This window comes from Diprion similis, chromosome 8, assembly GCF_021155765.1.
Source record: "Diprion similis isolate iyDipSimi1 chromosome 8, iyDipSimi1.1, whole genome shotgun sequence".
Taxonomy (NCBI): Eukaryota; Metazoa; Arthropoda; class Insecta; order Hymenoptera; family Diprionidae; genus Diprion; species Diprion similis.
This window is the reverse complement of record NC_060112.1, coordinates 26115133-26253173: the sequence shown is the minus strand read 5'-3', so window position 1 is coordinate 26253173 and position 138041 is coordinate 26115133. Positions and strand designations below refer to the sequence as shown.

At 38.8% G+C, this 138041-nt stretch overlaps 11 protein-coding genes across 21 annotated transcripts; 7 read left to right on the top strand and 4 right to left on the bottom strand.

Annotated features, from left to right (window-relative positions):
* The first annotated feature begins 22795 nt into the window (after positions 1-22795).
* On the top strand, positions 22796-62691 carry LOC124408679 (trissin receptor). Its single transcript, XM_046885805.1, has 3 exons — positions 22796-22997; positions 60299-60950; positions 62280-62691. The coding sequence occupies exons 1-3, from the start codon at positions 22808-22810 to the stop codon at positions 62683-62685; spliced, it is 1248 nt and encodes a 415-aa protein (XP_046741761.1). The 5' UTR covers positions 22796-22807; the 3' UTR covers positions 62686-62691.
* Positions 62692-72933: 10242 nt separating this feature from the next.
* LOC124408673 (D-3-phosphoglycerate dehydrogenase) lies at positions 72934-78006 on the top strand. The gene is made up of 6 exons (XM_046885794.1): positions 72934-73082; positions 75015-75166; positions 75660-76012; positions 76094-76312; positions 76693-77124; positions 77239-78006. The coding sequence occupies exons 1-6, from the start codon at positions 72948-72950 to the stop codon at positions 77484-77486; spliced, it is 1539 nt and encodes a 512-aa protein (XP_046741750.1). The 5' UTR covers positions 72934-72947; the 3' UTR covers positions 77487-78006.
* Positions 78007-78117: 111 nt separating this feature from the next.
* On the bottom strand, positions 78118-80727 carry LOC124408691. The gene is made up of 5 exons (XM_046885819.1): positions 80433-80727; positions 79944-80061; positions 79568-79789; positions 79185-79394; positions 78118-79101 (listed from the first exon to the last, which is right to left on the bottom strand). Exons 1-5 carry the CDS (start codon positions 80591-80593, stop codon positions 79045-79047), a joined length of 768 nt encoding a protein of 255 aa, XP_046741775.1. The 5' UTR covers positions 80594-80727; the 3' UTR covers positions 78118-79044.
* A 2435-nt stretch (positions 80728-83162) lies between these two features.
* LOC124408658 lies at positions 83163-95063 on the bottom strand. 5 transcript variants are annotated; one of them, XM_046885763.1, is made up of 12 exons: positions 94802-95063; positions 94211-94310; positions 90378-90913; positions 89312-90204; positions 89014-89225; positions 88756-88932; positions 88591-88635; positions 88090-88425; positions 87844-88006; positions 87605-87723; positions 85897-86463; positions 83163-83501 (listed from the first exon to the last, which is right to left on the bottom strand). In XM_046885763.1, exons 1-12 carry the CDS (start codon positions 94813-94815, stop codon positions 83328-83330), a joined length of 3336 nt encoding a protein of 1111 aa, XP_046741719.1. In that variant the 5' UTR covers positions 94816-95063; the 3' UTR covers positions 83163-83327. The 5 variants fall into 5 exon arrangements, with proteins under 5 accessions (XP_046741719.1, XP_046741721.1, XP_046741720.1 ...); XM_046885765.1 differs by having other exon boundaries at positions 88090-88419; XM_046885764.1 differs by having other exon boundaries at positions 90378-90910.
* Positions 95064-95237: 174 nt separating this feature from the next.
* LOC124408671 (jerky protein homolog-like) lies at positions 95238-97545 on the top strand. Of its 2 annotated transcripts, none has more exons than XM_046885790.1 (3): positions 95238-95883; positions 96128-97201; positions 97307-97545. In XM_046885790.1, the coding sequence occupies exons 1-3, from the start codon at positions 95529-95531 to the stop codon at positions 97474-97476; spliced, it is 1599 nt and encodes a 532-aa protein (XP_046741746.1). In that variant the 5' UTR covers positions 95238-95528; the 3' UTR covers positions 97477-97545. The 2 variants fall into 2 exon arrangements, with proteins under 2 accessions (XP_046741746.1, XP_046741747.1); XM_046885791.1 differs by having other exon boundaries at positions 96128-97203; positions 97287-97545.
* Positions 97546-97864: 319 nt separating this feature from the next.
* On the top strand, positions 97865-99746 carry LOC124408678 (probable tRNA N6-adenosine threonylcarbamoyltransferase, mitochondrial). The gene is made up of 5 exons (XM_046885804.1): positions 97865-98276; positions 98370-98628; positions 98768-98896; positions 98969-99325; positions 99407-99746. The coding sequence occupies exons 1-5, from the start codon at positions 98065-98067 to the stop codon at positions 99710-99712; spliced, it is 1263 nt and encodes a 420-aa protein (XP_046741760.1). The 5' UTR covers positions 97865-98064; the 3' UTR covers positions 99713-99746.
* Positions 99747-99755: 9 nt separating this feature from the next.
* On the bottom strand, positions 99756-101914 carry LOC124408680 (GTP-binding protein 10 homolog). The gene is made up of 4 exons (XM_046885806.1): positions 101714-101914; positions 100896-101199; positions 100597-100815; positions 99756-100512 (listed from the first exon to the last, which is right to left on the bottom strand). Exons 1-4 carry the CDS (start codon positions 101753-101755, stop codon positions 99908-99910), a joined length of 1170 nt encoding a protein of 389 aa, XP_046741762.1. The 5' UTR covers positions 101756-101914; the 3' UTR covers positions 99756-99907.
* A 1249-nt stretch (positions 101915-103163) lies between these two features.
* Positions 103164-107938, top strand: LOC124408667 (putative sodium-dependent multivitamin transporter). 4 transcript variants are annotated; one of them, XM_046885782.1, is made up of 9 exons: positions 103164-103320; positions 104649-104821; positions 105277-105498; positions 105760-106100; positions 106176-106295; positions 106519-106736; positions 106858-107075; positions 107166-107419; positions 107523-107938. In XM_046885782.1, exons 2-9 carry the CDS (start codon positions 104708-104710, stop codon positions 107848-107850), a joined length of 1815 nt encoding a protein of 604 aa, XP_046741738.1. In that variant the 5' UTR covers positions 103164-103320; positions 104649-104707; the 3' UTR covers positions 107851-107938. The 4 variants fall into 4 exon arrangements, with proteins under 4 accessions (XP_046741738.1, XP_046741739.1, XP_046741740.1 ...); XM_046885783.1 differs by having other exon boundaries at positions 103164-103325; XM_046885784.1 differs by lacking the exon at positions 103164-103320 and having other exon boundaries at positions 104701-104821; positions 105189-105498.
* Positions 107939-108828: 890 nt separating this feature from the next.
* On the top strand, positions 108829-115516 carry LOC124408665 (sodium-coupled monocarboxylate transporter 1-like). 3 transcript variants are annotated; one of them, XM_046885778.1, is made up of 9 exons: positions 108829-108953; positions 112108-112530; positions 112638-112863; positions 112956-113023; positions 113292-113587; positions 113686-113904; positions 113997-114180; positions 114251-114550; positions 114641-115516. In XM_046885778.1, the coding sequence occupies exons 2-9, from the start codon at positions 112183-112185 to the stop codon at positions 114869-114871; spliced, it is 1872 nt and encodes a 623-aa protein (XP_046741734.1). In that variant the 5' UTR covers positions 108829-108953; positions 112108-112182; the 3' UTR covers positions 114872-115516. The 3 variants fall into 3 exon arrangements, with proteins under 3 accessions (XP_046741734.1, XP_046741736.1, XP_046741735.1); XM_046885780.1 differs by lacking the exon at positions 108829-108953 and adding an exon at positions 110586-110603; XM_046885779.1 differs by lacking the exon at positions 108829-108953 and adding an exon at positions 111916-111934.
* Positions 115517-116206: 690 nt separating this feature from the next.
* LOC124408681 (45 kDa calcium-binding protein) lies at positions 116207-119299 on the top strand. The gene is made up of 4 exons (XM_046885807.1): positions 116207-117098; positions 117376-117639; positions 118551-118732; positions 118826-119299. Exons 1-4 carry the CDS (start codon positions 116567-116569, stop codon positions 119003-119005), a joined length of 1158 nt encoding a protein of 385 aa, XP_046741763.1. The 5' UTR covers positions 116207-116566; the 3' UTR covers positions 119006-119299.
* A 2484-nt stretch (positions 119300-121783) lies between these two features.
* On the bottom strand, positions 121784-132358 carry LOC124408674 (PDF receptor). Its single transcript, XM_046885796.1, has 13 exons — positions 132168-132358; positions 131299-131406; positions 130307-130509; positions 128956-129059; positions 128732-128876; positions 128238-128340; positions 127108-127225; positions 126968-127037; positions 125658-125743; positions 124731-124914; positions 123412-123526; positions 123087-123195; positions 121784-121884 (listed from the first exon to the last, which is right to left on the bottom strand). The coding sequence occupies exons 1-13, from the start codon at positions 132298-132300 to the stop codon at positions 121872-121874; spliced, it is 1491 nt and encodes a 496-aa protein (XP_046741752.1). The 5' UTR covers positions 132301-132358; the 3' UTR covers positions 121784-121871.
* Positions 132359-138041: the final 5683 nt, after the last annotated feature.

Below are 138041 nucleotides of genomic sequence, written 5' to 3'. Positions count from 1 at the left end.
AATGGCTATTGAATAAGACAATGACTATCGATATACGATTCGGTTTCATCGCACGAACAGCAGGGAACCATCCTGCTGAAACAATCGCGATGCATTTGACACTCGCATTCAAGAAGCACAGCATGGAGCTTATTGTACTTAAATGCGTGTCCATTTCTTGGCAGATCGTGTTCTTCCTCATCCTGAACATTACAATTTGCGAAAGATGCTTCTCTCTATACTCATTCAGTTCTCTGATCTGTTACGACATCCTAGAGCTTTAAATAAGGGAGTGAATTCGGTTGAACCTCCAAGGATGAAGGATATTGCACCGATCAAGCCAGAATGTACTTTGCAGGTGGAAAAGCACTCGGCATTTTTCTTTAACAACGTCTCACGCGAACGTGCTGAGAATTTTTCCTGTGATCAAAAGCTGCTGAAGAAGTTTTTAAGATGAAGGAAAATTGAAGGTGGCGGACTTGCCACGACTGCAGGTAATTAACTTTTCATCCCCATCGTTACGGTTTTTATGATGATAGAAATGTTCGAGACTTCTTGTAAGAGTTCATCGACGAACCTGTCGTCATTCATTATTTCACACTTCGGAGGAATCTGACTCTTTCTTTGTTCTTTTTTCGTTTTCTATTCTTTCTAAGTTCCTAATTTTTGCCAGCCTTGCGCGTATAGAGATGAATATTTATTGGCAAGTTAACCACCGGAATCCAGCTATGGATTCATGGAATATGCGATCAGGTTTGGTGTGCTTTACCTTAATTGAAACCGAGCCTAGTCGATCCATTATTCAAAGCCATAACTAGCGATGCTTTACCTAAAGATTGATCGACCACCGCGTGCTTCTTCGTATCGCAAAATCCCACCAGGTTTCAGAACTGAGAATTATACTCAGAAACGCAGCAATAATGAGGTACCATTGCCAAGAAATTATCACATTGTGATTGGCGTGTACTTGATGCTGCAATTCTACGAAGCTTAAGCTTGCATTCATCAATAACTGGAAAGTCACAAGCTGAAGCCGAACATCATTCAAGAAATGCGGTACGGAATTTTATAGACCATATGATTTGGTCTCAGTTCATGGTGTCCGGTAGAAAATTCGTAACAAATTCAAAGACAGTTTTCAGGACTCTTGATGGAGAAGCACACTTGAAGGACATTTCCAGGGCAATGTAACACCATGAAATGACGTTGAATTTCCGAAAAAGCGTGAAAATTCTTCTGCACTAGTCAAGACCAGCCATATTTTTCAGTGTACAATTCTTGAACGAATACTCATTCATTTGGTAGCCACGTAAGGGGGTTCATGGGAAAATAACGATGACAAAAATGCTTAGGAATATTGAACTGATGCGAAAGAAATGTCCACCCATAACCTTTTCATTTCACAGGGAGAGACTGTTTGCTTTTGGATAACGCGACGTGTCTAACTAAATGCGAGTTTCGAATTTGTCCCGCGAGCAGCTTGAGCATCATTGTAACCAAGCACTGGTTGATCGCGTTTAGACAAATAGCGACATCGCTTTTCACACAAAATGAAACACTTAGTAGATCACAACAATCCGAGAGGAAATCCGGGCGTATAGTCAAGTCAATCCTTCCAGGAACCGGAGGATCCATTTGGTCCACTTTACGATGCCCCAAATCTCTTCTTAACAACGCGCTTCATTCCAGAACAGACAGTTTAGACCTTTGTGACTGGGTAGCGGATTCTCGAGATCTTCGCATTTCTCTATCACCGTCGAACCATTGTTCTCGGCTAAACGAAGGAGGTGATTTTAATCCTTTTACTTCATCAGCGTGTAATGGGAATCAGACTAATTATAACTTGAGTCGATTGATCAGGCATTTATAGCGGAAGGTGCGATAATTCTCATCACCATCAAAGTTGAAATTACGATCGTATTGTAAAAAAACTTTCGTATCTGAAGGGAAATAATGGAAAGAATTTAACGAGAAACAAAATTTTGTGAAGATACACGTTTTGTTGAAAAAAAGCAAGCTTAATTAGCTGATGATTTTTATCCCGACTGGTAGAAACTTGGGAATTGGTTCAGTCGAACTGGAGTTTAAGTTTGTGTTGCGAGTTCTCTGAGTTTCCGTCTATAAATCGTCAGAATTCGAAAACGCCTCGCTCTAAGAATTGGTTCATATCTTCCTCTGTTGCCACTGTGTGAAACAAATGTCTTGGAATCGTGGATTTGTTCGGGGATTCCGTGAAATCTGACAAAAAAATATCTGTCCAAGTGTTAAAAATTCTCTTGATCGGATGGATTGAGCAGTTTGCTTGTATTGTTGGAATGAAGCTGAAGTTAGAAAGCAAGTGTGTTAAACTTTTTAAAAATAAAAAAATGTGGTTCATTTTAATCTTCATAGTTCCATAAAAGTATTGGGTACTTCAATGTACTTTACAAAATATTCATTTTCGATCTTCACTATCTTATTATTATTAGAAGATTTGGCTGCGAGCTTCAGAACCTGTTGAATTCAGATCTTCAATATGCTCGGAATGCCTCCAACAGTTTTTCTCTTTCCCGGTCTCGTTAGATATATTCCCTGGGGAACATCGCTGGAGGGCAGAAAAGCAGAAATTAGGAAAACAAAGCTGACACTTTTCGCCGATTGCTGCCCACCATTGGTGACCCTGCGGGGTCGTTACGTCAGCACGCACAAGTGATTTTGTGCTTTTTGAAACGCGCCTGCGTCTCTCGAGGTTCCCGCGGCGATGTTTGTGCGAGGAAGAAGAGAACGTGGCTCGAAGCGCATCGCAGTGCCACGCGAAGACGCCGCGCGGTTGAACCTGCAGGACCTGCAGGACCCGACCAGGAAAGTGTCCTTTCGGTGTGACGAGAAGCATGAATGAATTCGGCGACGGATAAGCGAGAGGCGGAAAAAATTGCGCGAAAATTTCACTCCCTCCCCCCTTTTTTGACAATTGAAACTCGATGTTGCGTGTCTGTGATTTTTTTTTTGTTATGTTGTTTTTTTCTCTTGCATATTCATACGCTTAATATCGAGTGAAATTGGAAGTGACACGGGGAAAGTTTTTTTTCACCTGCGGAAAATATATTTTGCGAAGCGATCGAATTAAATCGGCGCCGGTTGACTAAAGTTTAGACTGCGATAGAAATTAAGCGATATTTTTGTCCGATTGGGAATCAGTCGTCGACGTTGACGAGGATCAGGACTTGGACGCTTTGTTTGACGCTCAATTCGACCGTGCGTTATGCGTGAAATTGAACGACTCGGTTTTAGTGATCTCGCACGGATCTGTGGATAAAGGGTGTGAAAGTGAACGTGGGAAAAGGAGTAAAGGAACCTTTTTGTTATTTTGATAGCCGCGGTGCGGCGAGACAATAGAAATCTCGAAGCCTGACGATAGTAGCGATAAAATGCATGGGCGGTAAAACGCTTTTGTGGAAAATCCTCGCGGTATTTGATCTTGTACAGGACTTCAGTGAGATAAGGTAAGTGTACTAGTTATCGATCCTGTCCCAATCGTTGACCTTTCTCGATTATATCTGTTTGATCTTTAGTTCCAAAATTAGCAAAGAATTAATTTTTAGTGTCTAAACCTCTAGCAGTTGGTTTTGAAATTTGTGCATTCAGTTTATAATTTCGGTCAATAATTGGGTCTAAACGTGTTGACTCACTTACCTTTCAGGCGAAGAAGGTTAGTGGAAAACAAGCAGCAGCCCAAGGATCGACTAATTGATTGTGGGTACTTGTAATCGTTTTTCTCAGCTCTACTCGTCAAGGTGACGGATTACTTTTTAGGGAGACTGAATTCTTGAGGATTTTATTTATCGCGATTACCGATTCGCAATTAACGAATCCGTGACCTTACGCAAGGCTGTTAGGATCGGTACTTTGGCTTGAGATAGAGTTTATGGGCTTAGATATAAGCGATGCTCGAATAGCGTGTCGTTTGGTCCGTCGAATGTGGTTTACATGTCTCGATCATTATTCATGTGGTGAAAAAGAATCGCAGACAAATTGACCCCGCTGGTAACGTAGCCCAAAAAAGAAATTCCTACGTCCGTTTTAGCAATAAGCCGAGCCAGATGTGTAAAACGAAATTTATGTACCTAAGCAATAGCTCGTATAATCGCGTAATCGATCATTCGCGATTTAGGGGAACAAGGTATACGTGTTTCCACGATTTCTATCAGTATCTTAAGAATGTAACAAAAACCTGAATAATCAGATATTTAAAAAAAGGCAAAAACTAATAATAGAATAATGTAAGTTTTTTGACGTTGGTAAATTAATGAAGTGTTCAAAGCGCAACTAGTGTTGTAAAAGTGTTTCCCGCATTTATAAACGAGTCTTCTAATTCACGTTGGACTAGATAAGCTGCATTAGAACTTTTAGAATCACTGTTCTAGGTCCTAGCACGTTTTCATTTCCACAAATTTTTTTTTAACTAGAGTCGCAATGTATACTAGAAGCTTCGGCGTTTCGTATAAAAATCGCTGGCAAATCTCAGCGTCTAAATTCGATTCCACGAACGAAATTAATGACATTGAAGTTAATAACGTTATATTGTAACGATTCATGCTAAGGAAAACGTGTTATTTAAAAAATTTGGAATTGTCTGAAATCCAGTAAACTGTGATAAAACAAAACACAGTAATATTTCGAAATCTCAGTCCCTCAAAAATCATTGTAAAATCAAGAAGACAGTGATTTTTCAACCGCGTCAAAACTATCTCTCGGGTAAACAAAAGGTGATAATACAATTACGAGAAAGTGTTGAATTATGAAATCCTCGGCAGGATTCGCTTCTTGTTAGCTTTGAAAAAATCATTTCGCAGCTTTAAAGTCAGATTATTGAATTAATTTCCCTGCGTGGTAAAGGTGGGAAAAATTCTTCACACCTCCGCACAGTTTTGAATAATCGACTGATTGATCAAACGTCCGGTGATTCATCGACATTGGTTTAAAGTATAAGAATTATATCGAGGAAGGAGCGAGGAATTCAGTGGGAGGATTCCAACGTTGATTATTTTCATGAAAATCCAGTAATGACAAAGCAAGCATTCAGCCGTGAGTTACGTGGCTCGAAAGTCGTGAGGCAGCATTAATGCGTGGCAATAAACGCGGAATGTTTATTGATATGCTTGCCATACACCTAGTGCTTATAATATAGTATCTAGGGTGTCTAAAATTTATAGGCGATATTGAGATTTCTCTAATACCTGTGCAAATATTCATAGCCACAAGATACAATATATCACAGATTTTATTCTGGCACTTACTATTTACGCAAGGTTTGAAAAAATAGTTATACGATCTTGATTTTAAATAATTTCTCACTTACCCTGTTCCGGTGTATTTCCCATGATATTTATTACTTTCAAGCTTCGTATGCCGGCCTGCGTCAGCGTGAAAGAAAAACACCCCTCGCATGATGGTGAACATAATTTTTTTTTACGCTAGGTCTAAACTTCCGCGAAGAGCTTGTAAAACGTCAAATTTGCTGCGCATGATCATCCGCATAACTCCACGGAATTAACTGAACACCAACGACTCGCCCAGGACCGGGAAATCAGCTCCTCATTTCCCGTTTCCCGGCTGATGGATGTCGGGATTATTATGTTCCCAGGCTGACAAGGATTTGCGGAAAAACAAGGGAAAAAAATTAGGGAAGGATAAAAATCCATGGAGCAGAGACACACTCTGAAATTCGTGGGATTTGAAAAAAAATTACAAGGCCCGATTTTCGGGCGGAGAAAATCGAGAGAAATAAATTTTGTTTCCACGTCTGGATGCCCGACGCTATATTTTATTCTAGCATCCTTGGCATAAAGTTATCCCCACGAGGAATTTCGCAACTTTTAATGTTGACGTCTCCAACCCTCAGACGAAATTATATCTGCGTATTACAGCTCTTAATATGCCTCAAGAGGCTATAAGAGCTCTGCGTATAAAAGTGCGATCTAGAGGCGTGTCGATTGGCTGTTGAAGGGGTTGAAAAATGGGCGTCGCAGTCTTGAGAAGAGAAACTGTCGAGTCTCGAACCGCAGCCACGATTTTTGCCTCCATATTACACAGACTAAGTTGTTAACGACAATGTCTCTGCCATTAGGCTGCACACTTTGGGGATAATTAACCGACACACGCATCGCAACGGCTCCCATAGAGAAGAGAAGAAAAAACTTTTCACAAGTGTAATAACTTTATAGCCTGAAATTTCGTTGTTATTATTATTGCTATTCCTCAAAAATTTTCCGTTTGTGAAGAACTTTATAAGGCAAAGTCTTTTACCGTTTCTGTTTATACATGTATTGTCCTTTTAAGACCCCGCGGTACTATTTTTTTTCCATTCACCAATCTTGAGAGGGATGAAATGTTTGTTCGAAACTCCAAAGTTCCATTCTTCCATGCCACTCGGCTTATGTTGTTACCTGAATGTTTCATCGGAAGAAATAAGAGAGAACCTGACTTCAAGCTTGCATAATAAACTTTGATCTTTGGTATATCGTGTAAATGGAACCCAAACAGTTTTATTGAAGTTGAATCGACAAGCGGGAATGAAGGACTGGAAATAAGGGTTTTGCTGAAAACTCGACCAATTACGATCGCGAGTTTCATTCAAATCAGTCGATCTCTTTCCGAGTTATCAATAGAAAAATAAAAAAGTGAAAACATTGAGCTCCAATGAAAAGTCAACTGATAATTATCGGATGAGTTACAATAACTTTCTCTCTTCTCATTGTCAGACCACCTAGAAGCAAGAAGTGTAGAAATTAGGTGAACTGGCACACATTGTCAAGGTCAGGGTCAGGGTCAAGTTCGTGTCAAGGTCGAACTGTAGAATCAATGTCCTGTTATACGGACGACGAAGACGCGGCGTCGCGACGGTGGTTTCCCTAAATTCTACACCCGCATTTTATCTATCAAGCTCCCAGAAATTGAGGCTTTCAATCAGTCTGCAGTCATTCGAATGCAGACCGCAGCTATGACGAGCTTTGCCGCTTATCACGAGACAAGTTTTTGAACAAGTTTATATCACAAATATTGATACATAATATTTATATAAAATAGACGTCCGAAATACATTAAAAAAATTTTTTTGGTTCATTTCAGTGAGTTTTTGTACATGGAAATCGCAGCTCAAAAAAGGTCCAAAAAAAGTTGCGTCTGCGCTGTTGATGAAATCTCTAGGATGAATGGTCTGAAACAAAAAAATTAAACGGTTTTAGATTCAGTGTATTAATAGCTATAGCGCACATGAAAGATTTTTTTAAATTTTAACTTTCACTAATATTTTTATTTTCTTTGTTCAGAAACGGTGAAAAAACATAGTTTTCTTTTATTTTTCGAATAATGTCCGCCATTTTGAAAAATAAATATTTTCGACTCCACGACTAGAATGAAACTGAAATCCAAAAGATTTCTTACTCCACTGAAATCATACTGAATTCTAAATTCATACTTATAACTGAAATCACATTTGAAATCTACTGAAATATTTTATTGAAAAAAAAGAGAAAAAAAATACTTATTAGTGGTATTTTGGCGATATAATAGTGGGTTTTCCGAGTGTAATTTTTGGTGAAATTGCAGTGGAAAAATTTCAGAATTCCACCGATGAAATGAATGGAATTTTAGTGATTATCTGAAATATCACTCTGATGTCACGAATTTTAGGTGCCACTGAAAAAACATTCGTGCCGGCCCTCTAAATCTCCGTGGAATTTTAATTTCGGGGTAGACAATGTTCATAACCATGCATTGTTATTTGCGAATAATTATTAGGACGATGCTCAGGCCCGAGGAACAATTAAGAGGATATCCGAATGCAAATTTTACCTATCAAATTATACAGCAGGGACATGAAATTTGAATTCCTTAAGAGCGACGCTGCGACAGTGATCGGGATGCTGCAACGGGGAGAATAGAGTCGAGGAGGGTGGAAAGTAACGAGAATAATTGCTATTGAGTCAGGGGATGATAATTATATTCTTTGGACGGGACGGGGTATCTCCAGCTGGAGATAAGCTTGACATTGTGATTTTGAATAAGAGAAGCTGTCTCAATGAGGAAGTACGGAGGGATTGGTGTAACAATGGCTGCGGAAAATCGCTTGATGGCATTTAAAACCAAGGTACTATCGTGTGATAACGAAGAGAAGTTATACCGTGTGTCCATGAGGAAGTTGTTCGAATTTTATTGACCGACAACTACCGCCTGATTGAACAGCCCACGCAATATCAAACGCGACTGTCAGAAAATGTCCCTAGGAGCCCGCCGTTAGTTGTGGGTTCCTAGGGACATTTTATGATAGTCGCGATTGGTATTGCCACCGTTAGTTGTGGGCTCCTAGGGACATTTTCTGAGGGTTGCGATTATTATTGCCACCGTTAGTCGTAGTTTCCTAGGGATATTTTCTGACCAATAAAATTCGAAGGACTTGACGCACGCGCATAAGGTGTGCACTTTCCTCATGAACACACGATATAATTGCGAAATGCGACAAGATTCACCCTTTCAAATATCTTTCAGATGCATCTTCAGGCCAGTGAAAACAGTCTTACAACGGAAAAATATCAAAACAGAAATTCGAAACCGACAGCTGATTGTGAATCAGATTCTGATAAGCTTTATTAAAAAACTATCGCTTCGGTATGGAACAAAATTCTAAGCCGCGGAGTTTTATTGAAATAGTTCAGTGATTGATAACCCGAGACGCAGTCGCATTATCGAGCAATTTCGACGAGTAATCACTCATTTTATTCGTCAATGAATTCCTTAAAAATTATCCTGACACGGATTTTCGATAACAGGGATATATTTTGAAGATAAATTGCTCATCGCTGAATTTTATCAGAACCAAACAAAAAATGTGCGTTCAGGCTAATCGATGATATAATTTATTTACAACTAAAATAAGCAAGGATTATACGGTATTGTTTCCTTATTCAAGAGGACAAAATTTTACATCTAAGAGGTTACTGATCGTAACTAAATCAGTTTCCTTGGATACTCGTTCGATTCTTTTTGCTTCTTTACACATATTAAAAGGACACTATTTGGCTAGCAAAAATTGGACAATTCGTGCAGTATATATTTAGAATTTACCTGAATAATTTCAAACGGAATTCAAGACATAGTTACGCCTGCGAGCCGATGAAATTCCGTTATCTTCGTTCACCAGGGAGTTCGCGGCATGATCAGTCGCATTGAACTCGAATCAATAGAAAAAAAAAAAAAAAAAAAACGAGAATTTCAATCTAGATCCAATTATTCGCAAGAGTAGACGCAGCGAACGGAACGATTATCAACCGCGTTTCCCCGCAAGGTGAACATTTTGTCCACCCAATCGAGTTTTTTCCAATCAGTGCACCCGGGTGGCGTGAAATCGTCCGTTATTAGGCCTAAATTTCGAGGAAAGATACTCGGCGACATTTCATTGTGTCGAATCATTTGAACTCGTCACGTTTCCGGTGATATTTACACAAGTAAGTCCAGTAGATTATCTAAAATAATAATCTTAGATAAATTTACTCAGTCTATCTTAAGAAGAAAATCTGAGTCAAGTTCATCTTTCATCTTCATCATCTACATAAATCTGATGATCGTATATCTGTTTTTATGGTACATATAAAGATATAAAAAATATATAAAAAATTTGTTCCATTATGAGATCACTTTTGAGAACAATTGAAACAAAAAATGGATTCAATTATGACAAAGTTCGAATACTTGTATATTATTCAAAAGAATTCGGTAAAAAAATATTTTTTAAATAAACAAGATATAAAATATAATATAAAAAATATCACACGTAATCAAAAACGGCGAGGGTTGTCGTTTTCTTCATACATATAGTTGTGTAAACACACTGCAGTGCACGACGTCACGACTGCATTACTGCAGTGGGATATATATATATATATATATATGTATTTTTTTTACACCTATTTGTCGTGCTGGAATTTTGTTTTTCGACTCCCACATATCCGTCAGGTGGAAATTCATGCGGACGCAATATGCACAGGTATGATCTCGCTTTTCGTCGTTTCTGTTATTCGCTGGATAGATGCTTTGATTTACGGCCTCCCGCAGCCGCGACCGCAGCGAAAACTTGGTGAAGTTGTTACTCTGGCTCTGTGATAATTACTAAAGTCATCTCATTGCCACAAGTCCCTTGAGTTTTCACGAGCACTAGGTATACATATGTGCAAATTAGGCGGCCGGCCTTGAATTCACGTCACGTAGACAAGAAGAGCGGAAAAACTCTCTCGACCTAAGTGATTCACTTTGAACTCGACAAGTTTACAAGAAAGTTTTGATGAAAATAAAGCATTTTGTTACGGTCGATAAAAACGTACAGTTGTAGTGAGGACAAATTCTTAAACTTGATCTAAATTCTCGAGTTATACCGAGAGTTTTTCTTAAACAAAGCTGCTCGTAACGCGCCTGATTTAATTTGCTTAATTTTGATTGGCTGACATCCGTGCAGACAGTCTGGCTTATTGGTGACACGAACAAATTCCCTAGAGTCAAGCGGTTGGCAAGTGACAATTAACTATAAGCTCTCGCCTGTGAACGGTGCGTTCCGAAATTAGCTGTCAACTGTCTTCAATCTCTTTTGCGCTTCCGAGTTCGTAACTAGCTCTGCTTCTGTCCTAGAGAGTTTCAGCACTAGATACTTGTATAGTTAGTTTGGGAACGCACCCTAAACATGACACGGCATGGTTGACTAATGGGTTTTTAACTGACTGTACTCGGTGGCCTCTGAGTACGATTTCCCTAGTTTTCAACCGATCGCAAGAAAATGAAAACTTAGGGAAAACCGAAAACCTACTCGGCATAGCCAGGTTAAAACGCTTTTACACATCTGATATTTACTCGCTAATCGTCCAATGCATTGGGGATCAAATTTATACATACAGTAGCGTGAAAATCGATGGAGACAAGGGTAAAAACAAATTTAGGTATCGGCCGACCGCCGTTGGTGATCCTTTATTACTCTCGAGGGATTAATTAAGCTCGTTTCTTCCGCTTTAAACGTAACTGATTGAGCTTCGAATTTGTTATCCGATTTTTTTGTCCAATTCCCGAATTTTGTCCAGAGTTCTGTCATCTGAGACTAACTAAGTTATTTGAACAAAAACAAGGCCTGAGAGTGAAGCAGAAATATGTGTTACGATTTTACTAGCAATTGAATAGCTTCCGGGAATACAACAGCAGACGAAGAATTTTATTATTGTTGCAGAATTTTTTATCTGCTAAAACGGTGTGAACTTTACAGGGCTCTTGTTTTCCAGAAACAACGATACCTCGAGTGAAAGATTAACCCTAATCGGTCACTCTGGGTGAACATCACCCCAAACATTTTATAAACTCCTCGTAGAATCCCTTAGTCGTGGGAATGGGCCTCGTGGCGCCATTTTTTATGCGAAATAAAGGCCTTTCTTCCTTACTTTTGGTACTTTCGTTAACTGTTCCGATGTTTTAAAATGTTTAAACAATCAATTTTCGCTGCGAAAACTAAGAGAGCTTTTTTTGCGATCCATACACAATACCTAGACATTTTTTCCTAAATTTGTTAAATTCATTTTTGAAGCAAAAAAATCAATTTTGGTGTGAATCTCAACTAGGGTTAAAAATGCCCGTATTTGTCCTGTTCGATTCGCTTATCGCAGATTTTGAAACGCCTCTTCTCAAATCTTATTCATCCTCTTTAACTTTTAAATTCACGCTTGGATGCTCAGCATCCCAAATTTTTTTGTGGCTTTTTATATATTAACGCTTTTTATATATCACACTACTTTTATGGTAACAACTGCCGAGTTTTTTGGTTCCACATGGTTCCTGAAATATTTATGAGCCAAAGAAAAAAAATAAATAAAATTCATTCATTCACTTATTACAAAAATAGCACATGTAAACAAATGATCGAAATTTGTACTTTTCCACAAAAAAAGCACTTTCTGCTAATTTACCATGCAAATCCGAATTTAAATTATAACAAAAACTTAATACACACCACAAAATTTTTACAGAATTTTTTCAAAATTTTTCTCCTTGTTTTTGTTTCTTCGCCATATTGGATCCGACATTTTTGATTTTCGAATTCGAGGTTAGATTCGTTATGGCTCACCCCAAAATTCCATGTATGTAAAATTCCAAATGAATCGCATGTATAAGGGAAAATGTATGCATGAAAGGGTTAACTGATGGGGGAGAAAGCTTTCATATACATGATGAGCGCCACTGGCAGTCTGTGTATTCAAATTCATCTTGTATGAAACTCGATTAATCTCGGTGAGATTTGGAAGCAGTCGAGTAGGCAGGAGTCGGGGTCGAAGGTCAGTTTCCAATCACGATGAACCAGGATTGAAAGAGATTCGTTCCAGGATCCATCAAGCTAGACGAGACTCGCTCGACTTCCATTTCTCCGTCCACCCAGCCGCAGCTAACTTCAGTCTATTAAATTCACCCCACAAGGTGGACCGTTTTCGATAAGCGTCTCGACGTCCCGTCGCCTAGAGTCTTGTTTTCAACGGGCAGCTTGTTGATGTTAAACAAGCTGTTCTTGTATCAACGTTCAATTCAAGGATAAAACGAAATCTTTAGTCCAACTGATTTTTAGATGAAAAACAAAATCAGCTTTGATTCATTGAAAAATTTGATGCAGAATAGCTATACCATTTTGCTATAAACAAAATTAGAAAGCAATAGTATAAAGCCTTCGATATTGTTGATAAACGATTTCGTCTTGTTCTTGTTGTTTATTTTTTTTTTCGTTCTTCCATCTTGGGAAAACGTTTTTTTAACCTAATAAAACTTGATCAACCTGTATACGTTGTAGGTGCTCAGTTATCGAGTCTCCGATAATTTTGTTTCCAAATCTTCAAAATGTATTACGTATCTCGAGGTGAACCCTGACTTCTGAGCATAATTCGCAAACGCGTTTCGCCCGACATTTGCCTCTGCGGAAAATTCTTTCGCCATTTGGACGACCGTAATGTTCTTTGGGACTTGAGTCGAGGCATGAAAATTACCATTTAGCAGATTATGCCCCTCGGTTTCTTCGCTCCTTTTATACGAATATGAGAGAAATTTTGGCACTATTTTCTCCGGCGTAACGTTTCTTTTCTTTTTTTGGAAGAGATCATTTGACGCTCTCTCGCCTCGGGTCGCAATTAGTTGATTGGTTCGTCGATCCGTGAATCAACGTGATAAGGACTACGGAGCGTGAACGAGAACTGAAAAAGGAAGAGGAACTCAAGCAGGGCGCATCGATCTTCGCCGATCAACGTGTTTCTACTGTATCGATAATATAAACAACCCAACGATCCGTCGTTCACGAATCATTCCGGCAGCCGTCCATCACAGCATTCCGAGATGTATTATCATTCCGTGCAACGTAAAAGAGCGAGATGGAAAGAAAGCAGCTGAAAAGCATGTCACGAAACGGACTGACGAAAATGAAAACGGAGCTTCCAGGTCTTGAATAAAACATCCCCTCATTTTTCCGGGGCTAAAATTTTCCGGCTTTGGGCCGCCCGAGTGAATTCTCTGCAGCGAATGTTCTTCGGCAGAATACGAAGAAAGCTTTTTGACGCATAGATCAGCCGCCAAGGATGCTGCAGGTGTGCTTTTTCTTGTAATTTCTTTTTTCCGCATACCACCTGTGGAACCCAATTTGCAACAGTATTACGCACCGTATCTGAAGGATTTTCTGGCGCGTAGCCAAAGAGGTCGGCGCAGTAACTTCATTCCGGTTCTTCAAAGGCAAATCGGCTCTTCGACGATTTTTCGTGTTCAGAGCTTTCTTTCCAACGAGTCGCGTTCATTGATTCCGGAAAGCCTCGCGGCGTGAATACTTTTTTTTTTAATTGACTTTCCCTTGGCTTCCGGGGGAAAAAAGGAGCAAACAGACGCTTCTAAGGCTCTTTTTCTTATAAACGACTCTGAAGCATGACAAAATACAGATTTGAAAGTGCAGTCAAAGGCCTGGAAAATTAGACCTAATCACGAAAAAATCCTGCCATACGAAGAGTAATTTGAAAATGAAAAATTTACTTTATCAACAACACGTATTGTTGTTATCAAAAACTGTCGAAGGTGAAAATACTGGATGAGATAACTGATACGATAAATGTACCGATTAAATCCAGCTCGAGCTTTCGTTCATTCGCTTGTCATTTAGTGTCAACCCCTGGCGAGCGTTTTACGACATTGTTAATAATCTCTCTGCAGAGCTAACAGAGTTTTTGGTTTTAATGAGTGTAATTAGCGGGTAATTGCTTGTTTAGATGAAGATACGAGATAATTAGACCGGTGTAGCTGACGGTTATCCCGATGATTCACGGCTCTGCATCCTTCACAGCATAGTCAACGATAGTAAAGTGAATCCGTTGATGTCATTGCCTAGATTATAGTCGAGGGTGCCGCGAGAGGAGAAAGTTTCGGAAGAACTTTTAAGAGTGTGCAGAGTCTGCGAAGCGATGGAAAAACTTGGGGGTGATAAAATTAGCCATGATTGTAAATCTGATGGGAAAAATGAGATGTGCGAGCTAAGTACCACAGCGAGGAAGTTGCGAAGCGTCGATTTAGTTATTGTTCAACAACTCACGACCGAGAATCCAATGGGGAGAATTTTCATCCCACGAATCTGGACCGAATCGTACGTTTTTTTCTCTCAACAATTCTAGACGATTCTCTGTTTTTGCGAGCAGAGGAAAAGTTCCGTAAATGAAAAGTTCTGATTTTACTGCACGTTTCAAAGTTTTTACAACTACGATCAGATCCGTCTCTGGATTGCTGAGCAGAGTTTTGCTCATCAATATATCGAAAACAAATAAACGAATTTTTGTGACGTCGGTCTTGATCAATGTGGTTCTTTCCCACTTAGAGCTGATTAAATTTTGAGAGAAATTTGCCGTGTTAACTCGAACGGATTTTCTCGAAAACGGATGGATAAATTTTTAGCAGAATTAGTCAAGCCATCTCCTAGTTACTTTTTTTTTTCTCTGCAGTGCGGGAATCCTTTTGTCGAATTTTTTTTACTCTCGCAAAAAAAAAAACACGTTTTAGAAACTTTGAGGACCAGCAAAACTACTAGAATGATAATTATTCCGGCTTGTTTTTTATAGAAAAATTGAAATCGTTCTTGCAAAATCAATATGTTGACATTGTGATCCAGTGATTGGAACCTGGGTGAACCGGAGGTCTGATACTCTCCTTGTAAATAGAAGAAAAATCATATTACGTGAGAGAAAATCAGGGGCGGAAAAAATAAGGGAAGGAAAATCGATGTCTCATTTCGCCGAGATATGATTGATGTGTCATTTCGAAACTCCAGCTGGTGATCAAACGAAAGATCGCACATGTTGTGCTAAGTCGACAATCAACTTTCCCGGCGTGAAAACGGAGATGAGCCTCCGTTATTTCTGCGAGATAATATTTTTCGAATACATCTTGGATGGACTGGCTTTCTTCATCTCCGCGATAATCCGACCACGGAGAAAGCCGGGGAATGAGAAATACGAAGGTCTTCTGATCTCCGGCTCTTCTTCTTTCGATACATTTTTCTGATTCATAGTCATTGAGTTGGATTCAGAAATGTGGAGTTTAGAGATTCGATTTCGAGAAAATTCGAGACCCCCGAAATATTTTTACAGATTTTTCACGACCCCTTTTTCATATTTCCGGTATAAAAATTACAGGATATACTTCACAGTATCTACTTTGTTGGGAACAATTTACTTTTTGGATTCTCTCAAAAGTGCTGCAACTGAATAGCCTGAGAATCCACATGAAGATGGATTTCAAGTACTAAAATTTATAACTTTTTACATGAAAAATTTTCATTATTGTTATACTTTTTCGTCCAAACACTTTATATTTTCCAAAAATACTTCACGTGATGTAGGGAAATGGAGTAATTTTTGTATTCAGCAAATTCTAAAACACAATACGTCATCATTACCGCAGTGAATTGTGATTCGTGTCGATTCTTCACTCGATGTTTATCAACTCAAAATTAGGAGGCGTTGGTGGCGAAGATTTGACAAGCAGCAGCAGCAGCTTGTCAAGATTGGGTGAAAATTGACTCGGTGAAGAAGACGAACGATCTTAGGCGAGTGTTCGGACGGTGAGAGAAGCCCTTCGCTCGATCCTTCAACCCCTAAGATTCGACTTTCGAATTAGACAGAAGCTTGGCTGATCGTGAGCCACCCGAGCCGAACAATCGGTCAAAGTCCGAGATGCATCTGCGTTAATCAACGTCGGTTAAGCTCGTTTTTCCTTAACTGCAGTTCAGTAAGACACAAACTTCAAGTCTTGGATTAGCGTTTGAAAACTGACGTGTATAATACGTAATATAATAAACGGCCGGTAAAAACTGGCCCATTTTAATTAACTTCTCGCTTAATTAATTTCTTATCTATGCAAAAAAAAAGTTGAGGCTTAAATTTTCTCCAGCTTCTCATCTCGCCGATTGTTAACCGTCTTGACTATAACTTTGTCACAGGCGTGCGTAAATTCCTCTTGAAATAAGGGCATAAAAAATATAATATACGATGTATAATATCGCTGGAATGGTCGTTAGAAACTATGAAATGCTAAAATACTTGCGGCAAAGAAATGGCAGCTGCTTGCATTGCGATGTGTATAAAGAAAGACTTTTTTACTACCTTTTGGACGAAGAGGAATTTCGTATGTTTTACGGAAATTTATAACTTGTGCAGCCTGCCAACGGAAATCTCAATACTTCAAAGCTTTTGGCTAAAACTTTGGTAACATTGCTCGAGTGTATAGGAAGATCAGATAAATCCGACTGTGGGAGGCTGATGAAGTTGAATTGGATCAAAACCAGATTTTCCGCCGTATAGAGAATGAGAAAAACATCGACGGATTTTCGCTGAAAGAGATCAGTTTGTATCGTAAAATTTTTGAGACATATTCAAGTATTCTGCCTTTTTTATCGATCATGGAAAAACAGTGACTTTCATTCACTTTCAATAATTCCTAGTTTATTTTATTTGTAAATGAATTGTCTTTAAATTTCCTGAACATAAATACTTATTCAGCTCTTTAATCGAGTGAGTTTTTATTGTCAAAAATGAATTTATGTAGAATTCGTTTACCAAAAAACATTTTCAGCTGATCAATTTCAGATCGTGAATTTCGATAAAAATTCATGTTTCTCAAATGCTTTTCTGAACCGAAGTAACGATTTCCCAATGAATTCTAAATTCTGTTCTCAGTTAATTCGCTTGCGCGTTTTTTTTTTTACCGGACTATATCAATACTGATTCGTCTTTAAGTGCAGGTTAAACTCGATGCTCGTTATTTAAAATCCTGAAATACTTATTCCGGCAATTTTTTTCCCTCCCACATGAATCGATAAGAAAATAATTTCAGGGGGGAATTCAGTAGCCACTGCGTACTGTTTAACCTCATTTTTTCCACCGAGTCTAACTTTTTTCAATATACATTTTTAAAGCATCACGTTTCTCTTGACATTTCATTCAAAGTATCCGTATAAGAGCAATATACTACCTTATGGGTAGGTATATAAACTATAAGCTCCTAAACTTACTTCGAATGGATTGAAAGAGGAGAAGCGTAAGCAATATCGAAGCTGAGGGGGCGGGTTTGACGTTACGTGACTCCATTTGGCCTAAAAGAGAATTGAAATATTCAACGTTATTGCCGTTCAAGCGACGGTGAGTTTCACTATAAGAGTAGAACTTTTATTTACCCTCATCCTCCTCTTCGTTACGTGTTTCGTGATAAGCGATGATCTATAAAATGAAGGTTGAAAAAGGAAAAACAAAAACAAAAAAATATGAAAAAAGAAAATACACGACCGGGGCTCAATTATGCAATCCGTTTCTCCGTCATTGATTAATTATTTGAAACGGAAATACGCGAACTGCAAAGTTTTACGACATTTCACGAAGAGTCTGGACTCATTTGAAATCGACTGTTCGAAGCTTCGTAAGCTACTTTTTTCCGGCTTTCTCAAGGGGAAAATCTTCACTTTTCTACCTAGCGGTGAGTTAAGCGTTTCAAAAGTCTCGAAGGCGTGGTAAAGGAAGAAAGTTATAGAATTACGTCTTCAATGGATGAAACCTTTTCTGGCAAAAAATGATTTCCAAGCAAACATCTGAAGAAGGTGAAACAAATTGCCGTCTCGAACCATCCAAGATTCTCTAACTTTTCGTAAATTTTTCAACGTAAAAAATTCTGTCACCTTTCCTTGTTTGTGTTCTCTTTTACGTTAATTATATTTATTTATGCATGCACATTTTTTTTACCTTCATATTGTTGGATATTCTTAATTAGCAATTCACTTCGTAACATACAACTCCGGTAATTAAAATTTACATTAAAAATTAAAACACTACGTGAAGTTCTGCCGGTAGATCTCGTTGGATATAAATTTCTGTATAACGAATTTAGAAAACACTGGAGCCAACAATCTTTTTACGTTTCCGCCGTCGTGACGTTGACTTGGTAGAAAAATATCACGAAGCTCTTTGAAATGTTGTTTTGTGAGGAATTTTGAAAATCAATCTGTTTCAAATTATAATACATATGAATAATAAGTATGAGGGAATACAATTACGGATATACTAAATAGATTTAAAAAAACACAATTCAAGACCCAATTTGGAGTGCGAAAATGTTCGCTTCCTTTATCTCTCAGGCGGATTGAAGGGTGAAATCTGTCTTCAGATCGTCGGGCAAACATCGTCGTAAGTGGTTCAAAGATTTGCCAACCTTCTGGGAAATAAAATAGAAAAATACACATTATATATCGATGCAAAGAGGGACGTGAAGTTTAAATATATGTCGAGAGGGAATTTCACACCGCGATGGTAATTCCACACCGATGTTGAAAATTTTCGCTCAATGTTACGCGCGTCACTTATAATATTCCTCTTGGAAAGTAACTACGACTTGATTGAAACGCGTTTTTTTATTTTTTTTTCATCCTGTCAAAGGCGTTCCTTCACTGTAACAAAAGATTTGCATTATTTTGTTTCATTGAATATTAAAAGTTACATAAATTATTAATCATAAGACAAGAATATCAAAAATCTTTCATCGTCGTTTCTTTTTTTTTGCGATTTCAACTCCTTAAAAGATCCTTTGGGGTACGGGTTAATGTTAAAATTGAGAGCGGATTTCACGTTTCAAAAATAATTTTTTAGTATTTTTTACCAATATTAAAGACACCCCTAATATATATATATATATGTATACACATAAGTCACCGCAGCTGAAAGACCGCAGGAGACTATTTCGCAGGGGGTGATATTGATTCAATATTCGCGTTTCAATGCGCGGCTCCGTTTATTCGAAGATCGCGTACCAACTCTCAACTTTCGACATATCTCTCGCGGAATGGTATAGTTTCCTTTTAAAAATTCGAATCGCGATATTATATCACCGCACACATGAATATTTTCCTAAAGAATACGTGAGTTTGTTGAAAGAACATATATTCGTATCGATTTATCGATGTATCGTGATATTTTTCATGCGAATAACGCGGGTGGGAATTCGAGTATGGAAAAAACGCTGCGAGCAATCCCAAATGTTTCTTTTACCTTCCAGTTTTTCTGCTTTCAGGTGAAAAATAAAGTTATTGTTTTAACGAAACCGAAAAGTGAGAGGTTTCACTGGATCTCGTCGTTTCAAAAATTGGACTTTCCAAACTCAGAACTGATTATATTTTTACTTTGATCGGTTCAGTACTTTTTAAATTATTCTAATAACAGAATTTCAAAAAATCCTTGTCGATCAAAATCCTTTGGTCTCACCTGGGAATATAGAAGATGCTTTTTCATCGTACAAAAATGTTTCTCTAACCGAAAAAAATGGTGAAGTCCCTCGATCAGTCCATTTGATCCTATGTATAATGCATACTCGTTTAAAAATAAAGTTTCAGATGAGTGACTCTGTACAAAAACTTTCCACGTAAAGTAAATGTTTTAAATTCGAGAATTCTACGCGACGTCTTTTTCGACCTTCTACGAGTAAATTATTACACCAACGCTCGGCTCGTCGTCGACTGCAAACTGCGCAATAATGAAACAATCGTGTCTAGAGTCGCTAATTTCTCGAGGGAATTGTTTTTACCAGAGAAGATCACAGCTAGTAATCTGCTGTATATCCATAAGGCCATGCAATTACTGGCAAGCCTGGGATATGGATGAAAATTATATCCCAGCCGTGGGAAATTTGGCTAAACTTTTCCGAGAAAAACATCGGAAAACCTGAAACTATTGAGATGAAAGTTTGAAACGATTATCGTTTTGGTTTCTGGTCGATTAACAATCACTGTCCGGACGTACTATAAATAAATACACTTGTATCCGTGAATTGGTATACAGACTTGTATAAATAAGTAGCCGAAAACTTTCTTCTTAACTGCGGAATTTTATTTAAGGTTATTCCTTTCGTCTCGAGAATCAAGACTGCAGTTATGTTATGTATGTACAATTATAGCTATGAAAAAGTTTTCTTTATTGAAGACTTCGGAGCTCAGCTTTCTAGTTGTTTATCGTTTTTTTTTTTTAATTCTTTTTTAGTTACTTATTATTCAAGTTTTACGATGCCTTAATTAGTACATGAAACTGATAGCACTTTTGTCGGGAAGAAAAAAAGTTTACCGAAAAGTGCAAAAAATCGTATATCATTAAAATGAAAATATACGAAATCTTTTCGACGGGACTTAGAATTGAGATAAGAGCCTGAGATATTGGTTACATTTTTTTCTCATTTATTTCGACGCATTTCTACCCACGATGGGTGTAAGAAAATTGGCATAATAAGAACCTGCACCTAAATACGAATGCATAGAAGAATGAGAGTGTTTTTGCCTGAAGTGATGAAAATGTATCATTCATTCTTTGAACGAATGACCGCGACGCCTCGAGGAAAATGATATCTACTTGTTTATTATTTTTTTATGCTGTGCTTTTCGTTTCTTTTCTTCTCATCTCCTCTCGTTCAGTACAAAAAATCGAATCAGACATCAGCGACGGCATGATAAAAGTCGTAGGGACAAACGTCTGAGGTAATAAAAGAAAGAATATATATATATGAATATACGGATGATAAAACCGAGATAAAAAGTAGCGGAAAGAAAAGAAGACTAACTCAACGTTTTATCCGCTCTTTGAAGCAGACAAATCTGTATGCCGGTGGTGCAGCTATCGCGACAGAAGGCGACGGGATAAAAAACACGAACCAATGGGTTAACCAGCCCGAGGGCGAGATGCCGGCGTTTTACAGAGTCCAGTATTGCCAATTTGCTGATTTGGAAAAGATTTTTTGCGGGAAATAAGAATTCTGGTGATTTTAAGGTGAATTGGTGTTTTTCAACGCGAAATTTGGTGAATTCCCTAGGACTGGAGCAATTAATAATAGTTTTATACGGAGATCGGTGTTTGGCCTCTTAATTCTAGTTACAAAAAGTTTACAAAAGTCGACTGGTTATAACGAAGAAGGCAACGACGAGCTGTTGAGTAAAAAAAAACCCTATATGTATGGGCATAGAATAAAGAGGTGTGAGAGTGAGTTGACATCAACAGAATTCAAGGTGCTCTTGTGCTTTTGAGGGATAATTTTAGACTGACTTTTATTCTGGCAATCAAAAATTGCGGGCAATGGATTCATCGTGAAAACGTATCGATTGATGGTTGAGAACGAGGAAGAGTATTGTGGCTTTTAATGGGATCGATGAAACTCTCTAGTGAGACGCAATGATAATCTCTGTTGGCAACAGTGCGTCGACCACTGCCACCTTGATCGGGCTCATTCAGTATTCTGGCCAACTTCATGGCTTTCCTTATCGTCGCAACGGATTGAAACGGAAAAAAGTGGCTGCCAGGATATGCGCCTGAATACTCTGAGATCTTTGAGAGATATTTATTAAGTATGCAGTCGGATCGTGAGATCCAGATCTGAAAAAAAAATTTAAAACCGTGAATTTCGATCGGAATATTTGAGTATTTATCAAATTTTCATATCCGTGAGCTACAATTATTGCTAGTCTCACAGGAATTAGAAACTTGACACCTTATAAGAAGATATGTCAACGCTTCATTTCGAATCGCTTCGAAATCGTCAAGAGTCTAGTAGTTTAGTTCGATTTCACTCTACGATAGTTAATTTCGTTCAGAAGATTTATAATTTTCTTAAAATTCATTTAACAGCACTTTTTCTTTAATCGCCTAGGAATCGCTGAATATTCAATTCTATACCGCACCGGCATTGGTAACGGTCATAAAATGGTAATATCTGATCGACTATTGACTCTGAGAAAAAAAGAAAACACCGTTCACCGTTTCTGTCGTATCAGCGATAGCTGATTTCTACCATTGTGAGATTTCAGAATAAGTACGAATAAAGGCAGAGACGTTGGAACCCGAATTTCCCTGTCCAAGAGTCGAGATGGAGAAAAGAGGGATCAAATGAGCCGCACATTTATTCGCGAATTGCGGTTCGTGGTCCCACAGGAGACGCGCGAAGTGCTCCAAGTAACCAAAAACGGGGCTAAATGGTCCCTAATGGGACCAGATTTAAGGTTAAGAACGTTTCCCAGCTCCTGCAATTTTCTTTTTATAGAATCTCAAATCTTTCGTTCTCGGAATATCGTTTTGTTGTTACGTGTTATATAGGTTATATATCTATAATTGGATTCCAGATATACGTAATAGAGCCGAAATCCTGTTCTTCGATGGAACTCATTGCAGTTCACATTCAGAGTCCCCCTCAGCTAATCATACTATTGTCATATTATTTCAGAGTATTGTTCGGGGCGTGAAAAATGGCGCTGGGATTGTACGCCGGATTCCGGAATTACTCGGTGCCGAGCGATCCTGGAACGGAAATGAAAATTGACAACCGTTCGTTTGCCTGGAACGAATCCTTCAACGAGGAATACATCTTCGACAGAACGGACGTCAGAGTCATCTTCATCACTCTTTACTCCATAGTCTTCGCCTGCTGCTTTTTCGGTGAGCATGCTTATAATCTGAGGTTTCCTGCTCTTTTTTATACATGATAATGTCACCAGGCTTTTCACTCTGGCGAAAAATGAAGGTAATTAGAATCAAACAAATAACCTGCGGCAATTTTCAGACCATCAAAGGCTCGTGATATAATATCATTCGAGCAAGACGAATGCGAATTTGTCAATGTTTCGAGATTTCTTAGAGATGACTCGTGGACTGGGATGGTACAACAATGAGACAATTCAGCATCTCCTGCAATGGGAACTTGCTTTCTGGCACAGTCGTACCTACAGCTTCAGAAGAGACGGTGGAAGAAAAGGAACATTTAGTATATCAACCCTGTAATTGGGGTTAATTTTCCTTTCTTCGTTCTCTCGTCTGAGGGGTTCAAACGTAGTCGACTCCCAGCGGTCAAAGTTTAAAACCCTGTTTTCGGCGAAGAGGAATGGCCGTAACGAACAATGGGTTGCCCGGAGCAGGTTCACCCAAAGATGGTGCATTGTTTTGGATATAAAATAGAAAAAGTACAAGGGGAAAATCAACCGTCGGGTCGCTTTGCAATCTGATTGTCAAACAGGCTTCGCGGTGTGCGTATAACGTCGTCCTGCTGCATATAGCACGAAAGGCATGACTAGATATAATATTAACCGTCGAAGTAAAGCGGAAGCACCCATCCAGTCTTACGACCTTACCATCCGCCTCGCGATAAGCTGATGGGTTTCCTTACGTCGAGCTTGAAGGGTGTATCAGGTTCAGTACAGTCTTGTCAAAACAAAGTCCAAGTCAAGGCATCTGCATGAAGGAAAATGTAAACAAGTGCGACTGAAGCTGATCAAGTTGAATTAGGTTAGAATGAGATCAGTCATTTACAACTTTTGAGACTTCAAATTGGTCCAGCTTTTTTCATAAAAAAAGAAAGTATGTAAACTATATTGGATATCCAATTTCAACAAATTCTAGCTCCACACGTTGTTTCTGATCGAATTCTTAACGTATCCCTTGACCTTAATTAGTTTTTATTCAGCCCTTCAATTGACCGGAAAACACTTTATGCTCATCAATACAATTTGCTTACATAATATGTAAATCAATGCCTTATTTCAAAGTATAATACTTGTCAGATTTGCACAAGTCTTCGCCTTGCGATGCTTTTATGAACAGACTGTACACCAGTTCTATAGAAAAATTTTGCTGCGTATCAGCCGCCCACCGATCTCATTTTTCATGTTATGTTTGAGAGCGAAATTAGGTGGTTTAACTTTTGACTCCATCGCATTTTTTTTTGGGTCTTTTACGTTTTCAAAATTTTTTATATCGGTATATGCAATGGGTACATATTATCGCATCGTAATGTAGATACAGCAAATTTGCAATATACTTGTACTTATAGATGCAATAAGAGAATATAGAAGCTTAAAAGCTCGTCTTCAACAAAGATTTACTCTGTCACATACCAGGTATGTCTACAACTTTTACCCAACTGCACTTGACGTATATTTTACTTTGGTGATAAAACTATAACCAAGTGGTTATCACAAAACCGCAATCAAAATGTCCGAACAAAGTATGGAACATGTAACATAATACAAGTTCTTCGTTGCCTGGTTTTTCTTCTAGTTTTTTCTTGTCTGTACTTAGTTTATACGTCTTTTACGAGTTTCTTTCAGTATTTCCCTCTCGGCGAAGAAGTTTTCTCCATCTAATTTCCATTGGCTTGCAAAAATTAAAAGTCTCTGTGCAAGTCGAACGACGCGGCGGTTATACAAGTCAGAAACATTTCACAACGTCGACTTACGTCCGGTTGTTTATGCGAAAGACGAGAAGAATAAAAAAGCAAAGACACAACGAGAAGCCGAACGAATAAGCGACGAAGTTTTAACCACCCGTCTAGCGCAGGCAAAATTCACGGAGCTTTGATTCTGACCAGTGAGATGAAGGAAAAGATCGGGACGGAAATATTTTTCGATCTCAGTTCTGTCAAGCTGCGATAAAACGAATTTCGTTGTTTTTCAAATCCAACAGAATGTCGGCGGCATTCCATTTAATCTGTAATTCTGGCGAGGTAGTTCCGCAGGAAAATAGAAATGCAGCAGCTGCTCGCCCGCGGCTTTTGAAAGCTATTAAGCCGAGCTTCGAACCCTCCGACAACCCGAGTCTCTCCTGGTGTGGAACATAATCGATTGGTATGTGGTGGAAGCGGGATAAGCGAGATGAAATTCATAGTGCTCAGGGTATTGACTCGAATCTCTCTTGTCTTATTGTGTTCTCGGGGCACCGTATGTAGATAAAATAAACCCGAATCCCCCGGACATAGCTATTATTGCGAATCTATAGGGTGGAAACAGCTTAGACGACACGCGCCAAGGGTTCAAAAATTGGAACCTTCGAGTGCATGTATCCTTGCGAATTTAAATGCCATGACAGAAAACTTAAAAGAGGCACAAAATCAGAGGATCGTGAGAGGTGATCATCGATAGACGAGATTCCTGTATTTATTTTACTTCAATTTCGTCCATAAAACACGGAAAATATTATACAGAGTGAATTCCTAATTACCGGATGATCGTGGCTTGCTAAAATTTAATCCGCACGCGTTACGATCCAGAACCATCCGTTCGCCAGGGTAACCAGCCATCACAAATCCAGACGACAGTCGCTGCGATGTACATAACCTCAAAAATTTCGACGTTCATCAGTGGCAGTTGCGCTCAATTCACAACTATCGAAATTTTTGAGGTTATAGTATTTTAATTGGCTACACTTGGTGCGCCTTGAGTACAATTTCCCTAGTTTGCATTCCAAGGAAAAAAATCCCTAGGACAGAGACAGAGCTAGTCACAAACTCGGCAGCGCAAAAGAGATAAAAGATTGTTGACAGCACTGGGAGCTAATTTCAGAGCACACTATGAATTTACTGTCTACAGGAATAAAACTTGTATGCATTTCGTATCGAGAACTACATTTTCCAGTTACGCCTATAGTGAAAAATGCAAATTGTTAAGAATTGTATAGTAACCACATAACTGCACGGGTACTTCTTTGGGTGTTCAATCGACTATAACATGGTTACAAACGCGAACGTTTCGGTCCCCGTTTCCAGAAATGAGAATATATGGGTCATTCCGTGCCGACGCGACCAACGTTTCACAGTTTTTCTGTTAACCCAAATCGTTTCAGAGCATTCATGAAGTTTTTATAGTCGTAAAATCTATCCACTTATTTTGTTTTTCGTCTTTAAATTCCGAAATTCTTGTTGTGGGACGATGAATAGGTGGTTTTACGATATTTTTTTCACATGTTTCCAGTGACGGATGATTTTTTTTTCGTTTCGAGTCCTTTTCCTGTATTTATTGAAACTGTTTTAAAGGATTTCGACGTTGGATCATTGGTACATGGATAGCATTTTTCAAAGTAAACGGACTAGAAAAATTGTTTTCGTCTTCTACCGTTGTCATTTTTGAATACCGAATACTTTGAACGTATGTCGGAAAACAAGAAATCAAGGAAAAAATCTCAGCGATGATTAGGTCGATTTTTCTCAATGTTTTACTAGCTCTAACAATAAGTTAAATCAATCCATCCGTATCATCGGATAAAAAAATGTACATCTTTGTAAATAAGTGACAAAAAATTGATCCGATATTCGACGGCTAGATTTATAGTACTAAGTAAATTTTTTTATTTTCCGGATTATTGCGCACCTGATAAATCCACCGCCATTCTCTGAATACCGATAAGCGGGAACATAAAAGAGGACCTCTGACTGATTTCGAAAATTCCCCACGGCTGGGTAAATCGTTGGGAGCAAAAACCCGCCCTCGGCGGATCACAGGTTGTATTTCGAAACTTGTCAGATCCGCCCCTAAAGTTGAACCGACCTTACTGCAGTAACGTCATGGCCTAAGCCGCCCGGGATCTGAGGTCTCTCATTTTTTTCCGTTGCCAAGCGCTCCGGGCTTTTTACCGGCTTTTACGCCTCGTTTTCGGCTACGCAAAATCCGCGTTCACGCATCACCCAATGTCGCGAGGGTAGGTACATTCAATTTGGTTAGCGGACTTGGCGAGGAATTTTTTCCATCCGTAATATATGCATGCGTTTTTATATTTATTTATTATGCGCTAACCCTTTCATGCATACCTTTTTCCTTACCCGCGATTCACTTCGAATTTTGCATTCATGGGCTTTCGGGTCACTGATTACGGATCTGAACTCGAAATTCGAAAATTCAAAATGGCGGATCCGATTTGGTGGGCAAATAAAAACAACAGGAAGAGACATTTTGCAAAAATTCAGTAAAATTCTTTGGTGCATATTGAGTTTGTGTAAAAATTGGTATCCAGATTTTCATGCTAGATTAGTAAAAAAAGCTTTTTTTCATGGAAAAATACGAATTTCGATCATTTGTTTACTTAACCTATTTTTTGCAATGAATAAATACTTGGCAATATTTCAGGAACCATGTGGAACCAAAAAACTCGGCAGTTGTTGCGAAAAAAGTAGATTCATAAATAAAAAGCTGCAAGAAAAAAAAGGTGGGACAACATAAGTTAAAGGGTTAATATAAATCCTTTAACAGGTTTTACAATAACACGAACACTTTGATCGTCACTTGCTCTTTGCTATGCAGTGTGGGGAATTTATTGGAAATTGGATGCACCGGAATTCTCGTATAGCGTTAGGAGTATCAAGAAGCAGAAAGTTTTTGTCCGTTTGATAAAATCCTTATCCAATAATATATTATCTAATAACGAGCGTGGATTAGCAGCTGCGCGATTTGGCGGAAGTAATGACACGCCATAAATAATGAAAAATCTGAGCTTGCAAGCTTTCGTGATAATCTAGGATTAAGGTTCATCCTTTCAGATTTACAGATCTGTATCTGAATTTCCATTGGCCAAATCCATTTGATTGACCAAGGATCACTTATTAATTTCTCTCTAACAAAGGGCTGCTGGTGAGATAATGAATACAGAGCCACCAATTTATTACGTAAAATCCAACCGCACAGATTACGGGATTCGGATATTCACACTTCGCTAGGCTGTGCCATTGTCGCAGAATTAATTGTAAGTACTAATGAGATCGTGTTTTGTTGTGACTATGTATAAACGGGAAATATAAGTCAGGGGCTCATCAGGCAGTTTTTTGTTTCGTTTTTTTGGTTTTTCTGGCCTTTTTTTTTAGGGATCAAAATATTTGATTATTTTTTCGGAATTAGAAATCGTTGAAACATTCATTTGTAAGACTGTAAAACTTTGAAATCGTTAAAAAAAGAAATGGAAGAAGAAATGATTCAGTACAAAAACTGAATTTTTTGGATGATTTTCGAAGACTTACGAGAAAAAATGCAAGACTATAAATATGTTTGAATTTGTTCTTGGATCAAAAATAAAAAAAGTGAGTTTTGGTGGCTTTACTACTACTTGAAAAAATTTTACCGAATTGAAAATCGTGACGTCAAAACCTGGTCTAATTGACATGGAGTGTTTTTTATTATTCTCACCAGAATTGAAATTCTTGCCGAGGTCACTTTTTTAGGCATGAATTTGAACCGGTTTTCAGAACTGTAATATCTTCCTGAGATTTTGAGTACTGGGGTGTGACGTACACGTTAAATTTCTGAGGTTTAGTTCAGCCTGCAATGACTGTAAAATTAATCGGAAAATTTTATCGTCTTGCGCTTAAGGCTGGATCCCGTAATATATCAATCGCTAAATTTTTTCCATGCCAAAACCTATTGAGCCACAGTGATTTAGCAGGCTCATCAATAAGGCTTTTACCAATGACAAATGACGCGAACGATTCATTTTAATCCTGCACCCACAAATTGTAATTTTGGAGTTTGTCATCCGGTTGACATATTATTAATTTGAAATATAGAAAGAGATCCGAATGGATTATATGCGAAAAATACAATTACGAGATCACATATTTTTGAGAGAAAAATCTTGTATGGTATTCGAGAAGCGATTTTGAAAATATAATCAACGACTCAGAATGTGAATAAGACTGAAATAACTTGATAAATAATATTAGCATGATACGCAGGGAGTTTTTGCGATATTTTTAAAATTTTACCAACATTAACTTTTTCATAAGCAATGAATATGAATAGCACATCTTTTAATTAACAATAAATACCGTGCGAATAAAATTTAATCATTATCAATACGGACGATAGAATAAAATTTTATTGGCCAGACTAAAGTTTTTAATAAATACTACCCGATTTCATTGAATTAATTATTATTTTTTTCTTTCTTGTATTTCTTTTTACGGCACAAAGCACTGCTGCAAAATTTCAGTCTTTAGTGGAGTAAAACGAACTTCTCGAAAAACCTGGTCGACAGTGTACGTCAGAAGTCAGAGATCCTCTGATTAATTCGTCCGACAAAAATGCGGATAAAAAGTCAGCAAAAACCTACTTAAAAAACATTTCACGGTAAAACTCGCTTTGTTTTGTTTTCGATCGTATTTTATCGCTGTGTAATTATATGTCACGGTACCTTAAAATAATAGAATTAACGAAGGTAATGAAAATTTTTTAAGAGAAGTCAGCGTCAGGAAACAACAAAAAAAAAATAGTCTTGCTGATCTCGAGACCCCACCGAGACCCTTGAACCAGCCATCATGAGGCAGCCGGGATACGTTATCGGATAATGTGGGACACTTGGGCTGGATTTGAAAGGTTCAAAGGGTTGGGAAACTGCTCGTTATCGGGGTTCATTCCCATTTGCACGGTTAACAAGGATAGCAGAAGCGGCTGAAATCATACGCAGCACCTTATCAAGGCTTACGATGAGCGACAGGTGTTAATGCTAAATGGGTTGAAAATCTGACTCCTGTGCAAAAGACCATGCCGAATATTCCTCGCCGTAATTTCCAGGTGACAAACATTATTCGTAAGTATTGCTGACGCAATGGTGATGAAGTTTTGAAAATACCTTGTAGATTGCGCGTATATCTTGTGAGTGAAATGGATGATGACTTTTGTTCCTTCTAGAATCTCGTTCGTACCAGAATGTCTAATCACCGCATCGATTAATTAAAGAACTGTGTACAAATTTGGTGAAATTTGAACCCTTTCCATTCATTTGTTTATTTAATATAGGAATAAGAAGGGTGAGTTTGCTCGGTCGGTAAGGGAGAGCTGGAGACAAAAGAATCGCTGCAGTACGATCCGGCGGACCAATAGAGTTGAATTGCTTTGCGCATGCGCAGTCGGTCACTAAACTTGCCGAGTTTCAGCATTTCCTTTCGGTATATATGCAGTGTCAATACTGCGGTATTTGAGCTTCATTCTAACTGAGATATTGGAAGATCGGTATGTAAACCGTCAAAAGCAAATTGCCGTGTGATTAACGAATCGGATCAAACTTCGTTAAACGAGTATTAACTCACCGGTATGAACATTTTTTAACGCAGCAAGCTTTTCAGAAAGCACAAATTTTCAACGTTATTCCAAGTACCAGTATCCAGGAACCTAATGAAGACAATCGACTGTTTTAGAAAAGTTTTGCAACTTTACGAAAATTTTACGACAAGTAACAAGTTTCGGTGTTTCAGTGATTCGACTCCTTAAAGTTTAATTGAACTTTCGGGCAATCGAAAGACCGATATTCGGGGCAGTATCGCCAGTGAATCTGTCACCTCCAGTTCATCACACCTGAGCCTCTGTAACACGGGCAAAATGTTATCAGACGAAATGGGTATAAAAAGAAAAAACCTGACTCATCCAAGCACATCTATCTTCTCAAGAACAAGTTCGGGAATACTTTCCATGCTTCATTAAAGCGCGGCGTCAATTACTCTAAGAGAAAAGTTCTGTATTAAAAAAAGTGTTCTCCACATTCGTTTAAAGTCAAGAGAATTAGCTATTATAAAAAAATATTACCGTTGGTAATAAAAGTGGGAAAAATGGAAGAAAACTTGTTTTCTGCAGATCAAACCATGAATCAAAGTTCAAGGCTGATACAAACTTGCATATGTCAATATGTGTACTTTTCCCTCAGCGCATTCACCGACATCCGGTTTCATATTGCTTCCGATTAAGCGTACGTTCCACGTTGCAAGGAACGTCGTCCCACTTTCAAAAACTTACACAACGCTCGCCTTGATTAATGAATTCGCGCAAGTTGCGGGATGGCTAACAGACTTCCGGTTTCCCATCTCACGTTTCCGGCCATGGCAAAACCTTCGAGAAGATAATCGCGACCTTCATCCGAGGTGGACGGACGGATTTCCGAAGGTCGCTAGTTGGTCAACTTTCTGACAAATGGGAAAAAGATTGGGTTCGGTCACGTTCTGATTGATTTCTTTCTCCCCTCATCTTGTTTAACGCAACTTTTCCGAGCACGAAATCTGTCTTTTATTTAACTTCAGGCTGACCACGGTTGACCTGCCGTTTAATTATACGAGCCCAAGGCTAGAGTGAGGCTGTAAATTTTGTCCGTGTTTGAACACCCGGTTACGTTTTAATTACGTAAACTCAAACAGTAAAACACAAAATTCACCGGACAGTGAAATATTCAGGTTAATATGTCAAGTGTAAAGTCCAGGAAAAACAATCTGAAAATCGTGATGTGAGTATGCATGGTGTGCCTAGAATTCCTACGACACGCCCCTTTCTTAGAGGTTAAGGCCTTTAAGTCACATGTGTACCAACTGTCTGAAGAAATCCCTACATTGCTAGGGAATTATTTTTTTGGTGAACGCTACCCTGCTCATCGATAATGCCATCATGTATAGTTGTGTTGTGAGTTATGTAAAGTCTCGCTCATTCTTTTTCCCACGCAGATTCAACGTCACAACAATTAATCACCACCGATCTAGGGGATTTTGACGCCGTTGGTACACCTTACTTAAGTCCAGTCTAGCGAGAGAGAGAAACTTTTTAGAGAAAGAAGCTGCACTCCTAGGCACATCATGTATACTCACACTACGCACTAAACTGAATAGATTTTCGAAATGGTAATATAGTAAGTATTTATATAACTTTTACAAAATTTGTTGACTACTTATGAGAGAATTGAGTTACAGGAATTGCGGAAAAAGTCGACTTCATCCAGATGAGAATCACGCAAATGGGAATTAGTCTTGTTTCAAAGACTTCCAAGTCGGGGAAAGTTATTAGGAGTAATTTAGGAAGAAATCCAGGAACTCTTGCCCAAAGCCGTATCACGACAACGGAAATTGCATTTTCCTAAATCTGAAAAAGAGCATTTGTCTCGCTACCAAATTGAAGTTGGCAGCGGTTCGATGGGTTGGGTGGTGCTCTGCCGCAGGGGAAACCGAAACTTCAGAGTTGATTATCTCGAAAGTTAGCTAGTTAAGGAGGGCCTCGAATTTCAAGTTCGGCATAGTTGATCTCTCTTTTTAGGATCGATCAAGCGTGATGAAGATCATTGCAGATAATCCGCGGAATCAAACCTGCAAGAAGTTGATTAACACGCAAACTCAATGAGGTGCAATTGGATATCTAGATCGTTATCTCGATGAAAGCGTCGATTTATCTCAATTACTAAGAAAAATTTTTATTCCCCCTCGGACCATTTAACTTTGTCCACCGATTCTTCACTTCGAGTGGAGTCAGGAACAAGTCGTTTGGCTTTCAAGTCCTTCATCTCTGACGGTGAAAGAATAGAACCAACTCGCTGTCGATTGGCTCTTGAAAATCTCTGAGACCTGAAGACCAAGTTAGCCGCATATGTGCAGACGAAGAAGTCCTTTTGATATCCTGAAAGGTGCTTCTTTAAAAATAGGCGCTACGATTCGTCATATGAACTAAAATTAAGTATTCCATAGTAATAGACAAGTAGATTGTCTAAACGGAAAATCAGAGAAGCTAGAAAAAGGGAAGAATTTCTAAATAAAAGGAGCTCCTTCTCATTGGAATCAGACAAACTGTATATATACACAAATTTTTTGGTGAAAAAATACTTAATAAATTTAATTATTCCGATGCTAACAGTCAAAAAGTGCTCAGTTGCTCTTTTATTACTTTGAAACCTTTGTTTTTCCGTTTTCACGTTTGACACATTTTCAAACTGACTGTAAAATATCTTTTGAACGTGACGGGTTATTTCATGAAAATATCTAAGGAGTAATTTACCAGAGGGGGGCCGTTTAAACCGTCTGCCTTTATGAAATTCGGGGTACATTTTATCGAATGAGTTTTCACCTAGGGTTTCTTTTTTATTTATTTATTTTTTTAAATTCTTACACGGTCCTAATTAATTTTCATTTGTTACTTTTTAATTTCGCTCGTACAGCGATGAAAATTATATGTATACATTCTATACATATATGGTAATTATATATAACACGAAATTTTCTTTTTGCTTCTCGTTTTTCCTCGTGTCAATTATTTTAGGCAAAGTAATTTTCCGTGGAAACTTATGAAGTACCAATAGAAAGTTAAATTTGAAGTTTATTACTTTACCACCAGGCAGAAACGGCTTTAACGTCATCCTCCCGCTGAAATACAGCATTATTATATTTCAATGTATCCTCCTATGGCGGCCATTAACGCCCAGGTTTTATTAGTAAAGATATGATACAAGGGGCTGAGAAATTTCCTGTCACCATCCAAGCGCATAAAACACTGCTCAACAGCAAGCAACGCGAATGTTTCAACCGATATCTTTGTGTATCTGAACGATTCGAGTTGCCATTCAAAATTTCGCCGAGACTTATCTTAGTCTTGAATTTGAGAGATTATTTAAACTGCAACTCGTGAAACGAAGGCCTACTTTATCTGACTCACTTCGGAAATTCAGTTATCGAATTGAGTTTTGGATTTTCCACTGATATCTGGAATAGGCCAACTTTTTGTTGGACACTTTCCCTTTGTTTAAAGTTCGTTTTCAAGACCCATATGGAAATTTGGTAAATATTCTACAGGCTTTGTTTCTCGTGAGCGAAGAAAGAAGGCTAAAAAAAGTGGACTGGTGTCGTTTTAAAAAAATTTCAACGCAAAGTAGGTCTTTTGGGCTTAACGTGATGCTCCGAAGAGTCTTCGAATACCGTGGGAAACCTGCAACCCAAAGTCGCGATGCGTATAAACTGATCTGTATGGACTTACAAGAAAAAAGAGAAAGTTTATTGAGCCCCAAACTTTGCACTTCAACCTTACGAGTATCTTCATCAAACAAAGTTCACCGAATTTCGTACTGGGACAACGAAAACTTTCAATCTTAAGGGGACGGGGCAGTAGATCCCCAAACTCATTCGATCAAGATGAAATTTTCGCTATCGATAAAGTTTCACGAAGCATGTATTTTCCTGTCTCTTTGAATTGATTGTATTCAACATATTGCCAGATAGTTGGAATACTGTCAAAACTTGGTGAACCATCCTTCGAAAAGCTTTTTGCAACACGATGTTTTTTTTCAGAAAAACATAAAACAGTTTCATATGTAGTTAAGGATTTCATGACTATGTATCAATTAAGTTATGACACTTTTTTTGAAAAATGGTGGTAACGTGGAAAAAAAAATAAAATCAATACATTAAAATACCAGGTTGTTTATTACCTAAAATTTTTCTTTGCCATTAAACTGCTATCCATTTCAAATTTATGTCAAGCGTATCAGATGAGTGGCAAAATTTGATTGATAGTCGTCAGCCTACAAATCGCATGTAACAATACACGTGAAATTATAATAAATTTTGATGAAAAAAAATGTGAGTCAAAGAGTTTTTCAAAAGTCCTAATTCATAAATTTCGTTATTGATATTTCACATACAAATGACGCGTCCTTTTTTGTCAACCGAGTAAACAAAATTCAGTATGCGTGATGAAAAAATTAGAAGGACTCTGCACTGTACTCAATTGAGCATCACCTCGGATAAAGTACCGTAAAAAGCGTTGAAACGGATCAAAATCTCCAGGAAAGAGTACAAAATCAAGTCTTCAGACAGCGTGAGTTTCAATCGAGACGTCATGTTACGTCGAAGTTGAACGTCGCCGATATTTCTGCCTATACAGGCCGTTAAGCTCCGTAGAATCGAGACGAGGATCTTGAAGCTTCCACGAGACGTTACAGCGTTAGAATTGACTTTGACGGGGATTCGCTGTCTCATTTCTTGGTATCAATTACCGTCAAAAGTAGTCTGGAAGCACCGAATCTGTTTCCTGATTGACAGCTGCAGCATATCGTCTGGCTAACGAAACCAATTTCTCCATCAAAATCGGGACCAAAATGTGCTCTGTCGCAATATCTCGAGTAAAGGGTGTTTCCAAGTAAACGTCGCAGTACGTTGGGTTGCCTACCAATAAGGGGAACAAATATCGGTAATGCAAATATACCGAGTTATCGGCAAATAGCGAGTTCAGAGTCCTCGCAAGTGAGCTGGAACTGTGTGGCTTTAGCCAAGCCGTTGTTTCGTTGTTTATAATTTATACTGAAGGGTTCCGGAGTCACGTTAAAGTGATTATATAACTTGACTTGACTAAAGTGATAATGACTCGGTACGTCTGTTTTATCGATGTTTGTTCCCCTCGGTGGTAGGCAACCCAACATACTGCGACGTCTACTTGGAAACATCTTGGATGTGTACCAGGATAGCGCGAAATAGATGTACTTGCTCATTTTCTTTCTTTCTAATCGTCTGCGGATCGTAGCAACCAGACGAATAAAGGAGCCGAGTCTCAATTTCAAAAGGGATACTCCGCGGGTGTTTTCTCCGAAATTTATGGCCGAGCCATTTCCTCGATTTCGCACACCTTCGGGGTGTTTTAGAATTCCGACGATCCATCGCCGAGCCAGCTAGTTCGGTTCTTCCTACCGCAGAACGGCAAACAAACGAAATTTCCGCATCACGGCAACCCGAGTAAAAGCGCTTTGCCTTTTCGCCCCGCAGGTAAGAATTTTCAAACGGTTAACTTCGCAGTTCATTTCTCTGTAAATTTCTTTGTGTTCACTTTGTTGTATATTCAAGAGTTCGAACCAGTGTCCAAACATAAAAAATCCAAGTTTTATTCTGACTTTATTACGGACACAATTATATAATGTCAAAAAGTTGCTAACTGAGATATTCTTTCGGTGCTAATTCATTGCTGGTTTCTTTTTTTCTCTCTTCTAATGTTTCCCCATAAGTTCTACTTGTCCTGCAGTCTTTACTTAAAAAATATTTCGTCTGCACATTGTTTTAGTATTAACAAAATAAACCTCTTTCTGGATAAAATATATAAGGGTGTGTCATCGTTAGGTCAATCAAGTAAATGGAATTACTGTTTGTAGCTGTGGTTTGCTTTCATGTTTTTGTTCTCTTCTGCTTTTTTCAGTGTAGTTAATTACGTAGTCATGATGAGTTACACCCTATGAACTTTTGAAACGCAACGAAGTGAGCAGGAGAACGAGGGGTCGTGAAAGGGTAACCTAATTCTGTTAATAAGGTTTGTGTACTTGATACCCCCGAAGCCTCGTTTCGACTGCTCAACACGCCCTGTGTATCGTGTCTCGAGTCATTGTTGTTGGGGATTAAGAGGGATTTCCGATGCGGCGATAATCATTTATGTTTGTCAAACACGAGGTGAATATGAGGCATTCCGACCCAAACCGACATATGTTTGACACCAATCATTGGCAAATGGTAGAGTTTACAAAAAAAAGTACATCTTTCACCGAATTTTAGATTTTTGGAACACGGGTTTTATTTTTACTGCTCCCGAAAACACGATTTTCGAATGAATAACCCTAATTAATTGGCTTCAGATTTTTCTCATGAATACTTTGTTAAAAAACGAAAATTTTGAGACCAAGTTGGAAATGGACAAGCTTTTGGTTTAGAAGCAAGAAATGAAACAAATAATTGAAATGTGAGAACTATGGGATAAAATATCCATTAAAAAATACTAATTCATATATAATTCGATATTTCTTACTCTTGCTCTTTTGGTTTAGAAGCTACAGGCGAAACAGGTATTTTGAAAGTAAGTAAAAACGAACAAAACATAAATTTGACTAACCTTTCATTCGAAAAATGGATTTTCATGCCTCTGGGGGCAGTAAAAAATAAACTCATGGTCCAAAAAATCTAAAACCTCGAAAAAAATCAACGAAATATTACAAACAATTGTATTCTGAGTCTCATTTGTCCTTGGTTTTAATTTTCATGAGCCAATTTTACCGTCATGGTAAAATCCGGTCAGACTTTCGCTGCTGAGAAATTTTATAAGATTAGATCTTGGTGTCGGTCGCGAATTCTTATATCGCTGAATAAATTGCATAATAATGTGCTATAATACGATTGTGAAATGGGAAGAAACATCGGGGAGAAAAAAGGAGGCTCACGATATCAGGGTAATTCGCATTTTCGTAATACCGAGACCGTAAAACCGTGGAAAAATTCCGCATCGACGGCAGGTGGTGCTTGTCGAAATATGCAATTTTCCTTTAAATCAGATATTAATATATATGTAATAAAGCAATATCTTGAACGAGGCAAGCAGCTCTCGTCGAATTTGTTTTATACTAAAATTGTGCCTCGGATTGTCTCCGCAATTTTTCTCCGCCGTTTTTCCTTCGATGACGGATTTTTCACGGAACGATGAACACTTGTTCGCCTTTCGGTCCTGCAAAGCCTCGGGTTCCTTCTTCAATTCCGTATTCGGGTGATATCATGACGTGCAACCTAAGCAAGTATAAATCCGGACCACCCAAGGATATTTGGATCAGGGTCGCTTATTCTCGCTAAATCGGAAACAACGAGACGTGCAAAAACTGTTTGTCGTATGTATTAAATTTCACTCGCTATTCTTTGTACAAATGATTGTTTACCCTGCAAACTCACTATTCGCGAAAAAATTTATGTGAATAATATGCGTTGTGTATTATCAAGGAATCCTATTCTTTTTCTGAATTTCTGCATACGGAATCAGAAAATATTAGCATACAAAGATTCACGGTGTTTTGCTGTTTTCGGCGGAAACTCGAGACCCGTTTTCTCCACTCGCCATGCAAACAGAATTACTTGCCAATTCGTGTAACTTTATCCATAATCAGTTCAATTGAAATTATCATGATTCATATTTCACAGAATCTTTGGAAAGCTCGAATTCCTCATTCTTAGCTTGAGGAAAGAGTGTATTTCATGAAATTATTTTTTTCAACACCTCCAAACTCTGTCGAAATGTCGCAAATTAAAAATGCCAAGATTTCCAATATACCTTTATCGCAGTTTGTATGTGTTTTGTCTTTATTTTTTTATATACTTATTTCTTTTATTTTTCGACGTCTTACATCCTGAAAAAATATCTATCCTGAATTTATATAAGATAAAATTCTTATTCTTGACAAACTAATATCGTATTTTTTTTTTTTGTTTTGAGTACACAATTATCACAAGTAACATACATTTACGTTCGTTCTATAATGTATACATTTAATTGGTGGTTAAATACGAACGTATAAATGAACGTAAGAGAGAAAATAAAAATAAGATACAAAGTCATGTCACATCATTTTTGATTCAGCGATTCTTTGAAACTTGTTCGAATTATACCTTATATCGTACGAATCAATAGGGATGGAAATAAATGAATAATAATAGTAAAAAAAAAAAAAAGATCGTTGAATGGAAAAAAATTTCCCGAAAAAATGAATGAACACGCATTTGATTTTCACGCTGCTTGGCAATTATTCTGAATTACATTTTCTGTGTGGGAAAATTTCGGGGAGAATAATTGCCACGTGAAGAGGTGGTAAATTGAAGAAATTAGGAAACGGCAGTAAAATATAAAGGAGAGAGAAATTTTTTCCGCCACACGTCGCGCCTCGCTTACCAACCGAGTATGACAGTGGCGATCGCGAGACGTTGCTAATTCCTTTCACGTGATTTCATCTTAGTATTGGGAAGAATGTGTTCGACGATTTCGGGAATCTCGGCCAATTACGACCCAGACATTATCCTTATTGGGTAACCAATTCGCCCGTTACGATCTCGCTGCCCGATTGGTTCCAACTGTCGCTGATGGTCGGGATTTCCATTTCCTCGCCTCTAGTTCTGTCGAATCCTCGCTGTGTAATTAAGATCGTATAGTAGGCTTATCTTTACCGACCGAGCAAACTCATCCTTTTTCTTCCTATATTAAATAGACAAACGAACAGAAAGTGTTCAAATTCTTCCGTTTCTTTTCTTTACCGACCTTTACCGACCGAGCAAACTCACCCTTTTTCTTCCTATATTAAATAGACAAACGAAGAGAGAGGGTTCAAATTCTTCTTTTTCTTTTCTTTACCGGCCTTTACTGACCGAGCAAACTCACCCTTTTTCTTCCTATATTAAATAGACAAACGAACAGAAAGTTTTCAAGTTCTTCCCTTTCTCTTCTTTATCGACCCTTACCGACCGAGTAAATTCACCTTATTTCTTCCTATATTGAATAAACGAACGAAGGGAGAGGGTTCAAATTTCGACGGTCAAATAATGACGGATTTGTACGTTTTGTCTAATTACATTTAATAATGACCCATTAATTAGTTCGTCAAGGAATTATATACAAATTACCGAAGATAAACATATTCTGATATCTCGAGTAAGCTATCAATTTATTGCATGCAACCTGTACTGATTTTACATAATTACTCAAGCTTTTGGGAAATTGAAGAGCTTAACAAAAATTCAAGCTCATAGGATTTACATTGATAATAATTCAATCATAAAAAAAAATTATCAGTTCTGACATTGAATATATACAGATATTGCATTAAAAAAAATCAGAACAGTACTGTAATGTCGTTGATTCCCTCTTTTATTTCTACTTATTTCAGAGACATTATTCTGACCTATAATAATTCGACTGGATAAACATGAGCTTAACTTATTCAGTACTTATCTCAGAATTTTTTCGTTAGATATTATTCTTACCGATAGAACGTTAAGCAAAAATACGGCTGAGATAAAATCCAGGGATTACTGCAGAATAAAAGCAGAGAAATTAATCTCACCGTCCAATTTTCCCGGGGGCGTTGAAATAATAATCCTATTGCGAAGTTGTTAATTTTTTTCTCGTAATCTCAGCCGGTAAAACTTGCAACTGGAATTCACAGCAGGGGCAAAAGCCAGCGTTACGCGCACCTGTTATTCGACCTTCGTTCTTCGGACACGTTTCGCGGCCTCGGGAGGTAATTAAAAACAATTGTACGACTCTCGAGGTTCAAAATAAATCATGGCTGACCGGTCGAGTCGCTGTGTGAACTAACAAAACTTTTCCTCCCCAGTTACGGATCCCTGATCGTGATGTAAGGGTAGGAAAAAAGAACAGAACAGAGGAAGGCTCGCTGTTGAACTTTTTCTAATTTCTATATCTGAAGCCTCTGATTTTTCTTACGCAAGTCGTAATAAAGGATTTTTTTTTCACCCCTTTATAAATCGCGAGCGAAGTCACACTTTCCATGAAATTTTAGACGGAATTGATTCACCGCTCTTTTGTGAAAAATTAACAACTTCACGTTGACAAAAAATATCCGCCAATTAGTATCTTGACTGCATGATGCTGAACTCGTAACAACATCCCGTCTCTCAGTTAAATTCTTACGTCATTGGCAATTAGCCACGTTCGCGGGATAAATCGGCCCCTTTAATTATCCATTTGGCAATTACGAAACTCTGTCGTATTTCAATTCGATGAGGATGCTGCTAATTGAATAACGTCCGGTTATTGGGTGTCTGGGGTAAATACTCTTGCTGCCAAAAGTTATCGTCGGTTAATTTCAAATTTCACCGAGAGCTACGATTATAAGCCTCCAGTTTCTCAGAGGATTTCAATTTCCGTCTGCGGGTGATATTTAGCTGTTAACAGTTTTGACAAAGCAATCTAGCTCGGCCTCGAGAGCTGCTGAAATTTTTTTTTCACCAGAGACAAGTGTTCAAAGGTCTATGCTGAAAAAAAATTTTACCGTCTGCAACTCAAGGAGCGTCGAAACAACTGTAAGGATAATAATAATAAGAATATTTTCCAGCCAATGAAAATGAAATGTAGAATCTTCACTGGAAAATTCATCTGGTTTGAAGTCTAGACAAAACAATTATGTCCAAACGAAAGGATAACGAAGTAAAGACTGAGCTAAACTGAAATTGAAGGTAATTAAGTTTGATTAGGTCAAAATGGCATCTCATCAATGCAGAGAAACGAGACAAAAACATTCAAAGAATTTGTCTTCATCAACTTTCTGGACTTTGTGTTATTTGACCTTTTTGTTTGAATGAAAAAAACTTGTAATTACATAACTAGTTTCGATAAATCGTAGCTTATTCTTAATTGGAAAATCGATTTGTACTATCAACCACCTCATTCTAAATTTTGAATCTGGACTTATTTTTTTTCGGCTGTTCAATTGACTGAACAAATAACTCGTATTAATTCACTTCTGATTAATAATTATAAAATGTTTTTCGTATCAAGGGGACAGTCCCAGAAAAAATAAGTTATCAGAGCTTATAAGTTACAAGCGCAAGTTTTTGATTTCTGAACCTATGTAACTCCATTCTTCTGTATTCCTATTTTTCTTCAACCGACTGTTTGCATATCTAATATATCCTCAATCTCGCGAGTCTGACACCGTAAAATTTACAAATCCTTACACGTATGATAAAAATATCTCCCGCGAGAGTTTAGATATCGCTCTGAAATATTCGCGAGGAACAAAAATTTTCAGTCACGTATCTCAAATCTACGTGACGTCGAGCGTCGACTTGATCCCAAGGTCTCTCGAGACTTTCATCAATATTCATGTATAATGCTTACTCGGAAAATTGTACTCACCATCAATTTCGTCCACGAGAAACTGAGCCTAAAACTATTGAATAAATTCCTTCCAGCGAAATCGTTGTGTTTTATATGAATAATATTTACTATATAAACTACGGTGCTCCTCAAAAAGGTCATTTTTTAATTTCGACCGTCTCACCCCACCAAATCGGTTCAAAATAATTCAAAAATAATTCCCTAATTTTTACAGATTTTTATTTCAACTCTAACCCGAACCCCAAAGAGGGTGGATTTCACCATTCAACCCTGTCAGAGACATATTGAATTAAAGATTTTGATGAAATTAGGATGAAGAAGTTTTTTTAGGTCACTGGTTACGAATCTGAACTCAAAAGTTGAAAACTCAAAATGGCGGATGCAATATGGCGGACCAAAATCCACAAAGTCATTCGATTTCGATGAAACTCGGTGCTCGAGGATTTTCGAGGTCACTGATTACGGATTTGAACTTGTAATTACAAAATTCAAAATAGTTGGTCCAATATGGCATCGTCATGGGACTTTTGGATTTTGGTCCACCGTCTTGGATCCGCCATTTTGAATTTTGTGATTTCGATTTCAGATTCGTAATCAGTGACCTCAAAAGTCCTAGAGTACCGAATTTCACCCAAATTGAGTGACTTTTTGGATTATGGTCAACTGTATCGAAATCCGTTCGAAAGATTAATGTGTCCGTGAAGGGGTTAAACGGTGAAACCCACCCTCTTGCGGAAACGGGTTAGAGTTGAGATAAAAATCTGAAAAAATAATGGAATTACGTTTTAATTATTTCGAGCCGATTTAGAGGGTGAGCCGTTCGTAATTCGAAAATCACCTTTTTAAAAACCACCCTAATATATACACCACAACTCACATTCATATGGAAGTAAATAAGTTTTCTTTTCACGTACGAATGTTTCTTTTCGTCTTTCCAAAATGGCGGGGGTTGGGGGGAGTCAACACGATAACGAGGTTAACTGGTGATTTTTTACACTGTCTGAACCACACTAAGATAATGTGGGGGTGTAAAAAGCGTGTAAAAATGTGAAGAGGTGAGGCGAAACGAGTATCAAAAACTCGTTATCCTCCCACCAAGAATAGGCATAATGTATAACTTGGCAACGCTTTACATGTCGTTCGAATGAAAAAGAAAGAAAATGCATGCATGAATTCGTTTACTTTTGTCTTTATCTGTTTCTTCATATTTTCATTTGCTACAGTAATGCAAATCTACTTGTAAAACGCTTACCGACGAAACTTCTTACCTACCGAGGGGTAGAAGAAAAATTTTATTCACGTATAATATACGTTTCGCCTTTACCGCAGAGCACTTTCACCCTTGAAATGTTATCGGTGTGCAGATTTTATGGGGGATGAAATCCCCGGTATTTTTCACTCTCGACGAGTGTTATACATACATATTTTCACGAAACGGTGTCAAAGAAAGAAGGAAAAAAAAAACGGATAAACCTCGATCTTGAATTTTCTTCACCTCTAGAAATCTTCAGGTGTACATTAAGATTCAAAAACGGTTTAGCCAAACTTGTTTTCCCTGAATTCTGAAAATAGAAGAAAACCGTAAAGGTAAATCCGTCCTGCATTTTTTATCCGAAAAAGCTTTCGGAAGGAATTTCATCGCAAGTATGAGGCGAAGCTCGTTCTTGAAAACGTTAAGAGATAAGTGCTCCATGATTTATCGGTAAAAGAATTTTCGAGCGTGTCGAGTATGGACGGCCATTGTTATATATTCATTAAATATTTTCTGTATACTCGATTTATAAATCATATAGTTTTCATATTTTTATGTTGTTGTTCCTTATCTGGATGTCCTCCAGCTGCAGATCGCAAATTAATCGAAACTTACTAACGATTGGAAAAAACGAAGCAAATTGAAATACCATCATGGTCCCTTGGAGATAATCCGCAACGTTACGTCCATCATCCATTCGAATTAACATCACATTCTATGGCCGCTGCTTTCATAAATCAGTCATTTAATCCGGGCAGTTGGTTCCGCGCCCGTTTCTCCGGTGAAAATTTATACGACTATATTATATATGAGAGAAATCCCACGGGCCTGAATTATTTGAAGAATCCATACCGCCTAAGGAGATTATCAAACCTTTTAGGAAAAGCTTGATGGATAACTCGCGTAGGAAGCATCCCGTTTCAACTATATTAATTTTGTAATAAATGTTCGAACAATTCTCAATTCTTGTCGAGTTTGGAAATAAAAGTGTTCAGTGGACAAAATGTTTGTTATAAAACCAAAATAAGGTTATAGAATTTTTTTCAAATTGTGAAATAGTTTCTATCGTTCAGTATGACAAAACCAAAATTTTCGAGCTGTTGAATTGAAGGGCAAAATAGAATGAATATTTCAGCGTTTTCCGAGTATGTTAAAAGATAAATACATATTAAGAAATTGTGGGTTTATGGAATGCGCCATATATTCCAGAGCTTTTTTCAATTATTCATGAGACGTAATTTAAAATTGAAAATGATCAATAGACCGAAACGAGTTCGAGAATGGCTGAAAATCAGTTCGGTTCACAGACTCAATTTACGGTATCATGAAAAGATTTCGTTTTTCCGAAAGCAATCGAAACCTTACCGATTATGCATTGAACGAAAATCCTAAAAAGCCAATCCGTTCGACGGAAGCGTTGAAGCGGAAGGTAACAATATTTTTTAACGAAATAGAGCAGAAATATGAATTTTTGAGTAAGGTTTAGATAATCGGAAGTAAATTATGGCGACACTATGGAATTCAACAGCTGCGCTGATCCTCGCCATCTTCGAGATTGATTAAAATTAGTTCCGCTCGGTTTTTCCACCAACAAGTCAAATATACCGAACAAAAAAAATGAGAGGATATCGTCTCATCTCCTTCCCTCAAATCCATTAAAAAAGTTTGCCAACCAGAATGTTATATCGCAAAAATCCTACGTACTTCTATAGCAGTTATTATGTATAATGAAAAAAATTCATTAGCTCATTATGATTAAAAAAATTACAGGAGCTGTTAGTCCGGCCGTGGACCGCGAAAAAAAGGAGACGTCGTCGCAAAAACGCTGCACAGCCGCCATTTTGAAATAAATCGCTTCAAAAAAATTATTGTAAGGAGTCACTGATATGAATAATAAAATCACGTTTCTGTTATCTCGATTTATTTTGTAGTATTTCTGAACAAAAATCCCCAAAAAGCCTATTTTTTCGGCCTCTAGAGCGGCCTAAGGCCTTAAGTCCAGTCTAGGGTGAGAAAAAAACTTTTTTGGAGAAAGAAGCTACATCACGTTTCCAGCCGATCATACAGCAGAAGCGTAACTAGGCATTTAAGGGCTCCGAGGCAAGGACGCGAGTTGGGCCTTTTTGGGTGAAGAATGCAGTACAAAAACAAATGTGCCAAACAGCATGATTACGAATCCGAATAAAATAGAGGACTTTATTCATTACCCCCTGTCTTGGGGGCCCTGATTACCCCAGCCTCGTTACGTCCCTGGAAAACAGACGCTATTCGTATGTCTGCCCGTGATTATCGGCCTCGTTGCCGTTATGAATGGTTTCTGTTTTTCGTGATCACCGGTCGGGTCATTTTTCGAGGCTGGACGTTAAATTCGGTGATCGATGCGGTTCTCGGCTCCGTTGATCGGCCAAGTATTTCGTCCCGATATAAACCTGATTTTATTTTCCTCCATTACCTTGCTTTATCACGATTTGAGTTGTTTGGACCCTCTGCGGAGCACCGTTGTCATCTCATCTCCGATCAAGCGTCTTCCTTGAATATCAGATGTTTTATTAATGGCCGTTAAAATCGATGATGAATCAGGTACACCGAATTCATCATCGCTGCAAGGTTGGAAAAAATGTCCCAGCAGATCCACTAAAATCTTTGGGTTTACTTAACCATTTTTTAGAGCACGATCAAGTGGAAAAAAAAGGAAAAATCACAAATTACATGTTGATACGATAATAGGAATATTAAAATCACAAAATTTGTGTCGTATTCATGAACAAAAATATAAAAAAATGACACATATATAAAATTTATCTGCTGATACATTGTGTCAGAAAATATATATGCCAAAGCTTGAATTACTTCGACTTTGGGATTATCATTTCGTCATGCGCCGAAATTAAAATCAAACTATTGCAGAACGAGGCTAGCAGCTCATAGTCACTCAGTGTATGAGTATATTTCAGAATGGAAAACGCAAGAAAACAAAAGTAGGTAACGAATCGAAGGCGGGATCGGTCATTTATGTCAAACGAAATTTTAAGTTTTTTTTTTCAATTTTTTTTCCTTCCTAATTTCGTGACATGGTTGCAGCCATTCCAATGCAGTTCATTCGCGTTCTATTTTTGTGCAATTTTATCAAAAACTTGTTAGTTCTCGAGATGGGAAATCCTGGAAAACTCACGAGGATGGTGTTCCTCGCATTTTGAAGATCGGACAATGAATAAATTTCGACGAGAAGCTCCTTTTATAGTGATTCCATTACCAGGTTGAGCCTTCGAGTTAAGAGAGTGAACGTTTTAGCGGACGAAACGAGAAAGCGAGGCGGTAAGGCGTGTTACATATGTATATGCAAGACGCCTGCCTGCATATGTAAAACGCACTTACGGCACGAGTGCCCGCTGGAATTCAAGTGGGTTTTGAATTACAGAGCGTACCTAGAGAACTCTGAGTGTACTCGCCTCGTTTATCGTAGAAGAGAACAGAGATAACGGACGTTTCAACGAGACCATATACCGAGTGACTAAAAATGGCCAAAAATAATCGATTTTTGATTGAATAATTATTAACGATTCAATCCAGTCATGTTTGATTATTTTTTGAACTCGATTAATTGATGCATCGATTATTTTTAACTGAGTGGCCGGATGATGGTGAAAACGAAATAGAAGAATGGGGGGAATGAGAGGGATGAAGTAACGAAAAAAAGGTCTGGCACTGTCCTTAGAGGCGGTTTGCCCGAGGGTACTTTTAAAATTTATCACCATCTCGTTTTACTTTATATTATTATACTTGTATAAACTTGTGAGAAGTTTAATTGAACTTTTTTTTCCAATAATTATCGTCCCGTTTTCTACCCTCCAGCTCATCCGCATTCAAAGCGGAGGGGAAGCTGTTATTATAATCACCCTGAAAGTGAAAAGTTCACTTTTCGCTAGCTCTCGACGTTTTAGGATACAAGAAATATCATTTAGATCATTTTCATGATCGACGTTTTGGTGTCCAATCAATCCTTGATTCAACGAGTTCCTGAGCTATTTGCAAGTCGTTAATGATTTTGTCGAAAAAAAAAACTCGAAGAAACTTGGTCTATTAGTTTGACTTGATTTAAATCGTTGTCAAAAGGGTAAAAATTCATTACTGTCTGAAATTCTTAACAATTTTGCAATTAACGTTAAGTCTACTTTTCTTACTTGTTCCTTTGAACAACGGTTTGACACATCGTCTTCATTCGAAGCCGGTTCCTGAATCTCAGTAATTTTGTTCATGCATATTTTGCGAGTTTCCTTTGCCGCTGCTGTGAAGCCAGTGAACGCTTCTCGCCGAAATTTCCTCAAAGAGACAAGGGGTGAGATTTTTGAAGAAGTTTCACAAATTTTTGAAGGCTGAATTTTCCCATCTGCGATTAAATTTACGACGATGAGCTCGCAGCATATCAAGCTACTTTAAAAATATCAGACTTATAATACTTATGCGACTTTAATTAGTTACGTTTGTTTAACCATTCGATGTTAATATCACAGTTTCATGACTATACGAATAAGTAGTGATAGAAAAAGAAGAAAAAAAGAGAAGGAAAGATCACTTTGCTGATTCAGAAAGTTGAAATTATAATATAAAGTAGTTCCAACTGATCACTTTGTCAATGAACCGATAACTTGAATTATTTACTATTAAAATCAATCAATAGCTTGGATCTACAGAGTATGCGATCACTGATTGTATAAGTGTACTTAATTCTTGGAACCGGAACTAAAATTCGCAAGCCCTTTTTGAAAGATGAGAAAAAGCTTTGAAAAGTGTACAAGCGTCGGTAAAACACCGGACTGTCGATTGAATCGGATCTGATTAGAACGCTTTTGGCGCAGGGGACTGGAAATGGGAATTTAACTTAGAAAGTGAAATTGTGTTTGATCAATCGACCAGGATTAAGTAATCAGAGAAACGGGGATGATTACCGGGTGGGATAATCGCGCTGCGCAACTTTTGCGAGGTCTTAGCGAAGAAGGGCTGCAACGTTGAGGGAAGGAAATACAGCTTTCGATTATAAGCGCGACGTGACGCGAACATTCGCAGATTCGCCGATTTCTAGTCCACCGAAAGTGACGTTATTTACGCCCCGGAAACTTGCAGCGATTTTTCAATTACGCCAGGCTCTTGTTCGACCAAATTGTTGAACCCACGTTGACCCTAAGCCGTTGAAACCGTTCGACCATGAAACTGCGAAATCACTCAGCGCTGAAGACGCGTGAACGGCAGGCTCACTCGTGAAAAGAAAATTTTTTCCACACCTGCTTGAAAAGTTCAATTTCCGAAGCCCGTGCGTAAAGTGTTCCATTTCTGAATAGTGCGGTAAATCGACGTTGGCGCGTGCGCGCAACTAAAAGGTTATATCTTACACACTGTGGCTTTCTTTAGCGCATGTGTGCTTTTGAATAACTCGATTCTGCGCACTGTGTCATTGAGCACAAGTTACCTAACTTCGAATTTACATACTCACTGTCAGAGGCACCTTCGCTGCTTGTGAAATCAATCGTACCTTCACAGGTGTTGGAAAAAATAACGTGCGTCACACGTGTGGATGGATGATGTCTGACTTGTGTGATTATACAGCACTCGCCTTGGCTCACTCTGCAAACTTCACAATCATCGGAAATCCCCACTTTCCGCACTAGTAACACTAGGTGCATACTATTTTCGATGGTTTTGCCGCATTGAAAATTCAGCGGACTTCTATCATTTGAAAGTAATATGTATCAACCAAAACTGAAGTACATGTTACTTTGAAAACAAATTTGCTGTCTATTCTTCACATTCTGGTCAATTTTATTTTTAAGTGAGAAATTTCACTATTGAACTGTGATAAAACTGCGTCGGTAGCATTGTTGATCCGCTAACGCCAGTCACTTGAAAAAATTTGCTTCCGAGGTTTATGCATAGCCTTCAGATGATGTTAGCTGGAAATTGAGAATGGATGGAAATAACGATAATCAGCGGCGATGTGCTTCAGCAAGCCGAAATTTACACTGATAATGCTCCATTGCGTGAACTGGCGTGAAAAAATAAAAACCGAAGCCAATCGTCTACTAGTGGTTGTCAGAATTTGATAATTACTCCGTGAAAAGAATTTTTTACAACTTTACTTTTTCAGCTTGGTTACTGACAAGAGGATATTTATCTACCGAAAAAAGTCTCCACTAATTTGAATAGGACAAAAGATCATCCCGATGGAATGCAGCTAGCGAACCATTTCGCAAAACAAAACATGGCGGTTGTCGACCAGTGTGGTAGTGCAGCAATTAATTTAACCCCATGAACACTATTCGACCTTTGACTTTTAATATTATGTTTAATTTTGCACTGCGTCTATGCTTTGAGTTTCAAACTAGTAGCTCGAAATGTTTTTGCCGGTGTTTATGTACATTGCAAAATTGGAATTCGCAAAGTCCAGTGCTTGAGGCGTGTGGGCTTGTTCTGTACAAGAGAATTGTAAGCCGTAACTCAGGAAACTTTTCCAACGCTTACATGCGAGTTGGAAAGGTTGTTTTATAATCGCGGATGGTCAGTAACCGAATAATGAAACACTGACTTGCTCGTACAACGTGTGGCTAAAGGTTTAATTACAAAACCATCGTAGATTATAATTAAACCAGAGGAGAAAGAAATTTTCACTAAATCCAATCATGAATTCAGTCTAATTTCCCGGCTTTCAATCATTCTTTTAAAATAATTTCATCGTACTCCTTGACCAGAGTAGCGTAAAATCAACGAATACAATTGGTAAAAAATTTTTCTTGGCATGTAATCGTTTTATTCCCACGCAATTAGCAAAAGCATGTACGGCACGCACGTGGAGGAACATATTCTGCTTGGCCAAATATTTGCTCTGATTAATATTCCCACAGGTTCCCATCGTTAGAGTTATGAATCCTTTAGAATATTTATAGCTCAAAGATTGATGAGAAAACAGTGCTCCAACGTACGTATAAAGTTTCTGCAAGGTTCAACCCTTGATTAGCTAATGGGTGCGTTAGTACACCTCGATCCTAGTTTCTTTCCCAAACTCATCCCACCGCTGACACCAGTTTCCTCGTTTCAAAGCGCAGCTTGCGATAAACTAATTTATGCGTGACTCGATCTCGGTGTTCAAGGAACACACATTTATCCCAAATTCGATTCGATTAGCAGTGTTCCGAAAATTGATGATGACTTAAACAGCGTCTCTCCGTCTTTTCACAGCCGATTATGTTTTTCACTGTTTGTTTTCTGCGTTCACTGTATCCAGCCAGTTACTCAGCGAGATGTGATTAGGTTATTATGAAGCTAATATGCCCGCGTCTGACAGCTGCTAACAGAAAATCGGTCTCACCGGCTATGGTAAGGTATGTGAGAGAGCATTGACGAATGGCGTACAGCCGTGGCAAAAAAATCTTATTTCGCCACGGGCAATATCGAAGGGTTGCGAAACGATTCTCAGGAACACTTCAACCCTGACCTTTTCCCTGCGGTATAAAAAGTCCTGGAAAGTTTACCGTCGCAAGAACTCGACGGAGTGTATCTAAAACTTGAGAGGAATTCGATTCTCACTTTTGTGGAAATTACCTGGACAGTACCAACGGCAAAAGGCACCATGCAATCATTAGAAAGTCAATTTTCCAGATCTGCTCTACTATTCGATATTCTATAATCTGTAATGACTGAATTTTCAAGAATTTCAATTACACCTTAAGTCACGATCCCAGACTCGAAACTTTTGACCATTATCTCAAGTTAGTTGCGTTCCAAAAGCCAGGGCGAAATGGCAATTACTGGCACTATTGGATACGCTTTTTCCCATACGACGTTGAAGTTTGAAATTGGAGATACACAAGTTTATATGTACTGTGAACAGTACGGTAGAAAAGTTTGCCGGCTTAGGTGAATCATTCGTAGGAAAACCATGAAATTTTGGTAAATTATATAATTGTTATTGTATTTAGTTTGGAATTGAATTCACTTCGGAGTTGAACAGTGTTCGAATATAATGCTTGAAGTTGCGCCAAACTGATTTGCGAATAGGATGTGCGAGGGATATAATTATGTGCAAAAGTAGGCACGTCGTGTAATTACGTAAACGTGATCTCGGAACTACACGTAGCTCCGGAACATTTGTGGAATCGAAATCGTTGCCCACCTCGAAGTTTCACCGACGTGTACGGAATCCCCTAAATGAAAACCAGCGATGCGTTACGAAGAGGATTGAGAAGCAGCTATAAGGGAAGACTCGGGGGTTATTTCGACCGCCAATCGATACCCACGTAGGTATCACCGGCCGGTATACATAAAGCGGGAATTTATGCAGCGAGGAAGCCGTCGTACCTAATTAGTTCCTTTGACCGGATGTTGAGATTCGCTGATCAGAAGTCGAAGGTCTGCTCGAGTATGCAGAGCGAACGTATCGAAAACCAATCATGGTTCCAATCAACGGTCTTACTGCAAAATTATTCTGGGTTGAAGCAGTGCGAATTGGAAAAGGATAAAAAAACAGTGATTCAGGCTTACAAATTCGGGACTCATCCTGTTGTTTGTGTGGAATAATGTTTAGATAATTTCTGATATTGATTCATCGTCGATAAGAATAATATTATAATAAGTGAAAAAAATTACGGTTTAACAATCACGTAAACAGGACTGGGATTTCAATGCTCGAGGGAAAATTATTAATCTGTCTGGTTTGGATTTGTACGTGGATGATAATCTGATCGCGGTTGACAGCGAGACCACCGTGTCGTCCTTAGAGACATCTCACGACAAGCCGGAGGTCACAGAACGGAGAAATATTTCCAGTCCCCGATGGATTGGACGAGGGCTTGAAGTTGCCAGGAAATCCTTGAGGAACGGATGCGCCTGCAATCTTGCAATGAGTAGCTTTCGAGGATGGTTTGGTGAAATTTATTGTCTTCCTGACAGGGCGTAGATTGCTTCTATATGTATAGTCATCACCCCTCTCACGGCGTTCTGCAGATTACATAACCTTGCATACAGATTATTATTTCTCACACCACTCGACAAAAGCGAGATTTCACAGGCGCTGGTGACCATACGTGATAGTTTAGGTAGATACCTGTAAAAAATTCTCCAACTCACCCTGAGTTCATTTCTCTCAAATTAGTTTCTATCTGTTTCCTACTAAAAACCTTATACAGTAAGTCACGCTGTAATTTTCTTAGAGTTCCAAAAACTCAAGCAATTAACTATGTACAATTTTCCAGTTCAACCAGGGAAAAACTTTCCGAGGACAATTCCTCTCGAAGATAATTTTCGTACCTACTCCTCAAAAACTCTCCACTTTTATACCGTATACTTTATCTGTCTGCACAGCTCGAGGGATGGTCTTCTATATTTGCCTACCGACTTAACTTACAGTTGAACATCAACAACGTCCTTCGGTCTGCCCAACGATTCGTAAAGATTACACGATGTATTCTAACCAAAAATTTACTGCAGAGGTAATCGAGGTCGTTTATCTTCAAGTTTTACTGACCGAAAAAAACCTGATCAATTTTTTTTTTTTTTTATTCTTCTTTTCACCAGAGTATCACTTTTGCAGTAAGCGAATGAGCGCTGAACCTTCTACTCACCCTTCCACGGGATGATGAGTTAATTGCGTTCATTGTTTGTAGCGTAAAAATCTTCTCCAATTACTTTAGTGAGCAGATAGAGATCTCCCGCATAAAAATTAACGGCGGCGGCATAATTTATGAGGAATTTCTTATCGGCAGTAAAAATTGCCACTCTTTGTTTACGATCACTTACTATGTTACGAACTTTTTACGATACCCCAACATTTACGATAGAAGAATTCTCAGATCCTGGTCTACTGCTACATTCCGTGCTTCTATTCTACAATGCTTTTTCATCGTACTTTATTGATTTCTTGCGTTAAATCGGATACCAGTTGAAACAAAGCTTTCAAATCCGAATTAAAACATAAACTTGAAGAATAATTCAAGGCCTTTGCTGGAACCCGGTAACCCAAAGTACTGGGCCCCAAAGGTTCCCGCACATCCAACAATTGGCTACTTCCTCTTCCATACATCCAATTACCTGCTAGTAAGCAGATCAAATTCTTTCCAAAGTCTCCAGACCATAATTCTACCCAGAAATCTTACTACCAAGGTGTTGTCACAGGCGCAGGCAGTTTACAACGTCGTACTTCGGATCCACATCCTCAGACCCTTTTCCGCTAACAATGTTGCTACAGCCGTTTTCCTGAGGCCTGATCATGAGATTCGCGTGTAGTAAACAAGTCGAGTATCATAATCTGCCCCTGGATAAGGCGAGCAGACGACGGACGAACGAGGCTGAGAAAAAGCTTTTCAGTCCGGGCGTTTTCTTATACTTTTTCCAAGCTTCCGTCCCTCGGTAAAAGCAACAGGAAGAACAGACAGAATTAAGTAAGTAGAAGACATCGGTTAGGCTTTGCGATGTCGCATTAGAAGCAACCTCTCCTGATGGATTACTGTCGACCTTTCGTCACGACGGTATCATTAGTATCATGCTGAGTCCGTAATGAGGCTTCTGAATTCGTGCAGCTGCTACGACATACTCTCTTTCAATCTTGGGGAGCAAAAGTTTGGATAAATGCGCCTTTCATTTTCAAACAGTGAATTCTGGCCCATCCGTCGACTTCGTTATCACACAGATTGTCCTGAGGCTTGGAATTGACTCGAGAGAATGAACTGCGCAATTTTCTTTTGTTTTCTTAGCTTTAAAATAAACGGCTACGCGCTCTGGCTGTGCTCAATGTAAGCACTGCCAGTGGCACTTTGGCTGAACAATTACGACACCTCTGTTGAGAATATCTTAGTGCCAAAGTTCTGCTCGAGGCGAGAACAAGGTAGAGGGCTCATTACTATTCACAGGTAGTGCATGTCGAAATAGTTTTACAAGCTACACCCTGAGGATAAACAACGTCGTTCATCAACTTCATCCACGATGCAACTTGTGATTGTTTCAGTATTTCCAGGAGTCGAAAGTATTCGGAGAATCTTTCGATCCTGCTGAGTCTTTTTATGGATCCAATAAAATAACCGGTGAAACGATCCTCTGCTCAGGAGATTCACTTCGAAACTTAACATTTGGTGGCAGCGGTTGGACCCGCGTTTTGCAATACTTGTCTCCTAGCTCCTGTCTCGATACGCTGCGTTACACGGATACTTTATACCCCGGGAATTCTCTTCGTAGATGGTTTCGGGGTGGTGAAAACGGGGTGGAAGGATGCGTGGAATCCTAATAAAGGCACGTTCGCTACATCGGCAGCGCGAGCTTCGGATACACCGATGCACGTATAGCTTGGCGTTCGAAGATCCGCCCGCAAAGCAAGCGAACGGCTGTACTCAAATTTGCATTTCTGGCACGTCGTGGCAACTAGGCGAGGAAACTGGGACAGTGGCACCTGCGGTTGACCTTCGCCACCCAGAATCTGGTCTGAATTTTTCACTCCTGCTTCCGTGTTTCGTCTTTGCGTTCGAGCAGGCTGGCTCGACAATGTTTCTACTCGATAGTTGAGCCACGTTGAGTACTTATCGAACTATTGTGTTTTAACCTGAATGCCAAATAGTTAGACTAAAGTCCGATGGACAAGTTAGACACGTAGATGCTCATGAGACGTCCTATCTAGATAACCAACCTTCTATGGCCGATGCCAACCGGCGTTAGTTCCTAACAAGACGCGTAATGTGAAGAAATGTAAATGCCTATTAGTATAAAAAACTATAAGCATTCTATCAGTCCACCGTCGATAAAACAGATTGAGCAAATAAAAATGATTCATTATCATATCAAACATGGCTCCAAAATTATCTAATGAAACGTGAGGCTACACCGCGAATAGGTAAACCATAAACCATGTCGCAGCATGTGCTGTTGTATTATGCCTGCATCGGTATGTTCCTCCGCCAACAAACAAATTACTGCGACGCTTGTTTGTCGCATCTGCGCCATGCACCATCCGCAACAGTTCGAGCTGATCTCCGCGGTTTGATTAACGGGGAAAATTTATAGCCACCCGCGGATGAACCTTCGTGATAATTTTCTGGCACAGCTGGTATTTCTGATTTAATAATTACACATCCAGCTATTAGAAAATGGCCTCATGACGTCAGAACCTGGTTGTCGGCGCCATTTTGTTACCACATAACCTATGTTTTTAATTTTAATAGCGGCAAATCTTAATTCTTGGGATTTCAAATTACTCATGTCCTGTAAATTGATGAATCGTAATCAATAATATTATCCGTTCTACCATCCACTCGCGGAAAAACACAGTCAACAGCTGGCTGTCAGCCTGGTTGCATTAGTTTGATTTTTGTCCACCAGACGGCACATTGCAAAATGACAATCCCAATAATCCAGAGGTACGAAAATTTTGGGAAATTTTTAGAGTCGTGACTGACGGCTTGAAATTCAACCGAAGGTCAATTAGCTGTAATAAATAATTCTTCAGGGATGATAAACGCTGGATTAAATTTAGCCGAGAAAATTCTGGCCATCAATATAGTATGTGGGTTCATGCTTATGAATTTTAAAAATATTCTCATCCAAGTTTTTGTTTCGCACAGAACACCCTTCGAACTTCTCTCAATATTAGAGCCCGCATTGTTTATACACGGCTCTGAAAAGCTTGGCCTAAAAAAAACAAAGTAAATATATTAAAATTACACGGTTCAACGAACAAAAGAGAAGAGAAGGCCTGAGTGAACTTTTCCTTATCGTTATCCAGCTACATTATCGAGGGGTGAAAGTTTCGCTTCGTAAATTTTGCGAATCTTATTCCAAATTATATTTGAATTTCAAAACACGGCAGAGAGGCTTGCTCTCACTTATCTGGTCGAAGAAAGATTTCGTAAAAGTTTTTCAGCTTTTTGACTAACACAAGTCCGTACTGATCACGACTGATTCATTTGTTATTCTTTTCTTAACAGTTCTCTCATTTATTTTCACCTTTTCCATGCGTAATATGATTTCCGGAAATTTTATTTGTGCCTCGCGGAGAAAGTAAAATAATTTTTTTCCCTAAAAACACAAATAAAAATGATGATATATATCTTGAGAATGGATGAATGGATTTGAATGAAATTTGGTACCCTGAGGTTTTTGGGTCGCTAATCACGAATCTAAGGTCAGATTTATGCTTAAAAAAAAAACTGAACACATTTGGATTTGCATTAGAATTAGTACTCGACGATTTGTTAGGTGGCTGATTACGAATCTGAAGTAAAATTGCAAAATCCAAAATAGCGATCCAACATCGTTGGAAAGAATCTAAAAAAATTCCGATTTTAGTAGAAATTCGTAGGTGGAGGTTCTTAGATCACCGATAACCAATCCAAAGTCAGACTTCCAAAATTTGTAATGGTGGACCTATTATAGTGGTTCAAAATAAATAAAATCGTCATATTTTCATGTAATATAGTATCTGAAGGCTTTAAAATTATTAATCACGAATCTGAATTTGTAGTTCAAAATTCAATTTGGATATAATTCTTTTCTCTATAAACTTGGAACCTGCCGTGTTAGAACGAGAAGTTTGAGGACTGGCTCATGGCCAGACTACAGCCGCTTGTTAACCAGAACATCCGTGTCACTGCCTTAGTTTGAATGAAGATATTATGCATTTTTGAGCTCAGGCAACCGGCAGTACCCAAAATCGATAAGCAATTTCCAACACCTGTTGACCTTGCATGAAATCTAACGACCTACTCTGCTTAAATACTCCATAATCGTAAAATATTCCAGATTCAAGCCACTGACAGAAAAAAATTCGCCGGACGAGAGGACGAGAGAATTTAATTAAAGTTGGGGTTGATATTAGCGAAATTAAACTCTTCATTTCAAAGTCAAATGAGTTAGCGATATTATTTAGCCCCGCTATTTTAAATACACTGACACATGTAAGCACAAGATTGAATTAAAATATAGCGTAACTCTCTTCTGAGTTACTCACAGAATAATAAGATTCGTTGAACGGAAAGAGGAAATCAAACAGAGGAAAACAAGTTATCAAGGAAAATGGTTTTACTCATATTATCTATGAAGCCATGTTTCGTCTATGACGACTACTAGATCAAGGGGGGGGGGGGGGGGGGGGCGAAACAGGTGGTTTCACCCTTTGTAACAATAGCTTAGCCAACTTTCATACACTCCGCAATTAACTTTTTATTCGTTCTTTATTAAATTCTCAGACGGTGTGATAATATCGCATTGTTCGTTGTTCGTTGGTGATATAAAGACTCGAGGCGTGTCATTGACGTCACTCGAGAAGCCAACGAAGGGCTGGCTGCCTATTATAAGGCAGGCTTTTAGAACAGAAGAATAAAAATATAACCATACTTTCTAAACACTCGATCGATCGATCGATTTATTGATTGCTTCGCTAAAGGAGAATTGAACTTGCGATATGTGGACGGAAAATCTTCTCCCAAAAATTCGTACCACTTGGACAGCAATTCTGGAAATGTAAGGAACAAAATTTGCAACTCAATTTGCAATCCCATAATCACCTATTCAATTGGGCAACAGATTTGCAGATAGAGTTTAAATCGAAAGCCTATAATAAATATGCTAAGATTAGATGTCGAATTTATTATTAAAATTAAATTTATCGTGATTTTCAAACTTTTTCTATTTTGATAATTCAATTGAATATCACAAATTGCAAGTAAAGGGCATAATTTATTTTGCTAATAATCAGATCGCAGTTTTCGATATCAAATTTTGTTCATTACGAATTATCAAAATTGTTATTAAGTATTAACAGATTCATCAAGATTACCAATTTTCTACGGTATTTAAAGCAATATTTTTGAGGAAGATTCTAAATAAAATAAATTCAAAACGTCGGAGAAATACTTGTTTCGTGAGACCTTGTTCATTGGAGTTACAATTTCATGCCAATCGTCAAAGTTTGGAGTTTCATCAACATGTCACCCTCAGGTTATAAGCTGACGTGATTTACCGGGTTCAAAAAGTTCAAAAGTCAAAAAAAAAAAGATTCCAATATGATGTTGAACGTAAAACACGAATGAAAAAATACGATGAAATGATATTCTGTATAAATATTTTGTCGAGACTGTAGCTCGGGGGAATATCAGTTATTCATATCGATATCAGAGCAATGCTAAAAAAATGCGGCGACAAATTTCCGTCTAAACGTCACTGGAATTGTACGGCCGAGGATTGAAAAGGCGACACGGACGATAAATAAAGCTACGTATAGGTATGTATAGTGGTATAATAAATCCCAGGAATTTCCCTCCGGGAAATAAATTAGAAATTTTTCATCCCTGACTTTCGGCGTTAGTAGCTGAAGATGGGAATTACAACGCTTAACAATGCCCATCAAATTGCATCACGAGCTCAATTCAATTTCACTCGAAAGGCGAGACTGATGGGCGGGTAAAATTAGTAAGGTTCTTGCCGATCTCAAAACTTACATAAACCTCCCGAGAAACTGACGCTTTTCATTACTCACGACGGCTGATCACAGGACATTGATCTACGAGGCACAGAGCGCGGCGTTTCTCTCTAAACCGTCTGATTTTTCCGTCAATTATGCAAAGAGAGTGAGAGAGAATAACTGATCGGCAATTATTGAATTTCTCGACGGGTAAAAAAAACGAAACCCGTAGATATGCCTTTGGCAAATTATAAGATTTTTCTGTAACAAAGAACACATTTTCTCGCTTGTGGTTTTTTTTTTGTTTCTTTTTTTTCTGAGTGATTCCGAATTTTAATTTATTACCTACTCAAGTGAAGCCTTGTACTCGATGCTCGCTTAGGACGAATAAGAATTCGCTGAATAATTGGAAAGAAGAGTAATAAAAGAAGTATTTCATAGTTACTGTGAAGTAACGAGAGTTCGCTGCGGGAAGAAATTTGCAAATTTATTACGTTTTAGATTTTTCGACAGGCGTTGTAGAGAGACAAAAAGAAGCAGTGACGGATTTATACATTTTCACTATTCGATACCCTAGTTGACAATCATTTTATTTATAACTTTTTAGTCAATGAAATTATAACTTTATGATTTGTGCACTATCGTTCTAATTACATCACCTTTTTCCCGTAATTAGTATGATTGTAATGCAGGGGATCGATGTGTCAGTTCCTTGATTAGTTTTACAACCCAACGATTTAGTTAACATTGAACGAGAAATAGTTTTTGTACAATTATGTACTGCATGGAAAAAAATGATCGCGAATAAGTATAATAGTGCGATTATTAAACATTATTGTTTAAAATGGTAAAATTGTGGTTTTGATATTTAATTGAAAATATTTATTATACAAATGCTAAAATTAAAAATTTGTATGTAGAAAAGTAATATTTGAGAGAGGGTGACGATATGTCAATTTATTACTTTTGTAATGCGCAAATATGAGCGTGAAAATCTGATATTACCTTTGATGCTACCTAAAGCCTGTAAACATTGGCGAAACGCGTTTCAGACCTCGAAATGGGCGAAACAAAAATTAGAGAAACATTTGCGCGGATATTGGAGAGAAATTATGGAAAAAAGCTTTCACGCTGTAGCAGCATCACAGCTGTAAAATGAAATTTTGAAAATCGAACAGCCGTCGAACATATCTACGAACAATTTCATAGATAGACATAAAATTAGACATAAAATACGACAGTGAAAAAGAGCTGTTGGGGATATTGAAAAAAATTTTAATCCCAAGTCAACAAGAATGTTAATTTTTTACACCTGAAAAGCGAGATGAAAGTGGCATATATATTATTCGCTCTGTACTTTTTCCCTCATCTCTGGGACCAGAGTTGCACTTTTCTCCCGCAAACTAATTTTTCCATTTTGAACTACGTCTCTCTTCGTTATTAAAAAACTTTCAATAATATTATAGTTTTGACACTGACAGATCACACTTAAAGGAAAAGACTTTAACGTCAAGAATGTGGCCACAGTTGAGTCGCAAATAAAGTCCTATACGGTCCGTAGCACAGGAATAAAAGTCGATTATTCCCTTGATACATAATGTAAAATCAAAAACGCAAACAGTATTATAGCCCATTTAATTTTGTGTTCCGGGATAGAAATAAGAGCTTATATAACGCGAGCATGTTCTACACGATTTTGCTTTTCAATATAAAAAAAACGCCCCCGTTATCTAGATCCTTGAACCACTGTCACAAATCATTCGACTTCACAGGGTTTGTTTCCGGTATGTTTTATTAACATACGTATACGAGAGAAAAAATGCACAGAATTCAATAAACAAGCGATATGAAAATCGTGTTGTCCTTGTTCCAGGAAACCTGTTGGTCATCCTGGTGGTGTCCTTTTCGCGGCGACTCCGAAGCATAACGAATTTCTTCTTGGCAAATCTGGCAGTGGCTGACCTATGCGTGGGAATATTCTGTGTCTACCAAACCTTGACGAACTACGTGGTGAACAGCTGGCTGCTCGGCGACTTCCTCTGCAAGGTCTACATGTTCGTCCACGCGCTGTCCTACACGGCGAGCGTAATGATCCTGGTCGTCGTCTGCTCGGAACGTTACCTGGCCATTGTCCACCCCATAAAATGCAGGGCGATGTTGACCCGGAGCCGGCTCCGCGTCGTCATAGGCCTGGTCTGGCTGCTGGCCGCCATCTATGCCTCGCCCCGTTTCATCTACGTCGAGACGATCCAGAACCAGTTGCACACCGGCGGCGTCGACGTAATCTGCATAGCCAACATGAAGAAGCACAACAAGAACGTCCTCGACGCCGTCAACGTCATCTTCCTCTACCTCCTGCCCCTCGTCGTCATGTGCTGTCTCTACACCAGGATCGGTGTCGGCCTTTGGAAGAGCGGTGCCGTCCTGGGTGGACCCGGCCTCGTTGCCAGGGCGAGAAACGGAAGGGTCAATCACGTCCACACCTCCAGCAGGAACATCCTCAGGGCCAGGCGAGGCGTTATAAGGTAATCGCTGAAGGGGATCGACCCCCGTCGCAGTCAATTAGAGGAATATTTAACCTGGTCGTCGTACGTCGCATGGTTACCGTTAACGACATTCTTTTTAAAAAATCCCTTTTCCGCAATATTCTAATGGGCTACGCAGTCAGCTTTTGCGTTTTCGTGAGGGGTGCTGTGCTGTGGTTTCCGTTATGGCAAATTCGATATTTGGGATATTTTTTCCCGGGGAGATTTTTGCCGGCCACTCGTCGACATCTTTGCTATTACTCCAAACTCGAAAGTGTAGCTCTTTGTTTTAAAATTCGTGCTCTACATCGTTTCACTCATCTTTTCTCGTCTCGATACTAACCTAACATAGATAAAAATGGCAATAAAGATATTTGTAAAATTTTTTTCACTGAAAACTTTTTATCTTTTAAGAATCTTTTGTCTTTTGGCTTGTTTGGATTCCTAATAGGACCGTTAATGTAGGCTTTCTAAGCTTCACGAAGCTTCTCACTTTTGTTCAATTACCCTCCAAAATCGGACACTTTGATTCGAGATTTTTGCAATATCGAAAAAGCAGTAACATGCACGAGAAAAGCATGAAAGTTCCTTTTCCCTGCTGCTATGTTCGATAAAAACTTGTAATTCCATATGCAGTCGGCAGCTTCCTCGTTTTATGTCACGCATCATTCCTCCAATATGTGGTTTCCAGATAATATCTTTCACTTATTTCTTCGAATATTAAAACAGTGAAAGGAACAGATCGTGATTTATACCTGAAAGTTGATGTTGGCTCGTAAAACGAGAGTCATTTATTCGATCAAAATGAGTCAGAAATTTCAAACTTTTTTGCAAGTTGAATGGCGTGTAGGTTAGGAACAATCGTTGTCTACTGTTTTGCATTGGCAAAGAAATTTTCAGCACGACACGCGATGCAAAGACCGCCCGAAGTTCATCCCCTTGAGTAGGTACATCACACCAGCTCTGTACCGTAAATTGGATCACGGAAAACCCGCAGCAGGATACGAACCACCCATCGCCACCTCCCACGAGTATCGCTCTACTATACCTATAATTAAACGTCAATCTCTAACAAAATTTCGCGCGTTAAAAACTGCCGGTGAGACGAGCCAAATATAGGTCTCGACGTACCATTTCCTTTATTCAAAGAAGGGTGGGCGAGGTGTCAATGTCACTGGAAAACCTTCCACGTGACTTAAATGTGAATGTATAGTTAATCGATTTCGAACAATAATATGTTTAGATCGATGGAATGAATCTTGATGATCGTTTTCAAAAATCGAAATAAAGTCCTGGAAGTCGAGCATAGCCTTTGTCCCATGATTGCAGAATGCTGATCGCAGTCGTCGTCATGTTCGCCGTCTGCAATCTGCCGCAGCATGCAAGGATCGTCTGGCTTCACTGGGATCCGCATTACGACAGGAACTCGGACTTCAGCACAATCCTGACGGTCTCGACGTTCCTCATCTCCTACGCAAACTCCTGCCTGAATCCACTTCTCTACGCGTTCCTCTCGCGTAATTTCAGGAAAGGCATGAAGGAGCTGGTGGTTTGCAACCCCCGAGGCCAGGGTGGCCGGCTTGGCATAACTGGACGAAAGGAAAATGGCCATAACACAAACCTGCCCCACAGTTCGGTCGTCAGATTGAGCTCAGCTCATGACAGTCCCAACACGACTCACACCACGCAGACCATCACGAGGCAAAACACATTCGGAAGGACTTCCTCGGCCTGATTGAGGTCTCCTTATCTACATTTTCATCCACATCTAAGGGAGACATCGATCGACTAGACTTATTGGACGAGGTGCTTACTTCCATTTTGGGGGCCTAATTGTTCCGGATTTCGGACACTTTGGTTACAGTTAAACGGTGATGTAAGCGATGGATGATTGCAATAAACTTGCAATTTAGTTTCAAGCAAATATCCCTTGAATACCTTAATGCAGAACTTTATACATCCGCGTTCTGTACAGTGTATAGATAAAAAAGCTTCGCACAAACTTATCGTTACATGCAAGTTTCACCTCTCAGAAAGTGACGAATTTCTTTACTCAAGATTCTACCCACCTGCAAATATGTGTACAAATTTCAAAGCTTTAACAGGTGATATTCTGTTCTTCTAGTACAACCTTGTTAAAGTATTTCATTGGCTATTGAATTGAGCCTAAAAGCTGTCAGATTCTGCGGATACCTTGAGTCTTCTGAAACTGAATTGTTAAGTGGGCTGTGAAATAGTTACGTTGGCTTTGTAGTATACAACGATTATGAGTAGGTTATATAAGGGATCGGCTGAAGTTGGACATTCTGTAATTTATTCTCCTGTTGAATAATTTATATCGCCGTAAGTAATGTATATGTATAATAATATAGATACATAATGTACATGTATAGCTGTTAAGTTGTAAGATGTTTAAGATCCTTCGATTCAAATAATTAAAGAGTACAAAATTCATTCATTCGTCCAGAATTTTTCTTTCCTGTCAGCTAAATACGTACCAGCTTATCGCTTCATTTGAATTAACAATAAAACACGCGGCGAAACTTTGAGGTAAAAGAAAAAAATTTATTCCCATTCCTCAGGTTGATTGAGTTTTGAGAAGAATTATGTACAACACTTAAAGACGGCTGGCGTAGGTCATTTCCTCGTAGAATTCATCCAATACCAGAGAGCATGAAATGAATTTCGGGTACAATTTCACATGAAAAATAGTCTCTGGCTCTGGCCAATTGAACGATGGTGAAAGTAAATTATCCGTGGCCGGAGAACCAAGGCTGCGATTAGAGAAATGATTCGATCCTGGAGCCGGCTGTAATTGCAGGAAACGGTTACAATGAAAGTCTGCTATGTCTGTGATTTACGGCCCCCGAAGGTTCCCTCGATTGCCGTTATTACGCAACTTTATCATCGCTAAAACAGCACAATGGAACACTTTGCATGCTTCAAAGTCAACCGAAGAAACCAAAGGAAGGAGAAGGATGAATTTATTTCGGAACAGGAGATTCTTCAAAAGCTACGGAAGCCCGAGACAATATCAAAGAGACCTTTGAAGAGACATTGAAACCAAACTCGTACTGATCACAGAAAAGAAGAAGACTCTTTGTGAGCATGGGGAAAAGAGGCACAGATCTGAAAATCAAATTTCTTTTTTATGGTATCCAACAAGGTTTCCCCTCACTAGTCACTCAAGCTTGCAGAGCGCAGCTTTGTGTATTAGACAAACACTGCTGTGGGTGAAAGATTAAAAACAAAGCTGTATCCGGAACAAACAATTCTAGAATAAAAATCAAAGTCAAAACTGAAACGTTTTAACTGATTGTGAGAGCTGATCGTTCTACGTATTATATGCATTTTGATGTCTTGGAAAACAAACAAGTGATCCGAAAGAGTTTGTCAAAGTTTTTCGTAAACGAAGAAAATGCTGACTATTATTATCCTGAGATTTTTTAGCCATTCGACCAATTTTTGATTTGCCACGAAATTATTCTCGTACTTCCTGATTCATCGATGACTCAGTTTGTAAGTAAGAATTATCAGAATTTGCAATATTATCGTGTCTGAAATGTAAATTTGAGTGCCGATTTGAAACCAAGGCATGTTTGAAACTGTTGCTATTTCCCGCCATTATCGTGACGTCACTATTCGGTGTGCTGTAATTATCTAACCTCACGTTGAACGAGGTCACGAGATTGGCGGGAATTCAAAACCGCGTATCAGCTCTCGTTACTTTCTGTCAACTTCCAATAACCGTGATCAATAAATCGAATACGTAAAACATAATTTTTTTTGTATGAATTGGTTCTTATAGATGCTGTAACGCATGAAAATAAATTCAGAATTCCTTTTTACCTCTGGCAAATCCAATATCTGGTTTACATTGAGTAAAACAGCTGTGCCGGACTGTCTACGGCAGAGAAAAACATCATGACATGGTCAATCTAAAGGCCAATAAATCGAGTGGTAAGATTCGGGGGGATGAGAACATCTGATGGTGCCAGGGGCTACGAAATGTCAGGAACATTCAAAACTAACTCTCCACCCGACATCCCTGACCTTGAACGACATGTCTTTACAAGATAAGATACGACCTGATTTATGCCTGTATCGCACAAGTTTCTCGGTGCAGCACTGCAAAACCAGTTATTGCCGAAGATAGGACCTGACGCGAATATCTTTTACCCGGTTATTTCCAGTTCGGGCCAATTATTATAGCTATCGGCAGTGATATTTGTGCGGTGATTATACAGCCACAAAAAAACAAAATTCTGGCCGGGGAATCAGACCATGATTATTATATGTTTTTTGGGTCGCTGAAACCGAATCCAAAGGCCATTTTACCCCATCATGTCAGATTTTTAACATAACCTTAAAAATTCTTATAATCGAAGTCGAGTCAGCTCGTCATATCTGTATACCTGCATAATGGGCTATGACATCTTGGATTGTAAATTTTTTTAAGGTTATGTTAAAAACCTGATATGATGGGGTAAAATGGACTTCGGTTTCGGATTCAGCAACCCCAAAACACACAGTGAAAGTGATCTGACCCCAGGCCAGAATTATTTTTTATTTTAGTGTGGCTAAGAAGACTTTTCGAGGTTATGTCAAAAAACGACCGTGGTGGGGTAAAATGGACTTTGGTTTCGGTTTCTGTGACCCAAAAAACGTATAATAATTATGGTCGGATCCATCGGGGAGAATTTTTTTCTTTTGTGTAGTTGTTTCAACGGCTCAGCTGGCGACGAGTAGATCTTTCAAAAATGTTCTTTCTGAGGAAAGAACAAATATGCTCGATCGAAAGAGTTTGGGGATTGAAAAATACTCGCTATCAGCTCCCTAATTTCTATCCGTCTACTCAAGGTTTTTTAATTAATGCTGCTTCGGGAATCCGGATTAAGTCTTGGTCTGCAAGTTACCTTAAGGTCACCTGCTCTTGGCTAAGCCTGATTGGGGGTATTCATAGTTTGAATAAATTATTTGCCTTTCATAATTTCTCGCTCCAGTAACTGCAGTACAGAACCCGTACCTTGAAGTACTTTTAACAACAACTACGCCTATTTAACAAACGCGAGAAGTTTCCAAACTGCAGTTTGATCGGAGCGGCTTAAGAACCAAGATTTGAAATTGATGATTATTCTTCGCAAGGTTTTAATTACCAGGGATACCCGAAGCATGGAGAGTGAAATTTGAATAAAATATTGTTGTCTTTATCGCGATTTAACAAATTAATTAATTCTGAACAGTGTTTCCTGCGACTATAGTTAATTATGAACTTATTGGTTTTTATATCTTGACGAACCAATATATCAATTCAACTTAATCCTGTGATTCAGGAGCTGGTGAACTGCAAATAATGGTACCTCTGAAACGAGAATTCTCGGAATCTCCGGCTGTCCAATCCATTTTAGACCGTCTGCAACGAGTGAGGTACTAAATCCCGGATTTCTCAGGTGCACATAGGTGCAGGTGATGTACTGTGGGGGAGGGGGGGGGGGGGGGGGGGGGCACTTTGGGGTATGTGCAAAGTATGGTGACATATGGTGCTGAGGAAGTAAGGCTGTAATGCGCTCTTCTGGGATGCGATAAAGCCGGTAGATCGTACGTTGAGGTAACTTTATGGACCATCCCAGAACATCATTTCCCTTGACGAGAATATTCATGTCTATGTCTCAAGATCGTCGAACGTGGTGAGGCAGCCTTTACATGTGATAATATGAAAATTGCGATACGGGTAAAGCTCCACAACTCTCAGAGTTTCGGGAATAATCAATAGGCTGATTTTTTCTGACAGCGCTTATCGGTCGATTAAACAACCTGCGGTGTGTAGGGAATAGGAAAATAATATTCCAAGCTCAAGGCACTCACCGACGAATTTTTCAAATCAAATAAGTCTCACGATGTTCTGTTCCGTCGGCACCGAAGTCTGCCTGACTTATCATCGCATCTAGATCGGTCGGTACTGTAGATATTGCTGCAAAATTATAACCAAATAATCATATTGTTAGCAATTGACTTAGAAGGGAAAAAACTTCTCTTTCTTCGACATTCCTCATCAATTATTTTCCGTTTCTTCTTCCAAAATAAAAAAAAAAAAAAAAAACAGAGCTAGACTCGTAGCAAAGCGCACGCGAGCGTTGTTTCTATCGCGTTTCTTTAATGCGGTATCATTGATCACCATCGATCGTTTCGCTAGCGCGCTAATCTCTCAGCATCCCGCGCTGCAGGGAAGGGAAGATAAATTCGGAAAAGCAGGGCTATTAACCCGAGGGCCCTGCAAAATCTAATATATATCAGAATGGTGATAGACGAGCAATCGGGTTAACCAATAACCCCAAGCTGAACAGAATTCCACGGATCCAAGTATCTCGCAGCGATCACTGAGTCCGAGGAGCTGTTCATCATCCACCCACCTCAAACATCCGCCGCGCAATCCATAGATCCCTTCCCATTTTTCACAAATTTCTTATTGCAGTAGGTAATTGTATTATCCCGTATTATCACATGGAATCTGAATACGTGCTGTTGCAAATTTTTCCCAAAAATCTCCCCCTCTACTGCCATATTTTTTATGCAGCATCCCGTCAGCTAATCTCACGATAACTTTCGAAGCTCACACTGGTTGAATCAGCGCACTGTTTGTTAATACATGACACGCGGCCCCGTTGAATCGTTATCGTATTTTTCTTAACGCTATCGAGGAGGTTACGGCTCGCAGTCGGCGAACCAGTTTCATCCGGAGATACGGCTTTCAACGTCTGGATATTTCCCTCGTGTAATTCCCCAACGAGCCACTTGCTTGTGCATAATTTAGTCCCAAGTGGTTTCGCCATTCCGTCGATTTGCGACGCCGTGAAATTTAATGTATTACTGGTTTATCAAACTGGAGATACGAATTCTATTTTACGCCCCGAAAAACGTATCGTTCATAATATAAATTAAGGCGAGAATATCCGCTGTAATCCGATTTTGCTGCACATCCGTGACGCAATCCTTCACGCATTATAAAGACACACACACATTTTTCAAAAATAATCATGCATCGCGGATTGTGTTATCGTTCGGTATGTAAATGTAGGGGGATAGAGATATGGAAGCGATGAGATAGCATTGCTGGGGGTCGGATATTACGATACCACACGGGCAATGTGAGACGGCGTTTTGCGCGTTGCTGCAAAACACCGACCCGACAAGGCTGTTTATCTCTAGTCGACGCGATTCACACTCTAAAAACCTCCGCGTGTGTAACGCGACTAATCTAAAACCTGAACAGTCCTGAGGGGACACAAGATTTTCATATTTTATAACAAAATTACCAACTTTTTCACGACTTACAGCTACGAGGTTCTTGCATAGTACATTATGCCTATGTCATTTTTTTTTTAAAGAAAAACTCCGAGGAAAAACAAGAACAAATTTTCACATCCTCAATCTCCCAAAGATCAACACACTAAGATTAAAATAAACTGTTGAATAGCTTACATCTTGAAAAATTCCTAGTTGTCTTCACTATTATACAATCCTAAACTATCTTCGCTTTTTACCATTACCAAAAAACACAGATTTGGGTACAAAATGAAAATGACTTTTCTAGCGTTAACTAGAGGATCTAACATCCGTTTACTGTTTGTTTTTTCTCTCTTTAATTATAGTCACTGGTACTATGTAGTCTCTTGCAACAGTTGCGATAATTTGATGACGGTGTAACAACAAATTGATTTAAGGCAGTATAATTTGAGTAAAATAATCTAATAAACTAAGCAATCGATTTTACAGTGTGTTTGCACTGTCGCGGTGGCCAAAAAATGCATTATCGACGGCTAGAATTCTTCTACCTAACACCTGATTCTCTTCTAGTTCCACCAATATGTTCACCGTTATATTCATAACGATTATATTCTGCATTTGACTAAAATTATTCCAGTAATTACCAAAGATAAAATTCATCTCAATGCACAGAACAGTGCTTGAGCCATTACGTATACAGCGAAAGACTAGAGGGTATCGGTAATTCGGTGATACGTTGTTAAATCTTTGAACAGTTCAGCCAGGTCAAGTAACGATATCACCTGCAATATCGTTGCGATTACAAATGATTATCATTATTTTTATTCATCTTTCCCTCGTCACTGGACGGTTATTTTCCGCGCAAAATAATCCGCCACGTACTAATACTATACTACTAAGTAATGCGTGTAGATAAGATTATTCCCTGCTGGGGGTTCACCGCGTTAATCGCGACACCTGATCTCCGGCAACATTGATCACACGGGTCCGCGTCTCCGCGAGTTGCGCCAGCTCAGAAATCGAAGAATAAAAGTGGCTATAATATAGCTACGCGTGCGGTTCATAAGGGCATCGAGTTATCGCGGCGTTAAACAGTTGGAATAGAATTGAAACATTGCACATAGAGACCCCCAGCAGCCATCGCCATCTGCGACATAGACTTATCGTATTGATGGCATTATTGTTTGTGGCCGGACTGTAAATCATCCGGGAGAACCGTCGTTGTTGATTTCATTTGCTCCATTGGTTTGGTCAATGATAGGTTTTCCATCTAGGTATATGTATGACGATAAACGTCAATGGCGAGGTTCAAGTGTGGCTCAAATTTAACAACTACATGTCAATTGCATTTAACTAGTTATTTCAGCATATGTTGTTTGTTGTTCCAAGGGAATCCGAAAACAGCCTCTTGATTAGTTTTAATTGGAACTGTTCATTTCGTTTCACTTTCTATAAACCCTCGGCCGGGCCCTCTGAAAAAACACTCGACTCACAGCAGACAGAAAAGAGACAATTTATAGAGAACGATCGTGCGATCAGCATCTATTCCAATTTTCTCTGTTATTCGACTGTGTCTTCACGTGTACAGTTATCGTGTTCTGGAAGTTCATCACTGTCTGCCTGTAGTTGGTTGGACGAGACACTTTATTCAACCTTTTAAGTACTCGGATTTTACCTGACTCTGTTCAATTAATTTTCCATTATTCATCGACTTGCTCGAGCTTTTCCCTCTACTTTGTGTAGGTTAATCTTACGCCTCAGCGAATCGTTGTTGGTTTGTCCACGAAATTTCTGTATTTGTATTCAAACGACCCGATTCCTCATTCCTTTGCGAATTCTTCCTTTTGCAGTATAGGTATATTTCAATAACGATCTATCAGACTAAATTCTTTATACCGTGTGTAGAACCTAAGGCCAAAATGACTCTATTATTTGCATAGAGGACTGTACGGTGCAATAATGTGTCAACGAATCGTGAGAGCCTGAGGTGAATACCTAAAAAATTCAGAACCCAATATCAGAGGTGGCGTCCTTATCTACATTATGCCTAATGTCTAGCATATATTTTCCGCCGAACAATCATTCTGTCTACAGCTATAAAAAGTACGCAAGTGATTTCAGCCGTTGCGAATCGATCATTCGAATGTATTATTTTTATATTTCTTCGGCTGTCACCTGGATGAATTTATATACTTTCCGTTTTGTGTCGTTTGAAAAATTATTAAATTGAAATTTCGGGGGGTTGAAAAATATGCTGTTCAAAAAACCGCGGGAAAAAGATGCGTGCAAGATTTGAATCGAACGTCAGAGCAACGGTTCGAGAACAATTTTCAATTCGTTTCCTCGCTATTTCAACTCGCGTGTATTATTTTCATTCCCTATTTTTTCCGCAAACACGTCGCCTGACTGTTTCACAACAATTTCACAGTGACAAACAATAATATGCGCGATCTATTTTCGACGGAGTTATTGCAGTCATGTTAGCAGAAGCTTATACAATGACGAAACTTGATTGCTTCCACACGCGATGACGTCCATGTGAATTGCGTCTATTACGTGTAACCCCAGATGCCAGTAACACGTTTGTGGCAAGGTTTGTTGTTGGAGTAACATTAAATACGGAGAAAAAAAATTCACTGATAAACGTATAACAGAATCGTGTCACAACGAAGTAGAATCGTGTCGTAAATTGTTATTGTCAAAATCTCGAGTAGCGGTTATCAGTCGACCGATGAGCGCAGTCAAGTGGCAATGAGTCGTGACGTTGGTGAAAAAATATTATGATCTGTGTGTTTGTGCGCGAATGAGAACCACAATACCAAAATGCAACGTGGTCATCAGCATCTTCGGGATGCCTAGAAAAGCTGCACCAAGAAATAGATGAGCAAGTAAACGAAGACGTGCACTGGTGAAAAATATGGTACAACATCGCGTTGCGCTTGCTTTTCAGCTGCTCCACACACACACACACACTCTTATAGTATAGTGTAATATATAATGCATGCACGCCGAATGACCTGGTGCGCCTAACCGGCCAACGGAGAGGGAAATGCGGAGCGAGAGGCAGTTGCTTCTTGTAAGTATATAACCAACACCCGGGACCAGAGTTGGCCAGTGTACGTACCGCATCGTGATAGATAGCACATTGATTCGTTCGGCTCCGAACTTCGATCGTGCACGCTCGATATAACAACACTTGAGATAAGTGATTGTAGCGAGTCAAGTCGTTTGTAGCTAAAAAATTGCATTGAGAAAACACTGACAGAGTGACTCGAAGGAATTGGAAGCTCAATAAAAAGCTGATATATAACAGGTGAGATTTTTATACCTACACATAATTTATAAATTACTCTTAAGTCAATGTCACGCTTGCCTAAGAAATTCATGTCAAAATCTTTTGATTGTAAAACATCGTGGTCGATGTCTCTTTCAGTTTTTAAACAAGTGTGTCGTTCAAAGTCTAGTCTTGCATATAACTCGGCGTGACAAACAGTTTTCGTTTAATGTCTCGGCCTATGTCTGACGATGAATAGAGAGTCAGACAGCGTCTGGCTTCATTGAGAGTTTAAAACTATACTCATATGTACAAACCGATAAGAAATCTGACACGGGCTAATTGACATCCAATTTGTGTAACCGCAACTCTGTGGAATTGCGTGCTGTTGGTATGCCGTTGATTTCCATTTTTTTTAACCATCGATTATTGTGGGCCTACATTTTTATTTTCATTCGTTTCAATGAATTTTTTTCTCTACCCTTTAACGGGTAACATTTTTTATTGCATACCCTACATACAACTTCGATCGCACACGCTCAATATAATAACACTTGAGAAAAGTGATTATAGTGAGTCAAAGTATTTTGAATATACTAAGTAAACACAGCTTTAAAGAAAATACATGACGTCATGTTCGCTTGTTTATACTATATTGTTATTGGATCATGCAAAAAACATTCGACTTCACACGTTTCATATGATAGACGAAATTCAGTTAATTCAGTTTATTTTAACTTCTGTGAAAATTTAAATTCAGCCCGTTCGTGTATCGTACGATCGACTCGAAGTGCAGAAATCGTAGTTTTCATTCAATTAATTTCAATACACATTTTACAGTGTATTACACTTTCAGATTCACCAAGTTTTCTGTAATACAAATGCAATAATAATTTCAAAGAAATAAAAAATAAAGCTTCGCACAACCTCGTATAGTAAATCTAGTGCAGTCAAATCGTTTACGTATATAATTTCATGTAATGAACCCGAATAGATTCAGCCTTGCAGTTGCACACTGCTGCTGCGAGAGGCTCCTAGATACACCATGCCCACTCAGGATAATATTATGATTGTTAAACCGTGTTATTGCATGCAAAAGTTTCGCAATCCGTATACCGCAGAGGCGATGCAGTTTATTAACTCGAGACATGTAACTTGCCGTCTGACTGCGTACAACGTAACGAGTTTCAATTCAATTTAATAAAAAATGTCCACACGCCGTGTGCTGCGGAAGGAGCAGAAATTGCCCACAAAATGAAGAGAAGAATATATCAGCTTCGGGTTTTCGGAGCCGGAAATTACTTGTGTAAACTACATTCCGCGTTTTGTTTTTATTACTTTTGTTACCGCCACAGTTTAATTACGTTCAATGTACAGAAACTCAATCTAGAGTTTCGGATTATCTGACTTTTTTTTTTCCTGCAGATATTACTACCAAGATGCCTATAGCATTGAGAAGCGTTTTGATCAGCGACGCCGTCGATGACGCCTGTGTCGCCCTCCTAACGAGCCATGGGGTTCCCGTGACGACAAAGTACAAGATGCCCAAGGAAGAACTTCTCCAAGAGATCAAAGTATGTATACAAACCACAGGTTAAGATCATTTCTCACCGTTGCCGAATTGGGCATGTGTAAACCTCGGTATTGAGAGTGAAAGATACCCTTTCCAAAGAAGAAAAAGATACGGTTCTACCCACTCGGTCGAAAAATTATTACGAGAATTACGTGTATGGATCGAGTAATAAGTCAGACAGTCAACATGGCCGTCGGTTGACTCACTTGCAATTTCATTTCAGCGATACCATCGCATCCAACACTCGCTAATTGTCAGACGATGTTCCAATGCGAAGTAAATAATGGCAAGAACGCCTGTGTTGTGTTGTTATCATAAACTAACGCCTGAGAACAGAGGTACTGGCTGCGTAAAATTCATTTACAGGCAGGTACATGTGTTTGCCTACGTGCAGGCTACATCTTAAGATGCTGGCAATAATACATGAGAAGCAAAATATTCTGGTACAATTTGAACAGAAGACAATTAACAGTCGCGTAATCTGTGGGACGTTAAACCAGAAACGACGAGTAGTATTTGCTCGGTAAACACCTATATAGCCTGCTCCACCAGTTGCATGATGATCCCTCAGATTCGACTGGATTGATACACAGAAATGTTCGTGTATAAAATACATAGTCATAGACCTCGCGCTAATCGTAAGTCTTATTATGTATATACGCCATCGAAACCGCATGATGCATACTCGTGTGTGTATGTGAATCCACCTATTATATAGACTGAATGCCTCGATGCTAGCCGATGCAACGTATGCATTCTGGTTATAACCAGTTGTCTGGCTTCGAGAACCAGTTAATAATGAGGGTCAATGCACTATTTTTCTTATTTTACAGCGAGCCGTTCTTCTTGTCTGCCTCTCTCTTCCGTAAATATATATGTTTGGTAGGTTCTTGTACACGCATCCAAGCTGATTCCGTTCGCATAAACCACTTAGCCAGAGTGACTGTCAGTGCTAGAATGATCAAATTACGTGCATTGCATGGTTTATGTATATTCCACATGTCTACTGCTCATTAATTAGATAAGCTCCCTGACTACTTGTTACTCATTTGCGGTCTCAATTAGATCACAGCTGTTTGATTTGCGTATTGGAATAATGTACTCTCGATAATTGAAAAACAAGTGAAATTTGAGCGGTTCAACATTTTTTGATTATTAAATTTCTTTTTACGTTAGTTTTTATTTCTTCCACGTCCTCGTATGAAAAAAAACTCAAACATCGGCTTCTTCTGCATAACTTGAACAAATGTTATAGCTTCTGTTATCGTGCAAATTCCTCCTTTATTTCGTCTCATACGTATGAAAGGTATATAAATAGAACCGTCTGCGCAGGAAGCATATGTACTTTTGTATGCAATGTATGATGTGTGTATGCACCACACCAGGGCCGTTGTACGGGTTTCAGATGCCCGGGTCTAGAGTCGATTTAACCTGTCATGATCGTAAACGAGGGTTTTCAGATATCGTATATCTATTTCATTACCATTTTAATCCGTTGTGGCATATCTTAATAGCTTTTTGAAAATTCCCTGCAAAACTGCGGGTAAATCCATGGTGCCCTGAAGACCATTTTAGCTACATAAAGTGCACAAAGCTTTGCATCGAAATTCTTCGTGTGCCACTGTGGCAGCTTCTGCAGATACTGATAACATTCAATACAACTGACAAGCAAAACACAGAGTCGAATTTCAAGCATAATAAACGAGATGAAAAACAAGCCGCAACCACACGGCGTTGCGTCCACACATGTGTAAAGTGATGATGCAGGTTTTCATATATAACATGCAACACGTAATTAAAAAAAAAGTTAGAGTGTGATGGAAACGGTAGCTTAAAAATCAACCGAAGATTGACCTTGAATCGTCACTGATATGCCGGACTATTACTATGCTGAGCCAACCAATTTATATAAAATTTATCTGTTTTCATGTAGCATCATGATGGTCTGATTGTTCGATCTGATACAAAAGTTACTGCTGAAGTATTAGCAGCAGCCTCAAGTCTTCGAGTCGTCGGTCGTGCTGGAACCGGCGTTGATAACATTGACCTCCAGGCTGCAACTCGTAAAGGAATCATTGTGCTCAAGTGAGTAATATTGAGCCTTATGACATAAGTTTATCGCAATCATTTGGATTTTTATGGCCTATAATTTTATCGGTATCCCAAAACAAATACAATCTTTGACCATATTGACTCCGCACGTTAGTGAAAAAGATTTCTTTAAATCTATAGTGCTATAGAAATATTTATTCAGATTCAATAGTTCGCCACAAAACATCATAGATCTAGGATACGGAAAGTATAAATTGAAATGCTGGCATAAAATCAACATGGCCGCTGTCGGCTAATTCACTTGCGTTTTTGTTTTGGGCATACGATCATTTTCAAAACTAGCCAATTGTAGAGCGATATTTGACGCCAAAGAAAATAATGGCAAGAATGGTTAGTGGTACGATTTACCTTCCAGGAATTTCTAGATGCGGAGAATCCAGCTTGACGAGTATACATTTGTATTACGAATCAACGCACGTTGCTAACAATTCGGTGTTAATTCGGTTCGTCTTTTGTATTCCCACAGCACTCCAGGTGGAAACAGTATTAGTGCTTGCGAAATGACCTGTGCTTTGATCACATCGTTGGCACGAAACGTCGCACAAGCGGCTCAGTCGCTGAGGGAAGGTCGATGGGACCGCAAATTATATTCGGGACACGAACTGGCGGGAAAGACTCTCGCGGTTCTGGGACTAGGACGTATCGGTCGGGAAGTTGCGATAAGGATGCAGTCCTACGGGATGAGGGTGATCGGATTTGACCCGATGACGTCTACGGAGGCTGCGAAGGAATTTGGCGTAGAAAAAATGGAGTTGGAACAAATTTGGCCCCTTGCTGATTACATCACGGTCCACACACCCCTCATACCACAGACTAGAAGTAAGTATAAGGCTTTTTCGGGGGAAAGGAATAGGAGAGTGAAGGGGAATACAATTATCATGGTATTTTCTCAATATGCAGATTTGATCAACGCCACAACTTTGGCGAAAAGCAAAAAGGGAGTGCGAGTGATAAACGTAGCTCGTGGTGGGATCGTCGACGAGGAAGCTCTTCTCGAATCGCTGAAAGCCGGACATTGCGGGGGAGCCGCACTTGACGTATTCGTCGAGGAACCACCGAAGAATCCTGCCACCTTGGAACTGATTCAGCATCCAAATGTTATCGCGACTCCTCACTTAGGTAAGCGATTGAAGCATATTCTAATTAAATCTTAAACATCAATGTTCTTAACTGCTTAACGGCTGTTTCAATTCCCTCGCGCTTAATCATTGAATATAAAATCTAAGCCAATATACCTACACACAAATGAACTGCTTAAACGGAACCTGTGAAGTCAATCAAAGAGAATCTTACTTCGAAGTGGAATTAATTCTTTCCGATAAAATTCAATCTGAAACCTTTGAAAATGAGTGAATAATAATTGGGCAATATATAACTTCTTTTATCGAAAAGACCTACAAAGTCGCGGGAAATCGTTTCAAGTGACTCCTGATCTTTTCGAAGAAGTCTTTGTGTCCCTTTCAAGTAATACCAATATAATTGCTCGATTCGATCAACAGGTGCCAGCACAACGGAGGCTCAGCAACGAGTCGCGGTTGAAATTGCAGAGCAATTCTTAGCAATATCTGGTAAGTCGACAGAGTACTCGGTGACTGGAATAGTAAACGCGCCAATTCTGGCGGCGGCATTATCGGACGTGAATGCGGCGTGGATAAATTTATCGAAGAAGCTTGGACAACTGGGTGGAAAGTTCCTGAAAAAGGGGTCCGAAGGTATCAACATCGAAAGCCAAACAGTCGGTTCCGACATGGAGAAGAAAAAGTTCGTTCACACAGCCGTTTTGGTCGGCATACTTGCCGGGCAGACGAAGAATGGACTAAATCTTGTCAACGCGCCAATTCTTGCCAAAGACATCGGCGTCAGTATTAAAGAAAGTCACGCTGATGGCGAAAACGCGGTTGTCGTCAAAGTTGGCCAACACCAAGTCAAAGGTATTAAATCAACACTTTGGTACATGACTTGTTTGTGCAAGCTTAAAACCAAATTACAATAAATTTTCGAGAACAAGTTTGAGTCTTGACATCGTTGTTATTTTATTCTTTCAGGAACCGTTCGTGGAGCGAATGAGCCGCTCCTCCTTTCCATCGACGACGCGATCTTCCCGAATGGCGTTCTTCTCGACGAAAATCTCTCTCTGTACCGAGGAAGCGGACCTGGTGATCTGGCGAGTATCGTGACAGCCTTATCGGCAAAGGGAGTTCAGATCCAAAGCTTGAACTCAACCGGAAAATGGGTTGCGGTTCAAACGAATCAAGAAATCACTGTGAATGTTGATGGCGTCGAGAGCTTTTGAGCTGATTCGAACTCTCGCTACAGAATAAGTTGTACCTTGAAGAATTTTTTGTGATTCAGTATTGTCAGATCGTAATGTGATAGATCGTATTTTTCTGTACGTAATAATCGTTAATATGCACGTGAGTTACGGGAAGCAGCAAGGATCAGATGCTTTCTTCTTTTATCGATTCATCGCGAACCGATATTCCTTGTGTGTACTTTCAGAATGTATCTGAATGTCGTACAATTTATTTTTGGCAGTGCCAAAATAATATCACGTAATCAAGACTATCACATTTTGTTACGGTTTTATAACAGACGAGCATTAATCAGCGTATATTAACCTCGTCTCCGTAATATTTTTTCTTTTTATTAACTAATTGTTAAGTATAAATGGTGTACACTTGAAGCGAGACTTTGTAATTCTTTTAAAAATCAAGTGTCCAATATTGTTGAATAAGTTTGTTGAAATTGAATTTTTCATACTGTTTTTATCGGGAGAAATTTTTAACGAATAAATGCACAAGTTCAAAACCTTGTCTTCCCTTTTTTATTGACCATATCCAATTGCACAATGCTCAAATCGCATGATAACTGTAAGGATGAATAGAATGTGAATGAGGGAAAAAGAATTTACAGGCCTCTCGTACTGGTAATATAGAATATTAAATTTATTGCAATATACAAATATGTCTCGGTTGTACGAAGTTCCTTAAAACTAAGGTGTCTAGATGGTTTGTAAAAAAATAGAAAGACCTGCAAAACTTTAGAAGAAGGCCTTGGTACGTTTCTGATACCTTGAAATTCACAATTTCTTCGACTGATTTGTTTGTGTTTATCCGTAATTATAAAGTATGCTTAAAGATTCATATTATACGTAAAACAATGCGTGTGAAAACATCGAGTGTGCCATTATGCTTAGAGTACGAACAGAGAGAAGGCCTCATTCAAGATTCAAATCTAGACACCAAGAAATTTGGCAACAGCTCTGTATTAGCTATAACATTCTGATATGAAGTAAAACAGTATAACGGAGGAAGGATGAAACTATCTCTTCGAACTTATCTAATACTGTTATAAAACCCCTTGGTGTTTCTTTATAACAGATATTTCAATATTGCGTTCGCGATATCAGTTGCTGAGAAATACATTTATAATATCCATATACATATATCAACTGTTTTTATAATTTATCGTAGAGAAAAGTATAAACTAAGGAAAAAAAGAAAAACAAATTAAAGAAAAAAAATAAATACATATTACAAACATACGTAAACGTAACATAAGCGTGTTTAGTTTAGTCATGTTTTTTTTTTTTTATTCCTCCACGAATCTTAGATAAGAACGGCCTCAAAACTCCGCTCTGCTTTAATAGTGCTGCCTTAACTTTCCAGCAACAAAGTTGTATGCTAGATAAATAAACTTCGTAGATATTTAAAATATAATTTGATCAACCGCAATGAAAGGAAAAAATGTAAACTACTCGGCACAAACCGTTATCTGAAATTGATTATAAGCGTTATAACACAGGAAAATCTGCGTTTCTTATTTCCTTAAAGTGAAAGAGAAGATGATCCTCATATTTCATTATAGCTAACGACTCTGCAGCAATTGAATGTGAATGCAATACCATCCTGAAATTGAAGAAATTCAGAATCATCAGCATATGTATGTCTAAAATCAAAACATGTATTGTGCAAAATTTATTTCGACTTACTCTGACTAGCGCGGGTAAATCGAACCAGAACTTTTGATTCGGTAACATTTCCCAACCTGTTGCTCCCCTCAATAGTTTCAAAGCTAATGCTCCACCCAAGAAATATATTCCACTGAATATAAATAGTATGATGACCAGTACTGAACCTGTCGAAAGGCCTGCCACATGCATTGCCATTTTGCAAGCATTGGGTGAAAGAAGATATAGTTTCTGGAAAAAAAAAAAAAAAATTTGACTATGAATAAAAATGACGGCAGAGTTTTTGAAGATTAAAATGAATATTTGATCGAACTTCTTCACTCTTGGAGATGCCTTATAAATGATGAAATGAAAATCAGTTTTTAAAAGTCTTGTGCGATCACGTTTGTGGCTGATATACTTACAAAATTTGATTCCTCGCTCCTATTGAATACTACCAGTTGCGTTGGAATATCGATGACATGATGACAAAGGAAATAGATGGAAACTGTCCTTTGACTTCCATCAGATGAATTGAAGGGAAAAATTATCTGCGGGTCGCTATTCAACCTCAACGTTACTGGGCTACTTTTATCAGCAGTAGCCAAGCTTTTGGATGAATTGTTGGTTGCATTATACATGCATAGCTGAAATTTAGTATAAATTATTACGCAACCCCAAATGAATCTCATTTATTAACAATCTGTAAATATATTTAATTGTAGCTAAATCGAAAGTTCAGATAGATATTCAAACTTTGCGATTAACGTAGAAGGAACGCAGATTGAAGAAAGTTCTTACGGAAATGCCCTTGGGACTATTGCAGCCGTTTGTATTCTTTCCGGGAACAGTAAGCGAAGCGTCACTGCATGGATGAAAATAGAAAATCACATTCTCTATTGTCGTTGAACTGATGAAACTGTAACAAAAAATTAAGGATTGCAAAAACGGGACGGCATAGTTCAAACATAAATACTTGAGCTCAGATATTGGCCAGTTAGTGATGCACAATTAATGGTACATCAAGCGAATTCCAAATTGTTGATCAAGTTGCACTTTTAGATACAGCGTCAACGGCTGTGTACGAGAAACTGAAAGTCACCTATTTTGGAGCAGATTTCCTGTTGCTTGGAATAAATTCGTGTGAAAAACTAGAGTGGTGTGAAGTATACTTACATTAGTGTATACGGCAAAACAAAATTTGATGTATAAATGTATGTATGTACGTATATTACGTGCTTATGATTGCGCATGATTTGAAAACAAAAAGGTTATAATTTCGTTACTCACCCGTTGAATGGACCAGGAGGAATTGTTGAAAAGTCGTAACCTTCACCGTTTGACATCACGCATTTGCAATTCGTTGACGCAACGCATTCTCCAGATGCATTATTTATGCTTAACGATAATAACGTTACGAGTGTGAATAGTATTGCATTGTTGACAGACATCTTTTCATCTGATATATAATTTGTTTGACAGCCGACTTGCGTCCCGTGTTTTTCGACAATAGCGCCCAATCTGCCGGGGCGTTATGAATAATCACTGTATAATGGTATAATACAATCTTATAGCATATAACATCCAACATGGATACATGCTTCCCGTATTCTACGCTAGGTTCGTGTTTCATATAAACGGGTGTTGCCTACAGTAAGGCGCAACAGGTCTACCACTAGCTTTGTCAGATTTATTCCGCCTTGTTATAGGCAACGAAAGTGCTCGATAATTTTTTTATCAATTATTATAATATGATAGATTAATTAGGGATCGAGTTTTTCGATACTGAAAAATTATAGTATTTCTTTTTCGGACTTCTTCAATGACATTCTGTTATAATAATTGAGAAATTATTGCAAAGATTTGAAGCGATTTTATAATTGTGTTACATTAACTCAATAATAGGGATGGTGTGAGTGGGAGTCAAAACTTTGAAGGGTCCATATTGCGAATGGCCGATATATCGAAATTTCAAACGTGTGAAAATAAAATAACGAAAGATGAATTGTTCGACGTCTTGAGTCACTGGTTAGTAGTCATTCTAATCAGCGACACATTCAAAAATCAAGATTTCGAAGAATTCATCTTTCGTTATTTTATTTTCACATGTTTGAAATTTCGATATAACGGCCATTCGCAATATTGACCCTTCCAAGTTTTGACCTCAACTCGATGGTGTTACCAGGTGACATTTTTTCTAATCAGGATATCCTCACCTGTGAAGAATTCACACGTATAAGCCCGACAAACTTTTACTATGTTTCTTATTCCAATGTGGCGAGAATCAGAGACTGCATGCTTGAGTTAAAGTAAACAAGTTAGATTCACATTTTCTCGTAAACTTTCGGTAAGAAACGGTTGCAACAATTCGTACAGACAGGTTCCCATGTCACTCAGACTGTACAGGATGTGACACTTGGAGCAGATAAAATAAAAGAATTGTATTCCATCAGTTTTCAGTGATATCCAAAATTAGTAGGTGAACATGAACATTTTCTAAGGCGCAAATATTGCGTATAGTTTGGAGTTGCTGCAAATACTAAATATCAAAGATGCAGCTATAAAAAATGTCCAAGAGTTTTCGTAACTATGATCGGTTCGATGATGCGCTAGATGTCTTTTTGCATGCTTGAAGATATTGTTAATGCCCTTCAATAAAACTTCACCAACGTTGTATGTATAGGGCTTTTCAATAATATGTTTGGGAGATACCATAGAATTTCCTTTTTTCTCTATCATGAATAAGGGTTTTTTCTTATTATCTTTTTATTTATAATTTGTTTCTCATCTACATAGGAATAAATCAATCCCAATTGGTAACAACAAAAGATGTAATAATACTCCCTACTGCCATGTGCAATAACTCGTAATTCAGATTATTCTCATTTATTACAATAAATTCTTGGTTTGTTTCTTCGTATCGACAAATTCTTAAATTGATGTAATAATTTATTATAGAACGTATACTTATCCAACTTATTACTTAGCTTACTATTATAACTGTATTACAGCGTTAAAATATATATAGCTCAACACTACCTGCGGCATAATCGCTGATATTAATGAGCAATCAGACACGTATCTACATCGTATAGTACATTATACTTGATTCCGTCAAGAGCATGTTTAATGTTTTGCCCTACACTCGCTATCTTATCAACTACTGATTTACTGTATTCACTTTTTTTCTGTTCTTTTGTTTTTCCGATGAATTAATAATGCTCCGATTTACTCAGATTCTGAAATTTCATCATCATTTACAAAAGCATAATTGTAAACTCACTTGTACATACATTACTCAGGTGAAAATAGTCCATGCTAAGATAATCCATTTCTAATCTTGTAAGTGATTATTGTAACACTGTGTTGTCGTATATTTATTGTTACATATATACATGTGTACAAATGGACACGATGTAGATGGAAAATATGAAAACACATATTCGAATTTACATATTATTATATACTATGTAAACAATAAAAAATAAATTGGACAATATAAAAATAATAACAGGTAAAAGTAGGCATGTAAAAATTTACCTATACTCAACATAAAATAATATGTTTCAATATTATTCAATATATAGGACTTGTAACAAACAAATGGATGATACATACTTTTTATCGGGTACACGGTTTTCTTATCTTATTAAATTGTTCACAGTTGTTGATTTTCATTTCATTATATTTTTTCTCTGTACCAATACGTATATTCTTTCTACAGAATCATCTTTGTGTCAGTAATATTCGTGTAGAATACATATGTCTTAATTATAACTACCCATAACTCACTGCGGTTCATATCGACAAAATCAATTCATAATTGCCACAAAACCGCTTTCCGCAATTTCAAAATCCTCACTTCGTAATAAGTAACCAATCAGCGAAATACTCATAAGCTTTATGTTACTCGTAATTTTTTCCCAGCATACATAAGATTCTGGATCCTTCGACCAATTGATCATATTGTATCGCGCGGTGTGAATCAATTTCGAATTGTAGCTCGACAACACAGAACTTAATCTATTTTTCTTGTACGTTGTCGAAAATTATACTAATATTTTGTTCTCTAGTCGAACGGATTAAACAGTTACATGAGCTGACACATGTAGACATACTTATTACTTTGCATTGTTACATAAAAATGCATAGAATGTGATTTTCTCAATTTACATAATTCGATGTTCAAGATTTTTTTACAACGGTAGGAATCGGCCGGTTTCCGGTAGCCTGCGGGACAAGATGGACCGTTATCAATGAAAGGTCGAGCATTTTACGTTGGTATTTCTTGTGAAAGACAAGAGCAGCAGACTGCGTCTTAAACACGATTGTAGCACTGCCCTCGGTCATGCGTATGCTCTACAACACGAATGTATAAAAAAAATAATTCACAAATTAATAATCTGTTAGTATCTGTATTTATTCAGCAATGGAGGTAATTTAGTATCTAAAAAAATAAACATAACGGTACTTAAAAATAGATGTGAAATATAAAAGAATCGTTTCAAGTACTTGTGTTACAAGAGGCCTGAATTGAGTATGAAATATTTTTCAATCTGTAATTTATTGCAATGCGATGAGTCCGAGGAAAAAAATTGAAAATAAAATATTCATTTTGAAAAATTCGTAAAGAATAAATAAAAATAAAAATACTTATATAAGAATTGAACGCTTTGTGAAATTTAAAACAAGAGAAAAAACAAACTTTCTGTCACTATACTTCACTGTATCAAGTATCTGTATTGAAAGTAACGTTTTGATTGACTTTGTCAAATTTGCTAACTATTCTCGGACTTTTTTTATAAGTCTATTCAGTTTTTCACAAAATCCATTTTAATTTATGCTTAGCGTGTTTCAAAGGTAGAAAACCAGACCAAGCATGAACATCTCATGCTGTACGATAATACACAGAATGCTTTAATTAAAATGATTAAAGGAATGAAAACTGTTACCATGCACAATCATGCAGATGTGATGTAGAAACAATATGAATAACGTCGAGATTTTATTACTTTGTTAAAAACATTATTACGTATTCATAATGAATAATGAGAGTCAAAATTGAGTGTCAAGTATTATATTATAAGTCTTTTTATCTGAATACAAAATCGCATGTGTCCGGAAATCCAATTGATCTTTGAACATCAGACTTATATACACTGCGTTACTTCGAGATCACATTTGAACGATACCCGCGCATAAATTTCGAGATGAACAAACAGCGTAGACATTTTGTTGGCGTTTTACATAGTAATAGTATTTCACAATAATCATTACGTTACGTTGTACATCGTAAGTTAATATCTCACTACTCAATAGCGTTAGAAAAATTAGATACGATGTGCAATAAGTGAAGAAAGAAAAATAAAACAATAAAATCTTTTGTAAAAATGATAACAAAAAATATTTCAGAAGACTATAAAATATGTATCATGTATTTCTTAAAACTACTGACTCAAAAATATATTGTATTAGGTACTTTCAACCGAAACTGTTGAATAACGAAATATAATTAGTATGTCTTAATTCTACGATATGAAACTAGAGTTGGAGCAAAATGCGAAAAATCCTGGGATTTCGATTAAAAAGAAAATGATGATGAGTTTTGAAACAATATTTTAAAGTGGATACTGAATGCACATATACTGCGAATATGTAATAACTTAAATTTAATAACGGTCAATGATTCAAAATTGTATGAGTTTTGTCAACTAAGTACGTTCGGTCATAATGAGGCAAATTGAATGTGCTCGACTGAATTAAACCTTTTTTCATAATTATATCATAACAAATATAGGAACGCTATATGATTGACCTCAAAGCAATCGAAGCGAATGCAAAACAATTGAGGACTCATCATATCCATTAATGCCACGTTATACTCTTATGGATCTTTGACCGCAGTATCCATTGATAACTTGAACGAAAAACTGAAATCTAAATTGTTGTGATCCAGGAGAAAATAACATAAATGAAATAATGAGACACACGCGTGGATTCGCAAATTATTACATTAACAAAAGGAACCGAAGCATGTGAAAGCTGTCCAGGACTAGATTCGTACGAGTCAATAGTTTGATTTTTCATTTCGCTTACTACCCCTAAGTATTTCCAATTGGCTAACGCAACACATGGTTTAATGTTTTTATTTAAACACTAGAGAAACGAGTTGAGGATGAAAATATGGTATAGATTAGTATTCGATCACTCTCTACAAAATAGAAATAAGTACAGAGTTTGGTATTGCCAAGATCAATTGCACTCTAGTTACTCTGATACTATTTTATATTATCTATTATATATTATCAGGTTATATTTTATCACAAGTGGAATTTTGCTTCGATAAAATTATAAAAGACTTTGGCTTTGTCTTATTAAATAATAATAGATGCACTGTGAAAGATATTTTCGTAACTACCAAAAAGCTACTTAGGTAGCATCTACATCAACTGTTTACGAGTACTCATTCAATAACATTGTTGATTTTGAACACAGATCAATGAAAATTACACTACAAAGCAGAGTTAATACGATTATCACAAACAACATAAGAAACCAAATTTGGTACATTATAAAAAAATGATATAAATTTCAGCATAAGACAAGCGAACAAAAGTAAAGATCCAAGTAATTAGTTTCGAGTTACATTTGCAAAATCATTTGACTCTGTTTGAAATGTTCCTTGTTTTTGACACGTAAATGAAATGGCAAAGGTAACTCTCACCGTTTGGCATTCTCAGGTAAATATAGTCACCTCAAGCGTGCCAATTCCTTGACACATCCGTCGAATTTGATTTTCTGTTGTGCTAGCAGCCAAGTTTTCAATTCTCACCACGTTGCTCTTGATCTCCGGTAACTTCCTCGTTTGCTGCGGAGATTTCTGAAGAACGACCCTCTGGTTACTCTGGGTATTAACAACAACCTTCTGGTTGTTCATGTTTAAATTCTTGGGCGCATTTGTCACAGACACTTGCGCATTTCCTCCAAGATTTTTCTTCACAATGGTTTTTTGAACTCCACTCGTTGCGTTACCGCCACCACCAATCTTTTGCACAGTTTTTTGCAGATTGGACACAGTCTTCTGTATTGTAGTGGCAACCTTTTGTGTGTTCGGCAGTGTCTTGTGGATTACTACCCTTCGAATTCCATGTTGCTGAGATGTTTGTCTCTTGATAATTCCATCGTTCGCTTTAATTGTAGGTACAGCAGATGTAGCCACCGTATTCTTTTCACCATCCTTACTCGAGGCGTTTGGTTGCAAAGTTGGTTGTAAGGTCTGAATTGTACGCACAATTCGCATACCGGATGATCTCTCCAGTCCCTACAATACATTTGAATTATTACATGAATATGGTAACAAGGAATTCTCTAAATTACATCTGTTCAATCATATATTCATGCTAATTATAGAACCAACAATTAGTCCTCCAACGAAATTTGTTTTCAACAATTAATCGAATCGTTAACAATGGATTGAAAAAGAAGAGAAAAAAAAATTAAGGAGTTGGCGTTACATACGAAATACATAGGTATATGTATATATTTAATTCTAATATACATACATATACAAATGTATATGAAAATAGAGGTAATAAACGAAACAACGTATACTTATAAATATATTTTATTTAAACATATATAAATATTAAAGAATACATAAAAAGTTGTAAAAAAAAAAAAAAAAAAAAAAAAAACGTACGACAAATATTGCCGTGCAATAAATTTGTATGGTGAGGAAAATTTTAAAGAGTATAAAAAATAGAAAGAAAAAAAAACAATAAAAAAAAACAATTCATGGACTGACAAGTGTGTCTGTGCATATGCTCGTAGGCTCCATACAACACTAAAAGAATAAGATATCTAATATGTATGAAGCACGGTAGATCACAGTGTATTGCAAATACTTTATTTGAAATTTTTTTTTCTGTGTATACGATATTATAAATTAACATGTACAAAGTATGATCTGGCATTAAAACAGGATAAAACAATAGAGTAACATAGTAGTTAATACATATTATATGTATATGTGTATGTATATATATATACATATATATATATATATATATGTCCGTATATATACATATACGAATAAAATCACAATCTTTGATTTAAAGATTTCATTTCTTTCTTTCTTTCTCAACATTGTATTGCTTCTAATGATACACGTATGAAGTGTATCACAGCGGCTGAATTTAGCCACATAAGGGTTGATTGATTTTTTTTTTTTTTTAATTTTTTTTTTTTTACAGAAATTCGATTAATTTGAGAAAATTTTATATTACAAGTATTTTTTGATTTCAGTCAGTTAAATGTGAATGTCTTTACTCAGTTCTATTGACGCTGTTATGCGATTTGACAGGTTCTAGATCACTGGCTAGTACTCAATAAGTCACTCCAAGTTAAACAACTGGTCTAGACTTTAATAACTATGAAGATTTTACATGCGGAGTGAGCTATACCTCTGTGGTTTGTCCACCGACAGGGCGACTTCGGCCTCTGCTGACGGCTGGACGAACTTTAAGATCCTTGGTGACGCCTGTTATAACCGACACCGGTTTTGTTTCTTGGTTCGATTCTTCTGTAAGAGAAAAATGTCGTACTTTGCGTGAATATAGACGAACTGGATTTTGCGAATTATTTGAATTTGTAATTTGCTTTGTATAGATTTTTTAATTCTGCAAGAGTAACGAGTACCAACCAGCGCCAGCGGCAATCTCGGCCTTTTCTTTGTCGTACTGTTTCTCCATAGCTGCGATTTTTCGCCTGTTCTCCTTTTCCCGTAGAAATTTTTCCCGCATACGTTTCTGTTCCTCAAGCTTCTTGCGATACTCTCTCATTTCTGGGCCCTCGGTCTCATACGTCTAAAAACCGAAATAGTTACGTAGTATTAAAAAATTTGCAGTATTATCGAAGCAAACATAGCAAATATCATAGGTGTCTATACCTTTTTATCACCAGTTGCGTCTGGCAGAGTATCGACAGTTTTCACTTCGTGCAAATTTCTGTTGCTTAACTTTGGTCTTTTTGGACTTGATTCCCTCGGTCCTCTGTCCGAATATCCTTCGGGACTTCTTTTTTGCTGTGACCTTACGATTCCTCTCTGTGTACTGCTGGGTGCAGTTCTGCTACCAATTGACGTTCTTTGCTGACGATTAAGGTCATAATTTTCGTTACGATAACTCAAATTTGTTGAAGGAATTCGACTTTCGCGGGGTCGTTCTGAGTTTGAACGGGAATGAAGGTCCCTTTCCCGATAGCTTGGTTGGTGCTCTCTCTGTTCCTAGGAATAAATGAGTTTTCGTTACTTCAACAGATGAGATATTTCAATTTAATGTTTTTCGTCAGATGCTATAAGTAGCTTCAGTTGAACGTTAACACAGCGCATCGGATCATCGTGGAAATGAGTAATTCGTGAAAACTAGCGGTCTACATCTACTCTACTTACATTCGAATAGTCCATAACATTGTGAGTACTTAGCGAACAGCATGTCTTGACATAATTCAAAAAAATTTTGATTACTAAAAGATCCAGACGTTTTTTTTTTTACAGAAATTGTACGACCAAAAGCGCGAATATAACGCCAAACTAGCAAACCGAAGAGGCAATTACCTGATAACTGTCTCTCGAGTCCCACTGGTTCTGTGACTTGTAGTTATTATCAAAATTGTTGTAGTAACTGTCCTTATTGTAACTAGTTTCATTCTGAAATGAAGTACTAGAATTGACGGATGGCGGCTTTTGCGGTTTGTTTTCCTGCCAGACGTCAGAAAAGTACGCATAAGGATCCTAAAAACGTAAATCAAATTATAAAATACTCCATTCGATTTTCAAATTGGGAAGGTTGACAGAACCAGGAATTATACTGACGTCGCTTTTATTTTGTTGAACATTTTGCTGACTGTAATCCCGTTGTGGCTGAGCTGGTGCGGACGGCTGGTTGTAGGGTCGTTGATCTTGAAACTGCGTGGATTGTGGGTGGATGAACGGTTCGTTGATGTTCTGCGAAGATGGCGGTGGTGGTTGCTGTTGCTGTTGTGGTGGTTGCTGCTGTTGAGTAGCTGAATCCCATGGTAATCGTGCTGCGTCATAACATGTCGGAGTATTATTAATTTTTTTATTACAACTGGATGCAAAACTGTAACTAAAGTAAAGGAATGACGATTACCATCTTGAGTCGGTTGAACAGCGCCTCGAAAATGTGGGTTTATCAATATTTTGTGACCAGGCGGAAGTGGGTTGGGTACATTTCCAGGTGTCCGCTGCGCAGGTGGTGCAGGAGGTCCGTTATTATACTGATTTGGCGGAGGTTGATCGTTGTAAACTGGTCTCGAATCGTAAACAGGTCTACCCTCCTGACAGAAATGCGGATCTTGATAAGGTGGTACATTTTCAAACGTGACTGGATTGGGTAAATTCGGGGTATTAGGATGGCTCTGCATAACTGGAATTTGGTTGTGAATCGGCGGACGCAAATGTCCGGGCATCAACGCTCCGGGATTTCTGAGAAGAGGAACGCCCTGATGGGGTTGCATCATGGGACGCTGGTTCCCCTGCATTGGAGGGCCCTGATTAACTGGTAGGACAGGCACTTGGTTTCCTTGCATAGGCATGGGTCCTGGATTTCCCTGAATCGGTTGTCCTTGATTTTGAAAATGCTGCGGTTGATTGTGTATAATAAACTGAGGAGGCGGCTGCTGATTGGGCGGATAGTTTTGCTGGGGTGCAGGACCGAGCAGCGGACCGCGAGGGTCGAACTCTGGTCTCGGTCCCATTAATCTTGGACCCGGTGGTCCGATCATCCCTTGAAACTGATTAGGATTGAACGGCGGTCTATTCTCTACAAATTGCGGCCTTGGGTGTTGCTGAGGTCCGTTCAATGAAAATTGCCCATACGGTGGAACCATTTGTGCATTATTTTGCGGAAAGGGCGTTATTGGCTGATTTGGTATATTCATTCGCGGTACGGGAGGCGCATACTGTGGTCTGTTCTCAAGTAACGGCGCTCGATACTGTGGTCGTTGGTTTTCGAATTGCATTGGGACTCGCGGGCCATTGAATCTGAAATAAGAAAAAGAATAATTTTGTATTGTCTTTATCGCGACCGTCTTTTAATCTTCCTCCTCCTTCTTAAAAGTGTCTCTCTTTCAAGGATTACCCAAAATTCAATATGGAATCAATGAAAAATAGAAGGTATAAGAAAGTAAGATTTGAATATAAATACCGATGCTTACCTTGGATTGAAAGTTTGAATATTCTGCACAATGAACCTGCCGCCCCTGCTCCCTCTGATTCCCCTGCCCCTGCCTCTGCCCCTGAACGATGGGCGTGACTGTTCTGACGTTACGACATTTTCCAAGGAATCTGGAATCTCGTTGTTCATCTTTGGAGAAATGATGGTCCTTTCGTTTTGAAATCTATTCCGCCGTTCTTTGGCCTCTTCGCAGTCGTCGTCCTCCATTCCCTGGCCGTTACCGACGTAGAAATCTTTTTGTGCACTCTTTTGTAATTTTTCTCTAAGATCTGGCTTGCTGGAAACACTTCCCATATTTTCACCCTCACCGCCGACATTCTCTTCGTAATCGTGCTGTCCGTAATGATAAATGACTGCGTTCTCGTGTTGCTCTTCATAATAGTTGTTATGGTTACGGTTATCGGTAACACCGCTATAATTTACATTTTCTTCTTCCCCCTCTAAGTCGTCGAGAGCATCGGTAACGCCTAAATCCAACACGTCATCTGTTTCCTCTTCTCCCTTATAGCTACTCTGCTGCTCGGGGAATTAAATAGCCAAATATTTGTAATGAAATTACATTATTCAAATACAATTTTTTTTAGTTACTCTAACAGTAATTAATAATGTAACGTATGTTTTCTTTGTTTGTTTTTGTTTACTTCTCAAATATCTTTAATGAGTCTACAACTGTTTACTCTTCTTTTCTATTCCTTCTTCCTTTTTTTTCCTCGATAATTGTTCATTATCGCGTTAAATTATTGCATGCATTACATATTAAGCGTAACAATTGGTAAAAATTACATTGGTTTCAATATTTTCCAATATTCTCAGCAATGCAATGTAGGATATTTGAGATATCGCATGCCATAATAATGTTAGTATAGAATGAAGTTTTCTTTTTAGTCTAATTAAGAACATCTCTATAACGTGATGGTGACAATAAAGCCTAATCATTGTCCTAATCTGTGTCAAAGTATTTCTTCATCATTCTAAATAATCTCAACTAATGGATAAATCGAATCAACTGAAGATTATCATCTATCAGTGTCTATATTGAAATATAATTTAATATTATCGTAAAACATAATCAATATATACGTATGCTTGGGTTATTAAAAGTACTGAACAAACTTTGGCAAAGTTTACCAACCATTGAAATTAATAACGATTTTTTTAAATAGGTTTAACATAGAGATAAGTCTCTTGAAAACTTATTAGCTTAGTGGTGATGTTTTCTGATAAATTATGAGTGAAAATAAACAATCTGAAAATATATGAAAATTTTTGAAAACTTATACACGTGAATTCATACATCTCTGTCATTATTTACACTTTGTTCTCAAATAATCGGACAGTTCGAACTAATCGTTGTAAACCAATTGTTTTAGGTATTGATAAATGCACTGTTTTTGGACACTACTAAATAATTTATCGAAAAAAGTCACCATTTCAATGTCTAGTCCTACTTATTTCCATGAAGATTGTTACTTCCAGTATTCAATATTATATAGAATCCGCAAATTTTGTTATTATAATAGCAAGGGTATTTAATTTTTTGGGGCCTGACAAGTTCTAGGTATTCATAAATAATTAAATTGTTCAACTATAGCCAAATTAATATCCTTTCATAAATTGGAAATTAACATATTTAAGTCATTTATGATTAAGATAATGTTGCTATCGTTAGACCTCTGAAAGGTTTCCAGTCTTACTAGTAACTCTGCTGTGCCAGGTGTATTTGCGCAAAGCTTTGTGAAATAAAGTTCGACTCCAAATTTAAAAACGTGATTTTTGTATTGTGAATGAGATTGCAATATAGACAGTCGTGGTAAAAGGCAGCAGATTCCTAAAGTGCAAAGTGTTGTCCCATGCATATCGGACTTTGCATCTAATGAAAAGAACTACAGAAATTGATAATCATTATAGCTATATTGTGTGAAACTTGGTAAAGAGTTTGCAAAGTCACAAGAGTCTATCCTCCGATCTCGCTTGATTGAATGGAAATCTTCTTCACCTTTCTTCATTTATGAATTACAAACTAAAATGAATTCAAAGATTTCGTGTCATTCGTGATTTGACACCCTTTATTTAACGATGGAGTAAATTAACGAAAATTATTTTTACCTCCATTATTTAATATACTAAACTTATTTCTTAATCACTAAAAAGTGCAATTTCAACGAGATTAGGATAAGATTGGGTTCATCTGGTTAGGATAAATGACAGAAGTACAACATAATTTTCTAAATGGTCAATCGACAGCAACCTTACCCTAATGTCCGTAATTTCCAATGTGTTTACATTACAAAAACTAGTTGTCAAATATTAGGACGAAATTCAAAGTAACTAATTTCATAATATTGAAAACATTGGCAGAGACAAATATATTCGCATACAGATAAAATGAATGATTATGCTTTGTGAAGTATGTTTAAAGAGATCTATTAAGCTCTTTCGGAATCTGTGACTTTTACAACAAATCAACGAATAGTCATCCATGGCTCACTAGATCCCAAATATATTCTTTTTAAATTAGTGAGAATACTTCCCAGCGATTGCATGAAACATGAAAATCATAGAAGTAAACCGATTGACAGTCGTACGTTCCATGTATCAATGATATTCAGACTTTACTGGATTACGGTGAAAATAAAGTGAGTCGACAGTCAGAATTTCTCTACATCTAATTGATTTTACTGTCATTAGAGACGATTGTTCGACTGCAATTATGTTTACTTCTCTGTACTTCTTCACACTACCAAGAGCACCTTGTTTTCACAGCTGATGATATAAACCAAGCTTCATATGAGTAGTTTTTCAGTTTTAACAGTCATGCCCATAATCAAAGATAATAATATTCAATATTAGCATATACCACGGAATCGTCATTTAAATTATATGGATTCAAAAGCAGAACTATACGTTATCACAATCCAGCATCAATACGAAGCTTAATCGATGAGATTTACATCAATTACAGGGGTTGAATTTACTTGAGTAGAGGGGCGATATGTTCTCGCTATTAAAAGATAATGAAACATTTGGTCAACAAAGCTGAAAAAAACTACGAATACAGTATAGCGAAGATGGTGTACAGCCATACTTAAAATTATATCCCGTCAGATTAACAATAATCAACACAGCATTTGTGCAGCTTAATAATAACGGGTTCTGTGGCTCTTATTGCGCAGCTGATTTCGCTCATATAATACGCTGCAATAAGTTCTTGGCGGCTGTTAAGTTTTGGAATTATTGGTATTGACCAGCATGCCTAAGTGCCTTATAAATACTTTGCTAATGAGAAAAGTGAAAGCATCCGATGCGACAACATCGTCACATTGATTTGTCAAACACTTATTTGTAATCGCAACAATTGATGGCGGTAGAAAACTATCTCCGTGTTCCATGGGTACCAAAATGTGGAAGCCTGTCCTCTCGTCGAATATTTGATTGTCCGTATTTCTATACTTTCGGTAACACAACGTACAACCATTTTTTCTTTACACTTATGAGGTTGAACTAGCAACATGTAATACATACGTAAGACATTTATGCATGATGAAAATTTGTTCAAAGAAAGGATTCTCAGAATCTGTATATATACTTCCGATAAGTCGAGATTAAAGAGATTGTTGTCGTTATGCGACATCAGTATTTTCCTATGACCACCCGTTCGTTCCTTAGTACTTCTGTGTCACAGAATTATTGTGTTTTACCACAATTCATAAGAGAATTCATTGATTTTATGAAAGTATATATATATTCTGTTGCGTTGAACAGTACTCAGTGAATTTATTTTATGACAAAATAGTAGGTCGGCTTTGAGCTCACCGTCTCAAGTTCATAGTCATCCGCTAGCAGCGCTTCCTCTTCGTCATTTCCCAGCTCGTATTCCTCGTCCCCGAAATCCTCATCCAGCAAGTTTTCATCGCTGAAAATAATATCCCCAAAAATTACGGTTGTATTCAGATTCCAAGCGATTTCAACTCAAGCTTGAAATTTCTGAGATACTATTTTCGTCAGAATGACTTATGCATCCCTTAGACTAAAAAACGAAAATGGAGAATTCTTTTGCAAGAACCCGACGCGCATATTCTCATCAAACTTGAGCCAATGAAATTGCAAAAAATGAAATTACAGCAATCAGATCAACAAGATATTATCCATAAATAAATAGCTGTAGCAAAATTAATCCGAATAAGCTATGTGAAGGGTAAAAGATACGTTTAAACTTCGCAAGAAGCGCCGCAGGTTCTAACCTCAATGACCAAGTCGAACCGACGATTGAAAGCCGTCGGAATTTCAAGAAATCAAAGACCAAAATTGGCATAACGAGTGACGCAAACAATGTGAAAAGCCTTGGCGGAACAGGTTCAATGGGAATATTGAGCGACTAGCCAAAAAGTAGGGAATAATACTTACCACTGTTCAGCCATCGTACGTAGCTAGTCCTTGGCTTCTGTTTCTTGCGTTGTTCATAAATCGATTCACGGTTTGGTATCGATAGCTGCAGCAGCTTGCGTCATTGAATGGAAGCGAAACTTACGCCCGTTTAATCCACAATCACTAAACTCGGCAGTCGTATCGCAGCTACTTACCAACTTGTTGAAACTTTAATGGGGAAAATTTTTCAGTAATTACATGCATGATTGATTTATTAACCATACGTTTTGTTCGTGTATAAAAATTCCGAACAAAACGACGACTTGTGTCGCAGCTGATGCTTACTTACAGCTACTGAGGGAATATCGACTTCCAAGGATAGTTAGTTCGCTTTGCGCAAGTCGCAACTTCGTTGTTGATCGCTAAGTTTTATTGACGGTAGCGCTGCGAGCAGCAACAGCGACGTCATGGCGGCTTTTCGTCGTTCAATGAACGATACAATAATTTTGATTCAGTAACGGAATAAGATTTTACCGTAAAAATGTACATTGATGCATAGTCAAAATACCGTTTATATGAAAAATGCTGTTGAAGCAAAAGCGGATTTCGAACATGTTCAAAAATCTACGATCGTCATTTAGTAATAGAACATCGTAGCAGCTGTGTTTTTGTTATTGTGACGTATGTACGACTATTTCGACTATTTTCGAAGCGGCGCGCGAAAACACGTGAGATAAACAAAAGAGTTTGAAGTTGCAGTTCGAAAATGGAAATCATGGTGCAAAAGAATCGTTCAAATGTCGGTAGCGATATGACGAACATATGCAATTCTAAAAGGCGGAAAAAACTAGCGAGTTTTACAGCACAGCAGAAGTTGGATATTTTGAAAAAAATTGATGAAGGTTTTTCTATTACAATGGTCGCTTTAGAAAATAATGTGGACACAAGTACGGTTAGAAAGTGGAGGAATAGTCGACAGAAAATTGAAAAATGCAGCGAAATATCAACAGAAGCAAAACGAATCCGTTCTGGTCGCGCCGAAAAAGTTAACGAGGCTCTGTACATGTGGTTCACTGAAATGTGGGCAAAGGGTTATCCCGTAACTGGTACAATTATAAAAGGTATTATCGAACGTCCGATCGTTCACAATTACCGCTTTTCAAAATTTTTCGAACGACCATGCACGCGATTGTAATAACAATGTTTATAAATTTTTTTGCCTACAAATCTTAACAAGTTCGGTAAAAGTTGATAATTAAACGGTTTAAAGTATAATTTCGTACTTAATTGAATGAATAATAAGTAATTGAATAATCTTCAATTTTATCTGCATATATTTTTTTTTTTTTTTTTTTTTTTTTTCAGGAAAAGCTCTCGAATTCCATGAAAGATTTGGCGCTGAGGAGAAATTTTATGCCAGCGACGGATGGCTGAGTCATTGGAGACAAAAGTATGGCATCCGCCAGTTATCAATTACAAGCGAAAGTTCCTCTCCGAATTCTGAATCGGCTGATAATTTTAAATCTCAGTTGAGGACAAAAATAGCAGATGAGAACTTGAATGCGAGTCAAATTTTCAACGCCGAAGTCACAGGTCTTAATTATAAAGTTATGCCAAATGAAACACTGACAAACGATGGAGAAAGATCTGCACTTGGATTCAGTCAGAATAAAGACAAATTAACAGTAATGCTCTGTTGTAATGCCGACAGCTCGCTCAAAATACCGCTTCTTATTATTAAGAAATCGTCGAAGCCTAAAGGTTTGAAAAATTTATTGCCAAATATTCTGCCAGTCTACTATACGCGGCAAAAAAGTGCTTGGATGAATTCTGTTATTTTTGAAAAATGGTTTAAAGAGGAATTTGTACCAAGAGTCTCCGATTTCTTAAGGGTCAAGGGCTTGCCTCAAAAAGCCATGCTTCTGATTGGTAATGCGCCATCTCATCCATCAACGGAAGTGTTAACTGTTGGCGACATTACAACCAAGTTCTTACCACCTAATGTCACAAGTTTAATTCAACCTATGGATCAAGGTATCATAGAGAATGTAAAAAGACGATACAGAAATAAACTTCTCATGCATATATTGAACGACCAATGCGATGGCAAAGAGTTGGTCGAATCTTTGAAATTAATCAACATTAAGAATGCTGTTCTTTGGGCAAGTGAAGCTTGGGATGAAATCAGTTCAGAGACAATTGTAAAATGTTGGAAAAATTTGATGCTAGGTATTCCTGAAAACGAATTACATGTTACATCTGATGCAGAAGAGGAAATAAGTTCCGAAAAAATTCACCAAATTGCGAATAGAATAAAAAGTTTGGAAGATGTTAGTTTAGATGTGATAGATGATTGGATATACAATGATGATTCTTCGCTAATCTTTCCATCGGACGAAGACATCGTTGAAGCAGTGAACAACAATAACAGCGAAAATGGTACGGTCAATATTCGGTACTGAAGACAATAACTGATTTCACCCGTTTACATACCATTCAGACTTTAGAGTACTTAAAAATAGACTTTATTCTCAATTCTTTCAGAGTCTGACACCGATAATTTTGAAGAAAATCAAGTTTCACCATTGCAAGCATGCAGGGCAGCAGAGTGCCTTACAACGTTTTTTCAGCAAAATGGGGCAATTTCCAAAGCAGACATGGCCGTTTTGAGAAAAGTGAAAGAAAAGATACTCCAGATAAAAAACCAAATTTAGTCATTACTATACTTAAGACTATGTAAATATTGTACACACATTAAGTAATTTTCAAATAAAGTTCTACACCAAATACGCTAGACTTTCTACTTTCCTATTTTGATCTATGATTCTAAATTCACAACGTGTGAAACCTGAGATCTTATTATCACGAATAATAATAATAACGTATATGAAATAAAAAATTTTAGAATTTTAAATGTTCACACAGAAGTAACACAATTTCCTCGACCAACGCCAATTACAAAATTGTATTCCTCCTGCTTTCCGCTAGATGCAACCAATGGTAATGCTGATTGAGTGTTGAACTGTTTCCGAGAATTTATGAATGGCTGCAACGCAAGATAGTTTATCCAGATTACCGGCTTTGCAGGCTTTGCTGCGTACGGCACAATGCACAATGATGTAAATAGAGAATTGGGAAATGCGGAATCTGTTGTTTCAAAAATATGTATCTAAGTATTCGGTGATTTGGCGTGATCGTGGAGTCATTCAATCGAACAATGTGCAAAGTTGTAAATATACTTACGTCATAAGAAAGAATATTATTCAATCGTAGAATTCGAACTGCGTATATTTTTGTACAAAATGTTAACCTCAAAAGTCGGATTAAAACACTTCCGAAGAATTTTCTGTCCGAGAAAATTGGTGGAAAATGACATTAGAAAATTGAGTAATAATAAACCAGCGGTGATACTTGGAATAGAAACAAGCTGTGACGATACAGGTTGTGCAGTTGTTGATAGCAATGGAACGATACTTGGAGAAGCTTTGCATTCTCAGCATTGCGTTCACCTTAAGTTAGTATTTTAATAATGAAATCTATGAACGCATGAGAAACAAAGAATTTATACCTTTTATTTTATTCTACTTATTTTATTTTACTGTTTCAGTAACGGTGGAATAATACCGCCACTTGCCCAAGAATTACATAGGCAGAAAATTACCGAAGTCGTTGAAAAAACTCTGTCCTCCGCAAACTTGAGGTTAACAAATGTCGATGCCATAGCTGCAACGGTCAAACCCGGTCTTATTTCGTCTTTGATAATTGGTACTAATTTTGGAAAGTACTTGTCCAAAGTTGGAAATAAACCGTTCATCCCTATACATCACATGGAAGCACATGCTCTGACTGCAAGAATGATTGAAAAAGTTAGTTTGCTTTATTTTAATCAATTTCAACTGTAATAGTTGCTTTCTTTGGGTTGGAGCAGTACTCTGAGCAGTTTGAATAAGAAACGGGAATTTGCTTCAAGAAATTTTTTGATGATGACGTAGTTTCTTTGTTCAGGTCGACTATCCGTTTCTAGTCCTGTTGATATCCGGTGGTCACTGTTTACTGGCGATAGCTCAAAGCGTTGACAAGTTTTGTCTGCTCGGGTCAACGATCGATGACGCACCTGGTGAAGCGTTTGACAAAGTGAGCTTGAACTGTTCTGCATGTTAGTAAATTATTATCAACATTCTCACATATAATTTGGTGTATTTACAGACTGCTCGAAGACTCAAGTTGCGAAATATTCCAGAATTCTCTGAATTGTCTGGAGGTGCGGCGATAGAATTGGCCGCTAGTCGAGCAACAGATCCTGAACAGTTTAAATTTGAGGTACCTATGGTGCATTGGGCGGACTGCAACTTCAGCTCATCAGGGTTGAAAAATGCTGCACTAAGACACGCCTTGAGACAAGAGAAAATTCATGGCGTAATAGGAGATGAACTAGTACCGGATATTTATAATTTGTGTGCTGGATTCCAATTAGCCATGACGCGCCATTTGTGCCACAGAACGCAACGCGCCATGGAATTTATTGAGTTGGAAAATCTCATTCCAGAAAACAACCGAACTTTGGTACACATAAATAGTACAATTTAGCTGAGATATGCTGGTTTCCAATCTTGCTAATTATTTTTCCCAAATTTTTTGCCACAGGTAGTATCCGGTGGGGCAGCCTGCAACAATTTCATTGCTAACTGTCTTGAAACCGTTTCTTCCCAGATGGGGTACAGATTTGTCAGACCACCGCATAAACTTTGTACAGATAATGGTATTATGATTGCCTGGAATGGAGTTGAGAGGTGGTTAGCTGACCGAGGTGTATTGAGAGACAGAGAAGAGATAGAAAATGTCCAAGCGATAGCGAGAACCAAGTTTGGTGAAGATTGGAGAGAAAAGGTGGCGAACGCACACATAAGATGTCAGTGGGTGAAATTAAAACTTCCTTACCCTAAAACATGAAATACTTGAAATTAGGTAATAAAATACATCTGATATAAACAATGGTTCAATAATTTATTTACAAAATTAACTGATACTGGAGTTATTTCTGTACAAGTACGTTGTTATGTGAAAATGGGCAAGGTTTTTTTCTTTTTTCACGAGATAAGAGAAAATTACTGCTCATTCAAGGTGATTGTTCGATCTAGTTCACATCTACACAAGCGTTGGTATCCTTTGCATACTCTCCTCTTTTAACTTCTTGATTAATTCACTATCGGAAAATTCCTCCGTTTGCCTTACTTCTTTTTCCGCGAGCAGATCTAGTACAATTCGTACTTTTTCCTTGAGCAACTTGATTTCATCGACATTTTTCTCGCGGAGAGCAACGGATAAAATAGCTTCGAATACGAAGGCTTTTTCGGGACGTATCTCGTCTGAAACTGTTGCTAAATTCCGTTCGTATTCCTTGATCAATGGTTTTATCTCGTTTAATTTCTCCCTGGCGTTTTCTGTGTCCATTTTATTAATAACCAGAATAGCAGGCATGTTGAGTAAGTCTGGTTTGTAAAGTTCCAGCTCCTTGTTGAGCAACACTATCGTCTCGAAACAATTTCTTGGCACGTGTTTGGGCGATAATCTAAAACCTTGAATATCTACCACGATCAACATCAATTTCGTCCTTTCAACATGCTTCAGAAATCTATGACCCATTCCTATATTGATATGAGCACCTTCGATCAGCCCTGGTAAATCTGCTATGGAGATTTGCCTCAGGTCCTTGTATTCTATTAAACCAATGTGTGGCCTCAGCGTTGTGACTGAAATATTTGAAGTTTGGTTAATTTAATAAGTACATGCGCATCAAAATTTATTCTCTCAATAAAAGTTCCTATGAAACTTACATGGGTAAGATGCAATTTTGGGACTAGCTCTGGAAACTGCTTTCAGAAGTGTGCTTTTTCCTGCATTTGGGAAGCCAACTAAGCAGGCATCAGCTATCAATTTAAGATCCAAATGAATATGCAGAGCTTCTCCTTTCTGCCCACTAAATCCTGTTTCTCGACATCCCCCGATTCCCCCTTTGGCAACGATCAGTTTCGAACCTGGCTCATTTAATTCTCCTGAAATGATAATAAAATTTCTAGTACAGTGAGATGAGAAGATCGGTATAATATGAGTAAAAGAAATGTTTCTTTTATACCTAATTTTACACCTTGATCGGAAATCACAGACACCCCTGGAGGCACCGGGATCGTCATATCTTCCCCAAGTTTACCCAAAAGTTGTATTTGTGAGCTATTACCGCCTGCTCCAGCAACTAATTTATGCGCTTTCAATTTGGATGCAAGATTTTTCAGATTCTCGCCCTCCTTGGCAACGAGATATACGTGTCCACCTCGGCCGCCAATTCCTCCGAATCTAGGCAGGCCCATCCCACCTGTTCCACCTTTTACATGGAGACGCAGCGAGTCTACAAACAAGCCACGTAGATAGTTTCTCGGCACCTAGGGATAATTCAAGTTTGTTAACATAAGAGGTGAAATATTTCAATTTTTCACGAGATTGAAACTGGCAGTGTTAAAGTAACGAAATGTTGAAATATAAATCACTATTTTACAACTTCAAAATAACTTAAGCATATTAAATTTCGGATAACACTAAAGCTGTGAAATAAGGAATTTTTCTAAAATTGCGTTGTTACGTTAACGATACGAAATTGCATTTCATATTTTCTAGCAATATTCGAATAACTGCAGTGAATATACAGCCTCATTTTATAATTTGCAAGAACTTAATCTAATCCAAATTAGTTTTATCTATTCGAATCCAACTTTCGTTAACCTAATGTAATCCAATATAACCTACAAGGTGAAGAATTTTGGCAAATTCAACACGCGCAAGAACGAAATCCACTGAAGAACGAAGAAAATGTGAAAAGGAGAATTAATTATTTTGTTAAGCGTTTTGGTGAAAGCTGACAAAAAGTATAAAATTGAATCGTTGCACAAAAAATTGTACCTGACGTGCGGCATAACCTAAAATTTGTGTGAAGACGACCATGATTTGCGTTGATATGCAGGAAATTCAACAACAACTATTCACACTTTACGTTTGATTGCCAAGAAACTTGGTAACATGTTCGAAACGTCTAGAAAAGCTCGTCTAAATTTGAGCTTTGCACAGTTCGCAGAACACAACTTCTCTACTTGTGACTGTTTGCTTGCGATGTTTAGCAAATTGTTGTTGAATGCATTGATTATTGATTGCTAAAGACGTTAACTGTGGATGTTATTGTGATGTCGGTGAAAGGACGACGAAGTAATGGCATTGCCCTACACTTACCGACTGGCCTATGAGAGTCAATCAAGTAGGTAATACAGGAAGCTTCTATACCAAAGCTCCATATTTTAGTAAGACCTACAAGGGCACCTATCTTCAGCAATTATTATGCGATGCTTATTAGTATCAACTTCACAGCGCGCTTTATTTTTTAAATTGAAATCCATTCACTGTTCTTTGATAAGAGGCGACACGGTTTAAGTATGTTTTGTCCCATGAATTCATAAAGCATTGATGCAAAAATGCATGCGAGAGATGCTCCATGTGAAATTTACACGTTTCAACTGTCAACATTTTTAATTTCACTATAGTTACTTTTCATATTATTCTGCACAGAAAATAAAATGAAAAGATACTTCATTTCTTAGAAGCATTTCGATGCGATCAAATCGAAATACCAATTTTATCGAAGAACATAGACATTTATAAATAATTTGCTATAATTTTGATTCACTACTTCGGAAAGTGAAATCAAAAAATGAATAGGAAAACTCCATTCAAATCCATCAAGCGCATCAAGAAATCACCTCATGCATTGGGTCCTCATCCTTGGGAGTCGTTTTCACCCTTCTAACCCGGCCGTTTTTCCGCCGATGAAAAAAAATACGCGTCTCTTGGTTTTCAATGTTCTTCAACACCCATGAGTCTCAACGAAACCAAAGGAGGACATCAAACTGATGTTCCTTGTGAGACGCATTGCCTATTAAGATTTATTTGATGTTATAAATTCTGATGAAACTCAGTATGCTTGTACTCCTCTGTTGATAATCCACATAATCAAACTGCAATTTTTCACCTTGCCTTCTCCTCCTGTTAATTCCCGCAACCGTCAATTTGCTCAGCGCTTAAATTCGGCGGTATTATTATTATTATTATTGTTTATTTGTTGATCCCCTAACAACCATAAGGCAAAGTACAAATAAGATGGGAATACAGTGTAGAACAGTGTATGACATGTATGCCTGTACAATATACATGCATCGATACGTTACGGCTAGTATAGCGATTCGTAACGAATAGCGCTTCTTGCGAAAACAGAACGAAATTGAGAATGGAGAGAAGGAACGCATGCGCGATAATTATCAACCTTCGGCTTAGCCTCGGCTGGAGAGGTGCTCGTAGAATGCGTAGGTTAGGTCGGCATGGTCAGACCATCAGACGACCAGTAGAGACGGCGCTTAGAGTAGAGTCTGGTCGGCCGCCCTGGGCGATTCTGTCCGTTATTATTGTCTCCTGTTGATGCAGTTACGGAATACAGAAAATTGGCAAGCGGACCGAGACTCGTGGTGAGGTAATTGACCTGTGATATGTTTTCATTTCCATAATTATATTTTACCATGTGGCTTGTTCTCGCGATTCTCTTACATCATTCTTTTACACACAATTGAATACACGCGTGTTTGTCTAATATCGATCGTGTAGGAACTCACATTGCACAAGCGTTCACTATAACCGTTGTGAATTTACCGCTATTACTACACGTGGTTTCCGAATCTCAGCGCATTTATATTTTGCTTTGAAATAGTCAATTATTGAATTACACCTCAGATTTCACATTTATGCAAGCCCTCAAAATTTCACTTACGTCACGTCTCCCCTAACTGCAATCGTGGACTATGCGCTGATATTTATTACGCGCGTTCTTTGAACCGTGGAAAAATAATAATTCATTAGTTGAAGGTTTTTCAGAGGAAATGGGAAAACTTATGAAAATCATTCTGTGGCGAACACGAGATCATGGAATTGATCGGCATGATGTTTTTTTTTTAATCAAGTCAAAATGTAAGAGTCGTATCTACCGATATAGAACCCGTAGTTGTTAAGATTGCGGAACATTAGTTCCAACCTTTTCGTGTGCATTTTCGTAACCAGGTTAATTACAATTTGTGAAAAAATAAGTAAATTCTTTGACATTTTATCACCAAAATTAAATGTCACCACTACATTAAACATCAAGAAATATACTGACATTCAGTCAGAACATAACGATTATTCAGGTTTCAATTTGTTTGCTTGCATGCAGAAGATATAATAAAAAACAATTCGTGTCAATCAGAATATCTGGAGCACAATAGTTATGACATCCAGCGTTCTCATCTCATCCGACTTTATGCAGCTTTGTGTTGGTCATGCTCTAGTTTGAGTAATACATTGCAATTACAGACAAAGAATAAGAGCCGTAAGATTATGAGACTATCCCGCCTTGAATCTGTCCAGCTTGACCAATTTATAGCAATGTACTAAAATTTTCTTTTTGTACTTTCTGAAAACCAGATGAAAAAAGGCTGAAAGCTTTACCGGTTATCATGAGATAATAGAGCGGACGAAAAATCCAGTGTAGACATCTGAACACGAGGGATTTACTTAATATAAACCATGTCTATAAACCAGTATGTTTGTTCTATGTACATATTAGAACTAGCTAATTTGAGTTCGCAGCTCGTTGCGTTATTTCCGAAAGGAATTCGGCCAGATATAATTTACCCAAGATCGGTTCAGAGAATTTTCCAGAGGTTTTGACGCTATATTATATTTTTTCACGAACCGGTTACGCAGATTTTTTGCTATTTTTCACTGCAACGCCACTCAATATATTACGTCTCTAAATTTCCAGATTACGAAAGGAAACAGCAGTGCGATCGCAACTCGTCAGTAAAACGAATCGGCAGGAAAATGACACCAACTTTGGGATGGGCCGATTACGCAGTGATGGGAATAATGTTGATAATCAGCACTGGAATTGGAATTTATTACAGATTCACAGGCGGTCGTCAGAAAACCACGCAGGTGCGAAAATCTGCGGTATCACGTTGCCTGTAGCGATAACTCAGCGGCGTTTGGTATATTTAGTTGGGGAATTGCAACGACGCGATATTCGTGGGATATTGAATTGTGCTTGCATCCACGTTTTTTGAGTCCAGATCCATAAGCAGATTGCATTGACGATACGAAAGAGTCGAGACAGTAAGAAACAGAGCCACCAATTATTTCATCCGGCGTTGCGATTAATATTTGCTCTGATTCGTCCCTGGAGGATTAGGTACTTTATTGCACGAAATCTACTTGCTTACACTATCGCACTTAATTGATAACGCAAATCGGTTCAACGAGTCTGTAATTAATAGGAGTCTAATGCTTATGTACCGTTGATAAGAACCATACGCAAGATGGGCTTCAGGGTCGGGATTATCCCGATTTATATACACCCATCCTCTTGCTACAGCATGAAATTTTCGTCACAGGAATACTTCACCGCTAATGGATCGATGAGCATAATACCGGTGGGCATCGCTCTCATGGCCTCCTTCATGTCGGCCGTCACTCTCCTTGGCGTTTCGTCCGAGAATTACACTTACGGCACTCAATTTGTCGTCATCAACATATCCTACGGGATCGGCACTCCGATAGCTGCCTATGGATTCCTTCCCGTATTTTTCAAACTACAAGCCACAAGTGCCTACGAGGTAAGGCTCAATCATTGACTTGCCTATTAATGCGGTACTCGATGACCACTCTTGAAGTTGAGTGTACATCTGTCTTCAGGATTTCAAGACTTTACATGACTTCGGATCAGTTTACATAACTTCACAAGACTTCACGTGACTCTGAATAGCTTCAAGTGATATTGTAGGACTTTTTTTCTATGGTGTTCACCTGACGTCAGGAGTGGTTAACTCTTTGAAATTGTCTGACCGAAACACATTCCTTTCTGAAAAATTCCGTAGTACCTCGAAAAACGCTTTGGAGTCGGTGCCCGACTGGTTGCCAGCTTCGTCTACTGGGTCCAGCTGCTCCTGTACACAGGAGTTGTCCTCTACGCTCCGTCGTTGGCGCTCGAAGCAACCACCGGCATGTCAAAAACCTGGAGCATTATCGCCATTGGACTGGTGTGCGCCTTCTACTCAAGTATCGGCGGCATTAAGGCCGTCTTAATCACCGACGTATTCCAGAGCATCCTGATGTTCGTCGCCGTGTTCGTCGTCATCGGCATTGCAGTCGGTGACGTCGGCAGCTTGTCCGAGATCTGGAGGATCGCCGAAGAGGGAGGTCGCATCGAGTTTGATAGGTAAGCGATCGGTTGAAATCCCATACACGAATAGAGATCGAGCTAACGATAAGAGACCATTATATTGTTTTCCAGCATATCCCCGGATCCCACGGTGCGGCACACCTGGTGGAGCCTCGTAATCGGCGGCCTCTTCACTTTCCTGTCTCTCTACGGTGTGAACCAGGTTCAAGTTCAGCGCATGTTGACCGTTAAGTACGCTACCGATCGTCTAAGGCAAAAGAATTTACTCCTGGACGAGGTTCCCGCTGGAATCGTTACATTTTTAATCATTCAAGAACTAGTTGCATAATACTGTCAATTGTTTCTACTGTCGAGTATTTGAAACACACTGCCAATTGAATTGATAAATTTTTTCTGCTGGCAGAATCATTACTGCGATGGAAAACGTTTTAAATGTTTTCTGTGTTTCTTTCAGGAGCTTAAAGGCTGCGCAAGCGGCTCTATGGCTGAACTGGCCAATTCTGATGTTCCTTTCCTTCAGCACCAGCTTCTCTGGTCTCGCGATATATAGCAGATACTATAACTGTGATCCCATAAAACAAGGAAGAATAAAAAATAGCGACATGTTGATGCCTCTCTACGTCATGGACACGATGTCACACGTGCCTGGCCTGCCCGGGCTCTTCATTGCAGGTGAGCTTGATCAGGCTTTGCTGTAAGAGATTGAAAACTTGCAGTACCATCGAGACAACGATCTAGCACCTCATCGGCAGTGTAAAAATTGAAAAAAATTTCACTTTCTACTCACGCAAAGGGATATTTAGCGCCGGTTTGAGCACCGTATCCGCTGCTTTGAATTCCTTGGCCGCGGTAACATTGGAGGACTACATAAAACCAGCATACAAGCGATGTTCCGGCAACGATTTCCCTCTCACCAGGTCAACAATGTTCGGAAAACTGCTAGCCTTTGCCTTCGGCATTATTTGCATCGCTCTGGCATTTTTGGCCCAGTTTTTGGGTGGCATTTTGCAGGTAAAATCCAAAAGGAGTGTTGATTGGATGAATACATAATATAGATAGATATTTACTTTTCAAACATTTGCTATTTCGTACCATTCATAGGCTAGCCTGACGATCTTCGGGGTGGTAGGAGGTCCCTTGCTCGGTATGTTCACCCTCGGAATGTTCACCGAATCGGCGACCCAGCGAGGTGCTATAACCGGGACTCTTGTGGCTCTGATATTCTGCCTGTGGATCGGATTCGGTCAGCCTCGGCCAAGCGCTCCAAGATTATCGACAACGGATGCGGGCTGCAATGCAAATTACACGGGAATTTTAAATGCGACAACTGAGGCACCGACAACGTTAGCGACCTGGTACGACTCCGTTTATACACTCCTACACCCAATTTTATTCCCAATCAGAATTTTGAGGAGCAGTAATGACGTTTGAAAACTCACGGCATTTAACATCCTGCAGGACCAACGCCACCACTGAGGACGATTCGGTCAGCTACTTTTATCTCTATCGCATCTCGCACATGTGGTACAGCGCCATTGGCTTCCTGGTGACTTTCCTCGTCGGGTTGCTCGTCAGCAACGTCGGGCGGATCGTCATGAAGGAGGAACAGCCGGAGCTGGACCCGGATCTGTTTATTCCTTGGGTAGCCGATCGCATAAGGAAGCGGCGATCGCGGTTTTCACCGTCATTCGACAAGCTGGCTCTTGAGCCGCGCAGTGTCACTTCGAAGTACACATTTCCTGAGGACAGAACGGAGTCGCCGGTCCCAAGAAACACGGAGTTTTAGTTGGAGATTTATCGGTGACTCGATCAGAGGCCGGACCTCGAGGATGCACCCAATTTCACGTCTTCCAATTTTCATATATATATATATATATATATATATATATATATATTTAAGTATACTGCATGTTGATATAATGTTCGAGCATTTATCGATTCAACTCGATCACATGCTTTTCACAATTATTCATTGTATGCATATTACGTACATACAAAAATATGTCAGGGTTTAGTAAAAATTCACACCTATATAGACATACATTTGCTGATGTAGTTTGAATATAACGTAAGTTGAGTTATGTAAGGTGTACTTAAATAGTATTCTAACAACTATAATTTTTTCCTACGCATTGAGATTTTAGAGACTTGCAAAATTGAACTAGATCAGTAAGCGTTCATTGTGGAGTAATTTTGCAATGAATGAAAACTTTTGACGTAGTATGAATTAAAGACCTGTACTTTCGATTGAAATTAATGATACTACTTCTAACCAAGAGTAAACGGATCGTCATTTTACTCCGTATTCAAGTATCACAATTGCGTAGGTAAGATACGGGCTATGATTAGGGTGTGTGATTGTGAATATTATCAGTGATATGATAATAACTTCGACGACTGTTAACTATTAGAATCAGATCATAATATTAGGCAAATATTAATGTTTTGTAACGCCACCGGTGCAAATAAAGTGTTAAAATTTTTGAGATGTGAATAAATCCGCAACCTTTTCCTCAGCACTATTCCCAGCATCCATTCTCAGGTTTCGAAAGTGGACGAGCATAAACATATTCGACTACATTCAAAATGTTCACTTGTATCATTAATGGAAACTAACGCCGGATGCTACGCACTCGTGTACCAAATATTTGGAAATGTTCAAACCTCTGCCTCACCTGTTGTGCCCTTTTGATATCCTTGTGTCTATATCCGTTTGTTTTCAAATTACTGACCTACGCTAGTCTGGAAATGCTTAGGGACAAAGGTGCCGGCTGATTGTGTCGTGGCATACCAAATTATATTTTCAAACACATTGTCAGGTGTCAAGTAAGTCGATTAGTTCGTAGTTGACCGGTGTTGATTTTATTCCACATTGCTCCAGTTCGCCAGGTAAGCAATTTGGTTACTTCTTCACTGATTTACTCGATTATCTATTCTTTGCGAGGAAAACAATGCTTGTAGAAATTGATCAAAGCTATCGGTTTGAGTTTACTTGAATGTTAGAAGTAGAAGGGAACCAAGGAGAAAGAACGAAACACGCAACTCTTTATTTATTTTACACACACAAGTGGAAGCATGGTGCCATGCATCGTATGTACTCGGTTCGTTGGCCCTACAAATATGATTGCAGTCACTTGCGAGATGGATCATTAAACGGCTAATCGAAAAGCGGCCCTAAAATTAATCGTCGCGAATTAGGGCTGCAGGGTATTAAGTAATTAGAACTGTTACGGGTCTGCGTCAGCCGGATTAATGCAGTCAAGTTTGGATACAACCAGTTTCAATTCCATGTACACACGTACATAATTGCATGTGCACGACGCTGCTTGCAACGTCCATTGCACTTTGAATTTTTGCTGTTTTTCGACTCTTCTGGGTTACCAATTTTCACAAATTTACCATTTCTTATGCTCAAGGGAAAAACATGGTTAAGTAACCCGAGAATTTGCTTGTTATTCTTCATTCTTATCCTTCCTCATCCTTGGACCGAGGAAAACGCAGTCACGTGACGTTGGAGGACAATTCTTGATGACTGCGGAAGGATTACGATTACGATTCGGGAATGTCGAATGAACCGTAAACAGAAAGCTTTGCTCGTAAAATTGGCATTTCAAGAATTTAACTTCATGGACATGAGAATGACGTCAATTGATTATAAGATGTTTACGTCATTTCATTTCGTTAAGTCAAAGCACGTGTGCGTTGTGCGCTCATTCTGATTCACATTCATGATGTACCCAGGAACCACTCCAACTTATTATTATCATTTTGACTTTAAATTGATTTCTGAAATTCTAACACAAAATGACAGCGATTTATTTCATCTAAGCGCAGTTCTGAAAATTTCGAACCACTCGACAAAACGATAAAGGCGAGCTCAACATGCAGTGTCCGCCACTCGGTTTTTGTGTTCTTTTTCTTTTTACTGCGTCATAATCTTTGCTCTGCCGCATTTAAAAATTTACTCAAACTGCTGGTGATTTAAGTTTTTTTTTTTCTGATGGCTGATTTACAATCATGGATCCTAAAAATTTGGGGCTGCAGATGCTTCGAAAGGAAGAATTGTCACGGTGCGATTCTTCGTGTGGTACGACAAACTATAATCTAATTGCGATAGCGGACCTGCTGCACTGATATAGTCGCCACAGATGCATTTCGATTAAAGTTTCTAATTGTGGAGTTATGGCTAGAAGAAGCCTTCGCCGGGGCGGGTATATAAAGACTGACTCAAGGCAATTAATATCATCAGTCTTAATCCTCTCGTCTGTTGTCTCAACTTTCATTCGTTCATTTCCCGTTTCGCACAGAGTTTGATCCAAGTGAATATTTTTCTAAATTTCTTTTGGCTAGATTGCATATTTTCTTCGTTTTCAATTCCATTGAGAACACGATGAAACCAACTGATAAAGTCTGCGTATAGTAAGATATCCAGTGAATGCAATCAAAGTTCAGTTCCGATAGAATTTTCCAGCTTATTCAAATCACTATTTTCACAATAATCTTGAAAGTGCAGTGAGAAGAACGATGAAATTTTAAAAGGTAAGGTTTCACTATACGGTATCAATTTCATTGGATTATTATACCGGAATGAAATCGTCAGACTGTAACAAAAATTGTATCAGTTTTGCTGACGGTTTGATACTTCAAAAAAAAAAAAAAAAAAAAAAATTCAGGTATAATATTTCAATTTAGGTGCCATCCTTGCAATTCATCTCGATCTTCCGAAATTCGTCCGTCTTTGCTTTTTAAACGGTGAACAGATATTGTCAGATATATAGTGAACTTCCTGAACAGTTGTGCAATTATTTGTTCATACAACAGCGGAATTAATTTGAAATTAATCACAAGTTGTCCAGGCCTTTTCTGCAGAGATTGGAGATCTCCGTATTTTTTTATTTTCCATCCGTCGCCCTTGATATGTAACGTGTAACGTATTACGTAGAAAAGAACGTGGCTAACGCGATGGTAAAAGAATTACCTGGTGAAATGAAATCGAGGCATTCTTGAGTATCCGAAGTCTGACACGTGCGCGTGTAAGTTGTATTGTTATAATAACGTCTATAGTAAATATAACGCAATATTGTGTGTTGTTCGTAACTGCACGTTTCGATCATTTGTGTTTAATTATGCGGTGCTTGATGCCACGTGTCCGTTAATTTTCCTCCCTCCGCGATGTAAAATAGAATGAAACGATAATTTTGAATCGCAACGATATCAGAAATACGTGAATATACATAGTGTGCATTCCCGATAGTTGCATATGCAACTGTTCGCGGCTGGTTTGCGCCGGTTTGAACCGCCTGAAACCGGTTAGAATTAAGCCGTTCAGCCCCTCTGCGGAATGTGCAACGCAGAACAGAAGGATGGACGCATCGGCGACATTGCACGCTGATCTTATCCGTATGCTGTTAAAGAACGATTATTGCAAACTACGCCATTGCTCGTTGCTTTTCGAGTAAACACCCTGTCTAACTGCGGCATCGCAAGATAAGACATTGCAATTTGTTCCCGGCATTTAATAGTCGCGATTATCATCGCCTAATGATTACTGTCACGACCCAGGATATGAGAGTTTTTTTTTTCTCTTTCACAAAATCACCCGAGTCACCTAACCCAATTATCAGGCATGAAATCAAGGCTGAAACTAGATTTCAAAGAGTACAAGACACTGGAAGTCTGCGAGTAATAATTCTTACAATCGTCATCACGAATGCCCCTTTCCACACGATCAGAATTGGTAAAGCGATCAAGGGTGAAAGAACAGTACAGTATAAGGGTTAGGTTAGGTTAGGTTGCACGGAGGAATCAAAATGGACGATACGAAGAATAGGGAAAAAGCATGATGAGGAAAGGTTTTCAACCCGTTAAAAGTGACACCGAGTCCTTAGTTTATGAAAAAACGTTAATATATTCACGTACGTGTTTATGGCGTACGTGAAGAAAAGTTATACAATCTTCTAACCGTCCGTAAACACGGTGATATCCCATCGAGCGAAATCCCACTCCGTAAGACGCACATGATGTGGTTAATTCATGTTTACAGGAAGCCCATCGAGCGATTAGGAGTCGGACTTATAAGACCAGTCGAGCTGACGGATCGGCAAAGTGGTTTCAAAAAATGGCCAAGATTAACCGACAGCTCCTGATCCTCTTCATCGGACTATCGGTGTCCTCCGCCGAGCAGCGAAGGCTGCTCTCGCCTCCGATGGACGATCGGTCTCCTGAGGAGCGATCGGAGCTACTTCATTACTTCGGTTGGGCCGACTACACCGTCCTTGCCGCCATGTTGATCGTCTCCTGCGGCATCGGGCTGTTCTACGGCTTTTTCACAAAGAAACAAGAGAGCAGCGAGGACTTCTTGCTTGGTGGCTCCAGCATGGGAACCTTCCCCATGGCCATGTCTCTGGCCGCTAGTTTCATCACTGCTATTGAACTCCTTGGAAATCCTGCCGAGATGTATAGTCAGGTGTGTGCCGATTTTCATGTCAAAATGCCAATATGGTGATAAATCTGACTGATTCATCATCATCTTCATTCAATCCTGCACATATCTGACCCTTTTACTTTTCTCAGGGAACCGAATTCTGGATGACTTCGGTCGCCTTCGTGCTGGTCATTCCCATCACCTCGCAGCTTTACCTTCCAGTCTACATGAAGCTGAGGCTGACTTCAAGTTACGAATATTTGAATTTAAGGTTCAATCGGCACTGTAGACTGCTGGCTAGTCTTTTGTACATGGTGCAAATGGTGCTGTACACTTCGGTTGCTGTTTATGCACCTGCGTTAGCCTTAAGCGGCGGTGAGTTTTGCATACAATCATTCTTAACTGTCGTCGATTGATTACTGGCTTATTTACTTATTTTCACTATCTTCTGCCTGTTCGCTTTCCAGTCACGGGACTCAACACCTACATCGCCGTCACCGTGGTTTACGTTGTCTGCATCTTTTACGCATCTCAGGTAAGCTTCATTATCAGAAGTGTAGATCGAGGTTCGGATGATACCTTGAGAGACCTTGGCGTCCTATTCAATTGCACTCTTGCCATCGTTGAGTACCAATGACGATCTCTCCGAATGCTTGATGCTCACGATTGCTTCAATCGATATCAGTTTTTCACAATTGATTCCAACTGTCATTAATGCAGCTTGCTATGTACATAGTACTTTCCTCTAAAGGTAGAACCACACTCTCGAGACCAGATTAAAACATTTTAGCCGGGTGTTTCAGGGCGGTATGAAAGCAGTGATAATGACGGACACCTTCCAAGCCGGAGTTCTTCTTGGTTCCATATTTTTGATCCTTGGTTGCGGGATGACCTGGGCTGGAGGAAGCGCGGTGATATGGAAGGACAGCGAGCGAACGGGTCGGCTGGAGTTCTTCAACATGGATCCATCACCGACGGTTCGTCACAGTTTCTGGAGCGTCGTTGTCGGTGGGACGTTTTACTGGGCGACAATGTTCTGCAGCAACCAGGCTTCGGTCCAGAAGTACCTCAGCGTCGAGACGATCGGCCAGGCGCGAACGTAAGCGAAAGCCCTAGTGCTCATCGTGCAATGTTTTCTTGTCAATGAGATCGCTAACGAGTCGTTGAATGACTTCAATTTGTCATTTTTTATCACAGGGCACTCTGGGTCAGCTCAGCTGGTCTGATTTTAATCTATACAGTAAACTTTTTAACCGGAATGACGTTGTACAGCGTGTACAAGCTCTGCGACCCGCTACAAGCCGGCTACATAACAGCCAGCGATCAGCTCCTTCCGTTCTACGTAATGAACTTCATGGGAGAGCTTAAGGGTGTCCCCGGGTTCTTCGTAGCTGGAATATTCGCGGCCTCTTTAGGGTGAGTGAGATATTCTGAGCACAAACAATTTTCCAATTTTCATGAACATTCATTCATTCGTTCGTTCATCCCCCCGCTTTCAATCCCTACAGGACCGTAGCCAGTGCGCTAAATTCTCTAGCCGCAATCACGTGCGAAGACATTTTTCAAGGCTTGTTCAGAATCAATTTACCACCTAATCGTGGGGCCGTTTACGCCCGCTGGATCAGCGTCTTCTTCGGCGGTGTCAGCTTCGCTCTGGTCTTCGTCGTCGAGAGGCTTGGCGGTGTTTTGGAGGTGCGTATAACCATTACCAAGTACCAAAAGTTCCCCTCGTCGCCAGTACTGGCACGTTGACGTTCTTCAGGTGGCCTTGTCCTTCAACGGAATGGTGGGTGGTGTGACGCTGGGTCTCTTCTCCCTGGGGATGTTTGTGCCCTGGGCAAACGCGAAGGGCGCGATGACCGGGGCTCTGACGGGACTGGCTCTGGTGTTATGGGTTGGTTTGGGGGCGCAAATCGCGTCTTTAAATGGGCAGGTACACATCGATTCGAAGCCAGTGTCAACGGCCAACTGTCCATCTGTGGTCAACAAAACGACTCCTAGCTTCCTCCGAGACAGCGGCAACAAGGATGATGATGATGATGAAGTCTTCGTTCTGTACAGAGTGAGTGCCTGTGATCTATTTGTATAAGAAGATGGACGATCCATCGAGGATCGATCATTCGGTAATTCGATAAATTGACTGTTGCCGCAGGTGAGCTACTTGTGGTACAGCATGATCGGCTGTCTGACCACTATCGTGGTTGGAGTGTTGGTCAGCTTCGCTACGGGGCCACAAAATCCCGAGGAGTTGGATGACGACTTGCTGAGCCCGCCGGTGCGGAGGCTGGTCAACAGAAAGTCTGGAAAATCGCGAAAAAAAAATTTAGAGGGAATATCGAACTTCGGACTGGACATGGAGGACGAGAAGATCAGTGCAAAGTGAGGTTCAAAGTAACGAATAAGTTAAAGTCGGCTTGTGCTCATCGACTCGATTACATTTACAATTGCCACAGCGTTCACGCACAGTCACTTTTGCCTACCGGTGAAACTGCGGAAGTCGTCTTTCCGCACGGAATGATGGCTGCTGGACCGGGGCCGGAAAGTGCCCATAAATCGAATCGGCAATCGCGATAGGGAATATGTACATATATATATACATATACACGTGCTATATTAATTTTTAATCAACACTAGATAGTTTTATATATATACATATATATCGCGGATTACCTTTCCCGAAATTTGTGAAATTTCTTTAAATTACATTAAACTCGTTTGTGTTTTAAGCACGAATAGTCCCGCTGTCGCTTTGCCGCTGCAGATGCTCGGTCCTTGCAGAGATACAAGTATTACTTAATTTTACACGCACATGCATACCTACTCGCAGGCGCTGGTCTCCGTTCAAGGGATACAGTAAATAGTAAATACCTAGAATGGAATAACGATAACCGTATAATGTTAAGAGTGAGAATATTTTTGCTATTCAAACGGATGCTGCGAGAATACGTACTTATTTATTGTACATATGTGCTATTCATATACTTGTTATACACGTAGAGAATCTTCACATTAAATGTAAATGTTAACACAAGCCGTAGCCTGCTGGTGCAGGTTCGGACCCGCTTTTTTCTTTCACCATATCTCCATCCTCCTATTTCCCTCCAACTTTTTGTTACGAAATTCGATTCCTCGACGAGGAAGACATTAGTTTTGCCATTTCCACGAAGAAAGCGCCACCAAGTCTTCAAAGACAGGAAGTTACGGAGAGTGAACTACTTCGATGCTCGGTCGGTATAAAGAAATGTGAAAATGACGTGACGGCGTCTTTCACCATTATTATAGTTAGCATAACGAAGAATGTGGGTGTAATTGCGGTAATTTTGCACAGATTAATAGTGCCATGTAGGTACTGGAGACCATCAGACATCGTGCGACGGCGCAAAAGGTCTCGATGTCATGCGCAGGATTGGAGGCTGTTGGTATACGAGCGAGAGAGTCGGCTCTCGGTTCCAAGTGAAAGTGAATCGATAGGATATGCTCGTTCCTTGGACGGGGCAATGCTCGTGTGCACGGCGTAAAGTAAACGGTACATATCGTGAACCGCAAACCGTCTTGAGTCGAGGACCGTGTCGTGACTTATGGAGCTGGTTTACCGTACATCAGCAGCTGGAAACTCTCTAAAACTCTGGTAATAACACCGGTGCTATGAGACTGACTGTTCAAATCGAAAGTCCGTTCTGAACGTGCTCCACCAGCTGTCACTTCGCTCTGGAAAGGATCTTCGTGAAAGAATTTGAAAGGTGATCGAATATTGTTGATAAGAGGAAATTCAACTGAGTATAAAGTGCAAGCTTGGTGTGTCACTCGATGTGGGGGATGCTGGGGTAATCGTGTGCGGATGAAAGTGTGACTTGTGCTGAGTTTCGAATGATGAGAAAGGAATGATCTGACAGTGTTGATATTAGAAGTGCGCGATAGTCTTGCGCCGGCGAATGAATTGCCGATTGAAAAGTATTGCGCGGAATGAAAGTGGCTCGAGCTCCGAGTCAGTCGTGGGGAATTCGGAAATCGAGTGCGTGATCATTTTATAGCTCACTGATTGTAAGTGTGAAGGAGAGTGAAGTGGAGAGAATCGAAGATGGTTTCGCGGTGCGGATTCTGCAGCAGGGGGGGGAGTTTTGGCGGTCTTGTATTCCTCAGGTGGACGATAGCGATACCCATCGTCATATATTTCTCTCTGTTCTTCGTGAATTACAGTAAAAGAATGCCGTTGAAGAGTCTCGAGTCGTTGGAAGAGGCGGTGAAGAATACCGGCGAAGCACTTCAGCTCCAGAGTATTTCTTTTGACGATCGGCTGAGAACCTCGTCCACTGGTGAAACCAAGTCCGAGAGTAAGCCGGTTTTTAAGAATTCGAAGAAAAGATACGAGCACGTCGGCATCGACCGGAGAGACGAGAAACTCATCGAGGAGGTTGAAAAGCTCGAGAATCTCCAGGAGCCCAAGGATTTACTTACTGAAATATTTCAAAGGGCAGACACTGACGGTAACGAACTTCTCGACATCCGGGAATTGGCCAAATGGATACACGCCAAAATCAAGGAACACGTCAACAGAGCCATGACCGATAACATCGGCCTCTTCACCGCCATAGACAATAATCCCAGAAATGGTAACAAAAAATTTTTGAAACAGACGTTTAGAATCAGTCAATGAATAAGCTCCTTTGGTATAAATAATAGTTTAAGTCTCTAAAAATTCTTAGGCGAGTAGTTCCATTATAATTAATACCTTAAGATTCAACTTGATTAACCTGAGTGGTACAGTTCTTGAGTCGATATTTGAGAATTCTTCCGTTTGTGGATCGTTTTTACTACAGATTATACGTCTGGTGTATACTTGACTAAAAAAATTCGCCGTCAAAAGATGCGGTAATATTTTTATTGCAGGTGAAATATCCTGGGATGAGTATCACGCGCACTTTTTGAAAACCCACGGCTTCTCCGAGGAGTACATAAACTCACACAACAAGCGGCATCCCGAGCTGTCGAGGACCCTGAAGGAGAGCATAATGCGTGACAGAGCAAGATGGGCTGAAGCCGCGAGGAATGACCCGGAGCGACTGGCTCTCGACGAATTCCTGGCCTTCACGCATCCTGAAAGCAGCCATCGAGCTCTGTTGCAGATGGTTGAGGACCTTTTCGAGAAATTTGGTACACCATGGTCCCCTCCCTTTATGTTTACCCGCTGCGAAATAAACATGTTTTGACACTATTGACCCTAATTGGTTATTGGATGACTTTTAAGAATCTAAAAAATGCTTTCTCAGTTTTCCTAACCAGAATTGATTGACTCAACGAAGAGTTTGAAAAGTGTTGGGGTGATATTCGCCCCAAGTGACCAATTAGGGTTGGTTGGACCTCGAAACACGTGTTTCATAACTCATAGAGCCATTTTTTGAAATCGGTTTTAAAAACATGTGTGTGCATGTATGCAAAAGATATTCTATATTGAATTTGGATTCATGGATTTGGATGAAAGTTGGGTGGAAAATCGATTATTAGGTGGATATGATTAATGAAACTTTTCAAGTTACCGAAAATGAGGAATTTATTTTTTAACTCTTCAATAATTAGTTCGTGTAACTTGAACACAGAAAAATGGCTCGATTGATTTGGCTGAAATTTTAGCGTTACATCAAGTATTCGGCAGAGACGTGTTGGAAAATCTTCAAATTTCTATACCTCTTTCGGTTACGTGTAGGTATCTTAAATTCCGAAAAACCGGACAAATCGATTGTAATAAAATTCTAGAGTAAAATCAACTATTCAATGGAGTTACGATATAATACTTCTGAGCACTTCGATCTCGACTCGTTATTGCAAAATGATGAAGTCTCATAATTTTTCTAGAATCAATGTAGAATAACTCAAGTTTTCATTTCCTTATAACTGCCTAAAACGATTCACTTGATCATTAAAATTATTCTTTTTCACGTTTATCGATATCGTTTAACACCTAGAAATTTTTCTTCATCTAACATCATCTAGAAAGACGACCATTCAGTCACCTCCGTTGCAAATAGCTGAGCTTTTTTGCTCATCAGGTTGGTATTAATTCTCAGATCGCGACGGGGACGAGCAGCTAACCGAGGACGAGTTCGCCGGTCTGCCGAGCGACGGCGTGGGTCTAGACCTCGGTGATGACCTCGAGAAACCGATTCCAGGTAGCGACGACCGGCGAAAGGAGTTCAAGCACCTCATCGACAAGAACAAAGACGGGCGAGCGGATCGCGTCGAGCTTTTGGTACGCAGAAATCGGCGGCAATTCTTGTCGGCTTTTGATCCAGTGAACGGCAAAATTCGCTAACATTCTTCTTCTCCTCCTTCTTCTCCGCAGATGTACATCGATCCTAGAAACCCACGTCACGCAATTCAAGAGGCACAGCAGTTGATTGCACTCTCTGACACGAACGAGGACGGGAACTTGAGTCTCCCGGAAATACTGAACAAGATCGATTTGTTCCTCGGTAGCAAAATGGTCGACACGGAGAAAAGCTTTCACGATGAGTTCCGATAATTGGTGGGGAGCTTTTTTTCTCTTCACTTTCGTTCGAAGACGACTTCGACCCCACAAGAGGGAAATATTGGAACCGTTGACCTAGAAGTTAATCGGTTCATCAGTCATCGTCGCCATATTGTGCCCGAGCACTGGACGCCATTCTTCCTTGGTCTTGGCCAGCGATCTTTAACGGGAATTCCAATTACCGACCGAGCTGGTAATGAGAAAATACTGGTGATGGCTGTCCGCACGCGTCTGTAAAAATAATTCGTCTGTCCTGTAGCCTATTGAATAGAATTTAATGATAATAACGATATAAACAACTAATCATACAGACGTGTTATAATTTAGACCGTTAAGTACATTGATCCATAGAGAGAGAGAAGAAGTTTTCGCGAATTTATCACGTGACACCGGTTAATTGAGCCAAAAGCTAATGTTACGAGTCGGTATTGTCATTTGTAATTATAAAACTTGTTACTCGAGGAGGAAGACAAAGACGAGTGATTAAAAAATCGGGGAATTTACAAATGACATAAGTATACTAAACTATTAGACGATCGTAGAACAAATCTGTGATAGTTCGATTAACGTATAAAAGTTACTACAGTATTTACATAATATTATATGCATATCATTTGATGATCAATGATAACATGTATAACGTATTCGATCCTTGTTACCGCGGGTAAATAGTTGTAAATCAATCATACATACATATATATTTTAGTAAGCGTTAAATATCAAAAAATGTCTGAATAATTTTTGTCAATATCAGCTGTACTTATTCCATATTGTGCAGAGGATTTTGTTGACTATATTTCAACAGACTAACAGGCTAAATAGACTAAACGATTTTCAATACCTTTGTGGAACAGGGATAGAGAATGAAAATCAAGACTTTGACACGATACATTAATTTAAGGTAAAACTAAACCATCAGCATAATTTGCGACATTGTTAAACATGAAGCGAAGAAGAGCTTGAAGCAATAAATTATCACCTCAAACGTGTTACAGAGTCAATGAACTTCGTGGACACGAGTCTTCTTCGTTTACATAATGTGAACCCAATTTCACGTCGCGTTATATCTAGAAGTTTCCGAATTATCAATATCACGATTTCATACAATTATTGAATGAAAAACGGATAAGGAATGGGATTAATAAGATTGAACTGGACGTTTTTAACTAATATTATTAAGATTATAACAATAGCACGAGATTAACGTTGTACATTGTAGGTACACATATGCTTAATTGGTCTCAGAGGTATAATTAACGGACGATGTTTTACTTGACACAGCATTTTTACCCAATTTATCAAATCATATTTTTAGCGTGCGTATTGAGAATGCGTTACTCATTTTGCACAAGCACGTGGTTGTTCAACGTGTGAACATAATCATGACGCAACATTTCATAGGCATTGAAAATAATGAACCCACGAATACCTTATTTTTTTTTTTACAACTGCGCAAATTTCATTTCAGTATTTATCCTTGGTCTGCAGTATTCAGTATTCAATATTTAAACTAGTTGTGGTATCTTTGCCTTCCTTAATCCTAAACTACACAATTCTTTTGAGAAGTAGTTATTTATTCACCTCAATTCGCGATGCAGAATAAACAATTTATTTTCAACATGTAACATCAGGTTCACTTGTTTCAAACACATCTATCCAATGCACATTATCACACTCATTCTGATTACCACATATGAAAATATAGTTTCCTAGTTATAATACACTTGATCTACCAAACTTCGATAGATCGTTCGAAAATAATGTGACACTGAGTTGTAAACTGTAGTCAACTGACAATTTGTGACAATAAACATACCTCTGTTAATTGCGTACTTGTAATATCGTCGATTCAATATCAACATTTTCACTTGACCCATATTTCTTAGAGGCAATTTAAGACTGATTACACTGAGCCAGATGAGACCTGAGTGCCGAATCGATTTTATAAGGAACGATGAGAACGTTTTGACTTGCGAACAATTTTTTCCTCGTATTATGACGAGTGTCGTATACTTATTAGCTGAATATCAATCCACTCATTCAATTTATATTCATTCCAAAAATAAATTATATAATTTTACGCCTTATAACACCGGCGAAACGTAAGAATATTTTTTAAACAATTACCTACTGGTGTTTGCTTAGCTATATCTACAGGCGATCATGCATTCGGGTTTACGTTCCCTTTTACATATAATTGACGCGTTACGTGTTACATAAATAACGTAAGTTGATCGGGATATTTTCCGTATAGCCGTTAACTTTATTATAAACATCGCAAGCAAAAAAGGGACTAACTATCCAACTACGGTTTGAAAATTATCAATTCATCCCCCACTTCGACCCTCGAAAGCTTCTCGGGATTGATTCTTCGAGTATTCGCGTACCTTCAGTTCTATATTTAGACTCGACAAGTTCCTCGAGCTTTTGCGGACTGGCTAATAACCGCAGGGTGGATCATTTTCGCTCGCCAAATTCAAGATGAACGATGTAATTTCGCTTCTTCCTTTTCTTCGTGAAACGGATCACCAGATATAGCGGAAATCCGACTCCAGAATAAATGGAGCAGAATTTCTCACCCCAACAACTTCAGATTTTCTCCATGGATCTTGGAATCGCCGGAGCTACTTTAAACCGACCTTCGAAGTCTTAGGGTGACAGAACTCGTTCATTCCGTAGCTTTCGGCCATTCTTTTACCGGCGTCTGCAGATAATCAAGGGACTCCAGACTCGGAGCTGTTATCGGTTGCAAAAAATTCCTTTCCAGTTGATAAATTCAGCCCTGAACGCCGTCCACCACGTAGACTCGGTGCCGCCAATCCCAACCCCTTCCGAAGCACCATCCACGGCACCACCGAGGTCAGACTCTTGTCCTTGAACACAAAACGCCACGCGGCTTTCCAGTAGTGCAAATTTGAACAATGGATTAGAGCGGACGCAGTATTGCGAAAATGGAGGAGGGAGCGAAGGTCGTTTAACAGCGTGTGGTGATGAAGCACAGGGTGAAGAATTACGCGAAATGAAGTACTCGCTCTCTGGTTTTTACTTTGAGCAGGAACTCACTGCTGTCTTATTCGGAAAAGTGAGTAAACTTTTCGCAAATTTTCGTACACGTCAAGAGATTAACCGTCGATATGGATTTGAAAGCATGATTGAGAACAAGAACATCTGTTTACAATTTCTTAAGGGGTTATACTCGGTCAGGATTTTTGAAAAATCGATTTTCTTTATTTCAAGTTCATAATGTACATATATACATAGAAAATTTCGTGTCAGCCTGATAAATGTTCGGCAAATTACGCGCATTTTCGGAAAGACGCCCCGGAGGGTTTGAAAGTGCTTTTGAAACATTGAAAGCGTTTTACTCAAAACTATGTACCGATTAGTCTCAAATTTTTACACAAGCTTTACGAATATGTTTTGCAGTCCTTAATCGAGTTTTTTTTTCCACCGGTAAATATTTTCCATTTGCTAAACAAATTAAGGTGAAAATTTTCATGGAAAATCAAAATTTTTTTACTACCCCGTTACCCCAATATGTATATAAATTTTCATATGAACAAATTGAAACGTCTTTTGGTGAAAAATTCTTGAATAGTCGCTTATTTTCGCTCACCTGACTGCGTATAATCCTTTAAGGTGAATATCGCTGAGGCAAAGTTCATTCATTCAACATCGGGAATAATGTTTAACAGCGTAATAAATGGTTTAAACCTCTTCGACGTCATTCCGTTCATCATACGTGGATACGCGATCTACGATGTTTATCATATCAGTTCCACCTGCATGATCAGGATAAGAAAAGCCAAACAAAGAAAGGACGAGCAACCGAGGTGGAAACCGCAAATTTGAATCCTGTGTGTTGATCAATCGGACCGTTCATGCAGCTTTAACGATTCTCTGGGACACAATTGGGTCTGAGAGTTACTCTGGAACAATTGAGCTCCACTTTAACCAAAGCGTGTGCGATTAGTAAGTTTTTGCCGCTTAGATTTCAGGGGCAACTGAAAATTCAATAGAAGCCCGGCTTTTGCCTTGCATGATACTTTGGACAAACCATGGATGGTCAACTCACTCCGCCGGCTCCTCGGCCACCGAAACGTCGCCTTTTCGGCAACAAAAGCGTGTCCAATTTCTTCGATTTAACGGTTCCTTCGTCTTCTCTTGATCCTCAGATTCTATCGCTGCGAACAGTTAATTGAGACTTGAAATGAGGAGGGAATTAATTTTCAAGGATTGAGGCAGCGTCCAATGCCCTTCTTATAACATCCAATAGCCTTGTGATAGCCTCCGACCACTTTGTTATTATATAACGCGACTATTTACTCTCACCGTAATTGGCTCCAAGTCCCGTCGTTTGAAAATTACCGAATTATTCCTTTCCAAGTAATTTGACATACCTGCCGTTATGCGATGAGACTGGCAGGCGCTGTAAGCTAATTGCCTTCTGTTACGAGGATCAGTTCCTCTCGACGATAGGTACGTTGTTATCGTCTTGCCGAGCGCAAGTCGAACCTGAATGAAATAATTTTTTTTCAAACAAATTCCTCGAACGGTATCGACTTTGAGATAATGGATCGCGTCCAATATTACCCCCATGAAACCCGAGTTGGACTGTATCTTGAGATCTTTGAAAACAACCGAGCTATCGAATTCCCAGAGTCCATTGATCGGGTGAAACTGTTAGCAAGTGTACATTAAGGTGCTTATAAAGCAACGTTGTACACCTCAAAAACGCGGGGATCAAAACTCCTATAACGCTTAAGCGATAGGAGTGAAACTTGGGCAGTAAATGCCTTATTTTGGCAAAAAGTGGAACGTCTTTTTACTTTTTCAAAATTTGGAAAAAAAATTCACAGATTGGTTACTACCCACAGAAATTGGCCAAATTTTCACAGTTGCACGGGATGGATCGACCTATCCGGTATGATGCCACTCGGCGGTGATGAAAGACACATTTTGAGCCCAGTTTCATGAGATTTGATGGTGAAATGACGAAATGGCAGCTGATCTGGTTTTTGATTATGAACAACACCGAAATCTCATTTTGGCGACATTTGTTACCGACATTACGCGCATGCCGGTAATGTATGCGTGTAATGTCGGTAAAAAATTACCGGCAGGCGTGAAAGATCGGTAACAAATGTCGCCAAAATGAGATTTCGGTGTTCTTCGTAATCGAAAACCAGATCAGCTGCCATTTCGTCACTTCATCATCACATCTCATGGAACTGGGCTGAAAATGTGTGTTTCATCACTGCCGAGTGGCATCATACCGGATAGTTCGATCCATTCCGTGCAACTGTGAAAATTTGGTCAATTTCTGTGGGTGGTAACAAATCTGTAAATTTTTTTTCCAAATTTGAAAAAGTAAAAAGACGCTCCACTTTTTGCCAAAATAAGGCATTAATTGCCCAAGTTTCACTCTGATCGCTTGAGCGGTAAATAAGTTTTCCATCCCCGCGTTTTCGAGGTGTACAACGTGTCTTTATAAGCACCTTAAGTCTAAATCCCTGGCTATTCGTGGGAATTTGACAGCTAATTTGTGGTCGAAGGTAAAAAGAGTCGATGTCAATTGAAGGGTCGAATACTGTATTGACTAATGTGATTCAGAAGGTCGGAAAAGTCGAGTGAAGGTAGGTTCTGACGGAACCTCAGCGGACCGCTTTGACTTCGAGGAGAGCTTAAAGCGTCGCTTACTTTCAAGAGTCGGGCTCACCTCGCCGTTGAGAAAACAATAAAGGCTGGCGACAAAGAGTCCTTGAAATGAAGTGAGGAAGTGGGTCGAATAGGACCACAATGCGAACTCCCACACCGCCTTATCCAGCGGTGCCTCCGCCATGGATATCAAATTCGTGATTCCCAAAAGCGGAAGCAGCACCACCGCCGCCCTCACAGCCTTCCTGCAACGCCACAGCGAATCTTAGATCCGGGACTGCATTTCGGGCGAGATGAGAAATTTAAAAAAAAAAAATTCAACGTATACCCAACCCGAGTAGAGCAGGAGCTTCGAGAGTTCTCTTTCTCTTTTTCTCTTCTATCTCTACACGTATACAAAAACTTTGAAGTCTGATAGATCGGATAAAAAACACCAAGGGTTGATCATTTTTTGGGTTCTAATTATAAAACTTTGCTTTTGCTATTCGAATATCTTCAAATTCATTTTTATTACGTAGTTAGCAAAGACTAGAACAGAAAAGACTAATTTTGAATTTTGAACCGACTGGCATAGTCTCGCACTTTACGTTTATGTCGATTTGGTTCTTTCTAGAAACTTTTCTTTCGAACGAATCGGGTGGATTAAAAAAAAAAAGACACAAAAACAAGATCAGAAAAGAAGGCACAGATTCTTTTCCATTACAGCCGAAGGAAGGGAAGAAAAGTTAGAATAATCGATTCGAAGGATTGTAAGGTCGTGCGGTTGGGAAAAGAAAAAGAAATACTTTTGAGACTCTGACGATCCGCGAAGTTTCTTCTACGCGTCGTCCAACTTTCACGTCAATGTTCATCACTATCGCGTGTATACTTGAATGAGAAAATCGGACTTGGCATAAAAATTTTCCGAATACCTCGATCAAATTTTTTTTCACTGTCATAAAGTCTTGAAGTCCCGATACATAATAATAATCAACAAAATATAACTTACCGAACTTGTTCGATCTCGCTGGTGTGACTCTGTCGCAGTTTGACCACCAGGACTCGAATGATGTTCAAAAGGAACAAGAAGTTCAGCTACGAATGGAAAAATCGTGATAAGCAGGATTGAATTAAGGAGAAAGAAATATTGATTTTACGTAGGTTAGTTCCTAACTCATGACGCAAATGGGGTGGAGGATTTTAATTTTTTTCCGCCATCCCTTATACTATGCGGTGGCACTTTCTAATTGAGATTTGCAAGTTGGTTAACCACGGTGCTCTGGTTAATTGAATTCAGACTGGAATGCAGGGTGAAGTTGAAGGGAGGAGAAAGTTTTTGAAGGTGCATTCCGTGATATTTAAGGTCAGGAAAATTGTAAAGTCTGATTCTGCGTTTGACAAGCGCTTAAGGGGATGTCCTGGTCGATTTCAACGTTGACGTATATAACTCCAAATATCGATTTGGAGTTGATTTTATACACAATTCTGAACAAGAACACTCCAGCACATTTTTATTTGACACATAAATAAGGAAATGACACGGATTCTACGAAATCGGGATTTAGAGATATATACGACAACGTCGAAATCGAAAACGGCACCCCTTAACCCTTTCAGTCCCAGAGGACACTATAGTGCCTCCCCCTCCCCTTTTGTTGCAATTTTTTTTACATTCCATGCAAGTTCTGGGATTTGTTGCATTTTCAGGTAAAAAAAAAAAAAAACCTAGATTATGGAATTATTAGGATTTCTTGTGAATCCATAATTGTTTATAAATCAATTTGCGGAAAAAAGGTATTTTTGTGAATGTAATTCGTTAGTGAAGAAAGTTGATGATAAATGTATACTAAAAACGCTTGAAATTCATTGGTTGACAAACAGAGATCTCAGAATGGGTATTATATTGAGAAAATTCATTGCATAGGGGTAGTTTCCACGTTCCTTAGGGGTGCATTTAAAAAGTATTGGGACTTGCACCCATTCTTCACCTAAAATCGTACTCTGTCAAAATAAATATTCATATAAATCTCATTGAAGAACACTGTTTAAAACAATGTTGACGATTCACCCCGTTTTCACCACATTTTGAGGGGTGTTTTAGAGTTTTAATAAATTTCCGACCCCATCAGACATCCATCGCGTGTCGAAAAATACATAAGAAACGTATAATCGCACTTCCATGCCAAAACAAAAACTGAATTGCGTGACTGAATGGGTTAAGTAACGAGGTAACAATAATCCTATGTACTCGACTCGAGCTCTTTACTGTTTCATGGAAAGAATTCATTAGTCACTCTATATACGCAGGCGCCATCTTACCAGTATAACCGCCATTCTGGGCCCTTCCAGGATCCAGAAGTAAAGGGTCAGGTTGTAGCCCCACCAGCACCTGCGACGGAAAAGGCACATGAAGAGGCACTTTAGTGAATATTTGGGGACTGACTGCTGGTGGGACTTACTTTGAGGGGTGGTAGTAAAATGCCGTGACTATCGCCCAAGCCAAGGTCATGAGGACCGGGCAACCCCAGCCGACGAACCGGTACATCCGGTAGTAGGATGTCTCTTGAAATATGGTGACTAAAAAAATGAAGAAAATCCCAAGGACTTTATATACGATTTTGTTTTGTTGTATTGTTTTGAATATCAAAGCCTACATACAATTCTAGCTTGATGGAAAGTTTATCGGATATTGATAACAATTTAAAAAATATCTTTGATGCATTTTGTCTTTATTACAAAAATCTTTGAGTTATGAGTAATCAAGAATTCGGGTAAAATTAACATAAATTCTATTTTTTATTTACGTCATATGATATCAGTCGCTTCACACGGTTGAAAAATAAAAAATTTCTGTCATCTCGAGAACTTGAAAATGCTTAGGAAGATCAAGCAAAAAAAAAAAAAAATTACTTGATTCTAGAACTGCCCTTAAAACGAATCTAATAAGGAATAAAAGTTTGCAAGCTTTGAAAAATTTCAAATACTCGGAAAGTTAGAAAGAATCAAAAAATTGATCATAAAAATTGCTATTTCTGAGAACGGTTTTCAGAGCTGTAAAAAAGTGTGTAAAAAAACGTTCGAATATTCATTACTCAAAGATTTTCGATTCAAGCAAAACTAAAAAAGTAAAAAAAGGTCGAATAATGAAAAAAAAACAAAAGAAGTGTTCCGTAAGTGTTACCATCACCTAAAAAGTTTCAAGCAAATTAGAAGTAGTGAAATTCGATACGGTACTCGGTTTTTGGGCATGGAATATCCCATTCAGTAGTATTCAAGACCGCATGAAAATTTTTTTATCACGGCGGTTCTTGCTCGAGAAGCTTTCGAGCACTCTGTGAATTGATTTTCACTCAACAAGTCATTTGGCCCATTTCCAGCCGCGAGAGAAGAGCGGCGAAGTCTAGGGGTGGAGGGGGGTGAATCACGTAATACGAGAATCTTGGTGCTGCATGTTCCTCGCGACCTCTCAGTAATGAGGAACATCGCTCTGGCCTGTTCTTTGCGTAAGACGCGACTTGGGCGAGAACCGTCGTGATTTATGGCCACGTAGGGTGTTTTTACTGTACTGCGGATGGAAATCTCCACTCACCGGTAATGACATTGTGCAGATAAAGCCCCTCGATGAACATCCATATGAACACCGCCGTTCTTGCGTATTCCAGGAGAACGTAGCTCGCCTCGCAAAGGACGGGCTGGAAGCGTTCGGTCTTCGTTATAAATTCCCTTTGCCCTTTACAACCCTCATGCATTATTATCGCAGCTTGCAATTCGAGTGGAGCAAAGTGCAGGGGAGCAGAAATTGTTCAGTAGCAAAAGAATTTCGCGCGCAAACTTTCGTTGTGCATTCAATGTGATCACAAGATGTAGCGAAACGAATTGGACGTGGTGGATTCACAAGTTAGGACCATTGAAGTCGAGACTTGTTCAGAGTTGGTTCAGGTCAAGAGGAACAAGTTTTGTTTCGTGCTAAGTTCTAACTAGGTTCAGGAGTCACGACAGCTGCTCCATTTCAAGCAACATTACCTACTTTCGATTCGTTACGCCTCACGTTTCTCTTTCATTTGTTGAACTTGAAATTGTTACCGTGTTTTCGATGCCACGACTGACGCCGGGAGTCTTGGTTCTCAGCAAGGCTTGGTCTATGTATAGGGTGAGGCGAATTAGGACTTGCATCACCATAGCCACGAAGAGGTTCTTGTGAATGCGAGTTCTGGTGTTCCTCAGACTCCTGAAATTCATTTGAAACTTGTGAGCTTTGTAGATAGCTTTGAGTAAAAGATAGAAATAGAGAATCTACGGCTACTCACCTGAAGTGACAAAAGATCGCCAGAGAGACCAGCAATGCGGCGAGGGAGACGCTGAACCCAACGATTTCCAGATTTCTGGTCCTCTGCGCGATGTCCAATTTCACCTGTCAACATCAAAGGACAAACAACAGTCGCCTTCTACTCGTCTAGACTGATTCCATTAGTCGCATCAGAGCCTTCCATCATAACTCGTAAATCAGCATTCACATCGTGTACGAAAAAGTTGATGCATGTAGGATCCTAAATCAACTTTCAGGATCAAAGGACAGTTACCACTGTCCCGTGGGTCCGCATTCACATACTTCTCCCTTTCTCAACCCTTAAAATGCAACCATGAATACGTTTCATTGATCGGTGACTGTCAACTCGGTTGAAACTTACCCTTAAAAATCAAGACCGAGTAAAATATTGGATACGTATTATACCCAAGCATGCATGGAACCTAAATAAACTCGTTAATTGGCTCCTGATGCCGTTTACAAACCATCTAATTTCCGATAATTAAAGAGATGTATCGGCTTATATTTATATGCGCGGTTCAAAGTGCAGCCATGCAATTAAGCACACACAATTTTATAGGCACGTATAAAGCTCTGCCCGTGATGTACATTCACGAGATATCAAATCAGTTTCGAAAAGCAAACGTTTACTCAGTAGTCTGTGTTCAAATGTAGATATCAGGGAGGGTGAAATTTGATCAGTGCCAATTTGAGGCGTGCTCGAATGGTTCGAACATCAACATTGGAGACAGTACCCGATGTACATACTGTGTATCCGAATAACAAACGAATCAGTCACGCTTGAAATTTTAGCAGCCTGATATTCGATGGCTAATGCTTGGGAAAGAATGCACAACGTTTCAACGCCCGACGGACTCAATGGTCTCTCGAATCGAATCCAGGAGCCTTGCTCACTGTCAGTGATATTGTGGGTTCGATCTCTTTATTCACAGATAAAAATAAGGATAATTTATGTCAATTTCCAGCCTTCCAGTATCCGAGATTCTCTCAAACCCAAATCATATCTTTCACCGAATATCCACAGAATATATCTGAGTATGAATCTGAATACGATATTGTTTTCCACGAAAGTGTAGAATATATTTTCCACCATTTTGTTATCATTCAAATCAAATTATTACACTGTTATTTTACCCGCTGTGCTTCACGGGACACATAATGAGAAACTCCAGTTTGGTTGAGGAAGGTTCGAATTATGCAAATAGTTTCCCACATATCTAATTGGAATGAAAATGGCGTCAAATGAATCGCAGTGGTACAAAAAGAGGTTAAAAGAAGAGGGGGAATCTCACAGAATGTGTCTGGGTATCGTCACGTGATCAATGGCGTACCTTGGCAGCGTCCTCGCTTCCCGAATAGAGCTTGCGAATGAGCTGAAGCATTTCCGGGGTGAAGCAAGGCGTGTAATTTGTCCAGCCGTGCGATTCGCCATGAACGTTTTCAGAGCCCCCCGAAACCGGGGAACCACGTCCAGCAAACGATCCTTCTCGACCTTCCCACTGCCCGTCTTCACCGCACCGTTTTTCCACGAATTCTGGGAATGAACGAGCCATTCATTATCGTGAAAAGTAATCTGAAGCTCCGAGAATCGAGTGTCAATTGACGTTGATTCGATTATGTGAGATTGGATGGAAGTGGGATAGCCGGCTGCGAGTGCTCAGCTCAGGTTACAATTAATGGCCTAAACCAACTTTGAAATTTACCGCACGGCTAGGATATTTAGATGGGCTTATTTAGTGTTTGACTTGAGTAGCGTTACGTCAAATGGGCAACGAGGAGAATGTCATACATGGAAACCCTGAGGAGAGATTGTAAACATCATTTGAATTTAATCGAAGTAGTTTGTTGCTGCAGGATGTAGCTTGGATGCGATGGAAGATGAAGAGAATGATAGTTTAATATGCCGTAGAAATTCTGTAGGGTAAGAAAGATAAAAAATTCTACAGAGTTGGTAACATAGAAACAGAAATAATAAAAATTAGTTGGAAAAAAAAGAGAAAGATAGAGATGACACGTAGGGTAATAGATAAAGTGTATAATAAAATCAAAAAAGTGAAGGGAATAACTGAAGATAGAAGAGATGAATAGAGATAAGAGGTGCAGTCTTCATCTCCACGAGGGAGAACGTAGAGATTTGAATAGAAACAGGAACTTGGAGACTAGAATACAGATATAGTGGTAAAAGCAGGATATAGTGGAGTAAACTGAAACTAAATAATTGACAATGAGAAGAATGTAAGTAACACATAAGGCAAACAAGTCATAAGAGCAGAGAGAGAGAGAGAGAGAGATTGTCTGTGAGGTTACATATTACGGAACTTACTGGTTGTATCTATACCGTTTTCCCTCGGGCATCTGTGCCTCGCTGAGGTGGAAGCTTTAGTCGGTGGCCAACATAGAATCGAGTCCCAAGCCCAGTTGCACCAAATTTCTGAAACCCAGTGAGAAACGTAGCAGTGATTCACCGTCGGGTACAAATCCTTATTCGATTCACTCTTCGTTCATATCTGCAGAGTTCAAAGTCTTGCTCGAATATGAAAGACTGTATCTTAAGCACTAAATTATAAAGTTTCATTACATTCACTTTTGGAGATTGTGAGTTGTATTCAAACCGAGAAGAAAAGATGCCACATATGTATAATTTTTTTTGCAGTAATTGAAATTCGACTGTCATATGAGAACGCACTCTTTTTTTGCCTATATCAAATAAACAAACGAACAGAAAGGAAAGAATTTGAAACCTTTCCGATCGTTAGTTTATTTAAAACAACAAGATAAAAGGTCAGTCTGCTCGGTCGGTAAAGGTCGGTAAAGAACGGAAAGCGGAGAATTCGAACCCTTTCCGCTGGTTTATGTTTATTTAATACAGGAAGACAAAGTGTGAGTTTAATCGGTCGGTAAAGGTAGCAGTTCTATATGATTTTAATGATACAATAGAATGGTTACGCTTTCACCGAGTCGTATTCTTCGAACTAATTCCGATGATTACGATAACGTGGTTCGGCCATTACTGGAGTTTATCATCCGAGCATGGACTGTGCGAGGTTATCATATTATATTATACTTGTCAAAGTAAAGTTTGGCGGAATGTCAATCAAAGTTTTACTCCGAGTGAATGAGCGACGTCTTCTCGAACTTGAGCGAAATACGAAATTAGAACGAGTCGAGGGGGATTAAAGATACCTTACTCACCTCCAGCGGGTGGCAGAAAATTACGATATCCGAGGCCGCAAGTGACTTGAGACGCCGTTTGATTATCGAGGAAGTTCCGGCTTCCTTCACTTTCTTCCGTCCTGCTCGCGTTCATGTTGTTGAGATAGTCCATCACCTGATGGGAGACACGAATATAACGATACCGTCAAAAGTGTCCGAAACTCTGGCTCTCTTCTGACCGTGGTTATAATTTTGAAAAATAAAAAACTTCCTAGCTTTCCACCAACGAACCTGAGTTTATAGATATACGTAGCTGTGGGTATCAACTAAGGAGCACTCAGTCGATCCGGCTTTTCCGTAAGCCAAATGCCACGGCTCCAGGATGAAGAAGAACTCAAAAGTGATCCGTCATGTCTAGAATGCAGTAAGAACTTCACGTCCGTAGTAAGACTGAACAAGTGAAAAATGAGCTTGATATAATGTAACCAATCCGAGATCATTAATCTCATTTCTGAACTACTTAAATAAAAATATCAGGTCCCCAAAAATTTTTCTCTACCAAAGAGATAACTATGTTTGATAGAACTGATGAAAAATCAATTGAGTCATTGACTTTAGGCTTCTGTTCTTTGATTTTTCAAGTTTTAACGTTTTTTTTTTTTGACTGCACTATACACTTGATACTGTATCCTTAAATCAAACCAACATTTTATCTCTGTAATTTCGTTTTTGGTCCAGCAGAGTTGGGACATCTTAATTTACACTACGGGTGGCAGGATTACCGAGGGTTAAATTGGGATCAACAAGTCGCCAGCGACGATGCGTGCAGGGACTTTGAGGATCAGCTAATGGAGGTAGCTTAGCCTCTGCTTTGCTCCAGCTCACATGATTGAACTGTTGATAAATCCGCTGAGTCTCCAGTAAGACGATGCCAAGTCAACTGATGCGAGGACACGTTCATGTTCCTCGGAAACGCATCTTCCTCAAACGTGGATAGAATCTGTACAAAAGATACAAACTGTGCAGTTACGGTGATCCACAAACGTCTGCTAAGTCTTTCTAGATTGATCTAATTCACCCAAATCCAGTCTTTACTCTTAGATAACAACCCGCTTGGGAAGAAGGGAAAAATTCGGAGAGTTTAAACTGTTCAGTTTTTCTTCTCAGCTTTGTTTGTACTATTTTATTCGAAAGTCAGCTACGAAGCTCAAGTAACTTTCTTTTGGAAAAATAGTCCTAATGATGAGAACGTGGAACGGAACAAATTGGAAGAGAAATGAAAGCAGAAAAAGGAGAAGGAATGGTGCTCTAGTCAAAACTTATGTATTAACAAATATTTGAGTATCGTCGTTCCTTGAAAGTGACCAAAGTCGTTGAGGGTAATGATTAAACTTCTATAAGACATCGTCTAGAACAAGGAAGACGGTGGGCTGCTGGTTTGATATTAGTTACACGAGAGTAGGCGGTTTCGCAACTCGCAAGTTGACATTTTCAAGCAAGAGAAGCCGTTTCGCAAGTAGATCGAAACTTTGATGTAACAATGTTTGCAACTCTTTGCTATTCAAGTTTCAATTCCCTCTTTGAATACTTAAGGCCACCGTACATCACTTTTTAAGAAGAGAAACAAGAGCTGCATTGATATGGAATGATGCAAACTCTTGCAGAACAGAGCTCGGAAACTTAATTTATGTAATAAACCTTCAATAAGCAAATATTCAAACTTTGTCAAGATTGGCCGACCACGATGGTGGTCAGAACAGTCCGTGTTTATTCTCTTGAAAATCTTTGGTCAGATCCAGCAACTGATCGTATGTATATCGTACGTGTCAAGTATACGAAAGAGGGGGAAAATTTTTGACAAATCGATTGCCTTTATTTATTTTGCAGAGTTATCCACAGATTGTGAGAAGAACGTAAATTTTTAAGAAAAAAAAACAATAACTCAATTTCTAAAACACGTGTAAAGCATCTCAAAATTGTCGCAAAACTAAAACTTCTTAACTCGAATAAAGGTGTTAAAATTGAAAAGTTTTAAACATTACATTTGTGTATAACTTTTTTTATTTTCATACTTTTAAAAAATCCCAAAACTTGGTTTTCTTAATTCAATAAATCAGATTAGAACATATTTCACTATAAACCGATTAAGAATCGGGCTTAGATAAGAGCCCGCATGATTTCAGACCACGAATTCATCTTATATATAGTAAAATAAAAGTATTTCCGGAGGTTCGAGTCGCTGATCGAAGCTTTAAGTTTGTTCATTCCGGTCCAGAATACGCCTTCCTCTCGTCGAGTGAGCGATTCAAGTTCAGCCGAATTTCTCCACACGCAAAGCTCGATTCACAACGAGGCTGTGCGTGAGTGCGGAGTGAGGGGGGGGGGGGGGGGGGAATTGCTGAGTACACAAAGCTCAAGGATCGACGACGGAACGAGCTTGCAGGTGTAAAGAGGCTCGCCTTGCCTCGCCTCGCCTCGCCTTCCTTTGCACCGAGTGGCCAGGCAGGCAGATCTTCCTTCGTCATCCTCTTCTCCTCGGTGGTTTTTCCTCTCCTCCCTCTTTTTCATCCCTCTGCGGCTCTCGCCTCGTGCTTTAATTTTCGCGTCTCTCGTCTCGATTGGCTGGTCGCCTGTCCGAGGGATCTAGTCAATTAAACTCAAGCAACCGTGACGCGTTTCGACCATATTGGTATAATTCCGTTTCCAACAGGGGACCAGACTTTCAGGCAAAGCGTTATAAAGCTCGCGGCTCGTAGAGCTTTTCGTGATTAGCCAACTTCGGAATAATATACAAACGCGCGGAATATCTATCTGCGATTCTCCTGCCTCGAACAAGCCATCGGATATTCAAATTGCAAACAGTAATTTTTTAGAAAGCGTACATACGAGAATAATCGATAATTCGTTATCGCATGGTTATTCGAGTATTAGGGTTGTTTGAGGAAACAGATAGAATAATAAGAACGTGAGATAATTAGTTCACTCAGTTTAATTAGAATTTTACAAATTTTTACTCCAATTTTTACACAGGATAAGCATCCTTGTAATCCCAATTCAGAGCTTCTCTCGGTTCCATTTCGAATTTCGGTTGTAGAATAAGAGTTTTCAGAAGTTTAGCTGTTTCAGGGAGAATTTCATTCGCTTATTTTCTTGAAGGTTTGCGTATTATATTGTTATACGTGATCTGCGTTGCGTATTGAATTTCATATTTTTTTAGTCAGCTTCTACTGCGGTGAAGAATTCGAAAAATGATGAAAATTTTAATTCCTTCAAAACCAACCGCTGCTCGCGAGAAACTAAACAAAACTCGAGAACGTTTGGATATGTTTACGTGTCTGTAAATATGCGAAATAACTCTGTGGCACGGCTTAAGAATGCAAGAAACGTACAGGCGGCTCAAAAATGTATCGCAACAAAAATATGTACGTCGAATCAAAAGGTTGCAGAAGTGCGGTTTAAGCTCGTAAAATTTAAAAAGATCCTCTCATTCGTAAGAAAAAGTTGAAACATTGAGTTTCTACTGTAAACACTTTGTTTTAAACAACGTCAGAGAAATTTATTCATCTTAGTATTCTTTAATCGAAAAATTCGCATATATTTTGTTCGATTCTATAATAAAAAAATTCTGCTTGAGGCAGATTTTTTCTTCACCTCATCAGTTGATGAAGAAAAAATTTGACAAGCCCAATAATCGTTTTAATTTACAGATGATAAATTTACGATTGAGCAAAGAATCCATCATTCAAAATCGAAAATCGAGATGATTTGTGTAGAATTTATTGATTAATGAAACGAGTTACTATATATCACATGGATTATTAGGTAAAATAATGTAAAATTTATGATGTTGTTAATACAACGAGATATTGAAAATTGAAACTTATGATGTTTTAAATTTCTTTCGATCAATGTCACTAAATTACATCCGACAACGTCGTTCAAACCGTTGTTTCATCAACTTTTTGTTTCAAGAATTTTTTGAGCTGACTGTACGTCCTGTACATCTCTCAAATAAAAAATGAAAAAAGAAACAAGAAAAAAAAAACATCGCTAAGCTGCTTTCATCCACGCGTTCAACTTAACTCTGTAAATGAGCGTGAGCAAAGGTGAAATATGCAGTGCAGAGCAGTTGAAGTGCCCACTTCTTCCCATAATTGCCCGAGAAGTTGGACGATGAGTTTGAGGAATTCATTTCGTTGGGACAGTCGAAGATATCACAAATTTTCTGGGAGAAAAATGAACTTCGATTCATTGAATAAATCGATCGCAGCCATATGCCGTTTGGGGGGGGGGGGGGGGGGCGGCGGTCGAATCGACGATCCTGAACAAAAATCAGTTCGATCCTTGATTTCATGGAATCGCATAGCGAACGTGACGAAGCGATGAAAATTGGCCGGGAGACAATTGATCGATCCCAGACTCTTTAAAGCTGGAGTATTTCGGGTATTGCGTCCAACTTCTTGAGCACTATCATTAGCGGATCCAAGCCGAGTAAATATGGCTGCCAGGGGTAAGGAAAGTCTCGTTTTTCAGGTCAGTTATCCCGGGTTTTTCATTCTGCAATACTTGGAGTTCGGTCAGCGATATCCGGAGGATTACAACAATGTTGAAAATTTCGGTTAAACGATGATCCAAAGTGATTCACGACTACATCAAGTTGACTGTTGATCTGATTTTTTGATGTTTTGAAAAGAGTCTAATTTTTCAGAGATGAGAAGCGTGAACCGTAGGAGTGGATAAAATTTTGAACACTCACTTCTCATCGAGTTTTGTTTTTGTGCTTTCGATGTTCAGGAGTTTGGACTTAGTGATGAAAACATCGTTTTTTTTACCTTGCTGTAGAAATTGGGCTATGAGTCTGAAAATTCCGGTTTTAAATCTCAGGATTAGTGATTTTTATCGATTTTTACTTCATAATGTGACTTTCACTGATTTCCGAAAAACTGGAAATTGGAAAATCGTTGGAAATCAACGAAAGTGGACTCGTAATAAATTTGTATAAATCGATGGAATGTCGATGAAAAGATTTCCATGATTTCCATGATTGAATGAAAGCGATTTCAAATATCTCTCGTTATCAGCTCGATCGATTCCTCGTTATTTAAAAGCATATTTGAGTCACCCAAGTTTCTTCGATTTGCAATTTCGTTTCCCATTGTTGATTGCGTGATTTCTTCGAGTGAAACACATTTTCAGGATATCATCCTTGAGGCACGATTCCCAAGAATTTTGGACACCGGATATCGACGCGTCTTTTTCCGGCTCTTTCCTCCTTTTCTCTGCGTCAACGTTCGACGTCGATCGCCGTCTTCGCGGACTCCTGTCACCGTGCTTTATCAGGAATCAAAGGACCTGCGATCTAACTGTTCCACCTCACTCTCAAGGTCACTTTTGTATCTTGCTTGTCATTGCTAAAGAGTGACGTTATCGCGTCGGCGAAAAGTAATCGCGGGACTGATCGAATATATATAGACTGAATGAAATTTCGACTATCGTTGTCTCTTCATTTGCTGCGAATTTCGTTTGCAGATTAATCGAATAATAGACTTGACAGTTTGTTTTTTGAATTCTAGTGACTGGTTAATTTTTTTTTTTTTTTATCTCTATGCAGGTAAAAAATTGTTCAATTTTTGGGGAAAAATTTGTAGACTTGAAGATTGAATGAAATTTCGACTATTGTTTGATCGCCATTTTGGATTCTCACATTTCGCAACCTGATTTTGGATTCATGATCAGCCACTCAACAAACCGACGAGTATCAATTCTCATCAAAATCCAAATGGCTTTAGCTTCTTTTTTTTTCAACTTATTGAATACGTCAAATTTAAATTTTGCAAACCTAACCTTAGATTCGTAATTAGCAACCCGAAAAACCTCACGATACCAATTTTCATTCAAATCCATTGATCCATT

Excerpts from the sequence above, each read along its gene's own strand:
- LOC124408679 (XM_046885805.1), top strand. The coding sequence starts at position 22,808 with ATGGCGCTGGGATTGTACGCCGGATTCCGGAATTACTCGGTGCCGAGC. Across the intron at positions 22,998-60,298 it reads CTTCGCCTGCTGCTTTTTCG|GAAACCTGTTGGTCATCCTG; the intron begins GTGAGCATGCTT and ends TCCTTGTTCCAG. Across the intron at positions 60,951-62,279 it reads GCCAGGCGAGGCGTTATAAG|AATGCTGATCGCAGTCGTCG; the intron begins GTAATCGCTGAA and ends CCATGATTGCAG.
- LOC124408673 (XM_046885794.1), top strand. The coding sequence starts at position 72,948 with ATGCCTATAGCATTGAGAAGCGTTTTGATCAGCGACGCCGTCGATGAC. Across the intron at positions 75,167-75,659 it reads AAAGGAATCATTGTGCTCAA|CACTCCAGGTGGAAACAGTA; the intron begins GTGAGTAATATT and ends GTATTCCCACAG. Across the intron at positions 76,013-76,093 it reads CCTCATACCACAGACTAGAA|ATTTGATCAACGCCACAACT; the intron begins GTAAGTATAAGG and ends CTCAATATGCAG.
- LOC124408691 (XM_046885819.1), bottom strand. The coding sequence starts at position 80,593 with ATGTCTGTCAACAATGCAATACTATTCACACTCGTAACGTTATTATCG. Across the intron at positions 79,790-79,943 it reads ATAGTCCCAAGGGCATTTCC|CTATGCATGTATAATGCAAC; the intron begins GTAAGAACTTTC and ends ACTAAATTTCAG. Across the intron at positions 79,102-79,184 it reads ATTTACCCGCGCTAGTCAGA|GATGGTATTGCATTCACATT; the intron begins GTAAGTCGAAAT and ends CTTCAATTTCAG.
- LOC124408658 (XM_046885763.1), bottom strand. Across the intron at positions 88,636-88,755 it reads ACTCGAGAGACAGTTATCAG|ACATGCTGTTCGCTAAGTAC; the intron begins GTAATTGCCTCT and ends AATTATGTCAAG. Across the intron at positions 83,502-85,896 it reads AAGGAATTGGCACGCTTGAG|AGCATACGCATGACCGAGGG; the intron begins GTGACTATATTT and ends TTCGTGTTGTAG.
- LOC124408671 (XM_046885790.1), top strand. The coding sequence starts at position 95,529 with ATGGAAATCATGGTGCAAAAGAATCGTTCAAATGTCGGTAGCGATATG. Across the intron at positions 95,884-96,127 it reads AACTGGTACAATTATAAAAG|GAAAAGCTCTCGAATTCCAT; the intron begins GTATTATCGAAC and ends TTTTTTTTTCAG. Across the intron at positions 97,202-97,306 it reads CAACAATAACAGCGAAAATG|AGTCTGACACCGATAATTTT; the intron begins GTACGGTCAATA and ends CAATTCTTTCAG.
- LOC124408678 (XM_046885804.1), top strand. The coding sequence starts at position 98,065 with ATGTTAACCTCAAAAGTCGGATTAAAACACTTCCGAAGAATTTTCTGT. Across the intron at positions 98,277-98,369 it reads CAGCATTGCGTTCACCTTAA|TAACGGTGGAATAATACCGC; the intron begins GTTAGTATTTTA and ends TTACTGTTTCAG. Across the intron at positions 98,897-98,968 it reads CTGGTGAAGCGTTTGACAAA|ACTGCTCGAAGACTCAAGTT; the intron begins GTGAGCTTGAAC and ends GTGTATTTACAG.
- LOC124408680 (XM_046885806.1), bottom strand. The coding sequence starts at position 101,755 with ATGGTCGTCTTCACACAAATTTTAGGTTATGCCGCACGTCAG. Across the intron at positions 101,200-101,713 it reads TAGGTTATGCCGCACGTCAG|GTGCCGAGAAACTATCTACG; the intron begins GTACAATTTTTT and ends AATTATCCCTAG. Across the intron at positions 100,513-100,596 it reads CAAAATTGCATCTTACCCAT|TCACAACGCTGAGGCCACAC; the intron begins GTAAGTTTCATA and ends CAAATATTTCAG.
- LOC124408667 (XM_046885782.1), top strand. The coding sequence starts at position 104,708 with ATGACACCAACTTTGGGATGGGCCGATTACGCAGTGATGGGAATAATG. Across the intron at positions 105,499-105,759 it reads AAGCCACAAGTGCCTACGAG|TACCTCGAAAAACGCTTTGG; the intron begins GTAAGGCTCAAT and ends AAAATTCCGTAG. Across the intron at positions 106,101-106,175 it reads GGTCGCATCGAGTTTGATAG|CATATCCCCGGATCCCACGG; the intron begins GTAAGCGATCGG and ends ATTGTTTTCCAG.
- LOC124408665 (XM_046885778.1), top strand. The coding sequence starts at position 112,183 with ATGGCCAAGATTAACCGACAGCTCCTGATCCTCTTCATCGGACTATCG. Across the intron at positions 112,864-112,955 it reads TGCGTTAGCCTTAAGCGGCG|TCACGGGACTCAACACCTAC; the intron begins GTGAGTTTTGCA and ends TTCGCTTTCCAG. Across the intron at positions 114,181-114,250 it reads GGCTTGGCGGTGTTTTGGAG|GTGGCCTTGTCCTTCAACGG; the intron begins GTGCGTATAACC and ends GACGTTCTTCAG.
- LOC124408681 (XM_046885807.1), top strand. The coding sequence starts at position 116,567 with ATGGTTTCGCGGTGCGGATTCTGCAGCAGGGGGGGGAGTTTTGGCGGT. Across the intron at positions 117,099-117,375 it reads AGACAATAATCCCAGAAATG|GTGAAATATCCTGGGATGAG; the intron begins GTAACAAAAAAT and ends TTTTTATTGCAG. Across the intron at positions 118,733-118,825 it reads CGGATCGCGTCGAGCTTTTG|ATGTACATCGATCCTAGAAA; the intron begins GTACGCAGAAAT and ends TCTTCTCCGCAG.
- LOC124408674 (XM_046885796.1), bottom strand. The coding sequence starts at position 132,300 with ATGGACTATCTCAACAACATGAACGCGAGCAGGACGGAAGAAAGTGAA. Across the intron at positions 129,060-130,306 it reads GAAGCGAGGACGCTGCCAAG|GTGAAATTGGACATCGCGCA; the intron begins GTACGCCATTGA and ends TGATGTTGACAG. Across the intron at positions 127,038-127,107 it reads TTTTACTACCACCCCTCAAA|GTGCTGGTGGGGCTACAACC; the intron begins GTAAGTCCCACC and ends TTTCCGTCGCAG.